The sequence below is a fragment of the Crocuta crocuta genome, unplaced genomic scaffold (assembly GCF_008692635.1).
Source record: "Crocuta crocuta isolate KB4526 unplaced genomic scaffold, BGI_CrCroc_1.0 scaffold340, whole genome shotgun sequence".
Taxonomy (NCBI): Eukaryota; Metazoa; Chordata; class Mammalia; order Carnivora; family Hyaenidae; genus Crocuta; species Crocuta crocuta.
Window position 1 is genome coordinate 12,584 of NW_027530642.1, and position 144,179 is coordinate 156,762.

General features: G+C 41.6%; 2 protein-coding genes across 8 annotated transcripts; one reads left to right on the forward strand and one right to left on the reverse strand.

Annotated features, from left to right (window-relative positions):
* Positions 1–10,408: 10,408 nt before the first annotated feature.
* MFAP3 (microfibril associated protein 3) lies at positions 10,409–33,896 on the reverse strand. Of its 6 annotated transcripts, none has more exons than XR_013336211.1 (4): positions 33,811–33,896; positions 22,843–23,306; positions 18,380–19,520; positions 10,409–10,452 (listed from the first exon to the last, which is right to left on the reverse strand). XR_013336211.1 is itself a non-coding variant. In XM_077768970.1 (4 exons), exons 3-4 carry the CDS (start codon positions 23,135–23,137, stop codon positions 18,727–18,729), a joined length of 1,089 nt encoding a protein of 362 aa, XP_077625096.1. In that variant the 5' UTR covers positions 23,138–23,306; positions 27,041–27,152; positions 33,811–33,868; the 3' UTR covers positions 15,241–18,726. The 6 variants fall into 6 exon arrangements, 4 of the variants coding, with proteins under 4 accessions (XP_077625096.1, XP_077625093.1, XP_077625094.1 ...); XR_013336210.1 differs by lacking the exon at positions 10,409–10,452 and adding an exon at positions 15,241–16,968; XM_077768970.1 differs by lacking the exon at positions 10,409–10,452 and adding an exon at positions 27,041–27,152 and having other exon boundaries at positions 15,241–19,520; positions 33,811–33,868.
* Positions 33,895–66,315, forward strand: FAM114A2 (family with sequence similarity 114 member A2). Of its 2 annotated transcripts, none has more exons than XM_077768965.1 (14): positions 33,895–33,944; positions 38,367–38,611; positions 39,170–39,269; positions 39,681–39,773; positions 41,017–41,108; positions 42,250–42,384; positions 42,891–43,049; positions 43,964–44,087; positions 47,904–47,983; positions 55,386–55,508; positions 56,006–56,145; positions 57,643–57,715; positions 61,337–61,390; positions 63,237–66,315. In XM_077768965.1, exons 2-14 carry the CDS (start codon positions 38,381–38,383, stop codon positions 63,336–63,338), a joined length of 1,506 nt encoding a protein of 501 aa, XP_077625091.1. In that variant the 5' UTR covers positions 33,895–33,944; positions 38,367–38,380; the 3' UTR covers positions 63,339–66,315. The 2 variants fall into 2 exon arrangements, with proteins under 2 accessions (XP_077625091.1, XP_077625092.1); XM_077768966.1 differs by lacking the exon at positions 33,895–33,944 and adding an exon at positions 35,094–35,267.
* The last annotated feature ends 77,864 nt before the right edge of the window (positions 66,316–144,179 follow it).

A 144,179-nucleotide genomic window follows, 5' to 3' on the forward strand; every position in this document is an offset into this window, starting at 1 on the left:
TTTCCTTTAAAATTTTACAGGTGGCTGGGATGTAGGAAAGGTAAGTTGTGATAGAGAAGTGGATAGAGGGGACGCTTCAGGACATGGGTTTTTGCCCAAGGAGGTTACCTCAATGTGGGGCTCCTGGCAGCCAGGAAGCAGCAAAACAGGCTTTGGGACCTAAGTGCCGAGGAGGAGATAGCGCCAGGAGGGTAAAGTCCACCTCTGCTGCATTGACCATGCTGGAGAGAATGGTGAGGTATGGGAGGCAAAGTGGTACAAACCAAAGAGGCTGGGGTGCTGGGGCGGCTCTACTAACATGAGACTCCAGGCAAGTTAATCATCCTATGACACCTTGTCTACTAAGCATGAAGCTTCGTTGCAAATGGAATAATCTCTGAGGGCTGGTTCAGCTCTAATATGACATAAGGTTCTAGACTTTGTCACTAACTGAATCCTGCTGTGCCTAAGTAGGTGCCTTAGGGCTAAGAGGCCTTTGACTGGAGTGCAGCAGTGACCCAAGCCCGTGGTCTCCCTCCACACTGTCCTTCTCCTCACCTTAATTCTCTTGGTGAACAAGGGTGCTCTAAACCTCTCGTAGTCCCATTTCTTGTTTTTGATTTCTGGAGAGGGGGCAGGGAGGAAGTTCCAGTTAGAACGGAGGGTGGCTGGGCAAAGGGTTCTGGTGGACTCCATTCCCAGGGTCCCAGCTTGGGGGGATCAGATATTGCCCAAGAGAGAGCTGAGAAAAGCAGTCAAGATCTTGGACTATCCACTGCAGCAAAGATAAAATTTTATCTGGACATGGCCCAAGGACTGACCACAAAGTCTAAGAGAACCCAATGGGTAATGTCATCTAAGATTTGGCTTCTCAGTGCTTTGGGTTTTTTCCCCCCTATGTTTAATGAGGAATCAGTGGTGGACTGTTAATATTAAATGGACACCTACTCTGACAGAAGCTGGCTTGGTGCTTTATGTATTATCTCATTTAGTCCTTACAAGAAACTGCAAGGGAAATATTATCTTCATTTTACACAGGAAGAAACAACAGCTTAGAGAAGATAAATAATTTGCCCAAGCTCATACAGCTCAGGGGCCGCAAACTGGGAACACACCAGGTCTGTCTGACCCTAAGGTCCAAGGTTGGGCTCCCACCTTGTGCTACCGTTTTAGGAAGGAGCCAGATTTCACTAGTCCTCTAGCTTACTCAACAAGCTTTGGTGCAAGAGGAGGGGGAAGAGGGCAGGCTGCCGGGTCCAAATCTCATTTGTTAGCCTGTTACTTGGGGCAAGTTACTTAACCTTTCTGAGCCTTAGCTTGCTTTCCTAGACTAGAGGGATTAGAATAGCCCTTATCTCAGAAATGTGTTGTAAGGATGCAATAAAAGTAAATATGAAATGAGTTTACAGGCCCATAGCAAAGGCATGTTTTAGCCATTATTTTAATTCATGTTATTCTTTTTTTAAACTGTATTTATTTATTTTGAGAGAGACAGAGGTAGTGCAAGTAGGGAAAAGGCAGAGAGAGAGAGAGAGAGAGAGAGACAGAATCCCAAGAAGGCTCCATGCTATCAGCACAGAGTCTGATACAGGGCTCAAACCCAGGAAGATGTGAGATCATGACCTGACCTGAAACCAAGAGTCGGATGCTTAACTGACTGAGCCACCCAGGTGCCCCCGATTCATGTTATTCTTAAACAATATGCAAATCAAACTGTGGCTCCCTTGAATTCTACAGTTGGGTGTATCTTCTGATAAATCCCAGCTGTTTTCAAGTGTCCTTTGTGAAAGCTGAGAAGTCATTCCCACCAGCGTCAAAAAACCTGACCTGACACTCGGATCGTTCACAAGGAGCTTTCACAGGATTTTATCGGCACAAACACCCGTGAAATAGAGAACACAGATATGCTCACCACTCTTGGCAGGTAAGATGAGTTACACAGCTAGAGGTGGGACAAAAGCCTTTTTTTTTTTTTTTTTGGTTTGGTTTGGTTTGAATTCCCAAGCCCAGAGCTTTAATCTACTGAGCTGTAGAGAATGAAAATGGATTCTCTTGGAGCCGACTTCAGGTGTCTGTGTGTGTACATGGAAAGATAGATGCCTGCATTAATGAGGAAAGAGGAAAGAGTGGGCCCTGGAACATCCCAGATTCAGAAAGGGAGGTATTCAAACTAGGCGCCTCACCTAACCTCTGGAATTCTTGGAAATTTGGTCTCTGGACTTGAACTCAGGGTGACAACCCCACTCGACCTAATTCTGACCTGGGCTGTGTCTGCCCGGATCAGACTAAATCCTTTCTCTCAGCCCTTCCCCAGGAGCTGGTGACTCTCAATCCCACTGGGGGCTTGTGGAAATGCACACACCCTGATGTGTTCCCTTTCAAAAGCTTACTGGGGATGGGCTGCCGCTGATCTCCAAGAGCGGCCTGCCTTGGTGTTTGGCACGTGGGTTTAGTAGATAATAATGTTTCCATGTCCCAGCTGGGTCTGGTTGGCCACCCAGGTGTCTGTCTGCTGTCTCCCACTCAGGACTCTGCATTAGAAGGGCAGGCTGTGAGAGGAGGGGCAGCTGCTGGCCTTCCTGTCCCTCCTGCGACCCAACAGCGGCCTCTCGTGTCCATCAAGAGAACTGCAGGCACTCTTGTCTGGTCTCTTCCTTCCTGGGTTTTCTTCAGTATTTCTGTTTATATTTATTGAGACCTACTGTGTGTCAGCCATGGTTCTAGACACTGGACATACCAGGGAACAAAAAAAAAATCCTTTCACTCATTACACTCTAACATATGCATCGGGGAGGCAGAAAATAGACATACATGTATGTGCATATAGATGCTGGATGTTCAGAGGAACCATGGAAAAATTATGCAGGGAAGAGGGGTCCTGAGGGGGAGCAGGATAACACTTTTCAATAGGTGGTCAGGAAAACCTCGATGAAAAGGTGGCCTCTGAGAAGGACTTGAGAGAAATGGGGAGGGGCATCCTGGTGGATGCAAGGGCAGGAATGAAAGCCCTTGAAGTGAGGGGGTGCCCCGCTTGTTTCAGAGACAAGGATGCTAGCTAGGCTGGAATAGACTAGTGAGAGAAGAGCAGCAGGAGATGCTGAGAGGCTGTGGGTCCAGATCGAGTAAGGCCTGGGTCCAGGCCTAGCCTCACTGTCACATGGAGGCTTGTTAGAGATGCAAATTAGCAGGCACTGCCCCAGCCATATGTAGCCAAGAGCTCTGTGACTGGGTTCCAGTGGCCCATATTTTCAAGAGCCTTCCTGAGGAGTCTGATGGTGCTGCAGCCTCAGAACCACTGACTGCAAATCTTAGAGGCCATTGCTTTGTCAGAGTCAAAAACGTTGCCTTTTGTTCTGAGATGAGAAGCTCTTGGAAGTTTGGGGCAGAGTAGTGACATGATACAACTAATAAAAAAGTGCTCGTGCCCTAGTCCTATCCCCAGAGATTCCCGTTTAATTAGTATGAGATATGAGCCGGGCAATGAAATTTCTAAAACTCTCCGGGTAATTCTAATGTGCGGCCAAGTGTGAGGTCACTAGCTTCTGGGTTGAGAATAGGCTGAAGGGGGTCAGAGGAGGAAACAGGGAGCTCAACTGGGAGGCTGCCGATATAAGGCAGGCCAGGCATGATGATAGCTTGGATCAGGGAGGCAGCGACGGAGGTGGTGAGAAGCACTCAGATTCTGGATATATTCTGAAGGTACTACTTTCAGGATTTTCTGATGGGTTCAATGTAGGATGTAAGAGAAAGTGAAGAGTCAGGATGACTCCCAGATTCTTCCTTTGAGCTATTTGGAAGGATGTTATTTCCCTAGGGGGACAGGTCTCCTTTGTCAGGGGAATAATATTGATTTTGAACATGTTAATTTTTTAAATGTTTGTCTATATTTGAGATGGGGGGGGGGGTGCAGAGAGTATCTGAAGCAGGCTCCAGGCTCTGAGCTGTCAGCACGGAGCCAGATGTGGTGCTTGAACTTCTGAGCTGTGAGATGACCTGAGTGGAAGTCCAACGCTTAACTGACCAAGCCACCCAAGCGCCCTGATTTTGAACATGTTAAGTGTGAGATGTCTGAGAGCCACAAGGAGATGGCTGGGCTGGACATCCAAGTTTGTGGTGCATCAGGGATAGATTATGTTTAAAGTCATACAGCTGGGTTAGACTTAGGGCGGGAGTACAGATAAAAAAGAGAAGTTTGAGGAAGACCTAGGGGGGACTTTGATGTAGGAAGGAAGGAAGTAGGAAGATAACCCAGGAACCCAAGTGAGAAAGTATTTCAAGAAGGAGAGCATGGTCAATGGTCACAAGCTGCTGACCATCCTGCAGGATGAAGAGTGAGCTTTGGCTGCTGTACTTAGCAACATGTAGGTCATGGGGGTCACAGCAACTAGGAACAATGTCAGTAAAAGGATTGGGAGAGGGTGAAGGCCTGTTTGTAAAATGGGAAGAGAGGAATTGGAGACACAGAGGATAAGCAAGTCTTCTGCAAGATTTTGCTGTAAAGGGAGGGTGTTGGAGGTGAACAGGGCCAAGAAAGCCCCCGCCCTTTTAATATGAGAGAAATAATAACATGATTCTACCTTTGTTAGGAAAAGATCTTTCAGCACAGGGAGAAATTAATAGATATTTTAATAACAACGAACATTTATTAAGCACAGTTTTATGTTCCTGGCACTGTGTTTAATGTTGCACATGAATTATTTTCCATACAACATTTCCTCCTTGCCACAATCCTAGAGAAGGTGCTGCTATTATCTCCAATTTATAGACAACAGAGCTTGAGTGCTGAGATATGAACTAATGTTCCCAGAGATGCACAGCCAATGCAATGGGAGAGCCAGGCTTCCATCCTGGAGTCGCCTCCACAGCTCAAGCTCTTGAACCCTGCTTGGCAAACCTAGCTGTCAGGTTCCCTGCATGTGGGACACCCCTCCAAATGCTTGAATTTTTTGGTGCTCAACTAGAAGAGATGAAATGACTCAAAACTGCCCCAAAGAAACCCACCATCAATCAAAACTCATCACGATGACAGCAGTGTTATAAAGTTCTCTCCCCCCCCCACCCCCCCCTTATAACTGAGAGAAAAGCTTTTAGATATCTTACTCTTTCCTCGGTCATTCCCAGCACAACATTGCTATTGCACAGAACTGCTTACTGCCTGGAACACCCTGGGTGTTTAGTCTGGCTGTGCACATCCTTTTGCACTCTGCAAGGCACAGTCTCTTTGACTCCGTTAAACATGCTCCCTTCCTTTGCTACCAGCCTGGATGCTCAGATGTACTCCCTCATTCTTTCCCATAGAGGGCCCCCCCCGCACAACTTCTTGAGGCTGCATGACCAGTTCCGCTCATTATCTGCTGATGGACACTGCTGTCAGTTTGTATCCTTGGTAGACATAAAAGGAAATAGCTAAATAGTTTTCCCCCAAACTTCGTGTCCACCCAGAACCTTAGAATGTGACCTTATTTGGAAATAGGTCTTTGCAGGTAGAATGGCAAAGTGATAGATGAGTCATATTGGATTGGTGGGTCAGGGTGGTGGTGGGGCTGCTCCAGTAACTGTTGTCCTTATAAGAGAGAACACACACAGACCCTCCGGGAGAACACCATGTGACCATAGAGTCAGAGACTGGAGTGACGGACACAGCCACAAGTTCATGAACATCAAGGATTTCTGGTAACACCAGAAGCCCAGAAGAGGCAAGGAAGGGTCCTTCTGTAAGAATCTTCAGAGTGAGCATGGCTCTGCTGACACCCTGATTTCAGATTTTTAGCTTCCAGAGCTATGAGAGGATAAATTCCTATTGTGCTAAACCACCAGTTTCATGGTAATGTGTTATAGAAGTCCAAGAAAACTAATAAAGTGCCCATTGGTCAGAACTTGGTAGCACAGTTGTGAGATAATGTAGGCCAGTCAGCTTATTTTAAAGATGTAGAAGGTAAAGCCCAAGAAGGGCAAGAGGTTTGTCCAAGATCACACAGCTACTTAATTTCAGGCCCCATATCTGTCTGGTTCACACTGCATCCTCTGTAACCTGAAACACTGCCTGGGACCTAACAAGGTACAAATGTTGATTTGTTGAATGAATGAATGAATCTCTGGCTCAGGGTTCCTTCAAATCATGTTCTCGTGACTCGCTAAACTTAAAACCAACACTACTTTTTCTAAATTGGCAATTCCTTTTCTCTCAGTGTTCAGAATAACACCTGCCAGCTATGGATTGATTTTTGTTGTGGAAAATATCAAGGCTTCTTGGAGAACTAGCCAGAGAAAATTTCCAATATTGAAGCATAGTGCTTTGTAAGTTTCCCTTCATTACCTAAAAAGGACTTTCTTGTTCTACCAGACATCCTGAGTATCCTAAAAACAGTGCCATCTAAAATTTACTAACATCGTACCAACTCATTGACTCTAGTTATATTTAGCCTCAGGCCTTGGGGATAAATTATTGACTGGTTGTTCAGAAGGATAAAGGCAATATGACTGATAACCTCTGTCTATCAAGTAACTGTGCTATGTCAGATATTTGATAAGGACTTTGCTATATCATTACCTATCTTCATTGTAAAGATTAATGATAGCTTTCAAGGTACTGATTGTACCTATGTTGTCTAATAAGACAGATACTTTATCGAAGGAGCTGTCTTTGGAGGTCTGGCATCAGCATTGACAAGCTTATGGCTTCGCGAACATAGAGAAGGATGCTATTCTGTGTTTTAAAACTTCTAAGAACTTATTTTACAGATAAAGCTCCTCAAGTGTGCAAAGATCTATGTCCAGAGATATGTTACAAATATATTGATAAGAGCAAAAGATTGGAAACAACTAAGATGCCCATCAGCAAGGGTTGGTTAAAGGGTACATTCCACTAATGTAATGCCAGCATATGTAAAAGAATGAGGCAGATTGATAGGTATTCCTATGGAAAAATGTCCAAGATACAGCATTCTATTTTGGTAAAATAAATAAAATGGTATAAAATACAGATAGGAAGGAAGGTGAGAAAGCATGACTATATAATCTTATTTGTGTAAACTAAGGACAATTATATGGGATATACACAGAAAGGAAGGAAGGAAGGGATAATATTTCCGGAAGGATGTATAAAATACTGCTAATATATGGGGAGTATTATCAGGAAGCAGGGTGTGGAAAACAAACAAACAAAAAAGATTTTTTTAACTAAAAAGATTCTATACTGTTCATACTTTAAAATAATATGCATGTGTTAAACTTATCATTTAAACCCCAGTTCTTTGAAAATAATAAGAGAAATAGACGCTATGTGACTTGTTATTAACACCCTTGGGGTCTGCAAAGAGAGCATAAAGAAACCATGCAAGCATATTTCTGCACCGATGCTCAGAAATTAAGACAACGTTGGCTCTTAGCAGAATTTATATTACTACATGCAAGCTCAGGTTAATAACATGTTCAGAATAGATAGACGAGGGATAGCAGCACAGCTTACATGAGAAACAGAGTTTGCCAAGCTGTTAGAGGAAAGATATTCCAGAGCACAAATGTTGGACAGATGGATGGTGCAAGATGCTTCCCAAAATGTTACTAAGTCTCAAAAGGATACAGAAAAATATAACATGTAGCACGAGTTCTTAATTCATAAGCGGTCTCTCTCTCTCTTTTTTTTTTTTTTCCTGTAGGAAGCACTCCCTTCCAAATTCTTTCTCCTGTTTTATTGGGCTATTGAGTGAGCCATCCGATATTAAGCTATAAGAATGATTTTAATATTTCCTGACTGCTTTCTCTGTGCCAGGCATTTTAGTCATCACAATCATTCATTGAGGTAGGGTTTTCATAAATAGGTAACGTGATGTCCAAAGGAGTTAAGTAACCTAGGGTCACTTGGTAAGTAGGTGGTGGGGACTCCTTTGAGCCTCCTGCCCTCTAAGCTTTGTGCATCTCAGCATTCCCAAGAGTGGAGGGCATCTTTTTATTCTGGAGGAGAGGAAGCTGAGGTCCATAGTAGGGGAACAGACTTCCCCAAGGGGGCTCAGGCCTGGAACTCAGGCATTTGTTCCCCGCGCATATTCATCTGCCCTAAAAAACTTCTCCTTAGGCCTTGGGTAGATAGCAGATATTTCAGACAATGTTGAACTGAATTCAATTGATCTCTTACATGAACGATATTGTAATAGGCTTGCAATAATGAGGTTCCTTTCTGAAACTTGCACTTTCCAAACCTGAATATCTACTTCTCAATTTTTGCAAGATACCTATGATCCTGAACACCAACTACTAATCTCATAGTTCGTGGAAGGTGGATTACTCTGGTACCATGTATTTTAACTTCATCTGAACCAAAGGTATGTGTGAAAGCACAAACAGGTTTAGTGGTTACTTAATTTTCTTATGACACATATTTTGAAGTATAATGTTGACCGTGTTTAAAAACAATTTGTTTTTAGAATGAAGACTCGAATTCCTAGCCTGGGTCTGTGAGAGTAGGGGACCTATTGTTGGGCCCACAGGACTCTGCAGCATTATCAGGAGCCATGCTAGTCTTCTTTTGTCTGCTCGAATGCACCCTGTCTTTTCATGGCCCCTACACATGTGTCCCCATCTTCAGAGAACACTCTTGCCCTGAGCAACTTCTTTGTAGGAATCCCCTTAAAGGCCATTTCTTTNGCTTTCCAAGCACCAGGGGAAGAGTTTGAGATTCTTGTCCTACTTGTACTTACTTGATTACTGTCATCTTCCCCAGCAGATTGTGGGCTCTAGGAAGGCAGGGACCACATTTCTCTTGCTTATCACCCCGTGGGGACAGTCCTCAGTAACCAAGTTGCTGGTGCTAGCTGTTGATTAAATCAATGAAAGAAGAGACAAAAACCCTTGCAATACACATAAGAAATATCAGAAAACATGCTAGTTCTACATTTCTGTGATTTTGGAGTATATCACTATTTTATACCTAAATATAATGATATAAGCTTATAATGATGTCCCCAGGTTAGTGACAAAAAGGGCTCTGTTTAGTGTGTTTGCCAGAGAAAGTGGCACTGAAATTCATTTGAAAACTATTTCCATTAAAATAGTCAAATTGAAAAGAGTCTTACAATGGGAACATTAACTATCTAAAAAAAAACCAAAAACACTTAGCAAAATACCTATTGATGCCAGGTAAACAAAGTATTACTCTACTTTGAATTAATGTAAGTTGTATTTATAAATTTTTATATTACAAATGGGTACATTTCATTTTCCCCCATCTTACGCAGTCCTCAGGAGGTTCACAGGTAATAAAACAAATGAATTTCTTTCTCCATTAGGCTGTCATTGCCACTTTCAAATGGCTCCTTGCCCATACACTCCAATATTTTTCTCAAAATAAGTGGGAAAGCCTGCAGCTACCACCTCCTTTGTGTTTCAGGAGAGACAAGTAGCATAATACTTTCAGTCTACATCTGGGAAGGAGGCAAGTTGAGGCAGAGATGCTAAATAATTTCAAGTTCACACAATCATTCAGGGTTCACCAATCCATCTTTATCAGCGATGCAACAAATATTTAGTGATTGCCAACATGGTGCCAAGCTCTGTTTTAGTTGCTGGAAATACAATAGGAAAATGATACTTAAGGTCCCTGTTTTCATGTAACAGATACTCTAGTTGGAGGAAATAGACGATAGACAAGTAAACAAAGAAATAAAAAATTAATATCAAATAGTGCTGTAGACTGACTATATCCTCCAAAATTCATGTGTTGAAAACCTACCTCCTAATGTGATGGTACTAGAAGGTATAGTTTTGGGGAGGTGATTAGGTCATGAAAGTGAAGCCCTTATGAATGGCCCCAGAGAGGTCTGTCACCCCCTTCCACCTTGGAGGACACAGGGAGAAGACCACCATCTGTGAACCAGAAAGTACATTCTCACCAGACACCCAATCTTCTGGCACCTTGATTGCTGACTTCCCAGCCTCCAGAACTGTAAGAAGTAAATTCCTGTTGTTTAATCTGCCCAGACTATGGTATTCTGGGACAAACAGTGACAAACACTGTGATGAAAATAAGAGTTATGTAACCCCCACTCTAACCCTAGCCCTGGGTGCACCTACTGTTATGTGGTCAGTGAGGCCTTCCCGAAATGGGGACAAATGAGCTGAGTACCTCTGAATATGAGGAAGAAGCCAGTGAAGGGACCATGTGGGGGAAAACCACTGTAGGTGGAGGTAACAATAAGATCAGAGGTTTTGAGGTGGGAGCAAGCTTGGAGTGTTTGAACAAGGAGGTCAGGATGGCTGGAGTGTGATGAGTGAATTGGAGAGTAGCAAGTGATGAGCCAAGACACAGTGAGGAGCCCAGTAAAGACCTACCTCATACAAGGCCATAGGCCATGGTAAGGAGTTTGGATTTTCTTCTAGAATTTTCTTCTAATGATGGGAAACACAGGAAGATATAAGCCATGGTGTGATTTATGCTTTTGAAAGTTCATTCTGGTTGCATCATGGAGAATGAATGACCTGTGGGAAAAGAGTAGAAGCAGGAAGTTCAAAGGGCCTTAAATAGCACAGGAAAGGGTTGATAGTGTCTTAGACTAGGATGGTGTCAATGGAAGTGGAGAGTAGTGGGTGGATTAGATACATGTTTTCTGAAGTGAGACAACAGAACTTGCTGATTTATTGGATATGAAGAGTAAGGCAAATTGAGTCAAGGATGGCACAGGTTTTTGGCTTGAGCAAATGAGTAGATGGTGGTGCCATTTGCTGAGAGAAGATGGTGGGGGTAGAAACTGATGTATTCTTTTGTTATCAAGGCAGGGAGTCAAAAAACCTGTTTTGAGCATATTAATTTTGAGATGCCTTTTAGAGATGCCTGGCCAAGTGGAGACGCCAAGTAGGGAGGTGTTAGATCCATGAGTCTGGAAGAGAGCATTTAGAGCTGAAAATATCCATTTGGGAGTCACCAGTGTGAAGATGGCATTTAAAACTTTGAAAGTGGGTGATGCCTGCCAAAGAAGAGAGTGCTGTTGGAGAAGGGGCAGGCACACCTCTCAAGCCCTCATCAGTCTCAAACTGACCAATGGTCATGGTCATGGTCATGGTCATACACCATAACACAAGAGTTTCACCCCTCCTGTTGCATTAAATTAAACATTTACTATCTATTCCATATGAAAGGTGTTGCCCTAGGGAATAGGGGGTACAAAGATTGGTGACTAATACATGATGCTATCTCTCAACTTGCTCACAAACTGTCAAGGAAAGAGTGACTATAATATAAAGGGAAGGATATGTTAGCATATTTCTAAGGGAGTGGAAGGGTCCTTAAATGATAAAGGAGACAGATTGGGAGCAGATCATGGAGGATCAGGAAATTGGATTTGTTTTCTGCTTAGATGATAGGACATCAGTGAAGATTTCTGAGTTCCATGATCAGATTAATCCATTTCCTTCCAATGACTTCTTCACCCTTCTGTATCTAGCCCACATCTCACCCCAGCCACAAGGTGCTGCCCATCCTTTGCTACCACTGAGTTTTTATCTTTAGCTCTTTTGCATTTGTTATCTAGTGCTAATCCATTTAATAATTGATGACACACTCTCTTTCAAGTGGTTTATTGTAGAAACATCTGATCTTTCTACTGATCTTTAAATTCATTCTCAATGGGACCCACGACTTAAAGTCATAGTTTCTTGCTCAGGGATTGGAACATAGTAAGTCCTCTGCCTATTTCTTTAAGTGTCACTTCTTTAGGGAATTCTTCTCTGACCTCTGATTAGATCAGGCTTCTTAGTTCTAGGATCTCATTGAATCATTTGCTAGCATGCTTCTCAGTTTTTAATTAAATACCCTATATGTACCTATTTGAATAGTTTCTGTCTTCTCATGGGCTGAAGTTCCCAAGAACAGGGATAACCTCTGATTTTGTTTACAGTAGTGTCCCTACTTTGTGTGCAACAAACATTTCGTTGAAAAATTGAATAGGCATGGCTTGGTGCCCATGGGGTCAAGGAGTTTGAGTAGAGTAGCCTTAGGCTTGGTCCAATTGTCTGCCTGAAGTTTCTGAAAGAGCAATGAGATTCACACAGCAAAACTGCTGCACAGAGGGAGTTTCTACTGATGAACTTCCCTTCTGCTTAGGGACAAACTATTTCCCAGGGGGTGGCTTTTCTATCAGGAGGCCCCTTGAAGCCTGATTGATCATCACTTAGGGCACTTGAGTCCTGCCTATTGCACGGCTGAGCAGGAGGCAAAGCAGAGTTCCCAACTGTCAGGAAGAATAAGCATGCTGGCAGTAGCCAGATATCTTTCAGGCAGATGGAGAGACATATGTATATTTACATATATATTTCCTAATCAATAGGTTCCAGCAAAAACATGAAAACTTAAGAACATGATTGGAATTTAAGGAACTCTGAAGGAGTTCGATTCCTTAAAGAAAATTAGCACAATCTTTTTTTGTTTTTTGTTTTAGCTGCAGATGATTTCAGGACAAAATTGTGCTATTGAGTGATCAAACATTCCTCCCTAAATATGTAAAATCTCCTCTTCCAAATTAGGTACTTCTAGGATTTCTTCATTAAAAAATGTGTTTCTGGGGCCAGCCAAAACACGCTTTGAAAACTTTTAACCAAATTTCTGGCCCCTGCCTGCTTCTCTCTCTCTCTCACCACACCAACCACACAGGCCTATTTCTTCTCTTTCTCTAATAGGCCAACCTTGTTCCCTAGGACCTTTGTCGTTGCTTGTTCCTTCAGCTGGAGTGCCTCTTCCCCTATCCTTTGAATGTCTGGATCCTCACCAGTTGGGTCCCAGCTCAATAAGGATACCACTTGCCAGTCACTATCATTGTGGAGTCATCGGCCCCTGGAGGCACCTGCAAATAGCAGTTGTCTCAGTTAACATGTTAATGAGTAATTAGATTAAGATAAGACAAGTATACCTCAGTAGAATCTTATAACTTGTCTGTCTACCATTTGAACCATGCATATTGGAAACAATGTGATGGCTTGAAGGTTTTTAAAAATTTAATGTTTTTTTTTTATTTAGTTCTGAGAGAGAAAGAGCGAGAGAGACAGTATAAGCAGGGGAGGGTCAGAGAGAGAGGGAGAGACAGAATCTTAAACAGGCTCCAGGCTCTGAGGCAGCTGTCAGCACAGAGCCCGATGTGGGGCTCGAACCCATGAACCACAAGATCATGACCTGAGCCGAAGTCAGACGCTTAACTGACTGAGTCACCCAAGCGCCCCAATGGCTTGAAGGTTTAGACTAATATTTACTGCTTCTGATTCTTGCTTTGTTGATGCATGTGAATATCTTCAAGGAACATGGCTTGCAACTTTATCCACTACAGAACCAACCACATCTTGTTCCTATAATTCATGTGAAGGTGACCTTGCCGCACATTACCAGTTGCCTACAATTTCCATTCTTACCCTCCTTTCTTAATAATAGAGCCCTTCCAGGCAAAGTATCCAGTTAAGAAGTACACATACGCATCTCCTCAGGCTTTTTTACAGTTATGACAGGTAGCCACGTAGTCCATTTCTGGCAGCCAAGTAACAGAAGTCAGGTGAGGCTCCAGGAAATCTATCATCTTGATAAAAAGGTAGACTCAGCTGCTATGGGTCTTTGTGCTTTGCCCTTCTAATCTTCTCCCTTCCTGGAATATAGACGTGTTACTGAGGGTGAAGGAGTTGTCCTGAATACCTAGGTGTTGTCAGTGTTCCACCCATAAGCCCTTGACACTCACCATTCCTATATTCAACAGGATATTAGATCTTTGCTCAAGCTCTTTCCTCCTGAAAGCTCCTGTGACTCTACTGAGGACTTTTGCTGGTTTTAGAGCCATACCAGCCTGTGTGTGGCAGGTTGAAAGTGCCAGTTAGTGAATCTGAGGGTGAAGGAGTTGTCCTGAATAGCAGGTGTTGTCAGTGTTCCATCCATAAGCCCTTGACACTCACCACTCCTATATTCAACAGGATATTAGATCTTTGCTCAAGCTCTTTCCTCCTGAAAGCTCCTTTGACTCTACTGAGGACTTTTGCTGGTTTTAGAGCCATACCAGCCTGTGTGTGGCAGGTTGAAAGTGCCAGTTAGTGAATCTGCGAGTAGCCCTCAATGACAGGAGCTGGTGCATACATATCTGAGCTGCTTGGCTTTCAGGTTGGGCCTTTGAGGCATGAACTACATACACTGGGGGCAGACAGAACTCCCTGAGGTCCCCAATGGGACTTCACACCAGTCGCCCAAAGCAGAAACCCACTCATTACTGCACCCTGGATTGGCTTTCTTTTCCCTGTCTCACTTCCCTACTGTCCTACCTTGTTGGGATCACCTTCCAAATAAACTACTTGCAGATGAATCCTGGTCTCAAGCCTTCCTGGGGAACCCAATTCAAGACATCTTATGACCATGTGGATGAAAGCCACATGCTAAGGGTGAAGAGGCATCTAAAAGTGGCCTGAGTCCTTAAGGCTGGACTTGAGCCCTGCCTTGGAATGACTTCGTGTGGACTTTTTATTTGAGAATAATAAATCTCTTATTTGCGTAAGCCAACACAATTGGTTTTCTATGGAATGTAGCCACATGTAACCGTAACTGACAGAGATCTGGAGGAATTTTTAGTTGAGTCTAAATGCAACCAGCCATGGCTGCTAACAAAGCTGACACTCTGGATGCACGATTATTGGCCCCTTATATTCTATGGCAGGTTACAGCTAGCACTGTGTTTGCTTATATGTTGCTTTATTTAATCCTCATGTTAATTTTGTGAGCTAGGTATCATCAACTCCATTCTTAAATCTACCACTAGCCATGTAACAATCGTATTGGAATTGGGACTCTAAGTCCAATGATCTTTTGCCATAGGGAGGTAGGAACTAGGTTTTCATTCTAAGAATGAAAGATCTGTGGTATTTAGGTAATGAGTTGACCTTTACCTGTTCCCTTTGCCTGTCTCCTGAGATCCTATGCTTTTCTGTCATCACCTTTCACTCCCATGGGACTGTGGGCATTTGTGTATACCAGAGGTACCCTTTCCACATGCCAAATCTCACCAGACCTTGCATACTAACCATGTTTTCCAAAACAAGAGCTAAATACTCTTATCTTTAGGTCTTTGCTCAAGCTCTTGCCTTTATCAGGAATGCTTTATCTCAGAAGTGAACAATTGCGACATTTGGGTCTGGAAACTGCATCTTCATGGTAACTGTGGCAAGACACCCATCTCTGTATGGCCCACAGTACCAAAAACATACAGATGTATTTAAGTATTTGTGAAATTAAAATGCATAGACACAGTAGAATCCAAGTAGAATTCATTTTTACTCCTGTTTAAAATCAACATCAAATTCCATCACACATAAAAATGAGTATCACAATAGATTTCAGTAAATGAAATAATAGTCCATTGGACGTTTAATATATTCAAGCCTGACTTTTAAAAGAAAGCACAAAATTATAATGTATTTATTAAAATGGTGACCATTTAAACATCATCTGAACCATACCAAATAATAGTCACTTTTATGAAATGTTGAGAACATTGAGAGCCTAGGAATTTGGGTATAAAGATGAGCATTTTCAAAATGCCCGACTTACATGAGAAAAGACTGTGTTCTCCTACTGGTGACTCAGGAACTATGATATATTTGTGTGAAAAGTGCTGGTGTGTGGAGACAAGGCTAGCACCCATGACCGGCTGTGCTCTGGAAAACATGCTCCCATGCCACTCTGGGACACAGGAAAGAGTCTGATCTAGGGTGAAACTACATGCAGGGCATGGAGAGGTCTGCACCAGGGGTTCACTGAGGCTGGAGGACCACACAGAAAGCAGTGTGCTTTGACTTCAAAATCATGCTAAGTGAGGCAAAGAAGTCAGGAACCTTTTTGCCATTCCAGATCAGCAGCTCCTAAGATATTTATATCAAGGTAGTTGGTAGTAAATATAAATGCTCATTGGTCCTGAATCAAGAGTTTAATTACCATAACAGATGCAACTTTAAGGATAGGCTAAAACTCAACTGGGGTATCAGCTCAAAAGATGCCTGTCTGTCTGGTTTCAGCTGGCATGGAATCTATAAAAATGTTTACATATCAGTTTTTGGTAAATTTATTTCACAAAGCCATCATGTCATTTCATAAAGACAATAAGGTAAGTCACAATACAAAATTTATAAATGAGATGAGAGAACTATTTAAATACATTTGCTGAGTAAAGACATTTTCACTAACTATAAAATCCAGAGAAACAAAAGATTAATTACAACACAGTTATTGTCAAAAGACTTTTAGACTGTAGTTTAAGTTCAAAAGGTTAAGGATTTGACAAAAACATAACATGAGACTATTAATTATATAGGAAGAGTATTTGATTAGATACAGAAAATATTAATGTATAGTTTTCTTTTTCTTGGAAACTAGCTTTAGAAAGTAAGACCAACCCCAATTAAATTCTGACTGCTATAATTCTTTACCACTGGCACCATAATCTGGATTATGATCCGGTAACTTTGGGCATCAAATTAAATCACCACTGTGTTTCTAAAATAATCTAACCAGGACAAACAGGAGTAGCCTATACTTAACTGTTATATGGTATTATGTAAACGTATCAATTTTTTTTCATAATTTCTTATATTTTTCCAAAGTCCCATTTTCCAGGACTTTGACCATTAAATATGTCTATGTCCACTATGAAAACATGTGGGATGAATCCATCCACTTTAATGTGAGAAACTACATTCTAAATGACTACAAACTCGCTGTATGGGGATGGGGCTGGAGGTACTATCTGAAGATCTGATGGATGTTCAGGGAACAGACCTCAGACAAGGGATTTTCAGCATTTTTATTTTCTCAAGAGAAGGCAAAAAGTGTTCTATAATCTAGGGTACGGTAAGGAGCCCTTGCTCTCACAGCCAAATGTATGAAAACAGTATTCCTTAAAGACATGCAGGTTTATGAGCCAAGGCAAGCTTTGGCTAAATGATTGGTAGCTTTTGTTTGGCTCTGGAGGTTTCCATGGAAACAGCCTGAGAGACAGAAAAGGCAGCATTATCATCTTTATCCGTAATGCCATCTGATAAAACTACACATTGATTCATTCATGCTATCCAGAAGAGATGTATTACTTCCAATAAGCCTGGACAAAGGGAGGTATGAGTTCTATCTGGTTACACTCTCTATCTCCTTGCTTTCCTCCATTTGAAACCTTAAATTAAAATCCTGATAACACCTCCTCTGAACATTTCCCTCAGGAACCTCTAGTTCAAGTAATGCTTCGATAATCAGAAGCCAAATGAAGAAACATGAAGCACCAAATGGAGCTCCAATGCCAAGTTCTTAAAAATCATATGACACACCAAGCTTCCTGTAGCTGAAGAAATTATTCTGAAGAGTATTTAAAATTCTATTATATCAGGCCTCAGCCAGGCAAGAAATACAGTCTTAAGTGTTTTTATACACAGCTGAATCAGGTGGCACCATCCATAATTTTTCTCCCTCTTTATATAGTGTGTGTGTGTATATATCTATATAGTGGTACCTATATCTATGTCTACATATTTAATATACTCACAGATACCACACACCATTATCTAATCTTATTTCAGGTTAGTGCTTCTCAGAAAGACCACAAAAGCAGCCCTAGCTCAGAATTCTCTATCTGAAGTACACAAAAATAAAAACCTCAACAACAAAATAGAAACAAAACAAACAAGATAAGGAGGCATGCAGCCTTTAGCACCATATTTACGATCATGGAGGGCAAGAATGTTGACAGAAGTCTAAAGAGGAACCCAGCTCTGAGTTTCCCCCTGGAACGGGATCCTAAACACAGAACCCTCTTAAACAGTCTAGTACTTTCAAAAAGGGAAAGCCTGAGCAATGTTGTATGAACAGAAATGTCAAAATCCATGATTTACCAGAGATAGATAGATGATAGGTGATCTGACATTGTTCCTTATTCTAAAAGCACTGAAGACATTATTCCTTAAGAACAAACTGCTCACTTTTGGAGATCATTTGGGAAATCACTGCTCAATAAATTAAATGCTGCTTTGGTGAATTAAAAAGACATGATGTATCCCCCAAAAGGACTAATTTACTCATGGAAAGTAGTTTATTAATGAGCAGTTAGCTCCCTGATATCTGTGTAACACAGACGTGGGCTACACTAAAGAGATTTAAACTAGCACATACAATTGCACACTCCACATGGTAAAATATCTGAAAAACACCAGACCTCTGTGCACTATGGCATTGGTGTGGGAATCTAAATCCCAAAATAAAGTCTCAGCTTGGTACTTTCCATAAAAGGGACTTAAGTCTACAGAAGGGTTTATTTTGAGATATGCTGATGATCCTTGTGGTTTAAAGGGGACAGGTAAGAAGTTATAGGGCTACAAATGACTTTAGATATCTAATGCAAATCCCTCATCTTACCGGTGGGAAAACGGAGGCCTCAAGATAAGTGTCCGCCTTAACCGTTGGATGAACCATGACCAGAAGAGAAGCCATGGAACTTTTAGTGTGGTACTTCCTCCATTTTGTTTCTCTCTCAGGCTCCTTTAAATCTCAACATGTGTCACTTAATCAAGCTCCAGAAACATGACTAAGAAATAGCAGGTATGAAAAACACTGAAATTTCACAAAGATTTTGGCAATAGTTCATTCTGATGTGCTTAATATTAACAAGAGGGAAAACTGCAGTCATCTTTTGGTAAAAATGTTATTTCCTGCATGAAACAAGTTCTTCTTGTGAGAGCGGTTTTTGTAGCTACTGGGATAGCTCACAGCTGATGGCTTTCATATGTCCCATCTTTGGAGTAAGAGTTTGATTCGGTAGATCCTGTATCATCAGGTGGGCTGAAGTGACTGCTGTCTTGAGAATCTGTATCAATACTTTTGGTTTCTGACTGAAGGTGGACAGAAACCTGAACCGCTATCTCCTGGCCTTGTTCATTCAGAGAACCATCATCTGAGTCTCCTCCTGGTGAATTACTCCGGCCCATCTCTGGGTTAATGACATAGATGCCACCTTGAGCATTCAAGGCAGGTCTCTCTTTAATTCTTTCTCCCATGTCATCAGGGTCATCCACTCGTACAGCCTCAAACATCTCCTCAACAAAGGCCCGGCAGTTTAGAATAAGGGGCGGAAGAGGGACACTTCTTGCCAGTTCTTCGATGTAACGGGCAAACTCCATGGTCTTAAATTGTGTGACTTTGGCAAGCTCCAGAGTTTTGGCCGATGTGATGATGGGGATGCGCTTTGCAATCTCAAAGGCCTTCTGAAGCTTCTCAGCTCCTTCAGTTCTGAAGAATTCATTGATAGCCTTCTCGGTCTTACGAAGATGACTGCTCATCATGCACAGCCGCGTGACATTCAAGATGAGGGTGATTGTAAAGGCAATCAGGCAAACAACCATGTAGTAGACACTCATGTCTCCTGAGGTGAAGATAACGCGCAGGGTGACAGAGTAGGAGGCACGAATTGGAGAGGCGGTGAAACATGTGTAGAGCCCTCGGTCATCAAAGGCTACACTGCTGATATTCAGGAAGTTATCAGAAACCAACCATTTTCCACCTGATAACCCAACAGACATAAAAAAAATTACAGCATAAAGAATATTATTACTAAATATGCCGACTGCCTTTCCAATACTCGGTCTCTTCATGAGAGTGTCTTAATGCGAGTCATCTATTAGGTTCTGCTACTCGTACACATCATGTAAGAAAGGGCAGACTTTTACATCCACAGCAGGAATTTAAACAGCCTGGAACTTAAAAAGGGAATCAAGGTCTTCCTTCCTGACACTAATGATTACCATTAGTAATCATTTCACTGCCAGACATAACAAGCGTTTCAGGAGACAGGTAGGTCTATAGGACACTAAATGACTAATCTTAAAAAAAAGAAACAACAACAACAACAGCTTTGTGTGTGTGTATCTACACCACTATCTCTACCTATACATTTGCATATACTAGAAGGAAATGGCCTCAGAAATGCGAAACAATGGTTATTTCTGGGGTAATGGTTGATTGATTTATATTTTCTTTTTATTTAACTGTATTTGTTTACTTTTGGTAGCAAGAGATGAAAATTATTAAAAAAAAAAAAAAAACCCTACTAATTTAGTGCATTGTTCAATTACTAACTGGTTAATCTGGCATGGGTTGCACATGTTAACTTGTTTTGTTAAAAAAGATCTGTTGATACAATCTTGGTTTTCCAGCAAGAGTAACCGAAATACAAGCCAAAAGATAGGTGTCACAAGTCAGGGTAAATGAATGGCTTGGAGAAGAGAATAAATTTGAGCTTAAGACATCTAAGGGATGGTTAGGTTCTGTTATAAACTTGAAACATGACGCCTCTCTTCCATAACTGAAAGTATCTTCATTCAGGGAACATGTATATAAAAGTATAGAAGAGTATGAAAAGCAAAGCCTACTGACTACCTACCCTGGCCCTGCCTGCACAATTCTGTTTGTGATAAATTCTCAGTGTATCCTGCACTTTAATTATGAAAGCCATTCAAAGAGGGAATGGATGGGCTAACCAGGAGTGTAGGTGTGAGTCCCCATGGCTGGAGGTGGTGTCCAAGAGGAGGTGGCATGAATGCTGTTAAGCACCGCCTGACTGATTGCCTAATCTTAAGATCCTGAAGTTAAGAGGACTTCAGGATTTCTTTCATCTTTGAGAGTCTATGGTTCTGGATTGTTTCAGTGGCACATCAATTAGTAAGCACTCTGGTTTATGCCCATTTTTATTGTCATCAAAATTTATCTAAATTCTATAGTTATATTTATAGNGAGGGAAATATGTAGCCATGAATACATTTATTATTCCACAAGCTGCTGTTCTATGAATTTGGAGCCATGAGAAGGATATCCTTTGAATCCAAAGTATGATGAAGTACATATACTCCATTCATCAACCACTGTACTACGACCACAATGTAAACTCTCCAGCTTACTTGCTGATAATAGCTCAAGATTTATGAACCTTATACTAGACTGACATGCTCTTTAAACTCCTCTCACTGGAGACTCATAAAACTTAATAAAATTTTCCAGGGCTGTTACTGAAAGCATCAATGATAGATGTTGGTGGTTTTCAAAGTAAAGGCAAAACAGGAAAATGAAACTGCCATTCTACTTGGCTGGGCTCCTCCTAACTTAAGCTTTGTTTATACGTTCAGTCTGTTATAATCATACTGACTGAATAATTCAGATCTCAGAATGTTTGGTCAGGATCCTAGAGCCCAAAGGAAACAAGAGTCTAGATGAATGTGTCCAAATGTGAAGCCCTAAATCATGTTCAAAATACACATTCTGGGCACCGCCCTAGAGATCCCGATTCAATAGATCTATATTCTTCAGAAGCTGATTAAAAATATTCTGTTCCTTCTAACAATGCAAACTCTTCAATCTCTTGGTGACCAGTTATTCAGTTTATAGAAAGTTAAAAGGTTTAGCATAGACTTTAGAAGAAAATACCATCTGTCTCTTCTTCCATTTTCCACTCTAATATGAATAACCAAATATCTTTTATATTCCAAGAGGTCAGAGTATCTTTCTAGCAAAAAAACCAAGAAGGGCCTTTTCTGAAAGTGTAGCTTGTGAGTATCACAGAATTTAGTCTTTATCCCATTGATTTTCATGGAGACTTCTTTTTGAGGTACTTTAACACTTCAAATAGATCTTTCCAGTAGAATACCAGTTAAGGAAATAGTACCCTAAGATGTGTTCGCAAAAATCAAATAAAAACCTGTCAAAAATGGTTGGTTGATGGGGCGCCTGGGTGGCTTAGTCGGTTAAGCGTCCAACTTTCGCTTGGGTCATGATCTCGCGGTTCGTGGGTTCGAGCCCCGCGTCAGGCTCTGTGCTGACTGCCAGCTCAGAGCCTGGAGCCTGTTTCAGTCTGTGACTCCCTCTCTCTCTGACCCTCCCCTGCTCACGCTGTCTCTCTCTCTCCTAGAAATAAATAAAAAACATTAAAAAAAAAAAAAATGGTTGGTTGATTATGATGTTTGGGTGATTTTTAAGACTGAGAGGCAAAAAATACAAGAGGAGTTCTCCTGTTTTCAAGTAAATTAGGGTATAACATAGAAAAAATTGAGCTGCAAGGGCTTACAGGGCTCCTCTTCAGTGCCCTTCTAATTCTCAAAGGGACTTAAAGTTTTATGCACAGAGCTATAATTTAAAAAAAAAAAACATCCTGGATTTCTTCTAAAATCTTTAGTAACTCATTTGCAGACAAAATTTTAAAATTTATGACCAACCTTCTTAAGGTTTAGCCAATAGTCTTTCTGTTGTACGCACATAGGGCTACCACACTGTACTGTGCACAATACAGTCTGGGTCAATGGGGTTGTGCGGTGCGTAGTCTGCCCTGATGTAGTCTACCTTCAATGAATAAGGAAACCAGCTCACCAAGAGGAGAGACAATAGCTCCCTGTCATCATCAATAAATTTAAAAAATTTATTTTTAATGTTTGTTTATTTTTGAGAGACAGAGTGCGAGTGGGGGAGGGGCAGAGAGAGAGGGAGACACAGAATCTGAGGCAGGATCCAGGCTCCAAGCTGTCAGCACAGAGCCTGACACAGGGCTCAAACCCTGATGAACCAGAAGATCATGACCTGAGCCAAGTCGAATGCTCAACCGACTGAGCCACCCAGGCACCCCACATATGAACACTTTTTAAATTTGTAACTATTCTTACTTTCTTCTTCTGGTTAAGCAATTATAATTATTTTGCTTTTTCTGATAGGTATAATACTCCAGGCCTTCCAAAAGTTTTAAGTATTCCCCCTGGCACTTCATCACTGAGATTTCTTTGTGGAATAAGCCATAAAACCAAGAAGACAGAAGTAACAGGAAATGAATAACATTGATTAGTTACCTCTGCCTCTGCCATCCAGTTGCTGTCCTTTTGAGTTGTACCAACGGACATCTTCATAGTGGTCGATTGTAAGAAGACACTCAATTGAAACACTAGTTCCCTCTTTGGCTATGATGACATCATCCCCTGAGTGGGAACCTGCTGAGAGTTCAAAGCTTGGAGGAAATGATGAATTGAAAGAGCTATGATTTGCTCCCAGTGGGGCCATTTGGTTGAAGCTTACATCTTCCAAAACAAAAGCTGCTGGCACAATAACACTCACCACTAAAGTGAATAAACAACAATGTGGCTTCATGGAAAAATGGGAGAAAATCTTGTTGAGATCTGGAGAACTCAAAAGCTTCTATACTATAACAAAAGCACGGCGAGTAATTTATTGCTTGGTATTGGAGTTTTCCAAAAAAGTGGGAGATTCAGGTGTATTTTGAAATCTTGAAGATTAAAAGATATGAGTGGAGACCAACCTAAAAGAAAGCCAGATATAAAGTTTAACCAACAATGACTCAAAATGGGGTGAAACTATGTTCTAGAAAAGAAGAGATGTGACATTGATTAGAATGACTGGCACTGACATCAGGGTGCAAAACAGAAAAAACACCACCTAAAAATCTCAAAGAGACAGTACAAAAAGCACTGAATCAGGAAATGGCTGGCAGAGCTAGATTCTGGTCCCAGCTTTGCTACTAACAAGCCATAAGACTTTGGCAAGTAGCATTCTCCCTCAGCTGTTTTCTCATCCATCAAACGAGAGACCAGATAAGACCTCTCTAAAGACTCTTCTAGTTCTGAAAGGCTGTGATTCTATTTCACTCTGACAAATCATAGGCAACAGGGAGCCAATGAAGGCTAAAATATTTAGCTTAATGATCTTTTATTTCAACCTGTGCCATTACCATCTGTTGTTATATCAATAATGTAAATCAACTGGTACATTATAATCATAAGCATGGAGCTCATGATTTGAGCAATCCAAGTACATAAAATATTGGCTTTAAATAATGCAAGGATACTTGGTAGTTTTTTGTTTTAATATTAGAAAGTAAACTGCACTACTACATACACAGTTATTGATTTCTGAGGCATTAGAATCTCCCTCTTGAGCAAGAATGTTAGACAAAAGAATTTTCCTTTAATAGTTTCTTCGATATCAAGAGACAAAATAAAGTATATTTAACAGTCTGTGAGAATACCAAGTTTTAGCTCAAAGTCTGCCAAATTAGCTAAAGGAGGAATTGACATCTTAAACATCTAGTTGGTAGAAAAGCAAATATAAAGTATAGGGGAAGATTGCCAGACACATAAAAAACCATGAACAAAGAACAAAATATCCCAGTCTTAGAGTTTATGTGATTATGATCAGCTTCCAGGTAATCTGGTTCCTCTTTTAAATCAATGACTCTCAAAAAAAATTTCAACTTCTATTTCTTTAAAAGACAGGATGAAATGTCGAGCTTTATTTCTTACAAAGGCTCAAAATAATTAGTTTTGGAAATGACTCCTCTTTACATTCACACGAAGGCTGCTTGATCACATAGAACATAAAAAGTGATGGATCATTGTATTGAGCCATTAAACTCCTCAAAGTCTGAATCATAGTAAGTTGTAAATGTCATTTAATTTTCATTAGCCCTTGAAAGGATGGTTGAATGATAATAATAATTTTCTAAATCTTGCTATATCTTTAACATTTAAGAATGGACTAATTAAAGTAAAACAAAGGACTTCAGACTTTGCTATACATTGTAGATTAAACACATGTTTTTATTTCTATTTCCTCCTCAAACCCAAGTTACATGATACTAAAAGAAACAAAGAACTTGGGCATTGGAGGGGATTTTAGAAATTATCTGATCTAACCCATTCACTTCACAGTGACTTGCTCCTTTAGGCTATACTATATGTTAGCAGGAGAATCCTGGTCTCTATTGGGAGAGAATGGTGAGTGGAAACAATGGAAATAACATTTACTGAGGGACTGCCATAGGCCAGGCATTGTGCTGGGGCCTGACGTGTATAAGGTCCCAAGCTCTTATTCAGTACAATACATACAACAACTGGTGGACATGATTTTTGTCATTTATTCTAGACGACTGGTTCTCAATGTTGATAGGAAATGACTGTGCTGAAAAAGTGCTTGTCTTCCCCAGGAATGACATCAAGAGTTCTTATGGCTGCATCCAAGTCAGCATTCTCCCAATTTCATTCTTTTCTTTTACTGGCATGATTTCCCCGCCAGTATCTGTATACAAAATTATTATTATTATTTATGCCTTTTCTTTAAGTCAACTCATTATTTTGCTTTCATACATTTTAAAAAAATTTTATTTAAATTCAAGTTAGTTAATATATAGTGTAATGATGGCTTCAGGAGTAGAACCCAGTGATTCAGCACTAACGTATAACACCCAGTGCTCATCCTACAAGTGCCCTCCTTAATGCCCATCACCCATTTGGCCCATCCCCCTACCAACCTTCCCCTCCAGCAACCCTGTTTGTTCTCTGTATTCAAGAGTCTCTTATGATTTGCTTCCCTCTGTTTTTATCTTATTTTTCCTTCCCTTCTCCTGGGTTCATCTGTTTTATTTCTTAAATTCCAAATATGAGTGAAATCACTTATTTTAAAAGGAGAGTCTATATCACATTTATAAATAAAAGTAACTATACTCATAAACAGAATGAGAACAAAGCAATGTTATTAACCGCTGTCTGCTAAAGGCTCTGAGCCAGAGGCCTCCTCTCTTTGTTAGGGAAAACAAAAATAAACAGAACAAACAAACCACCCACAACTCCACTTTATTCTAATACTACCTCATTTCTTTCTTTTTTTTTTTGATTAAAAAAATTTTTTTAAAATAGTTTATTGTCAAGTTGGTTTCCATATAACACCCAGTGCTCATCCCAAGTGCCCTCCTCCATGCCCATCACTCCCCATCCCCTACCCCCCTCCCACATCAGCCCTCAGTTTGTTCTCGGCATTTGAGAGTCTCTCATGGTTTGCCTCCCTCCCTCTCCCCCACTATTTTTCCCCTTCTTCTCCCCCACAGTCCTCGTTTCTTATCCAGCCATCTTCCTCTTCTTCCCACCCATTCCACCAGTGAGTTCAGAACCACAATTTTAGACCAGAGGCATACATTTGCATCTATTCTCTTGTATCCACGGAGCACTTTCTATGTATTATAGACACCACCTCTGACTTCATGGAACCCAGTCTGGCAGAGGATAGAGACACTAACTAAATACATACAAAATATGGTATATGCTGCCCAAGGGAAAGTACAGGATGCTACAGAAGTACCCATTGTGGGGAGCTCACCTTGTCACAGAAAGCTTCCTTGAGAAAGTGAGGTGTGTAACAGTACCTGAGGGACAAATAGGGATCGTGAATGGAAGAGAAGTGTCCTAGTAAAGGGACAGGGAAAAAGCAGAGGGGTCACTGGTTGGGATGTGTTCAGGAGAAAGAGCTACAAGTGTGGTAATGAGTAAGGGTGGCCAGTGAGTTGGGTTGGCTTCCTGATTCTTGAAGCACTCTGGGCAAGCAGCAAAACTGGAGGTGGACTTTCGGAAATGGAATAGGAGACTGAAGTGAGTGAAGGAGACCCTGGTCCAAGATGAAGAGATCAAATAGCCTAGAGGCTCAAGAATGAGCTAGATCACAAGAAGGAAAGGCCATGTCCACCCAGGATCAAGGCAGCTACAGTAGAAGACACTGGAAATAGAAGAGAATGGACTCACTCTCCCTACTGAGGGGCAGCAGCTTTGGAAGAATAAATAGCCTCTATATGAGATGGTTGTGAGGGCAAGTGGTGTCCTGGCAGTGTTACTGCTGTGTGGAATTCCTTCATGCAGCTTCCCTGAGTCTCCCCTCCTGTGCCAGCTCTCCCTTCCACGTGAATCCAGAGACTACCTGGATGCAGGCTGGTTTTTCTGCAAGCCCCTGTAGCTTTCACCATTACACTACTCACCCGCTCTGGTATGCATTGCTTATATTATTAGGCAGTGCAGCCCATCTTACCTATGAGTCAGTCCCTTACAAAGGGACTATATTTTTATTGCTATACTTCAAAACTAGCACGTGTTCAATAAATATTTACACATGGAGATTAGTTTAAATGTGACAGTATGTGGGATCTTTGTAAATTGAAGAATGTTATGCAATAGGGATAATTATTCAAACTGACATGCATTTACTAACACTTACTATATTCTGAGACAGCTGATACTAACAATGTCCAGAGAACTTGGGAGGCACAGTGCCTAGAGGCAGTCTTTAAGTCAACCCCAACTCCCAAAGTCTTCATCACCATCTTGTCCTGGAAGATTATAGTGGGGATAAAAGATTATAAGCCCAGAGTGTCTGAGCCAGGTTGACTACTAATATCCAGAGAGCTTGTTAAAAATACAGATTCCTAGGTCCCACCCTAGACCTAGTAAGAACTTCTGGACTTGGAATTTATGGTGTCTAATTAGCTCCCTGGATGATTCTGAGGTAGAGGGTCCATGGACTGAATCCAGAGACTTGGACTATACTTCCTTATTTCCTCTACAACAGCATTGTCTAATGTGTGGCAGGCTGTTTGAACACTTTCAGTAGGAGAGAACTATCACTCACATTCTATTCTGGACTTAGATTACCCTGGATCAGTGTAATTGCAGGCCTCTGAGAAAGGCAGGATAGCAGACAGCTTCAGAGAACAGTCTCTAGAACCAGATTTCCTGGATTTGAATCCTGATGGATTCTAACCAGCCCTGCAACTTTTGTAAATGACCTAATCTCTCCATGCCTTACTGTCCTCATCTTTAAAATAGGGAAAATAATAGTATCTGTTCTTATAGGACTATTGTGAGGTTTGAAGAAAACAGTATATATAAAACAGAGTCTGGCAGTAGTAATCACTAAATAACCTCTAGTTATTATTACTATTACTTTTTTTAAGTTTACTTATTTATTTTGAGAGACAGAGTGCAAGCAGGCAAGGACAGAGAATGAGGAAGAATCCTGAGCAGGCTCCATGCTGTCAGCGCAGAGCCCCATGCGGGCTTGAACTCAGGAAACTGCAAGATCAGGACCTGATCCGTCATGGCATGAGCCGAAATCAAAAGTCAGACGCTTAACCATCTGGAGCTACCCAGGCGCCTCTCTAGTTACTACTGACTATCCTTCCAGATACTGTGGTAAAATCTACAGTTGATGATAAAACCGTTATTTAAGATAAATGAAACACTTTTACTCAGAATACTATGCAACCATTTAAAAATCTTAAAGAGGGTAAACATTATTATGTAGTTTCAATCTGTAATTTTAAATTTCACATTTTTCTTTTGCTCATGGCAAATAAATATTCTGCAATAATATGGATCAAACAGGTACTGTAAACTGACATTGGAGACCAGCCATGATATGTTACATTGTTTTTATGCACTCAGGGTTTGTGGCCAAGAACCTTTGTTGTGATGTGCCTAGCTTACCTTTCCCTTTTGTGAGACCTGCCTCTATGTTCTGGGGCCCTGGAGGAAGTCAGCCCTTCGGCTGACTAAACTAACTAGAAGCTTTGATCTTGGAATTAAGAACTGAGACACAATGGCTGGGTTAGGGCCAATGTGAGGGCAAGAAGGGGTTGAGGCAATTCAGTTTGGGCCACATACAAAGAAAAAGCAGAGAGACAGGACAAAAGGGATGGAGAAAGAAGAGAGGGATTGGGAAGGGGGGGGTGGGGCCGGCGGCGGGGGGAGGGGAGCAGAGGGGAAGAGAAAGAGACTCACAGAAGTGCTGCTCTGGCTCCTGACAAAATTCTACTTCCTTCCTCCAATGTGACTTTTTTTTTTTTAAAGAAATAAACTTCTTTATTCAGTTTCACTCAAAATTAAAACCACAAAAATTAAGACTGAATATAAAAACAAGAAAGGAAATGGAGAAATGGTTAGGTAGGAGAAAAAGGATTAAATTCAGCAAAAGTGATTAAAGTGTGGCTGTGGCTACCTGGCAATCCTCATCTTGGATTCCCACCTCCTCTCCTTATACACCTGAGTGTGGCGCACCAACTGCCCATGTGGCCAAGACTTAAGGTTCCTATTCTCTACAGACACAACCATTTGCCTTTACTAGAAGTTTAGAGAAACCTACAAGATACAGTTTAGAAAAATACTATGAACACTCTTAAACTTCTCTTAGGTCAAAGTGAAAGGTGGCAGAAGTAGCTTGGTACACTGATTTTGTGCCAGGAGGGCAATATGTCCGGTCAATAAAGGCAGGCTCAGCCCGGGCACTTTGTGCTCCTACCATGGACATCCTGAACACAAAGCTCTTCTAGTCTGAGCTACTAAGAGATACAACCCATTTGCAAATAAGAAGCTGTTGAGCAATTGGGAGAGAAAACAGTGGAGAAGGTATGGATATTTCCAAGACAGTGACAGAAGCAGAAAAAAAGGTAAGGAACAAAATCACCCTTGGGATCAGAAAAACTCTTCATACTAAACTTCCTTTTACTTGTGTCAGAATCAGTCTGTTACCTTTAACAAAAATTACATTGACTATGACCATGCTACTCATTCTGGTGCAACAGATTTTCAAAAAGCTCAGCTAAATCAGGCCCATCATGTGCAAGATGAAGTACCAGGTACAGCAAGGGATGTCCAGGGCATCAGGATACTTTCCCAGGCCCTCAGGAGTTTACAAGCTAGTTTTGGGACTTCCCATAATAATATCATGCCTGCTAATTTTTTTTAATTAAAAAATTTTTTTAATGTTTATTTTTAAGAAAGGGGGGGAGGGGCAGAGAGAGAGGGAGACACAGAATCTGAAGCAGGCTCCAAGCTCTGAGCTGTTAGCACAAAGCCCAACACAGGGCTCAAAATCATGAACCCATGAGATCATGATCTGAGCTGAAGTTGAAGGCTTAACTGACTGAGCCACCCAGGTGCCTGGTATTTAATGCTGCAGCTGACATTTGGAGGCTAAGAGGAAAGAGTTCAAAAAGGAAAATCAAAGTGTCACCTTCTTACAGTTAAAAAGGGCTATGCTATGCTTGTGGGTGAAGTCACTTGGTAAAATATTTTATTACCTTTCTTCAGCATTAATAAGGATAACAGAAAAGTGATACTCAAATTTAATCTAACTCCTTTTTCATCTTTTAGATACAGTAAAATATCAGCTTTTCCAGGATCACGAATAATCAGAAATTTAGATGATTTTACCTGATAGAACCACTCTCAATATGGCTATATCCTAAAGAAGAAAGAAAGGAAAAGAATGAAAAGCGCCTAAGCTGTCATGCCTAACAGATTGCCTTGTTGCTGTTTCTGCCAGCTTCAGAGAGAAGAAATGTTTCCATCCTGCTCCAGTTCTCAACAGAAGTAAATAAGGACGTAATGTGGCTGATTTCCGTTCTCGTGGCTCAATATTAAGTTGGCTGAGGAAATTGCTGTTTGCACAAATAGTTCTGGGATAACACAAAGCAGGGAAAAACACTGATGCCCAGATGGTATTGATTTCAAGTATACTGAGATATTAATTCTTTATTCTCCATAATTAAATGTGTTCTAGCCTGTATTTACAGCTCATCACTCTTCTTTGCCTGCACTGTTACACTTGAAAAATGGAGATGTTCCCTCATACCTGGCACACAAATGGTCAAAGTGGCATTCCAAATTGGCAAGGAGGAGAAAAAGCAAATGAAAGTAGATTTTTAGCACTCCTCTATCTTTTGGGAGGAACAATCATAAAAATGTTCTCCTTATACTCAAGCACTATTATAGAGATCTGAAACATAAAAAGGTTAGTAATATTCAAACAGAAATCACCATTTTGAGGGTCCTTTTCTAAAAATTTCCTAATTAAAATGGCCCTTATGCTCCCAAGAATATCTTGGAGCCATCACACACCTCATAACTAGCATGTGCGCACTCAGCTCAAACTTCACTGTATTTTCTGGCCAACTGAAAAACCCCTTCCTCTGTCTTTACTGGAGCTTTGCTTTAAGCCCACGATTATTTCCTGTAACTGTAACTTATATCCTTTTGCCATAAGCATTTGCTGAGCTACTGGATGCAAACGACAAAGATCAATGTAAGGGGCCTAGATTTATGATCTCCTTACCCAATTTTTTTCCTCTATAGTCCAAAAAAATCAAAGTCCGTATAACTAAAACAGAATTTCTCATTCCCACCCTTAGATCTACTTGTCTAGCATATACCGATCTTAGAGGATAGCCACACGATATAATTCTTTCAAATTTGCAAGATCCAAGTTATAAGATGGCTCCTTAGTAAGAAACAGGGACTGATGCGCCTGATCTTATCCCTGGATGAAGCCATGGCTTGTGAGACCTTAGTTTTCACATCTACAAGGCTATTTTCAGAGTAATGACCTCATATAGTAGCTGTGAACTAATTTGGGTATAAGTACATGCTATTGATATTATTGTTTCAGTTCCTAGATGTTTTTCAATTAAATCATACTCCGTCCTACCCAAGGTCACAGTCCTTTTATCCTACCTGGATACCACACTATTCTTGTAATTTCTAAATGGGTCTCATTAACTCCAATCACACCCCAAACACTGCTCCTCTCAGAAGCGGTCCTGAACACACATCCAAGGAAGTCAAGATGATTTAAAAATCTATTGATTTTCCACTGCCCAAGAGATAAACTTTGAATGTTGATCAGGCATCTGTAATTCTCCAGGAAAATTCAGGTAGCAGAACAGATGTAGCTGGATGGAGCCCAGCAGTGCCTGTGTGCAAGATTATAACTGTTTGCGGAAGGAATGAATGGATCTAGAAGTCTGTTTTTTAGTTACACCTCTATCACCAATTAGCTATGATCTCTAGTGGTCTGTTTCCTCATCTAGAGGCTGATTATCATCATCATTCTCTTCTGTGCTTAAACCTATAATCTTCCCAGCTTCTTGTCATGGCTCAAAGCCTTAACTACACTTGTTTTACTCTAATCTCTCCAAATAACTTTTATTTTAAAGATCTGGATCTGTATTGTTAAAGATTCCTGTTTTTTTTTTTCTTTCTGATATTGTTGTAAATAAAGTTGTTTTCTTAATGTAAAAAAAATTAAGTTCTAGTTCTAGTTGTTCCCTTTGCTTAAAACTTCCTGCCCCTCCCTAACAATATCTTCCTGTGGAAATTCCACCCTCTCTGCAGTATCCAACTCCATTTTTACCTTATTCAAGAAGCCCTCTCACTTGAACTCTGATCATTACCCTCTTAATTTCAGATGAATTTCTTTTGCTCTGAAAGTCACCTAGCATCCTGAAAGTACTCAACTGTAACTTATCAGTTTCCCTCTTCCATCAAATATCTATCTCTCTGAAAGACTGTAAGCCTAAAGATGAGGGTCTAAAAACTCTCAGCCTTTGGCATAGCATTGGATTCAACATTTTGAATTCAGATGCCCAATCAACCAGGCAGTCAGAAAGGTACTTGCTACAAACTTATTAACTTTCCAGAGTCTCAGACTTAAGTTAAGTGACTTGCTGAGTCACTTTTCCATACTTAAACCCAAATTCCATGCAATTTCTATTGCCACAGAAAATCAGAGGAAACTACCTATTTTATACTTGTATGGGTTTTTTGTTTGTTTGTTTTTTGGAATAGGAATTTTTAACAAGCTAACAAGTGATAGCAATGCCCTTAAGTTTAAAGAACTACCATCAGGGGCGCCTAGGTGGCTCAGTCAGTAAGCGTCTGAGCTCAGGTCATGATCTCATGGTCAGTGGGTTCGAGCTCCGCTTCAGGCTCTGTGCTGACAGCTCAGAGCCTGGAGCCTGCTTCGGATTCTGCATCTCCCTCTCTCTCTCTGCCTCTCCCCTGCTCGTGTTCTGTCTGTCTCTCCTGCAAAAATAAACATCAAAAAATTAAAAAAAAAACTACCATCAAAAGCAAAGGAATATGAATGGTTTTAGGAAGTGACAATTATTACATACGGACAGTGAGGTGATAATTCTGAAGGCAACAGATGGAAGATGGAAGACTTGGGTTGTTAAAAGACCACATCTCTTCAACTTTCTGAGACTTAATTTTTCACATCTGTACAATGAAAGTGTCTATAATGCTTTTCTGGCACTTACGTGGCTCGGTCGGTTAAGCATCTGACTTCTGCTGAGGTCATGATCTCATGGTTTGTGAGTTCGAGCCCCACATCAGGCTCTGTGCTGATAACTGGAGCCTGGAGTCTGCTTCAGATTCTCTCTCTCTCTCTCTCTCTGCCCCTCACCTGCTCCCACTCTGTCTTTCTCTCTCTCTCAAAATAAATAAAAACAATTAAAAAAAAGACAACTGAAGAGATGCATCTTTCTGATGGTCAGTTATAATCTTGAAGTCATAAATGAGAGCATAGATGCCTTCAATTGTTTCCTACTGTTCTCCAAATAAAAGTCAAACTTCTTGTACTGGCTTATAGACACTACAAGATTTGGCTCATTTAAGTCTCTGGCCTCATCTTCCTTCCTCTTTTTGGACCCGCATCAGTAGCCTTTTTTCTCTTCCTTGACCTTGCTAAGTTTGTTACCACTATAAGGCCTTGGCATTTGCTATTCTTTCTGCCTCGAAAACCCTCGCTCAGATCTTCATAAGGATTACTCTTTTTTCTATCACATTGTGCTGTTTAATTTTCTTTAAAGTACTCACAACCATCTATTTTTTTTCACTACTATTTTAGATATCAGTGTTACCTGTTGACTTGTTTTATAGTGGGCCTCGCTCCAGAATATCAACTACTTGGGAGCTGGGCCACAGTCGGCTTGAACCCCGGTGTGTCCCAGGCCCCCAGGGTAGTACCTGGCAGGTAGCTGATGCTCAGTAAACGTACAACGGCCGAACTCCCGCAGCTCAGGCCTGGCCTTCAAAAGGACCTCGGACATCTTAGCTCCCTTCACGTCCGACCCCGACCCGCCGGTTCAAACCCAGGCCTCAGCGCCTCCAGTACCTCCATCGCACGACCCCGACCGATCCCTCACTTACCAAACTGGCACTCAGCTTGTTCCAGCGAGACCCGTGGCTTGACCCGGAAGTGTTCTCGGGCAGGCGGGACCAACTCCGCGCTGAAGGAGTGCTTCCGGGGCAGAAGGAGCAGCTTTTCGGCAGCCGTGGCGCCGGTGAGGGTGGATGGGCACAGGGTGCGGGGCTTCCAGGGAGGTGGCAGGCGGGGTGCGGGCGCTAGGGGTTCGGGGCCGGGCCGTAAATGTGGCTGAGGAAGGGCAGGAGGTGGCCTGGGGCTAGGCGGCCGACACCCCACGGCTGGACGCGGAGGCTGTAAAGCGCTTTGATTGTTGAAGCGCTATGTGTGTGTGTGAGGAACTCTTAGTCGTTTTCAGCGTCGGAGAAGTTGAGAGCGCTTGTTGATTCCAGATCTCCAGTTTGGGATCTGGTCTTGTGTGTACGAACAAGTGAGAACGTCTGTCTGTCCGTCTAGAGAAAGCCATGTTAATAATGACAGTAATGACACAAACAACCACCGCCTCTGTCCTAACAGCAGGTGTTACCTATGCGAGGCTGTGTGCCAGCCTCTGTTCCGAGAGCCCCTCTCGTACCCCGTGTGGAGGAGCCTTTGTAGGAACCCTGCCAATCAGGTGTTCTAGCCCGTGTTACAATTGAGGAAACGGAGACGAGCTAGCCAGAACTGACTTCCTCGCAGTTACCGCCTTCCCGAAAGTTGGAAGAAAGTCTTATTCCGGAGCCCGTGCTCTTAGCTGCTAAGCTAAACCCCTTCCATTTTGGTCACTGTGTGGCTGGAAGTTCCCAGGGAAAATGGGGGGAGGTATATGTCTATATGTGTGTACATATATATGTAAATGTGTACATTTTTATTTTTAAGAAATATGATTCAGCCGTTTAATTTTACTTGCAATGTTTCAGTTCTTGGAGTCTTTTCACTCTAGTTATGAAAATAACACAGTATAGGATGTTTGGAGAACTTACAAAAACATTAAATAGTGCAGTGCCGTATACCTGAAATTTATTCTTTTTTCCCTCCTCCCTTTCCTGTTAGAGTATGAATCCATTGAGAACAGGGATAGCACAGCCATTCTAATAACGAAAGTGATGGCAATGGTAATGTGAACAGCCACCACCTTTTCACTTAGGCAAATGTCTGGCACATTCTAGATGCGCATTAAGTCTTTGTTGCACAAATGAAAGAATAGAGATAACCAGTGTTTAATATTTGGGAATACGTTCTTCCAGTCTTTTATAAAATCATATAGATTATTTATGTAATATGTTTGTTATATATGCTGTGTAGTACTTGCTCCTTATCTGCAGGTGCTGTGTTCCAAGATATGAGATAATAAAATGCCTATGTGGTGAGGTGAGGTGAGGTGAATGATGCAGGCACTGTGATGTAGCATTAGGCCACTGTTGACCTTATGACAACACCTCAGAAGGAGGAGCATTTGCTTCCAAACAGTGGTTGACCTCAGGTAACTGAAACCTCAGATAAGGGGGACTAATGTATACAGTGTACTATTTAAAAAATATATATTATCATGTATTGTAACTTGGAAAGAGCATAAGGAAAGTGAAATGATAGTGTAAAAAAGTACAAAACATGGAGCATTATGCAAGAACTGTGTAGTCTTTCCTGTGAGGCTGTTGGAGTAAATGGGGCAGCAATTGTGTTCTAAATTCTCAGTCTCCAAAGCTTGGTACAAAGTAGGTACTCAAAAAATGTTTGCAAATGAATGAATGAATATTTTGGAGTTGGTTTGTATGTGTGTAGGTAGTTCATCTGGACTTTTTTCCTATGTGTTTTGGGAATGTGTAATCTATGTATATCATACACCCATATGGTCTAGGCTCCACGGTGTTGTGTAAATCTGCCTTTCTAGCCTTACACCTTTGCATCATGACTGTTGTTTGTCTGTGTTCCATGTCCATTCCATTCACACTTCCAGGTATGTTGTTTCCACACCCTTGAATTTTCTCATTGACACCTTCACCTGTCAAAATCCCAGGTACCCTTTAAGGGAAGTGCTGCAAGCTCCGACACCTACAGGGGCTAGGTGGGTGACAAATGAGTCAAGTAGGTTTAGGTGGAGATAGCAGGGAACTAGATAATATTCTGACTAAAAGGCCCAGCAGCTCTTTGGCTTGAGCTAATTATTACCATGTCAAAAGTGGGCCTGGTGTTAACAGATGTTTCAACCTCAGGGGAATTTGGAAATCTATGTTCATATATATAAAGTCTGATTTTTAGGTGTTAGCAATTAGTACAAGTTTAAACACTGTGCAGGCCAAATAAAAACATTTCTAGTCTGGGTTTAGCAGCCATTCCCAGTTTGTGGCCACTATTCTGTGCTTATTTCAGATACGTTGTACATGAATCATATTGTCTACTTCCAGCAAAATTCTTCTTATCTGTTCTTTTAGCATTTTATGTATATCTCAGTTATAGTGCTGTTTCCAAGCTACCTTGGTTCTTAGTATGTCTGTCTTTTCTAGCACATTAGCAATGTTTTGATGGCTTGGATTGGGTCTAATTCTCCATTAGTAAATATTGATATAAAATAAATGCTTATATATACCTAAGGCTTTGGTATGTGTATAAGTATGTATGTGTGAGATACATTTATTTCTTGTCTGATAACATTTGGCTGTCTTGGAAACTAGTGTCTGCTTTTTGTAAAAAACCCAGTAGCATCTTGGCTTCAGTTGCCAAAGAGATGTACTTTTGGAAGGGACTGAATTGGTTAACATTGTTATTCAAAAGCTTGTTTGATTTAGATGCTGTCTGATGGCTTAAATTTCATAATCTTTTTTCTCAGAAATTTAAGTAGAAATAATTAATGCTAAGATTTTTTAGTAACCATCAATAAGAGGAAAAATTGATAAATTGGACCTCATTGAAATGAAAAACAATTGCTCTGTGAAAGGCCCTGTGAAGAAGATGAAACACTAAGCTACAGTCTGGGACAAAATATTTACAAACCACATATCTGACAAAGGACTTGAATCTATAATACATAAAGAGCTCTCAAAAAACCCCACAAAAAGGCCAAATCCAATTAGAAAATGAGCAAAAGATACAAATAGGTATTTCACTGAAGAGGATGTCCAGATGGCAAATAAGTACATGAAGAGATGTTCTTTATTATTAGCCATTAGAGACATGCAGCTTAAAGCCACAGTGAGATTATTATTACACACCTGTCAGAATGGCTCAAAGATAAACCACCAGATGCTGGTGAGAATGCTGAGAAACTTGACCACTCATACAGCACTGGTGGTAATGTAAAATGGTACAGCTACTCTGGGAAAGAGTGGCAGTTCTCATAAAACTGAACAAGTACTTAACATATGATCCAGCAGTTACACTCTTGGTCATTTATTTCAGAGAAATGAAAGCTTATGTTCTCACAAAAAGCTGTACATTGATGTTTGTAGCCATTTTATTTGTAGTAGACCCAAACAGGGAATAGCACAGATATCCTTTGATGGGCAAATGGTAAACTGAAATACATTCATACCAAGGAATACTACTGAGCAAAAAAGGGAAGAAACTATTGACACAATAACTTTGTTGGATTTTGGGGGACCTAGGCTGAGTGAAAACAACCTCCAAAGGTTATACACAGTATGAATTCATTTATATAATGTCTTGTATAAAGATGGAGAAATAGCATTGGTTGCTATGGGTTGGTGTGGGTGGGGTGGGATGTGTCTAAAAAATGATAACCCATGGGGTGCCTGGATGGCTCAGTCGGTTAAACGTCTGATTCTTGATTTCGGCTCAGATCATGATCTTGCATTTTGAGGGTTCGAGCCTTGTGTTGGGCTCTGTGCTGACAGTGCAGAACCTGCTTGGGATTCTCTCCCTCTCTCTTTCTGCCCCTCCCCTGCTTTCTCTTTCTCTTTCTCCCCTGCTTTCTCTTAATTTTGAGAGAGAAATTATCTCAAAATAAATAAACATTAAAAATATATACATTAAATATATGTACATTAAAAAGGATAACCCAGGGGATCCTTGTGATTGAACTGTTCTGTATCCTGAGTATGGTGATGGTCACACAAATCTATACATATGATAAAATCTCATTTTTTAAAAAAATTTTAAAAAATGTTTTTATTTATTTCTGAGAGAGAGAGAGACAGCATGAGCAGGAGAGGGTCAGAGAGAGAGGGAGACACAGAATCTGAAATGGGCTCCAGGCTCTGAGCTAGCTGTCAGCACAGAGCCTAACACGGGGCTCAAACCCTGAACAGTGAGATCATGACCTGAGCCGAAATCAGATGCTTAACTGACTGAGCCACCCAGACACCCCTATACGAATGATAAAATTTCATAGAACTAAATACACATACACGAGTGTCTATAAAACTGATGATATAGTCATTGGGTTGTCCCAGTTTCCTGGTTGTCATATTATACTGTGGCTATACAAGTTGTTGCCGGTGGAGGATATTCAGATCTGTGTATTTTTTATACCGGCATGTGACTATGGTAATCTCAAAAAGCTTAAATAACTTACACTAAAAAACCCTATAGAATTAATTTTTTCCTTTGGCTTTTATTTTACTAGGCAATGATCTAATCATGTCAGATAAAGATGACATTGAGACTCCAGTGATAACTGAACCAGCTGCCATCCTTGAAGATGGGAACTATGAGCCAGCCAAGAATTCTGAGTCTGCTGACCAAAGTGCCAAGCCAGAGGATAAATTGGAACCTGTAGTTTTCACTCGGAAAAGACCAGAGTCCAAACCTTCCATCAGCCTTGAGACTGCAGAAGTTCTCCCTGTGGAGGCATCACAGGCTGCAGGCAAAGTAAAGTATTTGTTAAAACATTGGAATTAAAAGTTTGGGCTAAAAGGAATTTGGAATCAAAACAATTTAAGATTGTACCTATTTCTTTCCTTTGAAAGCCCTAAAACACAATTTTCTCAGTTTTATAAATAGCTTTAGGAGTAGTTGCCTTTTGTTACGTGGTGCTTAAATGCAGGTAACATACATCTGTCAAACAATACAGTTTTGTTTTGTTTTGTTTTTTGGAGAGAAAGGGAGAGCGCACATGTGCATGGTGAGATGGGTAGAGAGAGGGAGAGAGAATCTTAGGCAGGCTCTGTGCCTAGTACGGAGCCCAACATGGGGTTCCATTTCAGGACCATAAGATCATGACTTGAGCCAAAATCAAGAAGTCGGACACCCAACTGACTGAGCTACCCTCAGTGTTGCCACCAAATAATATAATTCTTTAGCTAAATGATATGTATTTGTTCATCTGTACGCTGGGCTAATAATTAGATACCTTGTCTGTATACTCTCTTATTCTCTACTTTTCCATTTTCTTTTGCCTTTTGTTTTTCTGCCTACTGGGAAGAATAGGAGACTGTCTCCAAAGATGTGCCTCAGACAGGATGGGGATATTGGGGCAGCTGGGGCAAGTCCTTACTCTCTTCAGCCTCGGCTACAGTAGCTACAGTAGGTAAGATCATCCATCGCTTTATTAATTTTGTATGTGCTTTGCTATAGATGTGTGTTAAAAATTACTTTGTTAAGAATTTCTCTTGCATGTTTACTTAAGGGCTTTATAATTTGAGAATTGGTTAGGAAGGATAGGCTGGTTTATAGTACACCCAGAGTTTGTAGCAGCCTTTTCTCATTAGCATTCTTATTAGAGTTTCTCATTAACCAGGAATTGTTAATGTAAAACTATTCTGTGTTGGTACTGATTCAAGTCTATTGTTTTGTTTTGTTTGTTTATTTTTTTGGTAAGATTACACTCCCAAACATTAGTTATGTATGGTCAAAATAATAGGCAAGTTTGCTTCCTCAGTTTTGGTGACTAATAGTAAGTAGTACTCAGATTTAAAACTGTTACTGTTTTTCTCATTAGGCCAAGGTATTTCAAATGTCATTGAGAAGGCAGAGACTTCTCTTGGAATTCCCAGTCCCAGTGAAATTTCAACAGAAGTCCAGCATGCAACAGGTTAGTATATGGAAACATTAAGACCTAGAATTATGGGTCAAAATAGAATACTTGAGTTTATTTTTCAGTATATATTTATTGAGCATCTGATATTCAGGGCATCATGGAACTGGTGAGAAAGGGGATTGGACTTCAACTAACAGGTCTGTGTCCTTTAACCACTTTGCTCATCTGTGAAGTGGGATGATATTTTATGTGTCCAAGAATGGTTACAAACATTAAATAAGGCCATGAGTGTAGAAGATAAAAGTTGCCTAGTGCTGTGTTTGGCACCATTGAGTTAGACCCAAGAAGAGTTAGTTGAATTTGACCCCATTTGGCACAAAAAGTATTTTAATGTGTTTCGTTTTGGGGTTTTATTTTTTGTGTGTTTGAATTTTTATGAGGGTGAAATTTAATTTTGATCACTTGTTGGGATCAGTGTACTCTCGGTTAAGCCACAAAGGGCCGAGTTTTAAACCAGGGATCAAGATGGCCTGGGACCAGAAAATAGAAGACTTTTCAGGCTCTGATATTGCCCCATCTCTCAGAGGCTTTATTGTCTTCCACTCTTCTCTTTGTCTCATTTTTTCTCTCAAACATGCGTAATTTTATAGGACAAAATTTAAAATATGCCGTATTTTAGAAAGTCAGATTTATGGATTTTGTAATTTATTTGTGTGACTAATTAAATGTAAATTAGATGTGGATATATAATTTACATCTTTATAAGAGTAAAGTTTATTCTTTTTAAGTGTACAATGTATGTGTTTTGACAAACATACAGTCCTGTTTACACAATATACTCACAGTCCATTGTGATTATACAGTATAGAGTATTTCCTTTATCTGTATAGATAATCAAAATATAAGAACATTTTCATCACCCCCCAAAAGACCCCTCATGCCCCTTTGTGGTACTCCCATCATTTACTCTATTTTTGGCAATTCCTGATCTGTTTTCTGCCTAAAGTTTGACCTTGTCCAGAAGATCATATACATGGAATCATATAGTATATAGTGTACTGTGACATATATCAGTAATTTGTTCAAAAGACTAGATTTTATTTTTTAAATGAAATGAATAAAAGCGATGTTAGCTTTCATTTAAAAATAAGTAGCTTAAAATAATAAAACAGAAAGGGCTAAGGCTACCTTGTATGTAGGAAGCAGGTTCTAATTTTTTAAAGTCACATGCATGCTGATAAAGCAACACTCTTAATAGACCACCCCTTCATGTTTATACATTTCCTTCCTGTTGTAGGAGAGACAAATGCCAAAGATAACGCAAACTCCTCCCCATTGACTGGGCCATTTGGTGTATTCTCGACCATCTCTACTGCTGTTCAGACCACAGTGAGTAAAATGCATGGTGGACTACAACTCTCTATGAATATAGTGGGTTTCTGTCTCTTTCTCCCTCTTTTTCTTGAAAAGCCATGAGGACTGATCACTCTTAAAGGAGTTCAAATTGCTGAAGATAAATCACTTTGATCTTAGGGGTAGAGTGAGAGCTACTTGGAAACTTTCTTTAAAGAAGTAAAGGAGAGAGAGCAGAGGATGAAGGGTAGGAGAGGCAATGTACATAATATTTTATGGACTATGAATTTAGAGATTGGTGGCCTAGAAAACTGCCTTACAAAAATATTCTTTTCATAATTGAGCAACTATAGATGATTAGAAACATTTTTAAAGGATTTTATTGGAAACTTGATATGTTTCTTACATGAGGATAGATAACTAGTACTTTTTAATTTTAACTTCTTATGGAAGTAAAACGTGCAGAAAAGTGTAGTCCTAAGTGTTCAGTTTGAATTTTCACAGCATGAACGCAGACTAAGGAACAGCACGTTTGTTCCCCCTGTGCCCTCTCCCAGCTGTCTCTGATTCTTCCTTTTGCCCACCAAGTTGACCACAGTCCTGACTTCTATCCTCAATGATTTGCCTGTTTTTAAACTTCACATAAATGGAATCATACTATATGGACTCTGTTGTACTTGGCTTCTTTCAGTCAACATTATGTGTGTAGGATTTCTCCATCGTGTAGTTTGTGTGGTGTATTCTATTTTCTTTGCTGTATTCCATTATGTGACCGTCAAGCATTTATTCCATGGTTGGTGAGGATTGTGGTTGTTTCCAGTTTTTAGCTTTTACAATTAGTACCACCATGGACACTTTGTATGTCTTTTGATAAACCTCTGTATACGTTTCTGTTGACTATGCAGCCATGTGTAGAGTTGCTGAGTCAGGACATTCGTGTGGTCAGCCATAGTAGATACTGACAAACAGTCGGCCAAAGTGGTTATGCCCGTTTACATTCCCACAAGCAGTGAATGGTTGTTTTAGTTGCTCCATATTCTTGACAGTGCTTGACAGTGCTAACAATACCATGTTTTTATGATTACATTATGAAACATGATTACATGTTTTTATGTAATCAAAACATGCAGATGTCTTTTTTCAGTATTATTGTAATGAAGTTGCATGTGTTTCCTAGGGAAAGAGCGTAATCAGTGGGGGTTTGGATGCCTTAGAATTCATTGGGAAAAAGACAATGGATGTAATAGCAGAAGGGGATCCTGGATTTAAAAGAACGAAGGGTCTGATGAACCGGAATTCTACATTGTCTCAGGTACTGTTTGTCTTTATCTGTTTATTTCATGTTTCTGTTTTGATCTATATTTTTTGCCTGTGGTAGACTTTGTTAGTATTTATTTCCTTTTGAAAACTTTTCAGTGATTCGTTCATTAAGGCTTTTTTGGGGCAGGGGGGAGTGAGAGCTCCAGTTATGAAAATGCCCAGTTCTTTTTTTTCCTACTCTTTATTTTCTGCAGGAGCCTCTTGTTGGAGCAGTGTAAGATGACAAGCCCTTTCAGAGCTGTTGAGTAGATTAACGTTTAAAGCACTTTCAGAGAAACACCTGGTTCCTTGGGTGTTATTTACCCTGGCCAGGATCACAGTATGTGTGATCATTTTTTTCCCCAGCAGCTCCTTAGCTGATCAGATTTGAATTGCAGTGCCAAGAATAAAGGGCAGTACTCTGTACTGTTGCGTCTCAGCTCTGCTTCCCTCAGCTCTCAGAACTCACCCTTGAGCTCTCATTACTTACTGCAGTGTAATCCTCCATCTTTTTTTCAGGTGTTAAGAGAGGCAAAGGAGAAAGAAGAGCTATGGACCTCCAATGAGGTTACCTTGGAAACAGACAAGAAAACTCATTATGGGCTACTCTTTGATGAATTTCAAGGCCTTTCACACCTAGAAGCTCTGGAGATGCTTTCCCGAGAAAGTGAGATGAAGGTAATTCCAAACCAAAAATTTCAAATGGATGGTCTCCAAGCAAAAGAGTGCTGCATAGTTTCTTCTCTTTCTGTACAGTTGGAAGATGAAATGTATTTCACATGGAGGCTTGAGATTCTTTGAAAATATTATACCAACACAAACAAACAAACAAACAATGTTGGAACTAATTGCTACAAATAGAATGAGTCAAGTGTTACTTCTCAAAATTTAAACAAAAAAACCCCAGATTAACCAAGAAGTTTTAATAGCACATCTGTTATTTTTCCTTTGCCTTGGTCTTTTTGTTTGTTTGTTTTTTTGTTTTTTTTTGGTAATCTCTCTGGCTTAAGCTGCTAATTGGATACAGTTACCTGTATAGGTAGTTTTTAATTAGTAGTTTTTAATTAATTAGTTTTTAATTGATTCAAGACTGTTTCATTTCCCCCTAATTTCTTGGCCATTGTTAAACACTAATAATTTCCGGATGTTTCTGGCTTATGTTATTTTGGAAGTATAAATTCTCCCTACCTTTTTGTAGTGATTAGCCGCTTGTATTAAGGTTCTTAAGGAATAGTTTATATTGGCTGGTGAGCTCATAGTTNTTTTTTAACTTTTTTTTTTAAATGCTTATTTAATTTTGAAGGAGAGACAGACTGAGCATGAGCAGGGCAGGGGCAAAGAGAGGGAGGGAGACACAGACTCCGAAGTAGGCTCCAGGCTCTGAGCTGTCAGCACAGAGCCCGATGTGGGGCTTGAACTCATGAGCGATGAGATTGTGACCTGAGCTGAAGTCACATGCCCAACCAACTGAGCCACCCAGGCATCCTACTCATAATTTTTATTTTAATTTGGCCTGTAGCCTCCTATTCATTTGAAAATGTTTTTATTTTTCTTTCATGCTTTCACAACTTTTTAATCTTATATCCATTCAGGTGAAATCTATTCTTAATTCTCTAAGTGGAAAAGAATTAGAGACTCTGAAACATGAATTGGAGGAACTCAAGGAAGCATTTTCCTTAGCAGAGTTCTGTGAGGAAGAGGAAGAAGAGAAAAAAGGTAATATGAAAATCCAGCATTTGAGTGGAAAGCATATGGCATGTTTATATGTAGTGTATTGCCCTTGAGATAAATTATTTTCTCTTCAGTTATACTAGCCTGACTTTACTTTTTGCTGCCTTGTCCCTGACCAGGCATTGATATGACCAGTTGGCCTTATGTACATATTTTTACCCCACTCTCCCTCTGCCCTGCCCTTGCCCCCCAAGCTCTTTGTGGCTTCTCCAGGTCTAATCTGGTAGCTCTTTTTTGGTTAGAGAGTTACCCTTGTTAGATTTGTGCCTCAGTATGACTGGTCATCCCTATGAGCTTTTATATCCCTAGATACTGCTCCTGTGCCTCTCTGACTGCTGTGATCCCTGTCCTCATCTTGAATCCAGGCATGTAGGGTGGGAGTTATCCAAAATGCAGGTGATAATTTGTCTTTTTACTTTCAAAAGGGTTTTTTTCTGTGACATATTTGCATACTCCCAAAATTGTAGTAACTACTCACTTTTGTAAAATTATCAGGAAATAAGTTTGTTTACATAAAGCATCATTTCTAGTCAACAGAATCGTAATCTTTAAGAGTTGTTTTATTTTAAAGATTAGCTGGAAATTTTTCTAATATGTATTACATACTATTTTTTTAGTAGAATGTAATGAGTATAGTTTTTTGCCCTTTTTTTTTCCTTTTGATGAAACAGTCAGTTATAAACATTAAAAGTGAATAGAAAAATTCCCTCAGGGTCCATCAAGACACATGGGCCAATCACCCATGTGGTAGATTAAATCAGTGGTTTGAAAAGTGTGGTCGGCAGAGACTTGGGACCCCAAGATCTCTTCAGAGAATCTGTGAGTCAAAACTCTGCGTAATAATACCAAGATGTTATTTTATTTTTAAAAAATTTATCATTTTGACATTTGCACTAATGGTGCAGAAGCAGTGGTGAGTAAAATTACTGGTGTCTTAACACAAATCAAGAGAGGGGCATCTGAATGTATTAATACTGTAGCAATTATTAATCTAAGTCTTGACCCTTGAATATATTACTTTTCATATTTTGTGTGATACATATTGAAGTTGTCTCCAGGAAAAGCACTGGTATTGTTTACATTGTAAGCTGAAGTTGCTGTTTTTTTCATGGAACACCATTTTTACTTAAAAATATTATAATAAAAAAATTAAAAAGAGATTGTAGTCACACAGACTGTTCAGAGCAGGATGTACTTAAAACAACATATCACCACAGAGTAAATGTAAAAGCAGACCGAAGAGTCTAGTTGTCTTTAAGTGAGGCATTAAAGAGATTTGCAGAGATATAAAACAATGGCATTCATCTCACTAAAATTTTTCTTTTTTGGCAAATACAATTTTCCTTAAAATTTATATCAAGTAGTGGGTTTATTGTTATATTTAAAGAATTAATAAGTACTTCAAACATTTCACTTTTAATTTTTAATATGATAAACGTTGAGATATTAACTTACATTATAAAAGAGTCTCTGGAGTTCTCAAAAAGTTTTAAGAGTATAAAAGGATCCTGAGCCCAAAATGTTTTTGAGAACTGCTATATTAAATTATCCTAAACTGCTTTGGTTTTGGAAATGTCTCTATTACTTTCTAGAATTGTGTGCATCTTTATTTTTTTCTGAATATTTGCCCATCTTTTAATTTTCTTCAATATCAGTGAGCTTATATTTCCAATATCATCTGAATCTCATTTTCAGTTTGTTTGTTTTTAACATTTATTTATTTTTGAGGGAGAGAGAGAGCATGCATGCATATGTAAGCTGGGAAGAGGCAGAGAGAGGGGGACAGAGGATCCAAAGCAGGATCCATGCTGTGAGCACAGAGCCTGATGCAGGGCTTGAACTCACAAACCATGAGATTATGACCTGAGCTTATCAAATCAAGAATTGGCTACTTAACTGACTGAGCCATCCACACGTCCCTGAATCTCATTTTCTATCTCTAATCTGGTGGAAAACCAGTTAACTAACCATATTCAAGTTGTGTACTGAAAGCAGGGCACTTTGAGTGAGAGTCTTAGGGTCTTTCTTATGAGAGAAGGAAGTAAAGTAGAATGCATGGATTTTATACTAAGAGGCTTTTTCTATTTTGTTCCCATTTGTGTTCTGCACTGTATTCTAAGAAGTCAAATTGGCTGGTTATATAACCTCTTACTATACACTCTACGTAAAGATACTGGTCCTGAGATGAAATGGCTCTTGAATGTAAGTTTTTAAAACTTACCTGCAGTATCGAGAAGACAGTATAGATAGCATGGTGGATAAAAGGATGGGTTTTGGGGTTAGACTTGGGTTCAAATTCAAGATCTGCTGTTTCCTAAGCTATGTGACCTTGGAGAATTATTTAACAATGAACCTCTGTTTTCTCAGCTGTCAGAAGAGGATGCTAATTCCTTTCAGGTTGTTATAAGGACTAATGAAATATTTAGGATATGACACATAGTAAGCAGTCAACAAATGGTAGCTGCTATTTTCATGATTAGGATGGCATAAGTAAATAGATAAAGGTCTATACTTAGCAGCAAACCCATAAATTAAGCTTGATTTACTTAAGTTGCTCTGTTGTTCCTAACTAAGCCCTAGTGTGATAATCCCCAGTTATTTATAAACTTAATTTATTTGTACATAGTACCATTAACAGTATTTGTTCAATTTAGTTAACATCTGGCTTTGCATAGTAATCAGAAAACCTGATTTTTAAATACCATTCTGAGGACTCTAATGGAGTTTCTGAACAGATGGATTTGTATCTATGAGATTTTCTCCCCTACCTGTTTGCTAGAGATCAGGACTCTGAAAAGAAAGCAGTGTAGTTCTATTCCCAACAGCTTTCCCAGCGATTTTGGATGAAAATGCAACGCTGACCTTGGTATTTAATTATAGCTCAATGAAGATGTTAAAAAAAAAAAAAAAAAAAAGCAGTGATAGCAGAGGGGAGAGAACACAGAATCTGGTTCTGGTGACATTGGTCATATTCAGTTTCTATCAGCATCCTTACCTCTTGCCCCTCTGTCTAATGCATCTGATCCCTTTGCCTCAGGGGGGAAGACGCCAGCCTCTCCAGGGTCCCTCCAAAGCACTATCCCTGCTCTCTTTCCATTCTTGCACTTTTATTCTAATGCAGCAACTACTTTTTATACCCATGTCTGTGGGGAGTACATGACAGGATCTCCAGATCTTTTTGTTTAATTATTTTTTTAATGTTTATTTATTTTTGAGAGAGAGAAAGACAGTGTGTAAGGGGAGAAGGGCAGAGATAGAGGGAGACACAGAATCTGAAACAGGTTCCAGGGCCTGAATTGTCAGCACAGAGCCTGATGTGGGGCGTGAACCCACAGACTGCCAGATCATGACCTGAGCTGACACTTAACCAACTGAGCCATCCAGGTGCCCCTCCAAACATTTTTTATGTACTTATTTTTTTAGTAATTTCTGCACCCAATGTGGGGCTTGAACTCATGACCCTGAGATCGAGTCACATGCTCTACCCATTGAGCCAGCCAGGTGTCCCCTCCAAATGTTTCTTGATCAACACTTAGCATGCAGTAAGTCTTTTTGAGCACTTAGAACTAATGTACGTATATTTGATGTTTATAAATTACACACATTTAATACTGAAATACTACTTACGTTTTAAAGTATACCCTAAAATAGGATTTAAAAAAAAAATGAGACAAATGTCCACAAATTAAAGTTCTGTTTTTCCCCCCTGTATTCCATTTGGATTATCTTGTGAATCCCTTGGGGTACATGCATCCTAGTATGGATTCAGAGTCATCTCTTTGTTTGTTTTTGCTTTTATAGGGGATGAAGACTTTACCAAAGAGATAACAGAGCTATTTTCCCAGCTTCATGTCTCCTCCAAACCTGAGAAGCTTGCCAGGGTAAGTTATTCTTGGTGATTTTCACTTGTTTTACTTTTGTCGATTTAATGGATAAAGATAAAGAATGTAAGATTATAACTTTCTGGCAAGTATGGCACCAACTTGGGGCCATATTCTGCGTTCTTTGCCTTCTGCCTGCCTCCTGCTCTCACAGGTTAACATGCAGATTTCACATCTGCCCTCCCTGCCTCCCACATCTGCCATCCTCACCTGTTTTCATTTGGAATGCTTATTTATTTGAAAGCTCCCATCAGGTCACAGTGGTGGCAGTGCTCACCAGACTTTGTGATACCAGTGGGCTCGCCTCTGTTGAGGCCTCACTGTTGTCAGGGCTCTGATCCAAAGATTATGGAATGTGGCCCCTGCCCTTATGGGACTGGATGGAGGTTAATAATTTCCCAGAGCCCAGTGACCATTTAGCATGTGAAAATGAGCATCCCATGGCCTAGGCCTGGGTCTTTGATGGTGATGCCTGAGCTATTTCCACACTTTTGAAACATGGAGGGCTTTTAGTCAAAGTGGGTAGGGAGACCTGTTTCCAGAGCAGTACTCATAGCACATATGCCAGTCCAGCTCGTGGGACACTATCCCCTGGGTCTTGGGCTGCTTGCTGTCTCTTCACCCACCTCTCCCAGTCTTCAGAAACTCTTCTGGCCCAGGTAGCAGCAGGTGCACATTGCTTCCTGGCCAGGATAGCCACCACAGTCCCCTGCATACTGCAGGGTAAGGAATGTGATGCTTGATTTTGCTATCCCACTCTTGCTGCCCACTCTTGTTATCCCACTTCTTGTTATCCCAGTAAAAAGGCTGCACTCCCCATGCTTTTCAGTCACCCTTCAGGCAGCTCGTCTTCCTCATCTCCACTATAGCACTTGACTACAGCACTTTTTTAGCTTGTATCATAGTGTTTTTTGAGTTGGAAATAATATCAAACTTAGAGAACAGTTGCACAAATAATGGAAATAAATTTGTATGTCTTTTATGCAAATACATCTGTTGTTAACATTTTACTTTATACATTTAATCATTTGTGTTTGAGCATTTGTTCTCTTGTTCCCACTCACTTTCCTTCCCCTCTTTTTTCCTCCTCTTCTCTCCATACACATGTGTCACATGCACACACACACATTATTATTGGGACTATTTTGGGGAATAAATTGCAAACATGATAGCCGTTTATTCATAAATATTTCAATATGTACCTGCTTAGAATATGGATATTCCTGTAGGTAACCATAGTAATTATGACCTGCAGTAAATTTAACATTAATGCTGTATTTTTATTTAATCTCTTGTCCACATTCTGGTTTGGCAGTTGGCCCAGCAATATCCTTCATATCATATATTTTCTTCTAACGTTGGACCCAGTACATAATCACAATTATATTTAGTTGTCATATACTTTGAGTCTCTTTTAATCTGGAATAGTTCCTCGCTTTTCTTTGTCTTTAATGATGAGAAATACAAACCACTTCCCTCATATAAAAATGGAGTATTCCTGATTTGGGGTTTGTCTGATGTTTGTTTATGATTTTTTAAAAATCTTTTTGAATGTTTTATTTCTGAGAGAGAGAAGAGACAGCATGAGTAGGGGAGGGCCAGAGAGAGAGGGAGACACAGAATCTGAAGCAGGCTCCAGGCTCTGAGCTAGCTGTCAGTACAGAGCCTGACGTGGGGCTGAGCCCACGAACCGTGAGATCATGACCTGAGCCGAAGCTGGACGCTTGACTGACTGAGCCACTGAGGCACCCCTGTTGTCTTATGATTAAAGTCAGGTTGTGCATTCCCAGTCAAGAGACTTCATTAGTGGTTTTATATCCTTCCGAGGCTGCACAATGTCCATCTTCCCCATATCATGACGTGTTGTCTCATTTCTTACTGTATGGTTACAAATTTTTAATGTGCTGCTAGTAAACTTTTTGTGGTAGATATTTTAAGACCAACAGTTACCCTGCTCTTCATCATAATGTCCCTCCTAGACGTAGCATCTGTCCATGATTCTTGCTACACCAATGTTTGCAGTGATGGTTGCAAAGTGATGATGTCTCTTAACCCCAGCACTTTGCTCCTCATTTATCAGTTGGCTCTTGGCATTCTACTATAGTTAAGAGCTCTCCCTTCTCCTATTGATTTATTATCTATTTGTTATTTAATATGATATCATGGAATTCTATTTTTTTCCTTTGGTTTGTAATTCATTACTGTTCTTAATTATTTTGGTATTCAAATTGACCTTGAAACGGACTCGCGTGACATGCACTTATCATTTTTTTTGGAGTATTTCCTTACTTTCTGGCATAGCGAGATGTTCTGCACTCCTCTTGTACCTTCTGTACTCTAGCCCTGGAATCAGCCATTTCTTCAAAGAGCCGTAGGTCCTTTTTAGTATTATAGGCCAAGACGTCGGTGCTAGGTGTGATCATTGCTATTGGGGTGTCTTTGCTTCTAGGCCTTGTGGGCAGAGCCAGGAGATACACTCAAGTACACCCNTGCTAGTAACTCCAATTTCGGTCTGTCCCCTCTGGAGTCTTCCTTGCCTTGCCTTTCCTCATGACACATTTGTATCTCTCATCTTCCACGGTAATAATCCTGTCTCCTAACATTAGCACGTTCCCTTATTGCCTCAGTGCTATAACGCATCTGAAATAGTTTTATTGCTTTGCCCATGCTACTATAAAGCCAACCTGCGAAAAGAATTTATGATTTATTTGCTTTCTCCCTATGTTAATTTAATTTTTTAATATATAGAGGATTATCATGTTTCTAAAAGTCAAAACTAATCAATTCCTATCCACTCCCTTTTCCTTTCTGATATTAAACTTTCTTGTTTTCTGGCATATCCTTGTGTTTCTATTTTTAGATAAGTAGATTTCGAAGATAAGCAGATCTATTTTCTTATCTTCTTGTACAAAAGTTAACATGTTATCTATATTCTTTAGCACTTTGCATTATTCACTTAACCTTTTACATGTGTATTTTTATAAATTTATCACGGGTTGTTTTTGATTTTTTTTTAATATGTGTATCTTACCTTCCATCCTAAATCTTAAATTTCTTCAAGGCTGGTCTGTGCTTTATTGGTCTTTAAAGTAATCCCAGATCTACTGTCTCTTTGTGGTGTTGAGCAAGTTGTTTAACCTCTCTAAGCCTTAGTTTAGGGTGAGATAGGGTGATGTGGGGTTCTTGTGAGGATTTAATGTGTTCATACACACAAAGGCCTTAGGAAGTCCCTGGCTTATAGTGTATGCTCACCATTGATGGTCCTGTCTACAGAAGCTAGCCCCGTATATCTAGGTGTTTGATAAATATACATATGTTAAATAAACTTTATATTGCTAGGTGTTGGGAAATAGTAATGAAAAAGACATAGTTTCTGTGCTCAAGGAGATCATAATAATAAATAAACTATTTTAAAAAGGCACGTAACCCTTGTATCTTTGGTAGTTGTCGTCATTCTCTGCAAGCTGTCTTCACATTGTTTACATTTCCTGTGTTGAGTCATAAGATGTAGAATAGTTAAGGATCAGGACCTGATTATTTCCAAAGACTTAATGGGAGGCTATGTGATGTAGGGGAAAAGCAATGAAACAGGAATCTGAGAGAGAACACAGTTCTTTTTTTTTTTTTTTTACAAATAGTTTATTGTCAAGTTGGTTTCCATATAACACCCAGTGCTCATCCCCACAAGTGCCCCCCTCTGTGCCCATCCTCCCCGCCCCCCCACATCCATCAGTCCTCAGTTTTTGTCAGCATTCAAGAGTCTCTCATGGTTTGCCAAGAGAACACAGTTCTGATTCTTAGTCTGATTCATGTGATGAGGGCAAATCCCATTTCTTTTTAGGTCTTTTTTTCCCCCAGCTGATGAAAAAAATAAGTAGTTGGAGAAGCTAAACTCAAAGGAATCTTTAAAATTTTTTTAAAATGTTTATTTATTTTTGAGAGAGAGACACAGTCCAGGCAAGGGGAGGGCAGAGAGAGAGAGGGAGATAAAGAATCTGAAGCAGGCTCCAGAGTCTGAGCTGTCAGCACAGAGCCTGCGACACGGAGCTCAGACCCACGAACTATGAGATTGTGACCTGAGCTGAAGTTGGATGCTTAACTGACTGAGCCACCCAGGCACTCCTCAAAGGTATCTTTTAATTCCTAAGTCTCCAGGTCTCACCAGTGGGAAGTTCCAGACTGAATTCTGGGTGTGAGGCCTGGGTGGCATTGCCCAATTTTCAAAAGGTATGATACATTACCTTGAGTTGGCACAGTAGTTCATAATGACTTCACTTAGTGTATTATTATAAGAGAGATCATTTTGAGTATGTACTATGCCTACTAAAATAACTCCTTCAAGTATATTATATTTAGGGTATCAGTTTTCTTTTGTGTGGCTTTATCTCTCCCCATTTTTTTAAGTCTGAGATAAATTAATTCCTGGTTTTTCTCTCCTTTTATCCCTTCGAAGGCATTGCAGAATTTCACATACTATTTAGACTGTTATTCAACTGTTAGGATTCTTTCCAGCCTCATCTCTCGCTATTCTCTTCTATAAAAATCTCACCACTCCAACCTCTTCTCCCCTGCTTCTCCCATATTAGTCTTCATTCTGTCCCTTGAGTACACCCACTTGATTTCCCTCCGCTTACATCTCTTGTCTAAATATTTGCATGGCTGACTTCTTTTAAACTTTAGTTTTCAACTCAAATATCATTCCTCAGAGACCCTTCCTGACCACCCAAACCAAGTCTGCCTTCTGTTCATCCAGTCCATGCTCTCTATCTCTACATTTTATTTTTTCACTCATTTGTTTCCTTGTTAATTGTCTTTCTGCACTAGAGTAAAGACGAGCAGGGCCATGGTTTATATTATTTGCCAACTGTACTCCCAGCACCTAGGACAGTGTGTAGTAAATATTTGTAATGAATGAACTAATTAATAAATGTACCACCTGCTCTGGTCTTACTAGTTACTTCATAGTTTTCTCAGCACACTTTTGAGTTTTCTTGTTTCCAGTCTTTTATGTAGTTAATTCTTTTTTTAAAATTTAATTTAAGAAGTAATGCATAGGAAAGTTAAAGATCAGATCCAGATTATTCCTGAGGGTTTTTGTGAGAGTTCCTGTGTCGTAAGAGAAAGAACCTTGAAATGAATGTCGGGGTTTGTAGGTTCTGCTCTAGCTTATTCATGTTGTAGCCTCAGGAAAGCCCTATCTGTTGATCCTTAAACCCTCAATCCTTGTGCTATATTTGTAATAAAACCTGTGATTCTCAGTTCTTAGCTAGAAAGGCTTTCATAGTCTTCTCTGAATTCCTATTGTCTGGTTACAGCTCTAAACACATTCTGTCTATATAAAGTTCCTCAAGTGGATACCTTCATTTAATGACAATAAACCTTTTCTTAGATGTCAGGACAGTCTCAGTGGCAAATGACAGAAACTCAAGTCAGATTGGCTTAAGAACAAAGGGGCATTCATTAGCTGAAGAAACTAGAAAATCAAGAGCTTCAGACATGGCTCTCTATCCAGGAACCCCACCTACCACCCCTGACCCCAATCCTCACACCAATCTCTTGACTCTACTTTCTTCTATTATAACTTTATTCTTAGAGAATCTCTTCCACATGGTGGTAGGATGACTACTGGCAATGTCAGGGTGACTTTTCTCCAGTTGAAGAACTCGAGCAGAAGGAGGCCTTCCTTCCCTAGTAGTTTTATCAGATGTCTTGAGGCTGATGCCCATTGACTTGGGTTGGGTCACTTTTCAAAACATCCATGAAATAATCACTGTATGGAAGGGGGATACGCTTAGTAACCAAACCTGAACTGTTTGCCAGCCATTGGAACCAGAGGATGGAAGCCACTCCACGGAAACCACATGAAGTGAGAAAAATCTAGAACCCCCTACCAAAAGAAAGGAGATAGGGATGCTGGCCAGGTAAAAGCAATAGGTGCCCTCTATAGCATGCCAGGCCCTGGGTGTGCAAATGCAAACAAGACAGTCTGTAGCTATTCTATAGTAATGTTGTTCATGTAGGAGTTAGACAGACACATTTAATTTCAGTATGTTTTGGTAAGTACTAAGTTATAGGGGTGCTCAGGGGACTGCGGACATACAGGGAAGGGTATTTAGATGCCCAGTCTCCTGGAAGGTCTTCGAAAGTTACCTGGAAGAGACAATGTCTGGGTGGATGACTGAAAGAAAACTAAGAGCTGCCTTTATTTAGAAAAAAGAGAAGGGTGGGAAAGGGCATTGTAGCCTAAGGGAATAGCATGAGCGAAGAACAGGCACTTATAGTCATATCAGATCTTAAAGTGGAAAGTGGGAAGAGATGAGGCTGGAGAAGTAGGTAAGGTCTAGGTCATGGGTACCTCAGTCATGTAAAAGAGTATCATCTGGTTGATGGGGAGCCATTGAAGGGAAGATGAATGATCAGCCTACAAAATATCTTGATATGTATGCCCAGCAGGCAGTTGGAATACGTTGTTTTCAGGAGAAGTCAGTGCTGGAAATAAGAATGTAGGAGCCAACAGCAGGTAGGGAATATTTAAAATTACAGAGACAGGAGGGGTTGAGGGAAGACAGAGTATGGTGAGGCTAGTGGTGAGCCAGACTAGAACTCTAGGTAATACTGGTGTTTAAAAAGCAGAAAAAGGAGGATCAATACATACAAAAGCCTGAGGAGGAATGCTCATAAGGGTGGGGGAAGAACTGGAAGATGGCGTATTACAGAAGTAAAAGAAAACTAAAAACAACTCAAAGACCCATCATCAGAGAATGATAAGTTATGGTATATGTATAAAATGAGCAACTACATAGCAAGAAATAAGAATGAGCTACTGATATTTACAACAACATGGATAAATCTAACAGACACTATGTTGGGCATAAGAAGCTAGACACAAATTACAATGGATTTAAAATTTCATTTGTGTACATTTTAAGGACAGATAAAATTAATTGACAGACAGAAGAGTGGATTACTTTTGGGCAAGGGAAGGGTGACTCATTTTGAGCAGTATTGACTAGGAAGGGGTGTGGGGGCACCTTCTAGGCTGATAGGAATGTTCTGTATCTTGATCTGGGTCACAGTTACAAAGGTATATAGATATATAAACATTTCTTGAGTTTGCTCTGAAGATTTGTGCACTTTACTGTATGTAAGTAAGTTATATATCGCAGTTTAAAAAAAGACCAAAGGATTAGAGAATGTCAAGAAGGAGAACAAATGGATGGCAGTGTTAAGTGTTGTAAAGAGAAGTGGTAAGGTAAGTAGATAGATGTATGATAAATGTATGTTCGGGTGAGAACTGACCTACATGATGCTAACACGTTCCTGGTAGGTGCATAATACATATGATAACCTTTTGGTGAGCTGAATTGGATTGTTGATGGGCTCTAATCTTTTTTTTATTTAGGCAAGAAATAATGCCTATGAATGGATGAGTACATCTCTAGCCAAGCCCTTAGAAGAGAAGGAAGAAGGAGAAAAACAGTTGGAAACAGAAAAAACTGAGCAAATCAGTAAAAATTCAATAGAGGTACCAAAGCCACTAAGCTGCTGCTGCTTCTTTTTTTCTTTTAATGGTTTTGAGATGGGGGTATCACAGTTAGGGACATAGGCACCTTCTGTTTTTTTGTACCCACTACCCATTAGGTCAGCCTTGTAATTCAAGGTTATAGCAACCTTATTCCAGACTGTAGGATGAAAGACGTGAAGAAAAAGAGACTAAGGGCATATGTGCATTGTATCATGAGGAAAGTTCCCAGAAGCGGCCACAGGATACTTTTTATCTAAATCTTTTGGCCCAAACTTAGTCAAATGGACACACCTGACTTCAGGGGAGCTTCTGTTTCTGCAGTTATGAGCCCAGCTATAAAATGACATCACTGCTGTGGTAGAAGAGGAGGTTTATTAAAGGGCAGCCATTGTCTTTGCTGCTTTCAAGATCTGGAATCCTCCAGTATGCGAGAGTCAGTTCTTCATTTCCTCTGGGTTAAAAACAACAACAATGCTTTGTTTTGCTTTTCTGTTCAGGATATCCATGCATTTGCTATCCGGAGCCTAGCAGAACTGACTGCCTGCTCAATTGAACTGTTTCACAAAACAGCGGCTCTGGTTCTGCATGGCCAGAAGCACGAAGTGACAGCCTTAGAAAGGAGCAGAGCCCTTTCCCAGTAAGTGTAAAGCATATCCCTGTAAATGATGCATATTGCTTCAAGAGTTTCCTCAGCCTCTTTCCAAAGTTTTAAGAAACTTTCCCCTCAACAAGATGCTATTCACATTCTACTATTCACTTGTTAGTGGTTTGTTCCTTTCGGGTTTTAGTTATTAAGTAGCCAGAAGTCTTGTTTCTTTTCATTAAGCCATAAGTCTACATTACAAATCTTTTTATTAACCAATTGGTTGTTTTATTAATTGATAATCTGGAAACTAGTTCTCAGATTATTGGTTTTTAATAAAAATAGGGTTTTACATAAGTAAAAACAGAGATTAGTTTTAAGAACCTTAGTTCTTAATAATGGTTATATTTGTTAGTGACTGCTTATTATTGTGCCAGGTACCATGCTAAGGGACTTATATGTATCATTTCTAATTTTTACAACTCTAAAGGTAAGTGATTAGTCCAGCTTTAAAAAAAATGAGGAAACACAAACTCAAGAGAAATGCAATAATCTTCCCAGGCTGTGGAGACTGGGATTTAATCTCACATCAGGCTAAGTCCCCAAACCCCCTTTTCTACCATATTGCTGATTTTGAATAAGAATTTCAAAAATAATATAAAGTAGGTAGTCATAAGAGACAAAAAAGACCTACTGCTTTCTGCTTTCTAAATAAATCTAATTAAATAATGAGGATTTAATTGGGAAAAAAATGTGTTAGGGTTGGGAGGGGCCCTTGGTGTTTTCCAGACCTCCTCTTTACCTGTAGCTTTACCACCCTTCTACAACATCCCACAGAGGTGGCTGGTTTTGTCTTCAACATCCTTAGTGAGGGACTCGACCCCAAAGTAGCTTGTTTTTTGGAAAAGTGGCTTTTTCTAGTTTCCACTTGTATATCTGTGTTTATATGTGTACATATGCATATAAATATATACATATATATATACACCTGTACAGTCTATGTGTGTGCATATATAAGCACATACATGTATGTAGTTTCCCTCTTAATTATCAAGTGAGTTAGAATCCATAGAAACTGGGCTTTTGCTTGCTTACTGATATATCCCTAGTGCTTAGAACAGTGTCTGGTACATGGAAGACTTCAGTAAATATCTGTTGAATGAATGAATGAATACATAATTATTTTACCTACATTTATAAATGGAATGTAGGATTTTTAAGTACTATCTTATCTCCTTAAAATGTATTTTATTTTCTTTGATTTAACTTGGAGGTCTAGTACTTTCTAGAGGGATTTTGCAGAATAAAGTTTTTCCAAGGACTGAACCTCCTCTTCCTGTAGCATGAATGTCTGCTCAAGTGGGTCCCTAAATACATTAGGTAGCTGATGAAGGCATACTTACTCCCTTTAAAAAAAAACCTTTCTTCTTTCACATTTACCACCAGGAGTGATTTGTTTTCTTTTGACAGTTGTTAAATATAGCTTATTTAAAAAAAAAAAAGAAAAAATCAGAAAGAGGAACCCCCTGACTTTCCTCACTTCTTTCCTAGGATGACCGTTGTGTTGTGTAAAGAGCTGTCTTCTCTGTCTAAAGAGTTCACCACCTGCCTAACAACTGCCGGGGTAAGAATTCATGTCTGTTCTTGGGCTGATGTCTGTTCTGTGGGGTGTGTTTTAGACAGCTTTATTGAGATACAGTTTCATACCATAACATTTTCCCATTTCAGGTATACCATTCAATGGTTTTTAGTGTATTTACAGAGTTGCACGACCATCACCATAATCTGATTTTAGACCGTTTTCATCATTCCCCAGAAAACCTCACTCCAGTGGCAGTCACTCCAGTTCCCTTTCCCTCCATACTCTTCTAACCCTAAGCAACACTTACCTGCTTTTTGTCTGTAGATTTGCCTATTTTGGATGTTTAGTCTAAATGGGTTTGTACAATATGTGATATTTTGTGTCTGTTTTCTTTCAGTTAGTATAATGTTTTTGAGGTTCATTTACATTGTGTAGTATGTATCAGTACTTGTTTTTATTACCAAATAATAATCTATTCTAGGGGCGCCTGGGTGGCTTAGTCGGTTAAGCGTCCGACTTTCGCTTAGGTCATGATCTCGCGGTTCGTGGGTTCGAGCCCCGCGTCGGGCTCTGTGCTGACTGCCGGCTCAGAGCCTGGAGCCTGTTTCAGTCTGTCACTCCCTCTCTCTCTGACCCTCCCCTGCTCACGCTGTCTCTCTCTCTCCTAGAAATAAATAAAAACATTAAAAAAATAAATAAATAAATAAAATAATCTATTCTAGGGATCTATACCATTTTATTTTTCTGCTTATCAATTCTTAGACATTTGGACTGTGTGTCTTTTTCAGCTATAATGAATAATGTTGCTATAAACATACATGTTTGTTTTCATTAGTAGGAGTGGAATTGCTGGGTCACATGGGTGCTGTGGGCCTTTGAGGAACTGCCACAGTGGCATTGCACATTCTTGCCAGCAATGCATAAAGTCCCAGTTTTCTAAACCCTCATCAGCACTTAACTATTGTCTATTGCTTTTTTTTAAATTAGCAATCCTAGTAATAGATATGAAGTGGTATCTCATTACAGCTTTTAATTGCATTTTCCTGATAGCTAATGATGTTGAACATCTTTACATGTACTGTTGGCCATTTGTATCTCTTATTTAAAGAAATGTCTTCTCTAGTTTTGCCTACTTTTAAATTGGGTTATTTGTATTTTTATTATAAATTGGGTTACTTCATTATTGTTTATATTTTTGTCATTTATTTTAATTATTTACTATTTGTTATTGAGTTGTAGGAATGCTTTATATATTCTTGGTACAAGTTCCTTATCAGATACATGATAGGCATGTATTTCTTCCAGTCCATAGGTTGTTTTTTCACTTAATCTTGATAGTGTCTCTGCACAGAAGTTTTTAATACTGACTTGTCATTGTTTTCTTTTATCACTTGTACTTTTGGTATTGTCTCAAAAGAATTATTGCCTACCCCAAGATCATGAAGATTTACTCCTTTGTTCTCTTCTAAGAGTTTTATTGTAGCTCTTAGATTTTAAGTCTGTGATCCATTTTGAGTTAATTTTTATGTAGGGGATGAGGTAGGGATACAGCTTCATTCTTTTGCATGTGCATATCCAGTTTGCCCAGCATCATTTGTTGAAAAGCTCTTCCTTATTGTCTTTGCCCTTTTGTCAAAAATCAATTAACCATTGATATATGGGTTTATTTCTGGACTCTGATTTCTAGTATTGATTTTATTTGTGTGTATCCTTATGCCAGTGCCATATTGTCTGGATTACTATAGTTTTGTAGTAAGTTTTGAAATTAAGAAGTGTAAGTCTTTCAAGGTGGTTCTTCTTTTTCCAGATCTTTTGTCTTTTTGGAGCCCTATGCATTTCCTGTGTGAATTTTAGGATCAGCTTGTCTTTGTCTAACTGATTTTTGCTTTCTCTTTTTATGAAATCTGCAGTGTGTTTTGTGCTGCCCTCTGAGACCTATACTGGAAATTTAGACCTTGATAAAATAAAAACTGCCAAGTGACTGTAGTTTTAAGGAGCAGCACCTTACTTAGACCATGGCGATCCTCATATTTTGCAGCTGTCAGCCAGGAACACAGTTGTAATTAAAACAGCTAAAGTTCTTTTTTTTTCTTTCTTAAAGGAATTGTAAAAATGTACTGAAGGTGTGTAAACTATGGAGCATGATTCAGAAATCATTAATCATTAATTAGGATAAAGTCAAGGGCATTTTATGAGCAGATAAAAATCACTTTGTAGTAAAACCAAGTTCGTAGATACAGAGAGCAGATTGGTGGTTGCCAGAGGCAGGGGAGTAGAGGATGGGTAAAATGGGTGTAGGGGATTTAAAGATATAAATTTCCAGTTATAAATAAGTCATGGGGATGTAATATACAGCATATGTACAGCATAGTAACTGTTGTTAATAATTTTGTATTGCATATTTGAAAGTTGCTAAGAGTAGATTTTAAAACTTCTCTTCACAAAAAATTTTTGTAACTGTGTGTGGTGACACATGTGAACTAGACTTACTGTGGTGATCATTTCACAGTGTATGTAGATATCAAATCATGTTGTACACCTAAAACTTGTATGGTGTGGTATGTGACTTACACCTCAATTTAAAGAAATCACTTAGTAGTAAGTATTTAAGGGTCAGTGTGGCAGCAGATTCTGGGTCCTTAAACTTATTTTATGTAACAGCATAGCCCAAATTAATTTTTCTTACTTTGTGAGTTTAAATTATTCCTGTAAGGGATAATCCTGGGGTTATCTCTTTTCCCCTTAATATTGTCTTTAAAAGAGTGTCTGGGATTCCCAAAGTTAATCTTTGGAGCTGGCCGAATCTTTCCATGTGTTTCATAAAGATACTTTAACCCAGCAAGTCAACTGTAAGGTGCTTGAACATGTGATTACTAATTTTGAATTAGTTGTTTCCATGTTTTTCAGACAGCCCATCTTAAAAACCAGTGAATATTTTGATCACATGATACATATGCATGTCTGCATTTTTTTAAATTGTTCTAAAGTTTTCGGTCACATGTATCATCATTTCTACCCTCTCTTCCAAAATGAAGATACTTGTTAAAGTCAGTAAAGAAAGAACTACAAAGGAGCACACTCTCAGTTGAATGGGATGGGAAGATATAAAGAAGGAAATTTAAAAAACCTTTTTTTTAATGTATATTTATTTTTGAGAGAGAGAAAGAGGGGTGGAGAGAGAGGGAGATACAGAATCTGAAGCAGGCTCCAGGCTCTGAGCTGTCAGCCCAGAGCCCGATGCAGGGCTCGAACTCGTGAACCACGAGAGATCATGATCTGAGCTGAAGTCGGATCCTTAACTGACTGAGCCACCAAGATACCCCTTTAATTTTTTTTTAATGTTTATTTTTTGAGAGAGAGAGAGAGAGCAGGAGTGGGAGAGGAGCAGAGAGAAGGAGACACAGAATCTGAAGCAGGCTCCAGGCTCTGAGCTATCAGCACAGAACCCCTTGTAAGGCTTGAATCCACAGACTGTGAGATCAATCTGAGCAGATATCGGACACTTAACTGAGCCACCCAGGTGCCCTGAAAGAAGGAAATTTAAAGCACTTTTAGAAATGATAATTTTGCACTTTCTCAGTCCAGACATTTTCTATACTTAAGTTATATATGGGTGTTATGGGTGTTTGCTGTGCTCACTTAACACTGTATCCTTTATTCTAGGTCAAAGAAAAGGCAGACATCCTTAATCCCCTAATCACTGCTGTATTTCTAGAGGTTAGTAGTAGTTGTGTGTTAAGTCTCTAACTTTTAGGGCAATATGTATTATTAATCAACTCTTTCTTAAGTATTTTTGGCCTTTTTTGTTTTTTTCACCAGATTGGTAATTTAGCCATGTTGATGCAGATATGACCAAAATGGTGTGTAGTTGATACATATCCCTGTTCATTATTTACAAAGCATAAAGATGAAGCTGCTGCATAAAGTTCAGAGAAGCATTAGGTGGTCATTGCTTAGTTTATCCATTGGCCGTTGATGGACAGTACTTAGTAATGAAACACCTTCTCCAGACCAGCAAGTAAACTTGAAGGGCTGAGAATTACAAACAGGCAAACACTGCTTCTGAAAGCACTAACATTTATACAGGGGAGATTTATTATAAAACAGAACGTTTTGTTGTGTCGTTTCCTTGCCAAGAAATTTGCCTTGTTTTGTCAAAGGTACCTGTATTTACATAATCCTCATCAGGCCATTAGAGTTAAGGAGGCGGGTGGTTTAAGTTCCCCGGAAAGGGGGATGTCAGAGGATCACACGATCGATTATATTGCTTGCTGTGTGACACTTTCTGCATTCCATGTTTTAAAAACTCTATCTTGTTAATTGTGCCAACAATTTAGACGTTTGATCAATAATCAAATGTATTTATGTAAGTTGGGGGAGATAATTGGCTAGGTTTCAGTTATGAATTGAAAACAATTTTTAACTACTAGACTATTACTTCTTTAGTTTTAAATTCTTTTAAAATTATCACCAAGGAAATGCTTTTAATTCCTTAACTACACAGTTTTCCTTGAATATCAGGGTAATTATTCTGCTGACTTAAATAGTTTTTTTAATAGTCTGTGATTGAGTAGATGGCAGAGGGGTGTAGGTGAGAAGTTTGCATATCAGGAGTCCAGTCCGGGGTCTCTCCTGATTTGCTGTATGACCCTGGACCAGGCATGTACCTTCCTGACAATCTTATCTTTATGTGCAACATAAGAGATTTAACTAGATGATCTCTGGGGTCTCTTTTGGTTGGAAAATTTGGCAGCAAATGTCACATTAAAGTTTAAATAGGAGGACATGCTATTGATAAATCCAAAAATGGTAGACTCACTTGATGGGTGTTCCTTATTGCTATTTGGACTTGGTTGTTTTTGTTTACACATTTGAAACACTCTTGTCCTTGAAATTATACATTTTTATCTTAATGTAATAAAAGTCTCTATTATTCTAATGGAAGATCAGAACTTGTCAGATATAAACGAAGTCTGGCAAACTCTGAGCATCATGATTCTGTAATGCTTCTCATAAAGATGTCTGTTGTACCAGACAGAAATATATCTACACTGTTATCATCTTTAAAACAGTTTTCATACCGAACAAATACAGACATTTGGTTTTATTTGTAGTACCTGTCTTGTATTCATTAGTTGTGTTGAGTCCACAGAAGAAAATGTCATAATGGACTGGAAACCTAATTGGTGTACTATTCAGCCTTGTAAAATCCGCTGAGGGATTGATTAAAATGCTATGGTCGAATCTACCCATTTAGTAAAGGAATAAATAAGCTTCAAATGCCGAATTTGAGTGGGATGTCAAAAAGCAGCTACTATTTCTGATGGACAAGTTGGATAAAAATGCTGCCATTCTTTTTTGGTACTGTCATATCTTAAGACCTAGATTGTTTTTTCCTCTCTAGCTTTTATTAGCATGGTTAGTTTGTGCTTTTATTTGCCAGGCAACAGATTCACTTAGATTGTAAAAGTTAATCTTTTGTTGTTGTTGTTGTTGTCTTTTGATATATTTGATATATTTTCCCTTTTAAGTGACTGTGCTTTTTTTTTTCCAATCTTGACAGGCATCAAACAGTGCTTCCTATATTCAGGATGCCTTTCAGCTGCTCTTACCTGTGCTGGAGATCTCGCTCATTGAGAACAAGACTGAATTACCAGAGGCATGAGCTGCACGCCTAGGACCTTTGTCAGAACATTGAAGAGCAGAGGAGATTCAACCCAAAACTTGTGATGGCCAAAAATGCCACTCTCTTTTGGGTACCCCTGAAAAAGCGAAGGAGAAAGGATTATTTTTAGTGTATACAATTTAGGCAAGAGAGCAGGTGTTTAAAGGAGGTTTGTTGCCTTCCCTGCTTGGCTGAAGTATTCAGGCCTTCATACTGCTCTTCCAAGTTGTTATAATTATTATTTGAAAAGAAACTTTTATGGAAAGTTCAAAAATGATAGCTCTAGATAAAGGTTAATGGAATATTCGGGCAAAAATATTGGTCTTTCTTGGACATGATACAAAACACCAATAGCTTTGTCACAGTTATATATGATTTTACAGCCCGTGGATATAATTGGTTGTGAAGCAAGAGAAGAAACAATTTACTATTCTAGAATTCATGTGCTTGATCTGTTAATGCCATCCTTTCTCCTTTCTATAATAAAATCTGTGGCTTTGAGAAAACAGTATATAGAAACTGTAATGATCACCTTTTATTGCCTAAATTCTTGGAATTGTTTAGAAAGTTTCATGTGCTCTTTAATTCTCAGAAGGTATTTGGTACTGAGGAGAAACTTTGGAAATGTACTTGAAGTCACATGGATTAACTACAGCATAGTGCCCTTTGGCTTCAAATTGTTCTCCTACCCTAAGGTGACAGGCGTCAGTGGTAGTTGAGCCCCACTCGCCTGGGTTCCAGACCAGTAAGTGCAACTTAGAGAAACGGTTTCATGTTTGCAGGTATTTGAGTCTCTCCAGGATATTTCTCACTCATACGTGCAGGGGAAGTTTTGCAGCAGCCAGCTCCAATGGAGTCTTGAAGCCCTTTTAGTAATGGGGCTTTCGGTATTTGAACATTGTTGAAGGGGACTATGGAGTCCCATAGAAATGATGTTCATTTATAACAGGATTTAACCTGTAAGACACAGTATGTTTTTCCTCACTCTTTTTTGTTTGGTTTTAATGTACTCCTTAGCATGTTTATAAATACAACTTTTATCCTTCAGATCTTAAGCCTTCCTTTGCTCTCCTCAACAATGTAAGAGACTAATAAGGTGTTACCTTCCTAAAAATTATTTGGTGTCCACTCTTTTTTAAGAAAAATTCTCCAGCTTTGTGGTTGGAGGTAACTTTTGTGAGCGCTACTGCTCATCTTCTAAAACCTTTAAATAGAATACTTGTGTCAGTCAGTCATTTCACTTTTCTATACATAAGCCCCAGTATCTTTTCCAAACCAAAGGAATAGCAAAGTGAAGCTCTAATATTGATTGAGCTCAATACTGTTTCTACATAATCGCCTTATTTGGGGGTAGGGGACAGGTTGTAAGTGAGGAGGAAATAGGTTTGAGCTAAAAAGATACACCAACAGCACTACAGTTTTACTCTGCTTATATTCTGTTCTAATATGATCAGAACAGTTTTTGAACATTCCTTTTTTTAGATAAATTTCACCCTTCCCAATAAAATTCTGAAATTTCAGGTGGAAAACAAAACAGTTGCCTGTGGCTAATAAAGCCCGTGTTTCCAACCCTGATTTGTTGCCTCAAGCCCACTTGCTGTGTCTGAACCTGGATCCTCTGAGCAGGGTATTCCTTGAGCAGGGTCTAGGAACTGGCCACATTCTGACCACCCGTTCGTACTCTGGTATGTCTGGCAGTTTGCAGTTTTTACTTTCAGTCTAGAAACCTAGCTAAGGATTTTCTTTCAAGAAGAGAGATATAGATACAGGGGACAGAACAGTGACACTTTTTATGTCCCTGTCCTGATTTTGACCAGTTTTAGATTAGACCTTACAAAAGGCAGATGTGACTCACTGCCTCTTTTTTCACTTATCCCTCTCATCAGCTTCTCCCGCCCACTCAAATGTTTTTTTTTTTAATGCTTTTAGGGAACCATTGGTGAAACAATGATGTAAGGACCAATTAATTCTGCGTAACAATTGCCTTTCACCTAAAATATAATGAGAAAGAATGAAAGTTCTTTGAGTAGAGACAAAAATAGGAGCATAAGAATTCATTGGCAGGTGAAAAGGTAAATTTGGGATATACAGAACCTATTGGATTATGGTGATGATTATTGGATGCTGTGTGCTTCATTCTGTTTGGGGTGTGTATGGGATGTAGTTTCTTGATGATACCTAGTCTTTTGGTGCTGTTTCTTTTAAATTTTTTTTGTGTCTAAGGTTAACTACTAATATCTGAATATGTGCTATGCTCCCCTCTTCCCAATTCACTAAACACTGTACTGGTAAAATGTATAGTTAGTACTGGGGTAAAATGTTGCTTTTCCTGCTATTAGGATCTTTAAAGGCTAGGATTAAAAGAGACTTCATTAATTTGGTCTAAAAGAAATAGAAACATCTACAAACCAATTCTTGTTTTTTCTTTATATAATACCTTGCAGATGTGTTAAGGATAAGTTATATTTACCTTACTTGCTTTTGATAGGTTGCTTTTTTTTTTTTTTTTTAAAGGCAGAGATACCTAAATTGACAGGCTTCTGAAATAGGAAAGTGTAATCATATGGCTGGCATTCACAGGAATCTGAAATCAGTGTTGATGCACAAATGTGGATTTTCTAGTCCTACAATCAGGAAACAAGTTTTGTCTGTCCTACCCCAAATGAGGACCCTCTCTTTTGTACTTGTTTTTAATCTAAAGACCTATTTGAAGGAGAGATATTTTATAAGTAGTTGCTGTTGATGTCATCATTTGAGAGATAGACATCCTTTGTATTTTTAGATGTAGTCTGAATTTTAAAGGTGGGAATATTCCTCAGTTTGGAAAAGCCCAGGTCAAAATTGTGGGTAAAATTATACCCACAGGGGACACTCAGTAAGCATGATATTTCACAAATGTCAAAGATTGAAGTCTTGTATTATGTCTTACCAGTATAGCATGATACTTATTTTCATAATGAAGTGTTTGAGAAACGGAGTTCTCTTCTTTTTAATTTTTTAGTTAAAAACATTTTTTTTAACATTTATTTTTGAGAGAGAGAGAGAGAGAAAGAGCATGAGCAAGGTAGGGGCAGAGAGAGAGGGAGACACAGAATCCGAAGCAGGCTCCAGGCTCTAAGTCCAATGCATGGTTTGAACCCACAGACCTTGAGATCATGATCTGAGCTGAGGTTGGACCCTTAACCGACTGAGCCACCCAGGTGCCCTGAGAAACAGTTCTAAAAACAACAAACCTGAATGTGTCATCAGGGTCTCTGGCTAACATGAGAAATTTGAAAACCTGCCCAGTGGTATCACTTTGCACCTGATATTCCGTGAGTACCATGCACTCATTTCCCTGTTTTACTTGCAGCCCATCCTTACTTGTTATTACATCATCTGGCCAGATCCCAAAGTCCTCATGTCTGTTGCTTCCCCAGTCAACTCTTTAGGACATTTTTTTTTTTTTTACAATCGAAGTGTTCTCTGAACTCATTGGTCCTATAAGCTTACAGTGGTACCACTGTCTGAACAAACTCTGCCTGTCAGCTGCAGAGCTCTCCAGGAAAGGAAGTGGGGCCGTTCCTCTGTTGTAATGAATTGTGGCTGAGTTGGGTAGACTTACCTCAAATCTAGTTGTAATTGTTGGGTCTTCAGCTTTGCAAATGTTTGCCAGATGCAACCATTGAAACTTTCAAATTGCTACTTTTGGTGGCTTGTGTTTTAAGAGGCCAATTTCTGCCATTTACATAACTACATAATCTATTGTTCATCAACTACCAGTAGTTAGAAAGAGGAAGCTAATGTGTGGAGCAGCTTGAGTACCAGACACCACGGAATACACTCTTCTTTGTAATCCTCACAACTGCTCTAGGGGGTGCGGGGGTAGGGCAATGGCACCCTGGTTTATGGGGCTGCAGGTTGGTGTAGAAGTTAGGAGCAAAGACAGACTCAAAAAATGGACCTCAGCTCCCTCATGTTCCAGCCTGTGATCATGAACAGGTGACTTTAATCCCTTAAAGTGCAGTTTTGTCATCTGTAAAATAGATTTCAAACAGCACTTGCATTAGAAAGTCACTGAGAGGATTAAATAAGTGATCTATACACCGTGCTTAGGAAAGCGCCTGCCACATAAGCCAGACGAGCTGAATGCACATTAGCCAGACAATGTTCTGAACATTTTACCTCACAGCTCCATGAGAAGGCACTGCTGGCATTCCCATTTACAGATGAGAAAGCTGAGGCATAGAGGGTAACCAGCTCTCTTGACATCGCATGGTCAGCACGTGGTAGAGTTAGGACTCACACCTGGGCAGCTTGGCCCCAGAATTCTGTCTTTAACTAGTACACCACACGGCCACCATAACCTGTCAGCATAGAAGCATTTAACAGCTATTAGCTGCTTGATTATGATGGTTATGAAACAGGCTCAGGGGGTTAAGTGACTTGCTCGGGATTTCACAACTATGAATGACAGAGCGCCTGCTGTGTGAAACCAGGTATTTTGATCCCCAAACTCAGGTTTGTCTTATTTTATTTTTTTAAGGGGAAAGGCTTGGAGCTGCCTGTCTAGTGAGAAATACCTGTGGGTGAGCATCTGGGCACATTATCTAAAGTCACTAGGAGTTGGCATAGAAAGGATAGTGTGGGGACAAGTCATGTTTGCCACAGCAGGAACAAAGATCTCCATGAAGTAAGAGCATCTGTATCAATCAGTGATCAAAAGAGAGAGGAGTACACGAATATTCATGGCAGTTCTATTTGTGACAGCCCCAAACTGGAAACTATGCAGATCTTTTTAGTGGGTGAATGCTTAAACGGTGGTACATCCACACCACAGATAACTGCTCAGAAATTAAAAGGAATAAACTATTGATGCATGCAAGAACTTGGCTGATCTTGAGGGAATTATGCTGAGTAAAAAAATCCCCAAAAGTTATACACTGTATATTCCATTTATATAACAATGAAATGACAAATTTGTAGAAATGGAGACCAATTAATAATTGCTCTGAAGTTAGGAATGGGGATGAGGGAGGAGAGAGGTAAGTGTGGCTGTAAAAGGGCAACAGGGGTCATTGTGATGGAGTACATTGACTGGTGGACACACAGACCTACTTGTGTGATAAAGTATATGGAATTAAATACACACACACAAATAAATACAAGGAAAACTGAGGAATCTGAATGAGATAGGGGGATTGTATCATTGTCAATATCTTGGTTGTAAAATTTAGTTTTGCAAGATGTTATCATTGGGGGACACTGATACACAGGATCTCTCTGTTATAATTGCATATAAATCTACAATTAGATATTTCAATTTAAAAAAAAAGGAAGGAGAGGGCTTTGGGTCAAGGCAGCTGAAGAGTCAAAAAATGTCTGGGTTTCAAAAAGCCCTAGGGGGCCTCTCCCTCACGTGAGCATCCCTATTACAGGCACCCACTCACAGCAGGGATGGTGGCAAATGTGGTTCTGTCAGCCTTCTCTCAATAAGCAGGCCCTTTGGTAGCAGGTTTTAGGATGCAGTGAAGTCCAAAGTGAAAGAGAGAGAACCAAGATCGAACATGAGAGGAGAGAGAATACACAGTATACGCAATAGCATCAATCACAAATAAATGCTGCTGAGTTTTTTTTCTTCTTCTGCATTTGGTAATTCTTCAGGATCAGAGACCTTCAGGGTGGTTCTTGGTTCTTACATCATCAGGGTTTGCATGGCTTAAAAAGGAGGCTGCTCAAATGGAATTGGGATGGGGGAACATTGCTACCTAGTGTTGGTGGATCCCTCAATTGTCAGTGGCCATTTAAAATCCATGTCAGCTTGTGATCCTTTCTCTGCTCATTTCCCCTGAGAAGGCAGAACAGCGAAGGGTTTCAAGAGCAAGGGTGAAGCTCTGGAGGCAGCCAACCTCAGTTCAAGTCCCCTCATCACCTCTTCCTGGGTGGTGGAAGTGACCTGCAGAGTTGGCCAACCTCTCTGCACCTTGGTCTCACCATCTGTAAAATGGGGATGGCACCTACCTCACAGAGCTGGGTCAGGTAATGTACTCATGTGCTTGGCACAGAGCCTGGCCACAGTAATCACTCCATACATGTTAGTTCTGATGATTAGTTTCAGATGTCAGAGGATATTATGAGGCTCCAAAAGCTTCCTGATGTTCTGCAAGCCAGATTTGTTTCTGTCTTCATGGTGAGACTCTTACAGGCTGAGAACAGAAAAACTGGGCCTCTTGCCTCAGTCCTTTGGCATCTCTTTTGAGTCTCTGTTTCCTCACCCACAAAATGGGAATAATAACATCCGCCTCTGTTTGCCTCATGGCATCTTGTACATGTGTTAAGATAATGTGTATAATTGCACTTTAAGGAGAATAGGCACCATAAGGCCTAGAATGTTAAAAGATATTCTGGAGTAAAAGCTTACTACTCTGAGACTGTAATGTAAACAGTATCTCACAGAGTGAGCATTGATGTGGAGCACAGTATCAATCTGGCATCTGCTCCCTCTCTGTTTTTCCCCTGAGGCTGTCCTCACCGTGGTCACGTGTCCTAGCTACACAATCCTAAGTTTCTGGTCTGGGAGTGTAAGACCCAACAGCAGCAAAGGAGTATAGTTGCGGGGTGAGATAAACCCATAACCAGCTTCATTCTATCGCTATGCCACTCCCGCCCCACCCCCCAGCCAGTTTGAACCTGTTGGATTCTGCTTATTTCCTTCCTGGAGTCAAAGCTACGAGTTGGTCTTAATTTCCCCTGCTTCACCCCCATCCACTTTGTGACTAATGAGCTCTGCTTAGAGAGTTACTTTAGAGAATGGCAGGAAGGGTCCTGGGATCCTGGGCTTCTGGAGGCCCAGTGATATTCCTCTGCGTAGTTGGTTTCCCTTGGGGCTCTTTCTTGGTACTGCCCCACAGAAGGCATGATTGGTCACATTTCCAGTGCCCAGCGCCCATAGTACATCAGCTCTTGCGTAGACAAGTTACCAGTACAGTAAAAGGAGCCAGTTTACGACCTGTCCTCTCCAGTCAATACACGTAAAGCCCGATGCTGTCTGCTGATAACTGTGCCACCTACCATTTGTAAAGAACTTCCACTCCCATTTTAAGATGGGGCATTTGAGGTCTGAGGGAGTCAAGAGGAGTGTCCAAAGTCACTCAGCTTGTAGGTGGCTCTAATGAAATGTTCTCCCTATGGATCTTTTATGGGGCCACTCAAGATCCTCAAGAGAGTAGAATCTCACACAGCCAGATGAACCCCTCTTCCCAGTGGGTCAGGTAGGCACCTCTTGGCTGACAGAGAATTTATTTCCTAATTCTCTCCTAAGACAGGCTAGTCTCTGCTTCTCCATGCAGGGGAGAGGCTGACCCTGGTGTGAGTCGTAATGGCCTTGACTGTGGTTGGAGGGCATCAGGAGCGACTGCTCTGGAGGGAATACCCCAATTGTTCAGTACCCTGACTTCCTGTAGCACAGTGTTGAGACCACAGCCTTAGGGGTCAAATTGATCTGAGTTCAATTTCTGCCGAAGCCACTTACAGCTGTGTTACCTTGGGCATTGTACCTTTAAAAAAATTTATTTTTGATGTTTATTTTTCAGAGAGACAGAGATAGAGCACAAGTAGGGGAGGGGCAGAGAAGAGGGAGGCACAGAATCGGAAGCAGGCTCCAGGCTTTGAGCTGTCAGCGCAGAGCCCAATGCGGGGCTCAAACCAAGGAACACTGAGATCATGACCTGTGCTGAAGTAGGACATTTAACCCACTAAACAACCTGGATGCCAAACATTATGAGCATATTTCTGTCTTATTAAATATTTTTAAACCTTATTTATAATAGCTCCATAATAATTTCATTTTAGGGAAGCTCCATAATTTATGAGACCAATCCACTATTATTAGACACACAGGTTGTTTCTGCTTGTCAATTTCTGAAAGGTTATGTGTCTGGTTCTAAACAGGACAATCATAGTAGTACCTGGATCATGGGTCATTGTGGAGATTAAATAAATACAGGAATAGAATTTAAGAAATGAAAAAAATAAGGACTATATATGTGTTACTAATATTATTCTGTTAGCTCTATTATTTGGATAATGCTACAGTTGCTACCACCTTATGCACATCTTTGAACATGTAAGTGATAATTTCCTAGAAGTTGCATCACTGCTGAGGGGAGAGCATTTCAGGGCTGGCCTGGAAGGTGTCCGCAATTTATGGAGAGTGTGCCCTGCAGCGAGCAGGGAGAACAAGGGGATGGAGGGATGGTGGCACTGAGCCCCAGGCTTTGGCTGGAAACATTTGTCAGGAACGGACCATGATGCCCGAGGACATGTAGACAACCAGTCTGTCCACTTCAGAGCTGAAAACAGAAAGGTGGGGCGGGGGGAGTATAAACCTGTAGGGAGGGACCCAGAAAAGCTCCACTAGCTTGGCAGAGAAAGAGAAGTTTGCCCTCCAGCTCCAGAACATTAAGTGGATATTTTCCTGTGCTCTCTTCCTTGATTCCTGCGATGACTAAGGAATTTGGGCCTTGGGTGCAAGGAAGTTGAGATGAAATTGGATGGATAACTGAGTCTTAAATAACCAGCCTGATACCAGGCTGTCATTTCAGGTCAGCGCTGGGCAGAGGAGCAAGGGAGGATTAACAGCTGTCTTTGTGGTCTCCCTGCCCCCAAATATGCCCTGTCAACTGTCTTCCGTCATGGGTTTCTGACTTTTTAACTTAAAAGTAATTATTGGGGTCCTGACTAGCTCAGTTGGTTAAGCATCTACCTCTTGATTTCAGCTTAGGTTGTGATCTCACAGTTTGTGGGATGGAGCCCTGCATAGGGCTCTGTGCTGACAGCACTCTCTCTTCCTCTCTCTCTGTCCCTCCTGCAGTGGTGCTCGCTCGCTCTCTCTCAAAATAAATTAATAAACTTAAAAAAATAAAAAGGTAGATTCCTGGGCCCACACTCAGTTTAATTCTGAGTCTCGAGTGGAATCTGCTTCTTTAAGAATCCTTCCGCCCCTAGGGGCGCCTGGGTGGCTTAATCGGTTAAGTTAAGCGTCCAACTTTCCACTTAGGTCATGATCTCATGGTTCGTGGGTTCGAGCCCTGCGTCGGGCCCTGTGCTGACTGCCAGCTCGGAGGCTGGAGCCTGTTTCAGAGTCTGTGACTCCCTCTCTCTCTGACCCTCCCCTGCTCACGCTGTCTCTCTCTCTCTCCTAGAAATAAATAAAACATTAAAAAAAAAAAAAAAGAATCCTCCCGTCCCTAGATCATTCATGCTCATTCAGAGGAGCTACACTTTGAGGAACTCTGTTCTATAATATCCTTAGCAAGTTGGTTGCCTCTTGTGTTGAGGAGCTCACCACTTGAGGAAACAGCCTGTTCCATTTTAGAACAGCTCTAACTAAAAGCAAGTTCTGCTATGTGGCTCTGGAATCTGCCTCTGTATAAATTCCAGCCACTGGATTACCCACCAGGGCTATGCAGAGAAAATCCAATTTCTCCAGCCTTTGATGGGCAATTGGACTTGATAATTCTGTTGTCATCGGATTCTATGAGTCAAGGTTGTGTTGGCAGAGAACACCTATGTCTCTGAGTTGGCTGGGCTTTGAGAAATTCATTTCTGCTTCTTGCTGGGGTGGATGCCCCCTCACATTGGAGTGGTTTTCAAATCAAAAAGCAGACTCCCTGGGGAGTAGCAAGGGCATCATTGGATAAGTCAAGGGGGTGTGAAAACCAATTCTTGTGGTCATGGAGTGGGGGGTTGAGGATGCTGAGCAGAAGCCTGGCCAGACATCATGGCTCTTGTCCAGCTCTGCATCTAGTCCTCCTACAGATTCTGAGCGAGTCCTTGTNGCATCTACACAGCCACCCTTTCAGTCTTCACATCCTGGGGTCCCATTTTCAAAGTCTGGCTTGCTCTGATCTGGACTCCTCCTTGCTACCTGGCAAGTCTTCTGGTGGGGGCAGCAGGAGGGGGATGGTCAGTGTTCTTAGGAGAGACTCTCAAGACCAAGGCTGAGAAGGGGCACACCTGGCTCATCCAGCAGCATGGCTGTTGTTGGTGCAGGCTGGGAATGGAGTCAGGAAGCAATGGAGGCATGGGCCTTGGTGGTTATTGTCCCTGCTCTGCTATAGGTGTCTGGGGCCGTGGGTCCCTGGGCCTGTGCTGTGAGCCTTGCTGAGGGAAACAAGGAAGGCCTATGGATTGTCAAAGCATCCCTCCTCTGCACCCACCCTGGGTCTTCTTTAGTCAGGAGAGATCTGAGGTTTGAGGCAAAGAGAACGTTATGTGGGCAAGCACTGAGTCTCTGTGGGTTCTTGGGAAATTTCTCTCACTTCCCTGGCCTTCTGTTTCCTCATCTGTCCAATGGGCTAACAGTGCTGACCTCACAGGGCTGATGTGCACCTCCTAGAAACAACCTAAACATGCTCTGTAAACTGTAACATGATAAGAAGAGGCTGGCTCCTGTTATTCTGTTTGTTCTCAGGTTGGTGTGACAGAAGAAATCAGTCAAGGTGGCTTCTGTCCTAGAGTGTGAGTTCCTGGGCTCCTGCTGACATGGGCTTTTCCCTCTGTACCCAGGCATGTCATTAAGGAGGCCCTGATTAGAGGTATGATGGGAAAAGGGGCCAGCTCAGCAGGAAACTGCCCCCAGAGTTGCCAGAGGTCTGACCAGTATTTACAGAAAATGAAGTATCTCACAGGAAACCTGGAGGAATAGACTGATGATACTGGGGCGAGAGGCCATGCCAGCTGTGGGCAGAGATGGCCACTGGGGAGCTTACACATAGAAGCTGGAAAGCACGTGCTCTTTCATGCCACATGCATATAGCTCCTAGGTGGACTCATTAATCATTACACATACCAGGTGCCATGCAACCCTTCCCACAGCACACATGAGCCCCAAAGGCTGACCCCAGCCTATGTAGTGCTTTTAGAGGCTCCAGGTCTTTCCTGGAGGGCCACCATCCAATGCTGATGGAGGAGCCAGGATATTTCCTTCATCAATAGTCATGGCCTACTTGGTTGAGGAAGGATCCTGAACTGGAAGGAAGCAATCCAAGCTTCTACAGCCACCATAGCACCAACTTTCTGATATATTTTTAGGGATGCCCTTTCCCTCTCTGGACCTCAGTTTCCTTCTCCGTAAAATGGGTCCGTAAACTCTTCCCCACCAGTTCTGAAAACGGCAATAGGGTTCAAATGGAAGAATGGAAGCAAACGTACTTTGAGGAAGCTGGAAAAGCTTCACAATGCCCTTTTTGCTGGCCTTTGCTGTACCAGGTTGTATTTGTTCCCCAGCGCACCCCATGGCTTATGTTCGATGCCCTGGGCGTATTCCACACCTAGCTGAGGGGCTGGAGGAGGGGGAGGTCTTCTGAGGTCTTGTCCTTCCAGACAAGGTGGAGCCCCACAGGGACATTGTTTCTCCCTGGCAGGAGGGCAAAGGCAGTGAGTATGACAGCACCAGTGATGCAGACCCCACACAACTGCCTGTAAGAGGCACCAGCCAGACTATGGCCTTGTACTCAAGCACCGAAAGTACCAGGGAAACTGAGTCCTGAAGGGGAAGGGACTTGCCAGAGGTCACATTGAGAATCAAAGCAGAGCAGGTCTGGTCTTCAGGGCTGCTAAATCCCAGGGCAGAAACGAACTCTGGGCAGGCTCTGACTGAGGCTGATGTCACCCCAGGGTGCCAGAGGCAGTGCCCAACATCACGCAGGTGTCAGAGCAGGGTCAGACCCAGACAGGGTCTTTTGACTCCTAGTACGGTGCTCCCCCCTACTGCCCTAAGCAGCCTGAGTTCCTGGCCTTGAGCCCCAGGCATTATGGAGACAAGGAAAGAAAGTGCCCCTCTGTCTCCAGAAGGAAGCTTCAGGTCTTTCTGTGAAGCAGAAGCCATAGAATACCCCATGGGAAGGTGGGGATTAGCGTGGGCTGTGAGGAGACAGGAAGTTCTCTGGCCGGGTCCTGAAAAATATGCAGGAGAGGGTCAGAGGCATGGAGGGATGAGGGTGGCTCACCTGGAGTGGAGAGGGATATGGAAACAGGGACTAGCAATTGAATTCTGGAGAAATTCAAGGTGTTAAGCAGCAGGGTCTGAGGTCAGGGCTTGGGACCTCTACAACCAGCCTGAGAGTTCCCACATGTTCTGGCCACACAGTCCCTGCCACTTCCTTCTGTCTTGTCTCCTTGGGCAGATCTGACTTTTGCTGTCACACAGAACCAGGAGGTGATCACCATGAAAATGAAGAAACGCTTCAATTAACTGCGGAGGTTGGCTGACAAGGGAGCCAGGAGCTGGATCCCAGGAGGGATGGGAGGAAGGGGAATGGAAAGAAACTTGGTGAAGGTGGAATGTCACAAAATGAAACTGTCCACTTATACCAGGAGAGCCTTTTGTGTTCATCTTTGTCATCTCATTAAGGTCATTTTTGACATAAGTGTCCTCACAGCAATACAACCTTAGTATTTATTGAGCGTCTACCATACCACAGTCATGGTGCTCAGCACTATTCTCATTTATTTAATGTAATCCTGCAGTATTATCACTGAAAATTACTAACAAGGAACCAGGTCTCTGTAAGAATCTTGCAGAGAGTTAACATGGCGGTGGGGTAAGTGGGGTGGGGATCTTTGACCATGTTGCCCACCCACACATGAAACACATGAAAGCCCTGCCCTCATCCACTTAAAGTTTCACTGCATCTCCCTCAGGGAGCTCATCAGCCCCATCAACTCAACAACACAGGTGAGCTGTAACTAGATCAGGGCATCTTGGCTTGAGCAGAGCCCTGAGGCATAAGCAGGGAGGAGACTGGGATAGAAGGATGCTTGCTGGCCCCAGGGCAGGAGATGGGGGTTGGATTCCAGCCTGAAGACTGAGCCCATCTCTAACCACCTCTGTGGTTTAGTTTGGCCCCTGTAGTCCGGAAATAAAAACTCACAAAATAGAAGTTTCAGTTTCCAGGGCATTTGGCTCCATCTTCTGGTCAGTTCTTATCACTGCAGCTTTTTGCGGTGTTCCTATCCACCGTGGACCGCAGGTAATTTTGAGGTTTCCGGGGAACTTCTGGTTGCTGTTGGGGGGGATGGGGCTGGGGTTATGCAGAGCTAGAGCTGACAGAAAATCCATGTGGTCTCTGGGCGGCACTGGCTTTCTGCTGCTAGTAGCTCGGTAGAGACTCAAGGAAGCAGCCAGTGGGGGAGAAGCCCCAAATGCCCCAGTAGGACGGGACATTAGAGGCCATGGAGTCTAACCCCACCTAGGTACAGGAGAGGAAACTAAGGTCTAGGGAGAAGCAGGCACCCACTACAGTCCACAGACAGGCCCCAGATCTTCCGAATTCCCTGGCCTCTCCCCTGCTCCTCTGCCCAGCTGCCTCCCCTTTCTCCAAGGTGTCCATCCTAGTGGGTCACTTCTCCCCTTCCCTCTGAGACAGAACCAGCTGCTTAATAAGTGCGCTGCTCCATCCACCTGCTGCCACAACAGCCCACCCTCTCCTGGTCCTAGCTCCAGCCCTGACGAGGTGAGGTGGTCCCTACACCCTTCAAAGCCAGGAGACTTTCCTGATGGACTGGGGACGTGGAAGGAAGAAGGAGGTGGAGACATGCATTGTCCCCCAGCCCTGCCTTTCTTGTAGCCCAGCCTTGTGAACCTCAGTTTCTCCATCTGATTCACAACCAATCAGCCATGCAAGGTGGCTAAGAAAATTAAATGGATAGGTTGCGTGAAGGTGCATTGTGAATGCTTGAACCCTCTATTAATGTATTAAATTTCCAAATGTGTCTGGGTCCTCCTCCAGTCACGTAGGTTCCCACATGTTGATTGGAACCCAATGAGTCCACAGGCTGAGGGAGATTCATGGAGAGCTAGAGAAATTTGAAAGTTGTTGATGCAAAAGCACTACTTAATCTTCCAGTGCTGGCTGGGGAGGACCCAAGGTGGCCATTCTAATCTTCTGGCTTTGGAATCTGGGGTCCTTTGGCAGAGACTAAAGGTGAACTCCCTCCTCCTGCCCAGATCCCACTCATTTCTGGAAGATGGGTGGGCACAATCCAAGAGAACATCTCAGAGGCACTGACCCAGATCCAGCCTTTAAAAGCCCAGGAGATGTAATGGGGGAGGCAGAGGAACATCGGTTTGTTCTGTATCTCCTCTTCTCTTGTTTGAACATCAGCTCCACGGCCTCTAGTGTAAATGAATAAGGACCAGAGAAGCAGTTTGAAGAGGCTGTAAGCCTTCCCTGCTTGGGTCTTGAGCTCCCAGGATGGTCTTGAATCTGTTTGAACTTCTGAGTGTTGGAGAAACAGGGGTTGAGAAGGGGTGGTTGGGATCATCTGTAACAGCTTGGCCTTTCTTGTATGGCCCCAAAGGTGCGGGATCACTGCCTTTCCTGGGAAGCCCTGTTCTTCCTAAGACAGCTCTTTGAAGAGTATGTTGCCTTCAGTGTTTCCAGAAGGTGGTGTTGAGACCGCTTGCATCAGAGTCACCTGGGGTGAGTTGTTGAATCAGACCATGTGGGATGGGCCTGGGAATCTGCATCTTCAACAGCCTCTGCAAGTGAGGCCGACTTCAGGAACCATTGGTCCACTTCTGTTGGACTGGGATTGACAGTCCCCCGTTCCCACCTCCTGCCCTGGGGACAGTTCCACCAACTGTTTCTGAGAGGATGTGGTTTTCTCTTTTCTCAGTATTCTGCTCCTTCGCTACTGCCTATGTTCTTCTCTCTTATTCCTGGTCTCCATGCCTGTTTTGTAAATAGAACATCACAGAATGTTGGGGCTACAAGTGTTCTTAACAGGATGCCTTCCCCAATTCCTCATTTTATAGAACGGGGTATTTGAGACCCAGAGAAGAAAGTGTCTGGTGGCAGACCACACGCCGGTTCCACGAGAGCTGGGAGGAGATGCAATGCCGTGACTCCTACTGAGTACTTTTCCCACCGTGCAGTTCTTTCCTGCTCTAAAAGCTGCGTTGTAGGGTGAATGCCCATCCCAGGCCCCTTCTTAGCCGAAATCATCATACTGTCATCACATGGCTCTCTCTGGCCAGAACTGATGGGACCAGGAGTAATCATTTGACCTCATTCTTTCTCTTGAAACAAAGTTGTTGTTGAGGACCGCTGATGCTATTAAGCCCTGGGGCTAAGAGGTCAAGTAGATTCCAGAGTTGGGACAGCAATTTGTATACCATGCATGCTGAAGAGCCAGCAGAGAAGGATAATCGACACAGAGAGATGGACCATGTGGGAGATTGTGCAATGAGAGAGAGAGAGAGAGAGAGAGACACTCAGAGAGTGAAAGAGATTGGAATAAAGGACACAGAGAGACAGATGGACACAGGAAACATACACACATACATACAAAGAGATGGAGCGAGACAGAGGGTATAAATGCAGAGGGACACACAGATACAGAGGGAGAGTGGGATAGAGATTGGAGAGAGAGAGAGAGAGAGATGTTTAAAGAAAAAGTCAGAGAAACAGAGAGAGGGCTTCTGCTCTGGCATTTGGTATTTCCCCACTTTTCCCCAAGTTTCAGCTTGACCTCCTTGCCCTTGTCTTCCCAGAGATACTGCTGAATCTTTCCCCACCCCCGGCCACCTTTACACTTGAGCGAGCTTCAGTGGGTCTCTGCTTCTTGCAAGAACCCATTCCCAGCAAAGCCTGAGGAGGATTTGGGGAGGGAGTAGGGGGCCCTCAGACCTGCCTGAGAAACACATGTTGCAAGCTGGGGAAGCAAACGCTCATTTCTGCTCAACAGACCATCTGTCACTTCTAGTTACCTCCAGGACCTGGAGATGACTCTATTCCTCAGCAAACATCAACAGAGCTGCCAGCTCCCAGTGGTTGGCTGGTCTCTGGCTGGTGGAGCAGACTCCCTGCTCACCCGGAGCTGAGTTAACGAGGCCCTGGCTGTGAACGCTGGTACCTCCAGGCCTGTGTTCACTTGATGTTCTTCCCTTGCTGGGCTGTCCCCGCCGACCTCTGCTCAGGCCACGCCCCACTGTTCCACTCCTCCGGGAAGCCGTCCTAATGACCCACCCTGCAGTGCACACAGATCCTTTCTTTTCTAAACTTTCTTAGTGCTTACTGTCTCCCTTTCATCCTTTCGTGCATATGTCATGTGCTTATGTCACATAAGGGGCTATTACACTAACTTATAGGCCATGAAGCTTGTCGTGAGAGAGGAAAAGGAAATCACTAAATCCATATTGCTTCAGGCAACAAGAGCTCTTCGTGATGTAGAATGCTATTTGGATTCTGGGAATCTTCCAGGTGCTATTCTAAGTGCTCATTATCTAGCAACTCATTTGGTCTTCATGGCCTCATACAGAGCAGGAACGTGGGTGCAGGAAAGTTGTCACATGCTAGATAGAGGTCATGTCTATGGTCAGACAGAGGACAAAGAAGATTTTGAGGCAGATTCTTTCCCCTCCCACTCGGTTGGCCAGTGCCTAACTGTCCACCATTGGAAACTTGTCCTATTATCTTAAGGCTGTGAACCTATAAAATCAGGAAATTTTTGGCAGAAAGGGAGCGGAGGAAGAGTGAAGGAAGGCCTCCCAGACTATCCTAAATGACCTCCTTGAGCCAGAACATTTGCATGACCAGCACCCTCCCGTTTTCTAAGTGCATCCTGGTGGAATGCTAGTTCCTTGGGATATTAAATAGGATTTACTAACAACAACAACAACAAAGTTAAGTGTGGAAAGCACCAGGTTAAAGTTAGTTGTCTGTGCAGTGTGACTTCTCAGAGCCTTAACATGCTGGGGAGCACTGAGCGTCTAGAAAAAGAGGAGGAACATGCTGTACTCACTACACAAACTGGACCATGGGTTCTGTTCTGACCACTCAGCTCGCACATCAGGCTTCCACGGACACTTCCTTGAGAAATGCTGCCGTACCCACTGCATAACCATGTCACCACTGACCATTGTTACTCTTGTTTTTAGTGCTTTCTGTGGAGCACATAACTGGCTGCCTTTCATTTGCGTTTGGTGGCCTTGCCTGCCGGTGGTTTTGGTTTCTCAAGTAGACAAGACAGACTGGCCCATATGGCCCACCTTCTCCTTCCTTTAGGACTTTGGCATGCTCTGTCACTAAGGAGCTGCATTTACAGGGTCAGGAGCATGGAGCAGCTGGCTGTCTTAGTCCCACATCCTTGCTTGACCTCACTCACTTACCCACTCACTCACCCTTTTGGAAGATGTTTCTAGCACCTCCATGGTTCTCTGGAGGGCTCCCTGAGGGAATCAGAATGTGCCCTGTGTGGGGTCTGTTTGGGTGGATCACATGGGCACACAGGGAAGGGGATAATGGCAGAGAGACCACGGAGGCAGGACAGTTCATGTTCCATTGGGGGCAGAGTGCCGTGGTCATAGAGATGGGCCCAGACGGGTGACAAGAAATGACAGGTGGCACTTGTGGTTGAGAGTGAGCAAAGATTTGGGGCGGTGGTGGCAGATCAGCCCCTGACAGGTGCCCTGACCCCCTTCACCGCCTTCTTGCTGCCTGCATGGGGACTCCGCTGACCATCAGGATCCCAGGCTGGCAGGTGCTCTGTGGCTGACCCTCAGCGAACCTGTGAGGGAGGAAGCATTTGTGCCCGGGACGCTAGGGGGCAGAGGCTGTGTTTGTCTTGTTCTCACTGCACCCCCAACACCTGCAGCAGGGCCTGCAGGCCTTTGATCCCTCTTCTGAGCCCTTGTCTCCCCACTCTGAGCTCTGTGTGTGCAGGACCTTTGGCACCTGTCCATGAATCTCCTGAAGAATGAGTCACTCTAGAAGCAGGTTTATTTTCATCTGGAGCTCTTGGAAAGCAAAGAAACTTTTGAAAGTTCATGAGTGATGTTTCACGGAAGCCAGTTGTGGAATGTCAGAGTCAGCTGAAAATGGAGAGGGGCCGAATGGTGGCAGGTCCGGCACTATGACAAAGGGCCAGGGCAGGAGCCGAGGGAGACTTTGATGGCAATATTTCTAAGCAACATGGCAAATGATCCATCACTTGTGTATCAGAAAACACGCAGATTCTGGAGTCCATCTCGCTGCTGGTCCCAGTCCCACCTCGGACTGTGTGAGCTTCACCAGGATGGAGAGACTTTGGCTCCTTCCCCTTAGAACGGTGCTATTGTCTGTCAAAAGGGATTATTGCATTAAATGAGACAAGGCTCCTCAAAGTCCTGTGTTCATTAACCAGCTGCTATCACACAAGGAAAATGACCACCTCACGGGGATCTGGACCCTGGACCACAGGGGCTCACAGGGTTTGGGCCCCTACTTGCATCCTCAGGCTATTTTATATTGCTCTGAAGCCTGCTTCCCTATAACCCTCCCTCCGCACACTGAGCCTTCATATTTCCCCTGGAGCTGTTCTCTTCAGTGTGACAGCCTTTCAGGTGCCCTCAGGTGCATCATGCCAGCAATCTAAGGCTTGGTTTCCGCACCTATGAGATGGCCAGACCACTGTTCGTGACCCACAGGGAGGCTTCAGGACATGTGGGACAATGTGTGTATATGCACACAATGTATAGTGATTGGCGCACATGTGCATTCCACGGCTGGCATTTCTGACCCCGCTGCCCTGGTCCATACCAGGCTGGTGCTATTTCTCATGGCAGGGATTAGAGAAAGCTTCATGCACCTGGTGGGAGTTGAGCTGGGCTTTGAGGGTTAGGAACACTTTCACAAATATGCAAGAGTGGGCCTGAAATTGGATGGAGTGGAGGGGGGTTGGGGACAGAGGAAAGCATGTGGTGAGTCTCGAGATTTGTTCAGGAGACAGAGAGGAGGCCATCTGGTTTGTTGGGGGAAACCAGAGGGAGATAAACTTGAAAGAACAGGGTGGGACTCTGGAGTCATGAAAGGTAGAGCTGGAGGGGCCACTGGGGTCACCTGGTCCACTCTCTTACCGGCAGTGGGAATACAAGTGTGTGACTCGTTGGCAATAAGAGCCTGGTTTGAGTCTCTGCTGTGTGTTCTTGAGCAATTTATAGATCATCTCTGAGCTGGATTTCTCCTCTGTGTCGTGGAAATACTAATTCTCACCCTGCCTGCTGATAGGGGAGCCGAATATGCCACTCCCAATGATCCACCTTTGGCTTATGGATTACCTTGAATTAAAATTATTTGAGAAACAGCCAGTACAAGAAGGACACTCTGACCCTCCTCTCTCTCCCCCTGAAATCAGGAACTAAATTTCCCAAGTAAAAGCTACTCTCTCTTTACCAGGAGGAAGAGAGACCTCCTTAGAGCCAGAGATAGGGAAATCAGGGCTGCGGAGTCTGTATAAACAAACCTTGTTATTTCCTCAGTAATTTAATACCTCAAGCCCAACTTTCTTTGCCTTGCCAGTTCTTCACAAATTTATTGTTTCTTTGCCTAAAAGGTATAAACTTTGATCACTTCTCTGAGTCTCCTATTTTCAATGAGGCTCTGGTTCCTATAAAGTTAAATTTGTTTTTCTCCTGTCAGTCTGTCTTGTGTCAATTTAATTAGCAGACCAGCTAAAGCACCCAGAAGGGAAGAAGGAAAAGTTTTCCTCCCCAGCACCATGCTATAGTTGTCATGAGGATTCAGTGAGCTTTGGGCTGAGGACTGACTAAGAGATGCTGGACAAGGGGCTGCCTTCTCTATGGGGCTTGATTTTTACTGTCTGCGGAATGGAGATCCCATCTGTCCCCGGGTGCAGGGAGGCTGTGAGTCTAGCCAGGATGCTGGTGCCCGGGAAGGAAGAGGAGGGAGGCCTGGGAAAAGTGGAAGGGTCACTGCTCTAGGGTATAACCAGGATTCTTTCCCCCCTCTCCTCACTGGTTTCTCAGAAAGGACCAGTATGGCAGCTGCAGTGGCTCCTGAAGCTGGGATTGTCTCTCCTCCCTTTCTCTTGCTGAGATGGGTTACACAGTCCCGAGTGAAGAGCTCCCGCTCTGGCTGAGTGTTGGGCTCATCTGTCCTGCACAGCAGGGGTCCTGGGCACCCTGGCCATTCCTGGAGGGAGGGGCCTGAGGGAGCCATTCCTGCTCCTCCTTGTCCCCTGTCACCTGTCTCCATTCCCACCCTGACCCCATGCCTTCACCCCTGCCCAGGCCTCTCATTCTCCAGGATGGGGCCTACAAAGGGGACAGTCCCCTGCCACTCTGACCACTCCTGCTTCTCATGCCAGCACTGGCATCAGTCTCCGAAGCACACCCCCCACCCCTAGGAGGCGTTGCAGGTGGGACTCTGGGCCACGTTTCATGGGTGAGGACATGGAGACTGAGAGACACCCAAGATCACGGGCTCCTGGTAGACTCAGAACTACACTTGGTGTTCTTCACACTGTGCTGTGGCTGTAAAATGTACAGTGGCCTAACATTCACGTGGGAGTGTAAGATGCAGATTCCTAGGCCATCACTCCAGAGACCAGATTCAGAGCAAGGTCAGTGGGGCGTGAGCATCTGTATTTATTTTTAACATGACAATTTATTTTACTTTATTTTTAATTTAAATTTTAGTTAACATGAGTACACTGTTGGTTACAGGAGTAGAATTCAGTGACTCCCATACAACACCCAGTGCGGAGCATCTGTATTTTTGCCAAGCACTCAAGTCAGAGCTCTACAGCCCTTCTAAATCCCAGAGCGTGGTGTGGTGGGGGCAGAGGTCCAGAGAGAAAGAGTCCTAACTATGTCAGTTACTTTACATGTGTTAATCACCCTTGAAGGGGACATTTTTATTCCCATCACATAGATGAGAAAACTGAGGTCTGGCGAGTTTACACAGTTTATCCAAAGTCTCAAAGCTGGGACTTGAAGTCAGGTCTAATATCTCTGGAGCTCCAATCCCTTCCACCCAAACGTTTCCAGTGAAGTCAGCCCCACCCCATCCCACTCCTATCTCTAAAGTTTCCTTTCCATCTTTTCCAGCTGGGGTTAAAGATCATCCCCCAGCCTGGGGTAAAGGGATCTTTTCATGCAAAGCTCCTTTTCTGCCAACAGGTGGCAGTGCTGGACTGAGTATGTGCTAAGGGGCAGGAAAAGCTAGTTGGAAAACTATGATCTTTCATTTTCCTCAGCCGGATTTATAGGCTCTTTACCTCCCACCTTCTAGTCATCTAAGGCTGTTAGATTTGCAGCTGCTGAACTGTTTCTGTTTGTTACTTCAGTTCTGAGCTCCCAGGCTGGGACACTCCAGGAATTCTGAGTCTCCCAGAATTGTGGTCTGGTGGTAGGCTGGAAGCCAGAGGCAGCAGCCTGTTTATATTTGCCAAGTACATGTTTGATGCCCTTAGGTGCTTCGCACACATGATCTGGTTGGAGCCTCCCTACTCCCCAAACTCTCTCCATGTTAGCTGAGATCATTCTACCCACTTGTTCAGAAGAGACTAGAGCTCCGAGAGGCTAAGTTGCTTGAATCTAGAAGTTTCTGGCCATAGACCTGTGCATATAACATTATCATCTCATTTATATAACCCTTTAACCATTGCTAGCTCACCTATATAGGCAGGGAAACTGATGTCTGGAGAAGGAAAGGATTCCCCCTTGGGAGTCCATGGAAGTGTTGTGACGAGGCTCCAGGACTTCTCAGAATTTGGGGCAGCTACCTCATGCCCTGGAGCAGCTATGGATGAGACCCTGGGCAGCAGGGAATCTTCCGGAAGCGTCCCTCCCTTCCCCCTCCAGGCACAGGCCTGTTCGTGTGTGCTGTGCTCAGAGCCAGGCTAGCGTGGCAGGGAGTGTGACGTTGTGTGTGGGGCAGGAACCCTGTTGATTCCGTCACCATGCGTCCCCAGCTCCGAGCGTGATCTGGCAGAGAGCTGGTACCCAGTTAATATTTATGGAGAAAATGGACATTCTTCTTCTCATCTTCTTAAGCTCCCTTCCCTGGTCGTTCAGCCAGCAGGCATTCTGCATCCTCGGGCTCCTCTAGCCCTGCTGGGGGCAAGCGTTCAGCTTCTTAGCACAGACTGTCTCCTTGTTCTTCAGCGTTCCAGATCGGTCCTTTGTCTGTCCTGCCTCCACTCCAGATGGAAAGACCCTAGGGGACAATGTCTTCTGTTCCTGTGCAGGCTTTGTGGTATTTATCCCAGGGTTGAATATAAAATAAGCTCTATACGAAAACAACAGTCTGCCGTTTTAGCCTAGCAGTTGTGAAACAGAAAATATGCCGAAGGAAGCAAATTAAAATCACCCCCATGATAATAGCGTCCTTTTCTTCGTTGATATTGAATGGAATTGAGTTTTCCCCTTTCTCTTTTTATTATGCAGGAAATACGTATTTATTGTACAAATGTAAAGAACACAGAGAAGCAAAAACATTTTAACTCACTGGAAATACCACTTCGAAAGCCTGTCGACAATTCTATTAGCTGTGATAATGGCAATAACCACCTCTATGTATTCGCAGCTCTACATGATTTTTTAAGAACTTTACTGAAGTATAATTATATACCATAAAACCCCCTTGATGTAATGATTAATGAATCATTTTTTAAATGAATCATTCTAATGCAAAGATTTTTATTAAATTTATTGAGCTGTGCAATGATTGGTATAGTTCAGTTTTAGAAGATTTCCATTGCACCAGTAAAATCCCTCGGGCCCATTGACAGTTAATCTCCAGCCTCAGGCAATCCCTAATCTATTTGCCATCTGTACAGTTTTGCCTTTTCCGGACATTTCATATAAATGGAAGAATACACGAGGTGATCTTTTGTGTTTGATTTATACACTGGTGATGGTGGGCACAGCTTCTCATTTCCAGGTGAAGAAACTGAGTGTTTGTGGGGGTACATGACTTCCTGAAAGTGGCTCCCTGGGGAGTAAGTGGAGGGAGTAGCCTGGGTTCAATGGAGGTTTCGATCATCCTTCACCGCCTTGTCATTGGGACATGCCTTTTCATGTCCTGGCCTCTGCAACTACTTATTTGTATGTGTGTGTTTTTTTCTTCCAAAGGGGTTGCACTCTATGTTTTCTTTTGCTGCTTTCTTTTCGCTTAGTAATGGACTATGGGCATGTTTCCAGGGGATTAAGTATATATCTACAATAGCCACACTAGCTTCTTCACAAGTGCAGCGCAGCATTTAAGGCTTTGGGGGGGTCTCATTTACTTGACGTGAATACCAGTTCTGCCATTTATCAGCCATGTGACTTTGGAAAATTTAATTAATTGCTGTATGCCTCAGTTTCCTTGTCTGATAAAAAGAAATGATAGTGCTGACCTCACCAGGCTGCTGTGAGGATTACATGAGCTCATACATGCAAAACAGGTGGCCCGCAGACACCGCTCAGTACGGCCAGTGTGCTTCCTGGCAGCTGTTGACTAACCAACAAACCCTTGCTTTTGCACATCGATTTCATCTTGGAAGCTGGCATCCAGGATGGGGCATCTCCATTCTTGACTGACCAGCTGGAAAGGTCACACTGTCCCTGTTGTCTCCTCCACAGCTGGAATCTCGACCAGCTCCCTGTGGATTAGTGGAAGAAGGTCCTGATGAGGTCTGCAGAGTGACAGCCTTTTTCTGTCTGGAAGTCCCTTCCTGGAGAGTTTGGGAACTGAGCTCCAGAGCTGGCAAAATGGTGGAATCAGCCCCAGGCTACAAGAGAGAAAGGGATCCCAGGTTCATGGGACCAGGACAGGGCTCAGCTCCACGCTCCAGTCCACTTGGGTCTGAGGCTCTGGCGTGGGTTCTGCTTGCCGGTACTCGGGAGCCAGAATGCAGTTCCGGCACCATCAGTCAGCCTGCAGTTAGTGAGGTGGAGGCATGCAAGCTGGTTTGCAGATTGTGGGTGGGAGGACGGGATGTGGTGGGAAATAGCTCACCGACTCCAGGGACGGGGTTGGCATTTGCCTGTGTTCCCTGGTGATCTGGCAACAGAGGCTGCTGGGCACTCACAGGGGGCTGGCTGCCTTTGAGGAACCTGCCAGGGCCTGAACCCTTCCCTTCTGTCGGGTCAGAGGTAGGGCCACCAGCATGCCCTCTGGGCTGCTGGGTCAGCAAGGCTACAGCCAGGACACTGGGCACATCTTGGTGGGGGTGTGTGTGTACAGCAGAGGAGAGACATGAGGAAGGTCAGGCCTGACCTTGGGTGTGGGGTGGGGACTGGGAGCTGGGTGAGGGGCACGAACCCTGGAGAGGAGCTCAGGCTGTAGCGGATGGAGCTCAACCACAGGGACTCAGAGGAGAGACCTGGGCAATCTGCGGGTGCCTCTGGCAGCGCATGGAAGCTGATCTAAACAATCGGAAGAGTTTGGGTGGAAATTCAACTCTCTGGCTTTTCTTGGTCGACTAGAATTTCAGCACCAAGGCCTGCCTTCCTGCAAGGCAGCACCCTACCTGGGGCTATGCAGCAGCTGCCTCCTTTGGATGGGGCACCCACTTTCCTCTGATATAGCCATCCAGCCCAGAAGCTAGTACCATAGCTATTCACCCACCTACGCAGTGTGAGTTTTATTCCTTTTTTCTGAGTTTGCGACCTTTGACTTGGCAGTGCTGTACTCAAGGTCTGGTCCCCTATGTAGGGTGCTCAGAAAGCTCTGGTGGTGGTGACTCCATGCTGAGACCCAAGGGCCCAGCCCGTCCTATGACGAGAGCTCCAGGCAGAGGGTACAATAAGTGCAAAGACCCTGAGGCAGTGAAGGGCTTCCCGTTCTCCTGGTACTTGTGGAATGGAGTGCTCAAGACAGACTACACATTGGGAAGAGGAAAGAGAATATTTTGGAACAAGCAGGAAAGAGACCCCACTGGGGCAACCAAAATAGCCCCCTATGGATGGGAAACAGAGGATAGAGCACCCAGAGAGTGAATGATTTGGGCAGCCAAGAATTCCCCAGGGCATTTATGCTCTGAGCCTGACCTGGTCCTCGGGGATAATGGAAATTGCTGGGCACTGCCTACACCTGTTTCTAACCGTAAGGGAAATTTCTACACTCCCCTCTCAAAGGAGCTCTCAGCACTCATTCAGTAGAGCCTGAACCTCCTTCACCAGTTCTAATCTGGACTCAGGATGGGAGCATGGGGGCTTCTCCTGGGCTGGGACCTGACTTCAGGGCAGGGGCTGGGATGCCCTCCAGCCTTAGGTTTGGGAGGGCAGATCCCGCAGACCCCAGGAGGCTGTCCACCCAGTGAGGCAACAGATTCAGGGTGTTGGGTCTCAGTGAATGGTGAGGGGAAAGAACACTGAGGAGCTGCCCTTTGGAGTTCCTTTTAGACCGTCTGATAGTGGCGAGAAGCCTCCTCAGCTAACCCCTATGTCTGTGTGGCTCTCTCCCCTGAGCCCCGAGAGGCAGCTGGGCTCAATCCTGCTGGGTGAGAAGCAGGGTCTGGAGCCAGCTGGGGGCTGTGCTTCAGGTGGACTTGCTATCCTTCTGGGACCCCTCTGAGCTCTGGGAGCTTCTCAGGACCTCAGGGAACACAGAGGCCTTTCTGTTCTGTTTTAGATACAATTCTGTTTTTTATAATTATGAAAGAAATGAGTGTTAATTGCAGAAAATATGGACAAGAATGCAGAGAAAAATGATTACCACCAAGATTGTGCTATGGAGATTTTAGGACATATGCCTCTGGGTGTCTTCTCTGTGCTCACATGGTGTGACATGGGTGGGTGGCGGGGCGGAGGGCAGGGGAAGGCGAGGAACACCCTGGACCTGAATGACCTGGATTCAAAACCTCATTCTGTGGCTTGTGAGCGGCATGGCCTTCAGGGAGCTACTTCCTTTCTTTGTGCCTCAGTTTCCTGACCTGGAAAATGAGATTAATGGCACTGCCTTCCTTATGAGTTGGTACAGACCACACCATTTCGTGACCTATTTCTTTCATGTTTCTCCGGTCCGTGTGGGTTCTGTTCCACAAATCTATCATGGAAGAGGAGGTAGATTCGCTCTATAAATCAAATGTTTCTTCACTCTGTGCATTCACTCTGCCTCACTGGTGGATCTCCATGTCACCCTTGGGTCCCCCTAGAACTGGCCTGGAAAGAGTGATAATAAGCTGGTCTCAGGGCCTATGCACATGCCATGACATGGGCTCAGGGGCCCGCTGCAGGTTTGTGTCGGGTTTGGCAAAGGGTTTTTTGTCAGATTGGGGAGGGGCAGGGCTGGATTTAGGTAGAGCCCCCTGGGGCAGGCCATCACAGTTCTCCTGAACCACCATCTGCCTGAGGTGCTGTCAGGAGATGGAGCCAGGGAGGGAGGAGGGATAAACATTTCCCTCAGACTTTTCACATGCCTCTCTCTTCCCTCAAGTCTTTCTCTCCCATCCATAGTTTCTCCCTTTCCCCTGAAAATTGTCCCCTGAAAACCCAGAAAGGAGTTTGCCTTGTAACACAAATCTCCCCTGAGGCCAGTGAGCACGGTCCCCACTTGTAAGGGAGAAAATGCACCAGCCCCTGTTCTCCCTGATTCTTCTATGCAGTGACAACAACACTGACGAATATCTTACACTGTGACTATTTTCTAAATGTCATTATGAATTCTTTTCCAGGATAACCTTTATTAGTTGCAGGAGCTCCCAATGCATAGATATTTCTGGTTTTCTCAGGCTTTCCTATTGCATGTAATTAGAATAAACATTCTTTTTTTTTTTTTTAACAAATAGTTTATTGTCAAATTAGTTTCCACATAACACTCAGTGCTCATCCCCAAAGTGCCCTCCTCCATGCCCATCCCNATTCTTGTACCTAAATTACAGATCTCTGATGTTTTCTCAGAATTACTGGAAGAGGGTCTAGGTTTAAAAATATATATAGGGGCACCTGGGTGGTTCAGTCAGTTAAGTGTCTGACTTTGGCTCAAGTCATGATCTCACAGCTTTTGAGTTTGAGGCTCATGGGTTTGAGCCCTGCGTAGGACTCTGTGCTGACAGCCCGGAGCCTGAAGCCTGCTTTGAATTCTGAGTCTCCCTCTCTCTCTCTGCCCCTCCCCCTTCTGCTGTCTCTCTCTCTCAAAAATAAATAAACATTAAAAATATATATGTATTTTATTTGTTTAACTTTTTTGTTGTGGTAAGAACAGGTAATGTGAGCTCTATCTTCTTAACAAATGTTTAAGTGTACGCAGGGTAGTATTAACTCTCAGTGCAATGTTGTACAGCTGATCTCTAGAACGGTTCATCTTGCAGAACTGAAACTTTGTGACCTATGGAACAGTGCCTCCCATGTCCCCATCCCTTCAGTCCCTTCTCTGACTGAAGTATTTGGTTTTTCCTCCAGACTGTTGTGCAAATTTCAGGTCAATCATTAATGTGTCAGAATCCTAAGTTCTTCTCATGGACAGGAGAGGACTTTTTGATTGGCTCTAGGGTCTTCACCAAGCCCAACTTTTGGGCACAGCAGTCTCTTTCTGTGGGTTCTCTGAAAGCGACATGGAACCCAGTGGAACATGCCTCCTTCCCTGGATGGCTTTCCCTGAAGTAGTACCTGGAGCTCATCTCACTTGGACCTAGCGATGGGGAACAGACACACCTTAGGTACCTAGGAATGGATGCTGCTGGCACAGCCCTGGGCTGGTTTCCTAGAGAGGGGAGAGGCTCTTGAAAGGTGCACACAGAGGCATAGGAGCCCATGTACATGCATGGCACCACAGACTTCCCTGGTGAGGCTGGCAGAGGGTGGTGACAGGCACTGATCTGGCAAAGGTCTCTGGAACATCCTAGCAGTGCTGTGGGTCTAGTGGAAGAGACAGTATTTGTGAGAAGCAGAAGTGGGCAGAGGTTGAATTGGTCCTGAGAGGGAAGCAGCCTGAAGGGCAGAGGCTGGAGGGAGAGATCCATGGTGTCTGATATCAGTGAGTCTAATGCTACAAATGGCAGCCCCAAGGAGGCTCCTCACGTTCACTTTCAGTGGGTCCATCACAGGCTGCCGCCATGGGGTTCTGCCGGCCAGTTTGGGGCATTTTGGGGAGAGGGGAGGCTTTCTGAAAAACAGATTCTCATTCCTTCATTCTTAGAATTAGGTGGCCTTTTCTCTTCCAACAGTTTTTTCCCCTGTGGTTGCTTCCAAATGTCTTTTTCAACGTGTGTGTAATTTTCATTTGTCCATGGCAAACTGAGAAAGAAAAAAAAAAGACTGAAGTGGAATTTTTAATGAGGCTAGATTTACTTAATTTAAGGACTCTTCTTTATTCTGAGGCAATGACCTTCCTTTTAGTGTTAAAGTGTTCTTTCTTTTATGAAATGATAATGAAAGTAAATGGCATTTTCTTTCACTCCTCTCACTTAGCAATTTAAAAAGCTGAAAGTTCTATGTGGATACCTTTCCATGCATGCTCCTCCCCCTCCCCAGCTTTGTGTTGGTGTGTGAATTTAGTCAATAAAAATCCAAAATGGTAGGGTCCACTGGATAAGTCCTCTCAAGAGTGAAAGTAGCTCATGGTTTTATTTATCATAATATTTGTTTCTATCCAACAAACTCTTTTTTGGACAAATATCAAGAGCCCACTCTGTGCCAGGCATGGTACCAGGAGCTATAGTGGTGAACCTGGCCGGTGGTGGAATGGGTCACACTTAGCCAAGCTTCCCAAGGCCTTGACCTGCCCATGGCAGACTGAAATGGCTCCGCAAGGATATCCATGTCAAATCTCTGGAACCTGTGAAGGGAACTTAGTTCATAAACACTGTGATTAAGTTTGGGATTTTGAGAGGAGGCATTTATCCTGACTTATCCAGTAGATCCTAAAAGCAATCACATGTACCCTTTTAAGATTATAAGAGAGGGGCAGAGGAAGATTTGAAACAGACACATAGCAGAGGAGAAGGCAATGTAGAGATGGAGGCCATGGAGGCTGTGATGTAGCCTCATGGAGAGCTGGAGGTCACCACAAGACAGAAGGATAAAGAACACGTCCTCCTGAGCCTCTGGAGGGAGCATGGCTCTATTAGCACCTTGATTTTAGACTTCTGGCCTCCAGGGCTGTGGAAGCATAAAATTCTATTCTTTTCAGCCACCAGGTTTGTGGTAATTTGTTATTGCTGGAAACACATATGCCTCCAAGCAAATCAAGGAGAGAAGTGACCCAGGGTATTGGGAATTACTAGGGTTTGGCTGTCGTGAGGGGGTCAGGACCAACTACATTGTTTATTCATACAAATCCTGTGTAATGAGGGTCCTTGCTGGGATACTGGGAAAAGTTCTGGGAATCCGCAGACCTTTTTTCACCATGGCTTCAGCTGGCCCCTCATGACCTTGCCTCCCACTCTGCTCCATGTGAGTGTACATCTGCCCATAGTTAGGAGCATCAGAGTGTCAGGTGAAAAATTGACTTCAAACACAGTTGCATGCTATAATTATTTTATTTCTCTAAAATAACTTGAATCCGCTGTAAGACTTCATTTTTCTGGGTGGCAGGAAATTCAATTTCAGTCATCCCTGGGGCTCTTCCTTGTCTCTGTGCATGGGGAAATGTCTGAGGTGTGGTGCATTTGCTGGGTGGCTCAAAACTTGTTTCCACACAGTCAGAGCAGATACTGTCTTTGTTCAAGTCTATGCAAACTTGCAGGCAGAGAGCTCTGTACCTTCTGTGCCAAACTGGTCCTTGGAAGTCACACACAGCAACTGCACACAGCCTCTTAAGATGTGCCCCTTTGATATCCTCCAAGGTGACCCCTTTGATTTCCCAGCAAGAGGCTTGAGGCACCTATATACTGCTGTCCTTCATCCTCCTCAGCCATGGGGGAATTTACTATTGCTTCCCCTCTGACTCTGTTTTTCAACTCTCAGACTTCCCCCTCTCCTTTCCTCTCTGTAACAATCCAGAGGAATCCCCTGAATTGTGTCCACCCCTCCCCATACATGAACTTGTATTTGAAATACAGTGTGACTGTATTTGGAGGTGGGGTCTTCAAGAAGGTAATCAAGGTTAAATGTGGTCAAAGGGTGAGGTCTTAATCTGATAGGACTGGTGTCCTTAGAAACACCAGGGATGTGTGCACACAGGGAAGAGGCCATGAAGGTAGCTGTCAGCAAACCCCAAGGTGAGGTCTTAACAGAAACTAGCCCTGACAGTATCTTAATCTTGAATTCAGAACCTTCAGAACTCTAAAAGAATGAGTTTTTGTTGTTTAAGCCCCCAAGTCTGTGGTATTTTGTTATGGCAGCCCCAGAGTCATTCTTTTGGTGACTTCCCTGATCTTTTTTATCCCCAAACACCCAAGGCTCCCAGGAAAGGGAGTAGGCCTTGAGGTCCTCAACGAGCAATGTTCAGGGATAGGGTTCTTGTAACCTATGGCACAAGAGCACCCATATATAGCTAAAATGTGTTATCCTGCCATTAGCCCTGGTTCTGTTTGCAAACACACGGATATTCTAGGGCTGACTGCATGCTGTCCAACATGCTCCCTAAAAGACATGGGGAGCCCAGAGCCTCCAGCTCCCAGGCGGTGCTCTTCAAGCCTTGACATGAGTGGGCAGGAGAGGCACATGTGCTCTTAAAGCCCCAGGAGTGAGAAGGAGGAGGTATAGAATTTTACATGTCAGTGCTTCCCAAAATACACTGCTAGAGTCATCAGTAGTACACAGAACGAGGTCTGTGGTATCAGATGAGGGGAATGTTGGGTTAGGCTGAGTTAAGCTTTAAGGGGGAATTTCACATATGCAGCATTGCCCAAACTTCCGGGGTCACTGAACTGTCCTTTCTCTCAGCATCTGGTAGGACTAGTGTTTGGTGGATCCCCTTTTGCAAACTGCTCACACTCAGTGAAGAATTATGAAATGTGAGACGTGGGAAGGACTCTTGAGGTTACATGGTCTGAAGCTGTTGGATTTAAATTTGGGGAAATTGAGGCCCAAGGTGATGAAGTGATTTGCCAGAGCTGTCAGTGGAAAAGCCAGGGCTAGATCTCAGGTCTCTTGATTCCCAGCCTGGTGTTATGGGAGGTACTATGTTGGAAAATGCTGGGTCCTGGGAAGCTCAGCTAGGCACTCAATCTTGACCTGACTCCTACTCAGGGGCAGTGTTGGCATTGGTGGAGCCTAATTCTGGCAGTGAGTGGCCTGGGAAGGTACTCAGCATTTTGCCTATTTTCTTAAAAGGAAGAGAAACAATCTGCATTTGATAAATCAAATACAAATATATTTTATCCAGCACATTTTCTGCAAGATTGAGGGCCTCAGGGAAATTTAATCCCGTGTTTCTGATTCAACTTCATTTGAACTCCTCTATTTTCCTTCTTTACTTTATTTCTCTGGCCCTGGCTCTCTGAGTTTTCCTCTGAGCTCTCTTCAGAATTCTATTTGAACAGAAGGAAAGGTTCCCTACTCCCATTCATCATGCCTCCCCACCACAACCCCCTAAAAAACAACCTAGAAATTCTTAGGTACCTTTCAAAAGGTAGAGGGCATGCCAAAGGGCTGCAGGGAATCAAAGAGTGTTTGGGATAACAGAATGGAAGTGATTAATTGCCCCGAAAATCCAGGCCCAGGAAGACCTAGAATGATTTAATCTAAAAAAGTGGTCACAGGGTGATTTACCAATCTTTGCAGAAAAGCAATTATTTAAAAGCCCAGGACCACTTCCTCCAAGAACAGAAAAGGAGGAAATGACCTGAAACTGTGGCATGAAGGAATTAAGTTAGACATATGGAAAGATTTCTTGATTGAGTTGATCTTGAATACACTGGGGTGGAGATGAAGGATTTACAGAGAGGCCCATAAGGTGGAGGAAAGATCACAGGCTTTGAAGGCAGAGGTTCTATATCTGGTTCTGCTACTTTTGAGGTATGGAGCCTTGGGTCAGGTACTGACTTTGAGATCCTGAGTCTCTACCTGAAGAGGTGGAGGTGATATATCCCATCACAGCATTGTCAGGAGGAGTGGATAATGTATGCCATATTCTTGGCTCACATGAAACGCTCAAGCCTGGTGGCTTTTAATATGATGATGATCCTGATGATTATGACAAGTGATCAATAAGCATTGGTTCTCATTCCCTTACCTTTATGGTCTCAGTGGGGGTAAAGCCTTATGCTTGTGAATTACCAATAACCAAGGAAGGGCAATGGCTACCTGGGGTTCTTGAAAGAGCTATGCTCCTCAGCAACTCTTGGGCACAGACTCTCCTTTTTGCCTTCATAGGTGAAGATATGGCTCCACTGATGCTGAGATTGTTTCAAAGACCCAGAGTGCCTAACATCTAGAAATATTCCCTCAAATGCACAGAGTATTTGAGTAAATTCTTCCTGAATGGTGACGTGAGACTGTAGTGCAATCAGACTTTAGTATAGCTAAAATAGGTTTTTCAGATGAGGAAAGATTCTCGTATTGGTGGAGAAAGACAGGTGTATCTGAGGGTCTTCCTTTAGGGGACTTGGGGGTCATTTGGAAGATGCTGCACTGTATGGCCACTTTCCTTTGGCTTAAATTTCTGATTTATGTTAGCAAGTATTCATAAATGTTCAGTAGATGTCACTGTATGGGCTCTTCAGGCCAATAAACATCCCACATGAAAAATGCTATCCCAGGTAGCTAGAGAGCTTTGCAAGGTAAAGGCCAAAGTGAGGCACAAGCCATATAGACTGAAATAGAGAAGGATAAAATCAGGACAGCCAGAGCAATCAAGACAAGCTTTCTGAAGAAGTGGGACTGATCTAAGCCATACAAAGACTCATAGCTCTTAGAGAGGCAGGGTGGTGGGTGAGAAGCCATTGAGATGGGGAGACAGCTTGGACCAAGCTTTGAGACTAGGGACAAACCAATGGTCAGGAAGGAGCGTGTGGGTACCATTTAGGAGGGGGGTAAGGAATGAGGCAGGGCGGAGAGTTGAGGGCCTCTTATTGAGTCTCTGGGAGACTTAGAGCCTAATATCCTTCCAATGAGGAACCAGGGAGAGTTTTTGACAAGAAAACAACATGACAAAATGGGCATGACCATATATGATGAATACTATTTAAGTGCTGAGTAGAAAATCTACCAAACTTAGAGAAGAAAACTGGGGGGAAAATTCAACTACGAAAACAGTCTGTGTTCATGGTTTAACATGTAGAAAATACAGAAAAGTATAAGAAAAAAAATTAGTCTTAGTCCTACTAGTCATAGATAATTTGTTGTAATTTTTCTTTTTCTTTATTTTCTTTTACTAATTTTTGCATACATATTTTATATAGAACTCTTTATAAATATAATATCTAATGTCTTATAATATTCTAAGATAGACCAAAGCATTCCCTGGTTGGTAGATTTTTATTTTGTTTTAAAATTTTTATTTATATTAAATGTAATTTGGTAAACATTTTGTATGGGGAGATATACATATATTTAGATTTGTTTGTTTTAAATACTACCCAAGGTAAAAATATTGCATCAAAGTATATGAATAAATTAAAAAGTTAAATTAAATATTTTTGGAAAATATTGCAAGATTGCTTTCCAAAAGGGTGATACTACTTTACATGTCTGTTGATGGTGTTTGATCATGTTTGTTTAAATAACTCTAGCCTGCACTGTGTATTCTAAATTAAAAAAAATTTGCTAACATGAAAGGTATAAATACTTTAATTTTTATCTCTTTGATTACTTGTCAAGCTGAATATTTTTCCATATGTTTGTATACTCTTTAAATTTCTTTTATAAATTGTTCACTAACATCCTTTGGCCAATTATTTCTATTAAAGTTATAGTATTTTTTAAAATAATTTTTTTAACATTTTTTAGGGAGAGAGAGAGAGAGATCAGGGGAGGGGCAGAGAGAGAGGAAGGGAGAAGATCCCAAGAAGGCTCCATGCTGCCAGCCCAGAGCCTGACATGGGACTTGAACCCACGAACCGTGAGATCATGACCTGAGCTGAAACTAAGAGTTGGACCCTAAACCGACTGAGCCACATAGGTGCCCTATAGTATTTTCTTATTATTGAATGAGTTCTTTATATAGTGATGATTCTTAATAGCTATTTTTCTCTGTTAAAAAGTTTTCTCTTTGAAACAAATCAGAAAATGAAGATACATTTTTAAAAAAAGAAAGTAAATATCAATTATAATCTGACCAATCCAGAGATAAATATTGTTGACATTGTGGACATTGTGGTAAATATCCATATAGCTTTTTCTCTCCTGATGTATATATATATATATGAATTTAAATGATATAAATTCATATATATGTATATGAATTTAAGTGGGTACATATGTCAAAAATGGGAAAGATGGGGTGACAATTTCCATATTATTTTGTAACTGCTTTGTTTCATATAGCAGGTTATAGACATCTTTCTCATGCCAATAAATGTAATATAAACTTATCATCATTACAATTTGGGTAGTATTGCATTGCCTAGACATATACCTTGTTTATTTGATCAATCTCCAACTGATATATTGGAAAGTTTCTTTTTTTCTATAGTAAACACATCTACAATGAATATATTGTAGTTGTAAGTAAGTGCCACTACCCTATTTCCTGAGGACTAATTCTAAACGGAATTATTGGGTCACAGAGTGAACATATTTGTTTTGATATGTATTGCCAAACTGTTCTTTGTGATGTGTTAATAATTCTCCCTTCTCTCCACCATGATATATTTCTCACCATAGCTCTAATGCTGAATATTACTGTTCTTTTACAACTTTGCCAGTCTGGTAGGTGAAAAATAAGTGTACTTACCTTTGTTGTTGTTGTTATTCTTAGAGGGATCAAGATACTTTCAATTTACCAACAGGCTATTTTATATTTCCTTGTCCATATGTGGTCCAGTTTTCTTCTGGGATGTTTATACTGAGATATTTATCTTTTTCTATGAACTCCATATACTTTTCTTTTTTTGTATAGTCAATTCTATCAGTTTTTATCCCTATAATATCTTCTTTTTTCTGATTTTCTAATTAGATCTGAGGAGGTAGCTTTTGAATTACCTTTTTGATATCTGGGAAGAACACGGCTCTGTTGAAAGATCAGGACCGCTGATAATTTGGAGATAGTGATAGAAACAGTTGTGCTGTATATGGAGCATAATGAAGATTATGAATCTTTCCTGATTTCTAGTTGTTATTTAAATGGCACCTCCATTCTCCTGAACATGGAGATCATCCTTTCATCTGTGTTTCTTCATTTCATATATTCAGTGGGTCAACTGCTTCCATTTCTTCCTTTGAAACACATCTGGGGTTTGAACTTTACTTTCTTCTCCATATCATCTGAGTCTGGACTGCTGCCACATTGTGTATGTGTGTGTGTGTGTGTGTGTGTGTGTGTGTATGCTCATAAACTGCTCTAGGAGGGCAGATTTTTGGTCATCTTATTGACTACTGTATCCCAGCACCCAGAACAGACCCTGAACTGAGTAGGTGTTCAACTGATACAATTTAAAATGAATAATAGATTAGTAGAGAAAGGTGGGTGGTTAGTTGCTTTGCCTCTTGGGAAGAAATCGGTCTATCATCTATCGATCTGACTATTCTTTTCCTTTTAAAATTTTTATTTTTAAATAAATGTTAACTAATTCCAGTTAGTTAACATACAGTATAATATTAGTTTCAGGTGTATAATGTAGCAATTTAACTCTTTCATACATGAACTCATGCTCATCCCAAGTACACTCCTTAATCCCCACCACCTATTTTTTAATGCGTCTTCCCTACCCACCTCCTCTTTGGCAACCTTCAGTATGTTCTCTGTAGTTAAGGGTGTGTTTCTTTGCTTCTTCTCTGCTTTACCCTTTTGCTCATTTGTTTTATTTATTAAATTCAACACATGAGTGAAATCATATGGTGTTTGTCTTTCTCTGACTTATTTCATTTAACATAATACTCTCTAGCTCCATCCATGTTGTTACAAATGGCAAGATTTAATTCCTTTTTCATGGCTGAGAAAATATTCCATTTTGTGTGTGTGTGTGTGTGTGTGTGTGTGTGTGTTTATCCATTCAACAGTTGATGGACACTTGGGCTGTTTCCATAATTTGACTATTGTAAATAATGGTACTATAAACATCCAAGTGCACGTATCCCTTTGAATTAGTTTTTTCCTTATTATTATATTAGAGAGACAGAGCATGTGCACATAGGTGAGAAAGACAGAGGGAGAGAGAGGGAATCTCACACAGACTCTACGCTCAGTGTCGAGGTTGATATGGGACTCAATCTCACAACTCTGGGATCATGACCTGAACCAAAATCAAGAGTTAAGCACTCAACTGACTGTATCACCAAGGCGCCCCTGAATTAGTATTTTTGTATTCAAAATTTGTTTGTATATTTTGTACACCTAGTAGTGCAATTTCTGAATCATAAGGTAGTTCTATTTTTTTAACTTTTTGAGAAACTCCATACTGTTTTCCAGAATGGTTGGGCCAGTTTGCATTCCCACCAACAGTGCAAGGGGTTTCCTATTTCTCCACATCCTTGGCAGCATCTGTTGTTTCTTGTGTTGTTGATTTTTGCAAATGACATATCTGTTAAAGAGTTAGTATCCAAAATGTATAAAGAATGTGTAAAACTCCACATCCAAAAAAATGAATAATTCGATTAAAAATGGGCAAAAAAATATGAATAGACATTTTCCCAAAGAAGACATACAGATGGCCAACAGTCACATGAAAAGATGCTCAACATCACTGATCATCAGGGAAATACAAATTAAAACTACAATAAGATATCTCCTCATATCTGTCAATGGCTAAAATCAGAAACACAATGACCATCTATTCCTTATTCATAGGTGCCTGAAATCTCTTGTGAAAAGGGTTAGCTTAAAAAAATAAATTTGAGGGATTTCCAAAGTTTTTCTTGTAGTTGACTTAAAGTTTCATAGCATTGTGATCTGAAAATATGCATGGTATGATCTCAATCTTTTTGCACCTGTCAAGGGCTGATTTGTGACCAAGTATGTGATCTATTCTGGAGAATGTTCCATGTGCACTCGAGAAGAATGTGTATTCTGCTGTTTTAGGGTGAAATGTTTTGAATATATCTGTTAAGCCCATCCTGTTCAGTGTGTCATTCAAAGCCATTCTTTCCTTGTTGATTTTCTGCTTGATGATTTGGCCATTGCTATAACTGGGGCATTAAAGTTCCCTACTATTATTGTATTATCAATAAGTTTATTCATGTTTGTGATTAGTTGATTTCTATTTTTGGATGTTTCAGATTGGGGGCGTAAATATTTATAATTTTTAGATTCTTGATGGATAGACCCCTTAATTATGACATAATGCCCTTCTTCATCTCTTGTTACAGTCTTTGTTTTGAAATCTAGTTTGTCTGATAGAAATATGATCAAATACTACTTTGGCTTTCTTTTGATCACCATTAACATGATAGATGGCCCTCCATCCCCTCACTGTCAATCTACATGTGTCTTTAGGTCTAAAATGAATCTCTTGCCGGAAGTATATAGATGGATCCTGTTTTTTAATCCATTCTGATACCCTATTTCTTTTTTTTACAAATAGTTTATTGTCTAGTTGGTTTCCATATAACACCCAGTGCTCAGCCCCACAAGTGCCCTCCTCCATGCCCATTAACCCCTTCCCTTTCCCCACCCCATCTGCCCTCAGTTTGTCCTCGGGATTCAAGAGTCTCTCATGGTTTGCCTCCCTCCCTCTCCCCCACTATTTTACCCTTCTTCTCCCCCATGGTCCTCCGTTAAGTTCCTCCTAATCCTCCTATACGTGCAAACATATGGTATTTGTACTTCTCTGCCTGACTTATTTCGCTCAGCAGAACACCCTCAAGGTCCATCCATGTTGCTACACATGGCCAGATTTCATTGTTTCTCATTGCCATGTAGTATTCCATGGTATAGATAAACCACATCTTCTTGATCCATTTGTCCGTTGATGGACACTTAGGCTCTTTCCATGTTTTGGCTATTGTTGATACTCTATTTCTTTTGATTGGAGCATTAAGTACATTTACATTCAGAGTGATATTTGAAAGACAGGAATTTAATGCCATTGTGTTACCTGTAGAGTTGATGCTTCTGGTGATGTTCTCTGGTCTTTTGTAGTCTTTGTTGCTTTGGTCTTCTTCTTCTTCTTTTCTTCTCCACCCAGAATGTCCCCTTTAAAATTTCTTGCAGTATTGCTTTAGTAGACCCACAGCTAATATCCTCAATGGGGAACAACTGAGAGCTTTCCTTAAGGTCAGGAACATGACAGGGATGTCCACTCTTCTTGATGGATTCTTCAGGATGGCCACTATTCTTCAACATAGTACTAGAAGTCCTGACCTCCGCAATCAGGCAACAAAAAGAAATAGAAGGCATACAAATTAGCAAGAAAGAGGTCAAACTTTCACTCTTCACAGATGACATGATAGTCTACATGGAATATCTGAAAGACTTCACCAAAAAACTTCTAGAACTGATACACGAATTCAACAAAGTCACAGGATATAAAAACAATGTACAGAGATCAGTTGCATTTCTATATATCAATAATGAAGCAGCATAAAGAGAAATCAAGGAACTGATCCCCCATTTATAATTGCACCAAAGACCATATAAGATACCTAGTAATAAACCTAACCAAAGAGGTAAAAGATCTGTATGCTGAAAACTATAGAAAGCTTATGAAAGAAACTGAAGAAGACACAAAGAAATGGAAAAACATTCCATGATCATGGATTGGAAGAAAAATATTGTTAAAATGTCAATACTACCCCAAGCAATCTACATAGTCAATGTAATCCCAATCAAAATTGTACTGGCATTCTTCTCAGAGTTAGAACAACAATCCTAAACTTTGTATGGAACCACAAGAGACCCCAAATAGCTAATGTTGAAAAAGAAAAACAAGGCTGGAGACATCACAATCCCAGACTTTAGGCTGTACTACAAAGCTGTAATCATCAAGACAGTATGGTATTGGCATAAAAACAGGCACATAGATCAATGGAACAGAACCCAGAAACAGACCCACAAATGTATGGCCAACTAATCTTCAACAAAGCCGGAAAGAATATCCAATGGAAAAAAGGTAGTCTTTTCAGCAAGTGGTACTGGGAAAACTGGACAGTGACATGTAGGAGAATGAAACTGGACCACTTTCTTACACTATGTACAAAAATAAATTCAAAATGGATTAAAGACCTAAACGTAAGACAGGAAACCATGAAAATCCTAAAGGAGAACACAGGCAGCAACCTCTTTGACCTCAGCCACAGCAACTTCTTACTAGACATGTCTCTGGAGGCAAGGCAAACAAAAGTAGAAATGAACTATTGGGACCTCATCAAGAAAAAAACTTCTGCACAGTGAAGGAAACAATCAGCAAAACTAAAAGGCAACTGATGGAATGGGAGAAGATATTTGCTAATGACATATTGGATAAAGGGTTATTATCCAAAATCAATAGAGAACTTATCAAACTCAACACTCAAAAAACAAATAAACCAGTGAAGAGATGGGCAGAAGAGATGAGTAGACACTTCTCTAAAGAAGACCATTCAGATGGATAACAGACACATGATGCTTAATATCACTCATTATCAGGAAATACAAATCAAAACCACAATGAGATACCACTTTATACCTGTTGGAATGGCTAATGTTAGCAATTCAGGAAACAACAGATGTTGGTGAGGATGTGGAGAAAGGGGAACAGTTCTGCACTATTGGTGGGAATGCAAATTGTGGTATAGCCACTTTGGAAAAAAGTATGGAGATACATCAAAAAATTAAAAATAGAACTACCCTATGATCCAGCAACTGAACTACTAGATATTTATCCAAAGGATACAGAACTGTTAATTCTAAGGGTTACATGCACATCAATGTTTATAGCAGCACTATCAACAATAGTCAACTTATGGAAAGAGCACAAATTTCCATTGATGGATGGATGGATAAAGATGTGGTGTATATATATATATATATATACACAATGGAATATTACTTGGTAATCAAAAAGAATGAAATCTTTCCATTTACAGTAATGTGGATGGAACTAGAGTGTATTATGCTAAGCAAGACAAGTTAGTCAGAAAAATATCATATGATTTCACTCATGTGAAATTTAAGAAACAAAACAGATGAACATAGCAGAAGGGAAGGAAAAATAAGATAACAGAGAGGGAGACAAACCATAAGAGACTCTTAAATACAGAGAAGAAACTGAGGGTTGCTGGAGTGTGGTGGGTAGGGGAATGGACTAAATGGGTGCTGAGCATTAAGGAGGACAGTTGTTGGGATGAGAACCGGGTATTATATGTAAGTGATAAATCACTAGGTTCTGCTCCTGAAACCAATATTATACTGTATGGTTTTTTAAAATGTTTTATTTATTTCTGAGAGAGAGAGAGAGAGAGAGAGAGAGAGAGAGAGAGAGTGAGTGAGCAGGGGAGGATCAGAGAGAGAGGGAGACACAGAATCTGAAACAGGCACCAGGCTCTGAGCTGGCTGTCAGCACAGAGCCTGACGCGGGGCTCAAACCCAAGAACCATGAGATCATGACCTGGGCTGAAGTCGGCCACCCAACCGACTGAGCCACCCAGACCCCCTACACCGTATGTTAACTTAAATTTAAATAATAAAAGAAGATACGGTCTTTAAACCTTGTGCTCTACAAATAAATGAATGAATTGCAGTATTAGCTAGGCCTCTGTGAGTAGTAGAGCTTCAGTTAAATCAAGTAAAAGGGGGAACTTACTGTAAGGCTGTGGGTGATTTCTATGGAAATCACAGGCAGAGACATAGCTGGACCCTAGGAAGGACTTTAGAATGAAGAAAATGAGACTTTTGGTCTTTGGAATTTTTTCCCTTTCTGAATGTCTGCTCTTGCCTATAATTTTTTAACACTGAAGAGCAATTTTCTCTTTTTCTTGGACCACAGGGATGCCAGTTTATAGCCATGTCAAAGCTCTATTCAAGAGACTTTCCTAAACTAGAATCTCTCAATTCCATTTCCAAAAGAAAAGGGCCATGCATCTGTGACATGGGGACAAAATCATGTTGTATACTCATGGCTAGTAGGGACACATGACCTGAAGAGTAGTTAAGGGGATGCTGGGGAAATTTGCAGACAGTGTGAAGAGGTGCATAGTTGCTATCATTAGCCAGGCCATAGGCTGGGTAGAACAGGCTATCTTTGTCAGCCAAACTCTGTTGAGCTCTTTCCCTTGGAATAGCCCATCTAGATTCAATCCATTTTGGTCAGGATTTCACAAGAATATCCAGAAGAGGGGAAAAATAATTGTAGCACTAATGGAACGCCAAGGAAATGAGCCTATATGGGAAAGTGTGGAACAATTTTAACACACAAGCTTTGGGATTAGGGGTAGATTTATTAGGAACACAGCTCTCTACTGTTTACCTTAATTATTCTCCCTAGGGTTGCCAGATTCAGCTGGTATGTGAGGTTATGTGTGTCCCATGCAATACTTAGGACATACTTATACCAAAAACGTATTCATTGTTTTGTTTGAAATTATTTTATCTGAAAGTATTCTATCTGGAGATCTTAACATTAACACTATTAGTTACAATTGGAGAGGAAGGTTTGAGTAAACTGAAATATATTAATCATATTTTTTGAAATTCAAGTCTTTTGACACATTTTGATTAAGCTAGTGTGTTTGGGGCATTAAATTATAAATAATTTATTGCATATTCCTGGAAGGCGTGGCTGAGGGCAATGCAAAAAAGGGGTACACCCATGGGGTAAACATTAGAAATGGGGTAATCATTTCAGTGTTCCTTTTTCTATCTGACAAACTAAACAAACCAACCCTCAGAAACCCTGCTCAGTGGTGTTTAGATTTTTAATATTAGAGATTTATTCCTTCGGCAAAAATCTCCTACATTTTGATAAGATGAATATCTACTTAGAAGAACAGCAACAAGGCTCACTAGGCATTATATAACTTATCAGAGTCTTCTGATGAATAAGTGGTATAGTTCCAACTGCTTTCTCTTCTACCCAAAATCTAGTCAAAACTAATTGCTCTCCCTTCTACATTACCATAGGTTTATTTACTCATTCTACAAGTCTTTATTAAGTACCTACCATTTGTTTACCACGCATTTTTGCTAGCCACTAAGTAGAAAGTGATGTCCAAACATTCCTGCTCTCATCTATCAGGATTCTCAGCACTTTATTATGGGTGTGTGCTCCATGCCTAACCATAGGATAGGGGCTCCTATGACCTTGGCGACTAGCATACCATCTCACATAATTGTCAAATTGATACCTGATGCTTGAAGAGTTCTACAGGGAGAAGTTTCAGAAAGTGTGGCTGACAGGCTGAAGATACCTTGACTTCATTTGTGATTTCCTGATAGGCTGGCTATTTCCAGAGGGTTGGCTCCCCATCAATCCCACATGTCTGAAATGTTCCAGGATGCCGTGGGACTTTTTTGTACATAGATGGACTAGTGCTAGGCACAGCAGTGTTGGGGGAGGGGCACAGAAGTGAAGCATAGAGTCTCCAGGGAAGAAAAATCATTACATTTAATGCAAGGTATGGACCACTGTTTCCTCTAGATTCGCAGCTGTGTCAGAAAGTGTCTGGGGATTCAGACATGACTTGGACTAGCATTTTAGCAAATATTACATTTGATATAATATAGGAAAAGGCAATTCACTTTTTCTGAAGGTGTTGATAGCTGCTTTTATTTCCAAGGAGAGTTCTCTACACTCATGACAGTTTGACTCCTTCCCTCTGAGTGCTCCCTCCTTTATCAAAGCAGTATAAACTTCCCGGGCTACAGGGAACCTTGGACATCAGAAAGGCTACTCTTTTTATTTAGCTGACCAGGGTAAACGGGTTTAGAGAGGTGAAGTTACTTGTGTGAGGCCACATAGGAAATTCATCTTTTGATTCCTAGTCCAGTACTTCATCGTCTTCATAAATGGTTTACAAACTTTTAGATTATTTTTTACAACAGACTTTTACAAAATCAACTTTATGAGGGATAAATATGTACACACACATATACACAGACACATACACATGCATACACATGCATACATATAAGGGTGGAGTCACTCTGATTAAAGTAGGGGTGATGGCCAGTTCTACCATTCCAGTTTTCCTTTCACTCGCTTTGGAACCTCCAATGGACCCTGGGGTATAAGGGATGATAAACACTATACTATCCCACATTGTATCCTGACTTTGACCCTGAAAATTTTCTCATAAAAAATCAAATAGATTTCTGATCATAAGTATTCTAAAGTATGAGAATATGCTAGATTTGCTCCCTTTTGTCTCTAATGCAGCACAGAAATCTGGTGCGGGGGTGAAATTACAGACAGCCAGGAAGATGCCTAATACAGTTTGGGAACCAAGAGAGTGATGGGAAAAACTGTCATCCCCCAGCCAAGCTGAAGGATGAAGATAACATGATCAGCATCTCTGCACCCACCCACTGCTTTTCAGCAGGAACACAATCTAGTTTCCTTCCTCTGTGTTTTGTGTTTCTACACTCAGATTTATGATAGATCGAATCATCAAGTGCATTTTAACATAACAAGATTTCCCCCCAAAGGTAAATACCCAATACAGCTATTTCTACCACTTGTTAGTGATAAGGATGATGGAGGAAGACACAAGACACCCGCAATGATGAAAGCTTTTAGAGGATCTTTCCCATGAGTGTGGGACACAGCAGTATTTATTGGATGATTACATCTCTGGACAGACTCTTTTCTCATTCATAGACTGAGGCAGAAATTTATTTTTTTATTCTCAATTCCTTAGATCCTGTCTAACCTAGCAAAGATGGCGGCCCCCCTTAACTTCAGAATTGAACTTTTTAGTCTTTTAAGAAAGAAATTTTTAATAGATGATTATCAGTGTAATAGAATCAGAGAGAAGAAGTAAGATACTCTTTGGAAGACACTGTTTATGCCCTCCTAGCTCCAAGCCTTTGCTATCAAGCTAACAGATGGGCCCATCTTGGTTTTCAATCTTCTCCTGGGGTTGGTATCTGAAGTATTTTTCTGGTGATGAAAGGTATTTACATGTTTAAAGGGACTGTCTCTCTAGCTAAAATGCAAAAACCACTTGGGCACAAGCATTGAAAATCTCTTCTTTCTGAGATAGAGAGGTATCAGCACCATCCAAGGAATTTTTGCCTTTAGATTTTCCCTTTGTCCTTGTGGTTCTTCTCAGACGATGCCAAGAATTTTTAGACAGTCACCTTAAAAAATAAAAACAATCACCTTTTAAATATCCTAAACCCCAATCCTAAAGCAAGAGCTATGGTAGACTACCAGAGATTTTCTCCCCCCACCCCCTCCACTAAGATCTCTGGTCCATAGTGCCCTTGCCTCTTCTTGATTTAAGGGCAATTTTCTTCTAACATATGATATATATTCGCAGTTCTAACCTCATGACCAAAGAAAAAATTTATTTGCAAATGTTTCTTGAAGTAGATATTGTATTTTCTGAATGACAAAAAGAGAGTATTTTATTACAACCAAAGAAACTCTGGTAATATCAAATTCTACCCTGTTTAACATCAATAGAACTTGTGTGCAATAAATAATTAAATAGGAACATCCTGAAGATCAGTTCATTCAATTGCTAGTATTTGGTAATTGTGTTTCTTCTCCCTGCTACAACCCTACAAACTTTGTCTCTCTCCCTTATCCCTGCTGGGAGGCTCAGTTTTGTCTAAACCACTGCAGATATCCCAAGTGAGCATTCAGATTTGGCATTTTTGTGGTAGCAGGTCACTGGTGTGGATAGGACCTCTGGATGTACTGAGTAGCTCAGTGAGGACCTTGTGACCTCTGCCCATGTGTCCCAGCAGAGCAGCCACATTCTCTGGAAGTTCTGTCATCTTCCTTGTGTGACCATTGAAATAACTGGTACCTTTCCAGCCTTCCCCAGACTTCTGGGCTGAGGGCATCATATCTCCAAGCTTCTTATATTGTGGCAGAAGTAAGTCCAGCTTTGTCCAACCTTTTGTGATTGTTTCATTTTTCCTACATCCCTTTCTGAAGTGAGCACCTTTTCTGCATTCTCATTCTCATCGTGGACCTGGTGGTTGCGGGAAATCTTTTCTGATTGTGCAGGAAAAGGTTAATAAACAATACTGTCCTCAAAGAGGCCTACTTACAAGATTGACTTGTGGCTGGTGTCTGAAAAGTTGGATTTTGAGAGGTTCCCATAATTCCTTAAATGGTTCTGTCACTGTGCCTAAACTGTTTGTACGAATGATGTGATTTATTCTGCACACTTGCTTTCCTTCTGGGAGTCTGGAATGTTATAATGTGTTAGGCAGAAGCTTTGGGTGCTGAGTCTCTAATGAACTTCCTGACAGATAGCACCTCACATATGTCATAATTTGATGCTGCAGGAATTAAGCACAGTTTTATGTGACTCAACTGGGAGAGGAAGCTTGCTCCTGGTTTCCTCTAGACTTTGCCCCATATGCCCATTCCCTTTTCTCGTTTTGCTTTGTATCCTATGATAAGTTTTCCTGCAATAAATATTAGATACTTGCTGAGTCCTGTCATTCTCATAAATGATCAAAACTGGAGGTGGTCATGGGGAATCCTCCCTCTCTAACATACTGATTCTTCAGCTTTGGACTCTAGACTCTCCAGTTGTGCATTTATCCATAGCCTACAGTTGCTCTAACAGCAGTAGGGAGGGTTTCACTGTAGATAGTGTGGCAGTAACATTACCATCATTCCACTTCCTTTTTTTTTAATTGAGGTATGGCTTACTTAAGTGAGATGTTCAAATCATCTTGTTTAACTTTTGTGATATATTTCTACAAAAATCAGCTTTTACTGGGCAAGATTTGATGATGCTGTTATTCTAAAGTTACATCCTGGGTCCTATAGTTGGAACTGTAGTAGAAGCTAGTATGATGTGTTTGCAACAGGTGTGTTTGCAACAGGTTGGAAGAGTTCAGTGATAGTTAATTTTATATGTTGACTTGGCTGGGCCATGGAATGCCCAGGTATTTGTCAAACATTCTAGGTGCATCTTTGAAGGTGTTTGAGAGTATTTCTGGATGAGATTAGCATTTGAATTAACATTTGAATCAAATTCAAATTGAATTTGAATTAAGTAGATTGCCCTCCTTAATGAGAGTGGGTCTCATCTAATCAGGTGAAGCCCTGAATAGAACAAAAGTCTGATCATCCTTTTGCCTGACTGCCTTGAGCCAGGACAACAGTCTTATCTGCCTTCAGACTTGAACTGAAACATAAACTCTTCCTCGTTCCTTGAGCCTGTTGGACTTCAAATTGGAATTTACACCATTGACTCTCCTGGGTCTCCAGCTTGTCCAGTCCCTGCAGATCTTGGGATATTTCAGCCTCCATAATCATGTGAACCAATTCCTTATACGAAGTCTCTTTATCAAAAGAGTATATATATTCTATTGGTGAATTTCTTTGGATAACTCTGACTAATGGTCCTCAAGCTAAACCTTCTTGTTGTATCAGGCAACAAGAGGGGAAGATCCCCAGGAGGTAGGGTAGCTGTCTTTCCTAGGTTCAGAGTGAACTTGTCCACAGGAGCACCAGTGCCTTCAAATAAAACTTGTTCATGACTTTAAATTCTCAGCCATAGCTATTATTTCCACTCTAGACCCCGAAGTACAGATCAATTTCTAATAAGATGAACATTTTCTCTCTTTTCCTTTACTTTGTGTCTTTAAACTCTTAAAGTTTGTTTCTTTTGAATTTTCTTTTATTTCCTTACTTTAGATACTTATGCATATTTATAGTTTTCATCTTGGCTGCTGTTCCTAAGTGCCTTTATGCTCAAGATTGTGATTCTAGGTCCTTATGATCTCCCCCTCATTATTTTCCTTTCCTTTTAAGAAAGATCTATAGCTCCTTATGTGTAGCTATGGCCTTCTCTTATGTATTTTCTACAAACATTGGCACAACGCTTCAGCCATCTTTGGTAAAGACACTTTGGGAGACAATATACTCATCAGTGTTGTGCACTGAGCAATGTGCTCTAAATGTCTATTTACTTATTTTGAGAGAGATAGAGCATGGGCATGAGCAGGGGAAGTGCAGAGAGAGAGGAAGAGAGAATCTGAAGCAGGCTCCATGCCATCAGCACAGATCCTGGTGTGGGGCTCAGTCCCACAAACCAGGGAGGCCATGACCTGAACTGAAACCAAAAGTCAATGCCCAACCAACTGAGCCACCCGGGTGCCCTTCAGCAATGTGTTCTAAAGAAAAACATTTGAGGTAGGAAAATTTATAAAGTGGTGTGGAAATGAGGGTCCAACTACTATGTTATGGCAATACCACCCACTGAGAAGGTGCACGCTGACCCTTTTTGTCTGCTTTTCCCTTGGTTTTTCTCCTTATATTTTCCTTTCCAGACATTTAGTTATACTTCATTTTGGTTTTCCAACTGTAGGCTGATTTGTGTTTTTAACAAGATCCCCAGTGATTCTGAAGTGACTTGTCTGAAGACCATACTACCTGATCTCCCTGCTTCCCAGTCTTTTATAAGTAAGTGTTGCCACTGGACTTGACCTGAGTAACCTGGAAAGGGGATGCAGGTGCCATCTAAACCTTGGATTGTGGGAAATCAGAGAAGTTCCTCTTGGCTTCATTCGATTTTGAGAAATGAGCTGAGCAATATAGATAGTATTCCTGAGGGCTGAGGTGGATTCATTCAATCATTCCAACTGTTTTCTCCTGAGAACCAGGGTTTAAGTGAAGAACTAGAAGGTATTGTTTCTGAGACTGTTGCTGAATTAGAGAGAAGGGCAATGTGAACCCAAATTTAATCTGCTTCTGAGTGATGAGAGACAAAACAGACACTGAGAGTAGTTAAGCAACCATTAGAGGCTCCTTGTTAATATGGCTAGATGAGAAAACATTTAAAATTGACAAAAAAATGAAACAGGAATTTCAATAAAAGAGAACATTCTGAACTGCATTGTAGCAAAGGATTAAGGACTGAGAGAAGCCAAATTTTTTCAATGTTGCTAATTTGATGTCGGGGATTTTTAACAGAGAGATATCAAACTGTTGGTGGCATCAAAATGAAGAAGTCAAAACTGTCATGTACCCAGGACACTTTGTGGCTACCTTCTGTGACATTGGCTTTGTCAGGAATTCCACACCCAGAAATCCTTGGCATAAAAAAAGGCATCACCTTTTGAAGATATTAAACAGTTGGCTCAGGAAAAAAAGAATGTAGCCAAGAGAAAGTTTTTATTATTACAGTGGCTCTTAATGCTTCCTGGAGTGGTCAAGCCAGAGACAGAAAAGGGGGTCAGTGTCCATCACTCAACTTTACAGACTTGTGTTTACAGAGCTTTCACCTTGTAGGGAATCTGTTCCACAGAAGTAGGAGGGAAGCCACAAATTCAAGCCACAGATTTTCAATTTTCTGATAGCTGCATTCAAGAAAAGAAGAGGAAACAGGAGAAATTCATTTAAAAATATTTTATTTAATCCAAATACATAAAAATTGCCATGTTGGCATGGGATTAAAGTAAAAATTATTAATGACATATTTTACATTCTTTATTTTTGTACTCAGTGTGTGTATAAAATCCTGTGTGTGTATGTGTGTTTTGTTTTGTTTTTACTTACAGCATATCTCATTTCAGACTCACCATATTTCAAGTGCCCAATAGCTACATGTGGATGATGGTTAATATATTAGCACAGTTCTGCAGCTTGTTTTCCTCTTCTGAGTTTCTTTGGCTGCAAAGGTGATGCTGGCATGGTTCGTGATTCAGTCATCTAGAATCCCAATTTATATGGCAAATGGAGATGTGGTCATAACATACATTTCTGCTTTTTGTGTGAAGGTAGAATGCTCTACTTAAATGTAAACATGCCCATCAGTTGGTATTGCTATAATATTTTAATTTTATCATAAAACATAATTTAATAGTGGTAGAAAGCAAAGACTTTTCAACAAATACTCAGCTATTACCTGTTAGTACTCACTTTGCAGCAGCATTGTTCTAGGAGCTGGGGATAGAATAATGAACAAAACAGGCATAAGTCACTACTCCTATAGAGTCCACTTTCTTGGTTGAAGAGGTAGGTTATAATTAAACAAATAAACTTATTGTGTGTTGGATTAGAAGTGCTGTGAAGAAAAGTAAAAGAAGGGGGATAGAGCATTTTGAGGGAGGCTTTACTCATAAATTCTAACATTATCCACTAGTGATTTAAAGTCTTTCTTCCTTTTTCTCTGAGAACCTAATGGAGAGATACTTTTATGACCATTTTCCATCTCATTACTTCAGTGACTATCTATTTCTTCTCCCCAAAATCTAGAGCTCATGGAATTAAAGACACTGTATTTTAATCTTTCTGGTACAGATGTTAACATGTCTAGGGAGAATTATCCAACTGATATTTTGAAGTTCAAGAAAAATGCTTTTGAAATTGTTTGATTTTAGTTCTATTCTCTGTTCACTGGTAGCAATGGGAAATAAAAATGAATGGTGAGGGCATTAGTTTGTATGTAGTCATAAGACATTGTATATCTAAACCATGAAAAGTATTTACTGTTACTATTTTTTTCCTTTCTGAGGTGACTTTGCTCCTATCACTACTTATATAATATTGCTCCAATTTGTCAAGCTTTTGGCAATTAACTGAAACACAACTCAAGCTATTAAATCTTTGTTTTTAAATATTTTTATTTATTTCTAGGAGAGAGAGAGAGACAGCGTGAGCAGGGGAGGGTCAGAGAGAGAGGGAGATACAGACTCTGAAATAGGCTCCAGGCTCCGAGCTGGCAGTCAGCACAGAGCCCGACGCGGGGCTTGAACCCACGAACCGCAAGATCATAACCTAAGCGAAAGTCGGACGCTTAACCGACCAAGCCACCCAGACGCCCCTCAAGCTATTAAATCTTTAAAAGGGCATTTATTGGCTCTGAGTTCATGGCTTCAGGCATAGCTAGATCTAGGTGATCAAATGAAATCACCGGAATTTATGTTTCTCTACCTCTCCGCCTTTATTTTTACTATATTGCTTTACTAAGGAAGGGATTCTTCCATGTGGTGATAATATGGTTTAGAGTCTGTCAGCTTAGCAACCCTTGTGAAAATGACTTCCTGGGGTGCCTGGGTGGCTTAGTTGGTTAGGCATCCGACTCCGGGTCAGGTCATGATCTTGCAGTTCATGAGTTCAAGTCCAGCATCGGGCTCTGTGTTGACAGCTCGGAAGCCAGAACCTGCTTCCAATTCTGTCTTCCCTTCTCACTGCTCCTCCCCCTACTTGTGTGCTCTCTCTCTCTTTCTCTCATAAATAAACATTAAAAAATTAAAAAAAAATACCTTTCCCTTAATGGATTCAGCAAGGATTTCCAGTGGCTTCCAGTGCCTGCGCCTATCCATGGAGGATTCAGTGTTGTGATTGACCTATCGCAGGTCACATGTTCACTTTTGGAGCTGTGGTGGAATTAGTCCCATAATTAACACATCTTTTGAAAATAGAGGAGAGGTGCTTCTATCAGAAGAAAGTAGAATGGTTGCTGGGAAGGCAAATAAACAAACAAAAACCTAGAAAACCAAAAAAGAAAAAAAGAGAGAAAAAGAAGAGAAAGAAGAAAAAAATGTTCACACCATGGACTAGCTATGACAGGTATGACAGGCAGTATGATTTGGAGAAAGAACCCTGTGCTCCAAGCCAAAAGACTAGATCTGGGTACTCTAATTCTATAAATTACTAAGAAGTTATTTTACATTCTTAAATGTCACTTGTGGAGTGGGGATAATATACCTTGTTCCACTTAATTTATACGGCTGTTGGGAGAATAAATTTTGATCAAGGATGTATAAAAGATGTGCATATCTTAAACTATAGCACAAATATTTTCTAATCCATAATCACTGGTTCCTTTATCAACCAATTGTAATTCAAAAGACTGGATGAGAAAATGCTTCCTGTTCAAACACTTTGAGTTATGGAAATTATAGTTATAGAGGAACTAATTTTTAAAGACATTAAAAATAGAATTTACTAACGGTTTAAACCAGGGATATAAAGTAGCTCTTATACAGTAAGCAATAGGAGGAACTAGATGGAAGATTTTTCAGAATCTTTTTTCAACTTCTCACTCTTAATTTCCCTTTCCATTAGGAGCAGCTGTTTGCCTGTCCTCCCTTTGGCTCCAAGGTTGCTAAATTAGTGCTTTGAAAGGAAGTACATAACTAGATAACCCCAGAGGAGCAAGAGATTCTTTTAGTATGTAGCTCAGCTGGCAGTACCCTAAATCTTTTGCATTAGTTTAGGTCTTCCAAGAAACAGAAGCCAATATGGGATTAAATGTCCAAGTATTTCATTAGGGAAAACAACTTAGAAAAAAAATGCAGAGGGAGGCAGGAGAGTCTGGGGGAGGAGTCAGACTGAAACACAAATCTCACTCCTAATGAAGGAGAGAAGGAAAGAATCCTTGTAAAAGCATCATAGACTGATGTTCAGTCAAAGGAAAGCTCAGTAAGGCTATCAAGAAGTCCTGTGTCTCCAGGAATGGGCTTCCATAATATCCCTGCTACATTCAGTCATTGGTTTGGAGCAGTCCATTTGAAACTTAGTGGATTTAATCAGCAGGGGCCTTTGCTGAATTATGCCCCCTGTAGCTGCAGATATGTGAAGTACACTTGCATGGCCACCATGTCTTTAGTGCATTTTTTTTTCACTTTTTTAATCAGTAGGTATATATTGGGCATCTAATATGGTCAGGCACCCTTAAGGCATTGGAGATCTAGTAATAAATTAAACAGAAGTCTCTGCCTTAAATAAGCTTACATTGCAGTGGTCTGATTATCAACTTTCCATTGGACTCCCCTGAGTTTTATGTTTGTCTTTCATAGATGTATAAACTATCTACTCTCTCATTTCTGTGTACTCCTTACCTATATTATTTCTGGCTTGATTGATAAACTCAGTTTTAGATGTCTGATCTTAAGGGTCAAAAACATAACTAGAGAAATTGCAAGATTGGCTAGTTCCAAAAGTTAAGGTTCGGGATTTGTCCAGAGGAGGATCGAAGCCCCTCATCCATCTGTAAGCTCTGTCTGGAAAGTTTTCATTAGCAAAATTATCTAATCACATTTGGAAAGAAGTGAAATCTCTTACTGTAGCATAAAAAAGCCCTATTTGATCATGCCTATTTTTTATTCTCAGTCTTATTTCCCTCAGTCACCGTGCTGCAGCTACACAGGCTTTGTTTCTGTTCTTTGAACACACCAAGTTTTTTCTTCTTTCTCTAAGGTGTTTTCCTGGAATAATTTTAGTTTGGCTGGAAGATTCTTGTCTCAAGACCCTGTAATAAATATTACTTTATCAGAGAGGCTTTCTTGACTATTCACAGTTGCCACTTTTTATGTGTCATGTCACCTTATTCTAATTCTCTGTATCACCTTCATATGAATTTGGTATATATATTTTTTCTTTCTGTGTTTAGTGTGTTTGTCTACAACTTGAATGTAAGTTCCAGGAATGCAGAACTATTATTTATATTGTTGATCATTCACTGAACTTATAGGCTAGAGCCTAGAAAATCGTTTTACAGACGACACCAATAATTCCTTATTGAATGAGTTAAGGGAAATGGGTGGATGAGTTTAACAGCTTCAGCACCATGGAAAGCTCCCACTAAATCTATGGTCTTCCCAAACTTCCTTGAAATGGATTCAGTTTCTGATTTGTAATGAAAGGGCAGAGACTCTGGGAAGTTGAGACCTTTAGGTATCCTGATTGGCTGATGGATTTTTTTTCCCCCTGCTGCTTCTATCTTGTCACTTATTGTAGAACCACATGAGATTTCTCTTATCAAGGCAGGCCAGGTCTCTTGGGAATACTACTTTAATCTAAGGGTTAGTTTTCTTTTCCTCAAGGCAGGTACTAGTTCTTGAGTACCTCCTATGTGCCGGGAATTGTGCTTGTTGTTAAGAATTCATAATTGAATAAACAGGACCCTTGCTCTTGAGGAGTTTGCTGTCACCTCAGGAAACCATACTATAGAAGTGAGATGAAAGAAAGGGCTATGGGATAGAGAGAATAGAATGCTTGGGTGATTATTTCTCTATAGAGAAACATTGAGTTTTGAAGAACTGACAAGAATTTATAAGGCAGAACATACAGAAAGGACATTCTAGAGAGAAAAGCATAGAAAGAGGCTGGAAAGTACATGATGAATTCAGAAGCAGGGTGGCTGGAATATGTATGGTGGTGAGAAGCAGAAGGAAACAAAGCTGAAGTGGTAGGATAAGGCCAGATTATAAAAGATCTGAATGTTACACAATTGATTTTGAATTTTTTTTTCGGTAAGAGCAGATAGGCTTAGAAGGTGTTTTGAGTAGGAGAGAGATAATTTCAGATACTGCTTTTGGAATATCATTATGTTGTAAAGACTGACAGGGATAATGGGCAAAAACGGGCTTTTTAAGCAAAACCAGCATCTTATGCTAAGGAGTAATTGTCATTCTTATTGTAGTAAGTAAAACCCTTACTAGGAGCCATTCAATAGCAATATCTATTTTGATCAGTTCAGGTAATAAAAACTTCTTTATTTTTTTAGACAAATGATGCAGGTTTGTAATGGAAACAAATACAGATGAGCAAGGAATCATCCCTAAACCCATCACTCAGAGATAACTATAGTTAGAAGTGTGTGTGTGTGTGTGTGTGTGTGTGTGTGTGTGTTTTGAGGAGAGCTATTTTTTTTTTGAAGGAAGCTATTCTGCACATGTTTTATACATATCCTGTACATATGCTTATATGCTTTTTTGCTTCATAATATATCATGGATGTAATTCATCATATCAATAATTATAGGTCTACCTCATTATTTTAATGGCTTTCTACACTTCCAATGGGCTGATGTACCCTTAAGTCTTTAATCAATTTCTTACTATAAGATTTGTTCCACAAAACAAGTGGAATGTAGGTAAAGGTCCATGGACTATAAACTTTGGGCAGGAGGAAAATTTAGAAGATTTTTCAAGGAGAGGATTAATGTGATTGGGTAGCAGCTTGGCACAAAATTTTAAACTCTGTGAGGCTTTTCTAAGAGCCAGTAGCCTGTTAGGCTTGAGACAGGGCTGGAGGGTGACCCTTGGGGTTTTCTCTGGATTCAGGAACTCAAATGGCCTAGTTATTCTTATCTACTGGCTGCCATGGCAGGAACTTCGCATCTGAAGGTGAGCTGCAGTGACTCTGGCAAAGATGACCAGAGGCCAGGAGTGCTTCTGGGCCCTGGATTTCCACATCCCCAGCTGTGAGCCTTTACACCAGAAGCTGCCAAACTTTCTGGACCAGTTCCTCTCTCTGTAAAATATTATTGTGCATACACCTCAAATATATGCACAATTCTAAAGTTACATTTAACTATTACTGTACTAGATATTTGGTACATTACAAAATCAAAAACAAATAGAAAATTTTAAAGCATGAGAATGGAAGTAAAAGAGTTTAAAATAAAAGCAAAATCTTTTTGCTCTCAGTTAAATATTGTTAATAAAGCATGTAAAATATTTACATACTATTAGTATTTTAGAGAGGTCAGTGTAGTTGAACTATGCTTTATTATGCTTTTTTTAAAAGAAAATACTTTTTTTCTTTCTCTATATTTTATTTATTTATTTGAGAGGGACAGAAAGAGCATGAGTAGGGGAGAGGGGCAGAGGGAGAGAGAGAGAATCCCAAGCAGGCTCCACACTCAGCACAAAGCCTGACTCAGGGCTTAATCCTACGACCCTGGGATCATGACCTAAACCAAAATCAAAAGCCTGATGCTCAACAGACTGAGCAACCCAGGCGCCCTTTCACTATGTTTTTTTTTTAATCATTATTTAAGGTTTTGATACTTATGAATTATTGTCCAAATTGTGTTTATTTTGACATGTAATTTTCACTATCAAAATAGAAAATATGCTGCACAGAAATATATTGATCCACCAAAGGGTATAATTGGATGTACTCTGTAAAACATGATATTCATTTTAAAATTCTATCCACTACCTCACATAAAGGTTTTGGTTGAAATGTAGCTAGTAAATTTCTATCTTTTAAAAACTGGGTTAAGGGGTACCTGGATGGCTCAGTGAGTTAAGCATCTGACTTAGGCTCAGGTCACAATCTCTCAGTCTGTAAGTTTGAGCCCCAAATCAGACTCTGTGCTGACAGCTCAGAGCATGGAGCCTGCTTTGGTTTCTGTGTCTATATCCCTCTCTGCCCCTTCCCTGTTCATGCTCTCTCTCTCAAAAATAAATAAATATTAAAAATTTTAATAAAAACTGGGTTAAAACCACTTAAATTATTCATTTGGGAGACTTTTAAACAGGTTAAGAAACAAAGTTTTTATTCAGGACACAATTGAGGCAATATAAAACGGGGCAACATTTCCAACATCTGTTTTCAAAATGCTCTCTCCATAGAGTTACTTTCTTTTTACACCAAAATTGGAAGATTCTAATTTTTTTCATAAAAAATGAGTAACTTAACTTTAATTTCTTTCTTTTCTTTTTCTTTTTGCTTAACTTTAATTTCAACAACTGTTCAGTATTTTCCTGTAAAATAATCAGCTAATCTCAGTGGGATACTGAAGATTTTCATGATTACTTCCTACCTCATTACCGAGTAGTATAAATATTCCGCTATTCAGCAGTCTTATTTCTTTTATCAGTTAACAATTTTAGTGATATCCTGGAGCCTATAAATTTCAGTGTATTGTAATACTTAAAACCCAAGCAAACAAGAAAAGACCCACTTTTGACTTCTCTGAGCACTGTAACTCCATTCTTTCAGAACACATTGGAGTCCTCACCTCAAATGGAAAGAACCAGTGCTGGCCTGCATATTATGTAGTAGTAAGGCTAAATTTCTCAATTTCAGTATAAAACTTAATATAAGAGAAGTCCTGAATTATTTTCTTCCTGTACTCCAATGCCTCTTGAGGTTCCTGGTCACTATCTGTCCCTTCTCTTCTCTGGTATAATGTATCCCATCTTTAAAACGGNTACTCTGACATTCTAAAATTCAGTTTCTCAACACAATAGGGTTCAACTAGCAGAAACCTGTAGTGTTGGGATGCTGGTGGATAAGTTTTGTTGAAGGAGTGGGTGTAAGAGAAGTACCACTGAATGTAGATATGCTGTGATAGGTAGTCCCAGGTGGTAAAGGGTGTGACTAAGCAGCAGAGATAAGGAAGTGAGGAAAGGATGACTTTGGAGACACTGCTTTTGGTTCTGACTTTGAACAGGTTCTTTTTGACTTGCTGACCCTCAGTTTCCTCACGGTAAAATGGAGTGGGGAAGGGAAGTTGATTATATTTCAGGTCTTTTTGAACTATAAAAGCCTCTAAAACTGGGGTCCTTGGAGGAATAGAGAATTATTACAGAACAGGTGTGCCTCAGCCTGGAGCCCAGGCTCACCTTTCCAGTGCTGGCAAAGGTGGCCTTGGTCAGGACTGTAACTTCTGGGGTCTGGGGACTTTTCCACAGTGGTAGCATAACAAAGCTGCCAGTAGAGCCACCTCTGGCTCAGAATGCCCCAGCTCTGCTACTTACTATCTGTGTGACTTTGGTGATAATAAGACTTACCTCCTGGGTTGCTGGGAAGATTAAAGCTAAATGAAATAACACAAAGTAGAGAGTTTAACACAGTGCCCAGCATATAGTGCATCCATAGTAAGCAGCTATAATTATTCCTGTATTTCTTATTATGCTCCCACCTCTCACCTGGAGGGAATCTACACTTTTTTGATCAAACCTCAAACTCAGTCCACCAAACAAGACAATAACAACAAACTAAATTTGCAGAAATAGAAAAGCCTTTCTTCCCACTGGGTCTGTTTTGAAGTCCCATGGATGATAAACTTTTCCAGTTTTTTACAGTAGTTCTTAAATATTCTTTCTTCCTTCATCCCTGCAAATGCCACCTCTTTGCCCTGAACAAATCTCAATGCCAAATACAACAAAGTCTTTTCTTTTCTTTTTCTTTCTTTTCTTCTCTTAAGAACAGCTTGAAGCTTGGTCGAAGCAGAAATATTACTCCGTTAGAGCTTAAAATTTGCAAGTGTAAATCTCTTCCACAGCCAGGTGCATGGGTCCAAAAAGATAAGGGTGTTAAGAGGTGCGTTTCCATGTTCGAAATATCCTCAGATTAACTTGAAGGCACTTGTTAATAGCATACTATTTCTCCACTCTTGGGCAAATTATTATTGCTCTTGCCAACTTGATGTCTTAAAATCAAACTCTTGATTAAAAAATGGAAGAATGAATTAAATTTACCACTTCTAAGTTGTCCCCAAATAAATAAACACACGAAATACTTTTGGTTGCCTTTTTGGAAGATAGACGGCTTTCCAAGAAGAGGGCAGGCATAGAGGACTCAAAGCCAGGAGTTTGCTCTGCAGTGAGTGCAGTCACATTGCCACAGCCAGGTGGGGGTTGCTGAGATGGAGTAGGTGCTTCAGTCACCAGCCTGGGGGAGCTGGCAAGAAGACTCTCCAAAATGTTCTATGAAAACATGTCAAAATAGCCCTTCATGAATAAGTTTTGATGGACCTACTTGATTTTTTGTGTTTCCAAATAGCACACATGTATCCTTAGGAGTATATGGTGCTGAGCCTCAGAGGCATATGAGGTTACAGAATAAACATGACATGTTCTGTAGTACCAGTTGGTCTTGACACCTCCTCCTCTCTTAAAGATTAAAATTACTAGGATATAATTTGGAAGCTGTTTAGCAAATGTACAGTTAAGAACACAGACCTTGTGGTTAATCTCAATTTCACCATGTGTGGAATAGGGGTAATAATACCTATTTCCTAGGATGATAATGGAGACTAAATGTAATTAAGTCTAGCTGTTAGCACGATGCCTGGTACCTGTAAGTGCTCAGTAAGTGGTAACTATTATAAGTTCTTGTTAAAAAGAAGAGTTAATTTGGTTGCAAGCAACAACATTCAACTCAGTTGAGCTTGATAAAGGCAGGTTATTGAAGAATAGAGTAGGTAATCTCTAGGCAACCCAAGATGGGAAATACAATCCAGCTGGTTTTGTAGGGCTGACCTGATAAGTCTAAAACCAGTGACGCTTCCATTATGCTTTTCTATATATCTTTATTCCATCTGTCTCCATTTGAAATACTTTGTTGGAAAAATTTGAGAAAGTTTGACTGAATGTATTCCTAATATTGTAGATACAAAAGAAGAAAAAGGATGAACTGTCAGAGCAGAGGAACTTCAGATATCATCTGGTCCATGGATGGCCACAGCCATAGCACAGGATTAGATTCTTACTCCTCTTATGGCCATGGCAGACATCACCAATCGATCTTGACAGTCTTTGATGCTGAGTTCAGAGTTGACCTCATAATCCTTTTGAGCACAGCCACTAGCCAATGAATGGAGAAAGTTCATGGAAGAAAACTGATCTGCCATTCTTAATCCAACCACTTTATTATAGATGAAGCATGAAGGTTTAGAGGGGGAAAGTGACTAGCCCAAGGTCACATTGTTGAGCTGTAATTAGAACCACACATTCTTTGGTTGGGGGCAGTGGAGATAAACTATCCCACAAGAGAATCAGAATACAAAAAAAGGCTAAGCCAGTGGGCACTGGAAAACTCTGGGAAGGCTTTCTGGCAGGGATTGGAACTCTCTGAACCTGAGAGGGTTTGTACAAGTGTGAAGTAGAAGAGCAGCATTTGTAATGATGTATACAGGTTTTCAAATTTGGGAGAGGATGGGAGACCTGGTCTCTGAGGCAAAATTCTTCCATACACTGCCTTCGTGTCCTGGTGGTTGCCATAGGAATCATTACCATCATACCTATCTCTGCTTAAAGGCAAGGAATACAGTCTAATGTAGTGGTCTATTGATGGTCATCCTGATGGCAACTAGCTAGACTAATGATGTCAATGTTCCACAGGAGACTGATTGGTGCACTTAGAAAATGTTTTTCATTTTTTTAAGCACCATTTTTGCTACAAACAGATACAACAAGAAGAAGGCAGAATTCCTTCTGTTTTGGTGGACTGCTTCAGAAAGAGGCACACATACCTCTCTTCTCTCTTTAATTGGGACCTAAGGCTATACGTTTTGTTTGCCTGTGATCTCCACTTCTAAAAAGCTAAATATTTTAGAAATTCTTCACTATTGCAGATCTTTAGGCAGAGCCTGGCAATTGGGATTCTCAGAGACAATTTCTGCTCTGGATTGGACACGTGGATGAGATTTCTGAGAGATGCTTTGGAGTAAGGCCCAGTTGAATTTCAATACTTGCTAGCTGTGTAACCTCAAGCAGGTTACTTAACCACTCTATTCCTCCTTTTCTTCTTCTGTACAATGTGAATAATACAAGCACAGATCTTACAAGCTTGTTCAAAAATTTCATGGAACAATATATGTAGTACTCAGCAAAATGTTCCCATAAATGATAGCTATTAGATTTTTTAAATAATTAATTTGCAACTAGAATGTTCTCTTGGTTCTCTAGGCTTCAGTTTCACTTAAGGATTCCTGCAAAGGGGCAATGTTAGGTATTTTTCACTTTTAACAAGGCATTCTTCATTCCCAAAAGGTAGAGGTGGCATTTGAACAGGAAGGAAAGAATCTGAACGCATGTTAGAGCTAGAAGGACACTTAAACATTTTGAGGCCAGACAGTTCTAGTTCAGTTTCTCACTTCTACAGATGTACAGACCCAAGCCCAGAGAGACCAAGTGACTTCCCCAAAGTCACACAGCAAGTTTGTTACAGAGGAAAATAAATGAAGCAGGTGAGAAGGTAAGGGCTGCCTGTGCTGGATAAACTGATATCTTTCGTTTGGTTGTTGCATTGTCTACTGATTAGTTCAGGCCTTGGTGGGAGGAGAGAGTGTAAGAGAAACTTTAATTCATACCTAGGCTCTGCCAATAGGTAGCTACATGACCTTGCAGTTTTCTCTGAGCCTTTCTTCTCTCATTGGCAAAGAGAGAATAATTCATCCTTTTTATCATCATAACAGCCTCTTAAGGTTGTTGGTGAATGAAATGGGGTAATGCAAGTGAGACAGCTCAGGACAGTGCCTGATCCATAGTAAGCACTCAGCAGACATCAGTGATGTTAATGATAATGATGCTGATAGAATTTGAAAATTAGATCTGAGTGGGTCAAAAGAAATCCAGGGAATGGATGCATGAGAAAGCCACCACTGTCAGCCTGTCTCACTTTGGTCCGTGGTTCATTGGGCATATGTTTGGCAGAGGATGCTATGTGTGTCTTCTGTGTGGTATACTAACCCCTCTCCAGCTGGGGTTGAAGAAAGAGAGAAGACTGGAGACGAGGCTGGGTGGCCCAGCTTCTGACTGTAAAACTGCAGCCAGGCAGGGTATACTGCAGTGAAGTGCTGGCAGAATGGAGTGGGTTGTAGGAGCAGACATCCTGGATTAAGGAAGTGTTAAAAAAACACACACACATGGTTCTAATCCACCTGATTTTCACTTGGGCTGCTGTATCTCTTCCTTAAGTTTCTGTTTCCTTTTCTGTGAAAAGGATGTTCCTGTTACTCATTTGCGAATTGCTGACTGGGCCTCTGCTCCACGCTGGGCACTGGACTAGGTGTGCAGACACAGCAGACATCCTGGTTCTCCTTTGATGTCTGGCAGAACAGTCTCTTTTGTGCTTACCACGTGGGGACGCTATGAGGACCAGATGCTCACAGAAATAGAAGGGATTAGCAATTTAAATTATAATTATGAACTTAATTACAAATTCAAATTGCGTTCTAAAAGGAACAACAACAATAAAAAGATTATTCTGGCATATAATGGACACCTCACAAATCCTTATTAAATAGTTGAGAGTCTGTGAAGGGACCAAGGGCTGAATGTGTGAAAAGTACTTAAGAATAACTCTAATTACCTTCTTTTCGAAGAATCAAGATGGCGCTCCTGTGGGGAGAGTACCAGTAAGGAAGGAAAGAGGTTACAGATGCTATTAGAGAAAGTGGCAAGATGTCCAAGATAAATTTCACCTTCCTCACCTGCTTGTTCAGTACATATTATTTTCCAATTTCACAGCCCATCATTCTTCCTTTTTTCTTTTCTTTTCTGACTTTCCATTCTTTTGTGTTCAGTAAAATTCTTCTGGCACTTGCTCTCATGGGAACATTGGCTGTTAGTCAAACCCTTTGTCCCTTCAGGGAAACAAAAGCAAATCAATATATGATATTAAACAACCTGGAAGATCCTAGTGATTTAACACTTCCTATAAATGTCAGGCAGCCCTGCAGCTATGGATGGTCTCACTATTCACATCTGTCATTTCCTCTCTTCTCTCAGTTGTCCCTTGATGTCTCCCTTGGAGTGGCTTGGAGAGGCAAGGAAAAAATAAGAAATACTAAGAGGTAGAGTGGTCCCTGCAGCTGAAGGTAATCAAAGGGAGGCTTGGTAACCTTCCTGTGTGGGATAGTGTGTCATTCAGGGTTCTTTCCATTATAAGTGGTGAGAAAACTCATCTCAAGTAACTAAAAAAGAAAATTTAAGGTTTAGGGAATTTAAAGTTCAGGAATAAGGATGTCTTCAGAGATAGTTTGATACTGCGGCTTAAATAATGTCATTGGGAATCAATTTATTTCTTTTCATTTCTTGGCTGTTTTCTGTTGCTTAAGCTTGCTTGCATTCAGGCTCCCAGCAATAGGCAGTTTCTTTCATTCACTGTGTTTGGATCACATGTCCAGCCTGACCCAATCACTGTGTCCAGGGCAAATAGGCTGGTCTGATTGGCTTAGGGCATGGGTTCTATGATCCCCACATGGAGTTAGGGAGTTAAGGGTGGAACTCTCTCTAAAGCCTATTGGCAGAGTGGTAGAGAATGTGGTTTTCAGAGGGGAAGCTGGGGTACACCTCTCAGGAAAATGGGAATTGATGGAGGACATCACAAGTCACAGATGACCATGACCTGTTCTGTTGCTTTCTAGGACATCTGTTTAGGCAGATTACCTAATGACATTCAGGTTATGTTGTGTAAGGTTTGTAAGCCCTTCCTTAGTGATATTTGTCATTGATAAAAGCCAGGAGGCTATTCTCTTAGAACCTGGTGATCAAGTGGAAGCTCAGAGAAGGGGGAAGGATTGGTCAAGCTTACTCAGCATTTGAATGGCAGAGCTGGAGTGAGAAGAAAGCCTCCTGGGCTCTTCTCACCTCTACCTCATGCCTTTGTTTCCCATTGCCCCAGCCTACTTCTGAAAGAGCTGTCCCTGGAAGAGCTATCTCCTGGTTGAGTCCTGACTTAAAGGGGGGAAACACTTTCTTTGTGGAGTGGGTGATTATTGTTAACAGTGACTCCATACTGAGGGTGTGGCCAGCATTGGGATCAATTGCATCTTTTAACACCTTGCTGCTTAGAAGCCAGGGGAGGTAATAAAAGTTAAGAAAGTGGGGAGAGAAGTGGCATTATTTTGAGGAAAGGGGCACAAGTAATTCTTTTTTCCTTCATATTTGTTCACTTCCTCTATCTAACCTGCTCATGGACAGTCTTATGGAGTGTCGAAAGACACGGGGCAGAGAAATGAGCGTTAGCTTAGAGTCCAGAGACCTGAGTCCTCATCCCTAATCTGCTCTGTGACTTTAGGCAACTCCAGCCCCATCTCTGGGCCTCTGTTTCCCCATTTGGGTAAAATGAGGCAGTTGGACAACAGAGATAATCTGTGAATGAATGTTCTTCTGTTCCATTTGGAGTGCTCACCTATGTAGCATGGTCCTTTTATGCCTTGTCACTGTGGTATCCCCACAATTTGACCGCCAGGGCCTGCAAAGCACAGGGCCTGCAAAGCACAACTTCAGGAGCACTATCTTCCCTTGAACGTGTGCAGTGTGGCAGCCTCTGAGTCCCTGGCACTTAGTAAATACTCAGTAAATATTTGTAGAATGACTGAGTATAATTTGAGCAGAGGCCTAGCAGAACCCATGGAGAATCATTCTCATTATAAGGTTACCTCTTTAGGTCTTGAAAACCTTCCCTATTTAGACCTTCTTTTAAAATGCAAACCATCTCTGGACTGTTTGCGTTTTAAACTCTAAATAAATAGCATCTTTTGATTAAAAGAAAGAAGGAACTCAGATTAGGGGCTTAAGGGTGGGGGCTGTGGAGAGGTAACTAAGTAGAGGATACTCAAAACCAGAAGGCCAGGTAAGGTGTGGAAATTGGGTCCCTGCAAGCATTCAATATGAACTGACATTATAATGAACACCCAGGTATTTACCACTAAGTTTTAGAAATAAAATATTTCAATTTTTTTTAATGTTTATTTATTTTTGAGAGACAGAGAGAGACAGAGTGTGAGTTGGGGAGGGGCAGAGAGGGAGAGGAAGACAGAATCTGAAGCAGGCTCCAGGCTCTGAGCTGTCAGCACAAAGTGATGCGGGGCTTGAACCCACAAACCATGTGGGTTTGTTCATGACCTGAACCAAAGCTGGACGTGTAACAGACAAAGCCACCCAGGTGACTCAGAAATAAAATATTTCAAATAAATTATAAGCTTCTTGTGTTGGCCTTTTTTCATTCTCCTCCATTCTCAGACCAAACCATGATCATGACTGGTGTTTAATACTCCCGTAATGCTTTTTATATTCCCCATGTATTAGCAACATGTAAATGTTTGCTTATTATATCATTTTATGGAAATGATCCACATGGTATACATCATTCTGCAGTGTGCCTTTTCCTTTTCATATTGTTCTGATATTTATCCATTGGAAACATGTAGTTCTAGTTGATTCACTTTCAAATGCTGTATAGTAATCCCTTGAATGGCAATAATACACAGCCTATTTTTTCATTCTCCTGTTAATGGCTGTTTAGGTTGCTTCTATGTGTTTGCTATAACCAACACACTATGATGAACCTCTATGTAAGTACCTCCTTGTTACATGTGCATGAGTTTTTCTGGGGCATATGCCAAGGAGCAGGATTTCCAGAACATGCTATAGTCACATCTCCAACATTATTAACTATTGAAACAAGTCTCCAAAAGCTTAGTACCAATTTGTACACTTTCACCCCCTCCCTCAAGCAGTGTGAGACAACTTAGTCCTGAGTGACACTGAGCAGTCCTATGAAACACTAGTTAATCCCATTTTAATCCCTGACAATGACCTGCACACTTATGCAAACATCAACCATCTTCCTGATGTGAATCCTTTCCTCTAAGAGGGAGTTGAAAGGAATGGTCTTTGGGAGTTTCTTAATTTGAGTTAGACACAAATATAGATTTTTTGGGAGCCAGTATGATATAGACTTTGAAATTTGATGGATTTGAACCCCAGCACTGCTGTTTACTAGTTGTGTGTCTTTACACACATAGTTGGTCTCATTTATATCAGTTTTTTCCTCTGTTAAATAGGGATGGTAATAGTACTGACCTCATGAATTATTTGAAGAATCAGATGAACTAATACTTGTAACACTTAGCATCATGTGTGGACTGGTCCATAGTAAATGGTCAATACATAGTAGCTATTAGCATTGTTACCAGTCACATTGCTTAGTCAATGCTGTGTTTTGCATCCTTGAGGACTCCTTTCTCAGCCAGGAAGCTCACATTTTAAAACAAACAAAGAAACAAACAAATATTTTGTACTGAACACACTAAACGAATTAAGCAGCATTTGATTCTTTATTTCATTTTTAGCTATGAAAGCCATATGTGACTGCTAAGCAGCTTCTGACTAGCAGAAGGAAACAGTGTCGACACACTAGGCTGTATAATTACAGCCCCAAACAAGGAAACTTGTTTTTTAGTTAGCCAGTGTGGCCTCATCATGTAAATGTGTAGTTTCCCCCAGGTTTTTAGAACTCTCTTACCAGTGACTACTCATGATGACTTCTAGGTTATGGGTTTTAATCTAGTCCTACTTTTGTGTTTCACTGATGGGAAACACATGCTCAAAGAAGAGAAACTTCTAATTGTTCCTTTATGGGGACATAGCCTCTCACTTAGTGGCCAAGCATTGTCTTGGTTCATACATATGACTAGAGGGTATCTGGTTATCTTTTGCTGCATTAAAAAACATCCCCAAAGTTCAGTGGCTTAAAACAACAATTCATCCTGTCTCATGTTTTTGTTGAATGGGCTCAGTTGGGTGGTTCTCACATGGGGCTGCTCCTGTAGTTGCAGTCAGATGGTGGCTGGGGCTGTAGGCACCAGAAGGCTTGAGTGGATTGGAGATCCAAGCTGACTCCCTCACATGGTTGGCAGTCTGGGCTGGTGTCAACCAGAGTGTCTGTACATGGTTTCTCCATGCGGCTTGGTTTCTCACAACATACTGGTGAGGTTCTGGGAGGGGTTATCTCAAGCATGGGTGTTCTAAGAGGAAGGAAACAGAAACTGTCAGGACAGGTCAGGGTTGGGCCCACTTCACTTCTGCTATCTTTTACTGGTCTAGAAAATCAAGTAGGCTCTACTTCTTGTTGAGAGGGTGCCAAAATTATATTGCAGAAGAGCGTGTGGGATGGGAGATGTTGCAGTTCTCTTTGGAAAGTGGTAAAAACTCTGCCATGGCATTTTTTCCCCCTTCCTCCCAAGGATTTGCAAACATCTGTGTTCACATGCTGAGAGAAGTAAATGAAACTGTGGCCTTTCCTCCTGGGCTCTGCCAGTAGGGGGTGGGAAGGAGAGGCCACTTCATCCCCATTTGAAAGAATCATGAAAAGGGTGAAAAACTCTCCACTCCCTGGCAAAACCGAAATATTCAATGTTTCTTAAAAGAATACTTTACTGTAGCAACCACACGCATGCTAATAAGAATGGAATTTTTTTTTAACTTGTTTTTGGGAAACGTTCATAATAAAACATCCTGTACTTGAATTATTAAAAACAATGTTGAGTAAAGAATTGCTTAATTTAGTAAATAATTTTAAAGCAAGCCATTATTTTCCCCAAACTTGAATTTGCTGAAAGCACTCCAAGAATTTTATTACCAGCATGACTGCATAATGTAATTGTGTAATTAGTAATACATCTGACACTATTGGAGAGATTTAGTTTTACTTAGGGCAAGAACAAAATGTAGCATTTTATTATTTTTTAAGACTGCATGAGGGACATTGCGCTGTGTTGCTGGTTGATTTTTTTCTCTAATACATTGTGTGGCTGAAATCATAGAGAAAGAACAAACATTTATTGATGTTGGGTCTGTGGATAGAACATGTGGTATAAAATTGGAATGACTTAGGTTTGAATCTTGTTGCTGCCTCTTAGTAATGTTTTCCATGAGCAAGTTACATAAACAAAATTTCAGATTCTTAATCTATAAATTGGTAATGAGAATTTTAATTTCATAAGGTTGCTCTGATTCTTAAATGGGAAAATGTACCTAGAAAGCCTAGGTGGGTGGTGGGTTAGGTTCCTTTGTCTCTCTTGCCAATTCTCTCTGAGCACTTGATTTTGTGAGTGTTTGGCTAGGATGGTCAGTGTAACACCCAACTTGGGTGTGTTTGCTGCTCGCAGGCTCAGTTTGGTGAGTGAGCTGGATTGCCAATTATTTCACAGAGATTTACCAAGAGAAGCATCTGTTCAAGGAATCTACAATTTACATGCTTACAATGCCTCAAATTCACAGTTATAAGCGCATCTTACGCTGATGAACTTTTTAATGGGTTTGGAGGGACAAATGTTGATTTAGAGAGAGGAGTTAAAAGCTAATGCCGCAATCTGATGGACTGGTGACTTCTGCATAACTGATGAGGTTGTGTTTTGTCAGAGTCTTAAATTATGGTCCAGTGTGGAGGGAAGAATTCTAAACTGACACTTGTTGGGTGATGGGCATTGAGGAAGGTACTTGTTGGGATGAGCACTAGGTGTTATATGGAAACCAAATTGACAATAAATTATATTTAAAAAAATAAATCAACATTTAACAACAATAAAATAATAAATAAACTGACCCTTGTTGACCCTCACTCTTATGTCTTCTCCTTCCCTTGCATGTGGATGAAATATGTGAATAGAACTGGCTGTCACTCTCATGATTATGTTGTTATCTGACAATGGGATTTTGCAGATGTGATTAAGGTTGCTCATCAGTTGACTTTGAGTTAATCAAAAGGATGGGCCTCACCTAACCACACAAGCCCTTTAAATCTAAGTCTATAAGTTAAAGATGGCAAAAGAAACTCAAAGCATGAGGGCAATTCCATGTGACGGAGCTCCATTGCTGGTGTCAGAGATGGAGGGGGCCACAGGGTGAGGACAGAGGACTGACTCCAGGAGCTTAGAGTGACCCCTGGCTAATAGGCAGCAAGAAATGAGGACCTTGGTTTTACAACTGCAAGAAATTGCATTTTTTCTACCCCCATGTGAACTTGAAAGAGGACCCAGAGCTATGGAAAGGACGACAGCCCAGCCAACCCCTCAATCTCAGTCCAATGAAACATAAGAGCACAACTCAGCCATGATATGCCCAGATATTTTACCTACAGAAAGTGTAAGATAATAGATCTGTGTTATTTCAAGCCAATAGGTGTATGGTAATTTGTTATGCACAGTATAAAACTAATATGCCCCATAGTTCTCAACCTGACATCTCAGGTTGAATCATTTCCTTTCCATAGTTGTCAATTTGCTTGCCTTTAAGGAAGAGCATTTTCTGGGGGCACCTGGGTGGCTCAGTCAGTTAAGTGTCCGACTTCAGCTCAGGTCCTGATCTCACGGTTTGTGGGTTTGAGCCCCATGTTGGGGGGGATAGCTCAGAGCCTGGAGCCTGTCTTTGGATTCTGTGTGTGTGTCTCTCTCTGACCCTTCCCTGCTCATGCTATCTCTCTCACTCTCTCTCAAAAATAAATAAAACTTTTTTTTTTTTTTTAAGGAAGAGCATTTTCTGGTCTAAAACACTGATACTTAAACTAATTGTACATCAAAATCACCTAGATTATGGGGACAAGCTGAAAATGTAGATTGCAGACCTTTCTCCTGATCTTCTGAATCTGGGGATAAGCCTAGGGGCTGCATTGTTAACAGGTTTTTTAGGCGATTCTGATGTTTGTGGTCTTTGATCATGCACACACTGACACTGGCATTGGCAGGTAAAAGTGACAAGGGAGTTCTTTTTTCTTTTGTTATCATAAGAGTCATAGCCATGTAGACATGGGGCTCACTGGGTATAAGACACTTTGTGAATGCTCGATTTACCTTCTCTTGTGTAAGCCCTGTAATTACCTATCATTACCTATAGGGTAGGCCCGATTATTAGCTGAATTTCACTGCAGCTTGAGGAGGCAGACCAAGGTTATGTAGTACAGAAGTAGAACTGGAATTTAAAGCTAGTTTCTGTCATTTCCAGTTGGAATCTTAGCCACTAAGCATATTGTCTACCATGAAATAGAGTGTCTATATCTGTAGAACCAAACACAAATCTTTGGTAGTTGAATAATAAACATATTTTGGTGGGTGAATTTTTTCCTAGGTCCTCCAGCCATCTATCTAGAGTGCGGTGACATTTTTGAGACAATGGAGGGGGAGAAGAAGAAAGCTGGTGAGGGCCTTTTCTGCAGCAGGACTCCTTGACCAGCCTCTTCTTTATGCAGATTTTTACCCAATTTGTTCAAAGTCCAAAGCTGCTAAGGCTTTTGCCTCCATAGGGCTCTGCTGAATGGGTCTCAGCTGAGTAAGGCACTCTGTGTTCGGGGGTGGGGAAAGTCAAGGCAGGAATTGAGTGGATATGTGGTTAGCTCTGTATTTGCCACAGCTGCATCTTCACGTGGATGAGCTAACAGCAGCCACTCCCATGTGTGGGACTCATTCCCCTGGCTGGAGCTGATTAATCCAGGGTAGAGCACTGAAGATTGTAAGCTTGCAATGTAAGGACTCTGATCCGGAGGTCCCTGGAGCCAAGTTCCCATAATGACAGCGCTCTGGTAAGAAGCCTACATACCCTCCTTGCTGCCCAGGCTCCGGGAGCCAAACTGCCTCCTGCCCTTCCTGATATTCCAGTATCTTTCCTCTATATTCCTGCTGTGATTTAAGATAGCCAAAGTCAGACTCTGTTGCTGGTAGTCAAAAGAAGCTCTGCTAATGGAAGTTCAGGGACTTTCAGAGCTGGAAGGTGGCTGGAATGTCATCTGTCTCCCTGTGTGGTCCTGCTAAGCATGGCAGAATTCTCTCTGCCCTGCAGGGATCATCCTCCATGCCCTTCAGACTGGCCCATTTCTCTAGACCCACTCATGCCCCCTCCACCATCTGTGGAAGTCACTTCCCATACCCCTGCCAAACTGACTCAACTTTGAAGGTGGTGTACAAGTCCCATCTCCTCCATGTGAAAGGCTTAAAAATGTTGTGCCATAAATATTTAAAATAACTTTCCTTTTCTTCCTTACCCCTTCATATTGTCTCTACCTTTAACTCTCCCTGGTTATAAAACAAGGGTGTTAAGATAAGTCTCCTTTCTGTATGAATCATTACAAATCCCAACTCTGTGGCATCAGAATAATAGCTAACATGTCTATGAGAAGCCAGGCTTACTAATATGTAAGTGCTTCATGAAGTTTGACTTGTTTAATCTCAAAAAAATTCATTGGGGGATGGTCATTACTCCCTATTTTATAGATGATGAAATTGAAGGTTCAAGAGGTTCCAGATTAATGAGGTTGTATTTCAGACTTGTCTGTGTCTCAAACAATAACAGCAGGACCAAATTGTGAAGCGTCTTTATTTCCCCCTTGTACCACCATCTCTGTTACATTTATTTTTCATACTAAGAGAAAAAACGATGGTGGTGAGAGGTTCAGGGTAACGTGAACATCAAAAGAAAGTTGAACATAAAGGGAGGGATTAGGTCTGGTTGAGGTAAAAATAAGGGAAGACTGTCTTCAGAATTAGCACCTGGAAAGTGTGGCAGATTGCATTTTTCAAAGAAAGCAGCAATGATTCTTCTCTCTCGTGTGCTTTTCTGCATCTTAATAATCTTGAGTCAAGAGGTAGAGTCCATGTCCCTCCCCTTGAACCTCCGTGGGTCTTTGTGACTTCCTGGACAACCACCACAGAGGAAGAGATGCTATGTGATTTCTGAGGCTAAGTCATAAAAATGCCATCCTATCCCTTGGGATTCTAAGTTTTGTGACCCTGGTCACCATGCTGCCAGGAAGCCCATTCGACTCATGGAGACACACCATCCCACAGCCCTGGCTGAGCTCCCTGCCACAGGCCAACGTCTCTACTAGTGTGAATGTGCCATCTTGAAAGCAGGTCCTTTACTTCTCACTTGAGCTATTCCTAGCTACTGTCACATGAAGCAGACGTGAGCCATTCCCCTGGAGCCCATTGAAATGAAGGATTTATGAACAAAATATAAATCACTGTTGTTCTAGACCACCAAGTTTTGGAGTTGTTTGTTAAACGGCAATAGATTAATGATACAAAAGAGGCTCTGAAAGATGGAAATCTTTCTAGACAAGGTTAAGAAGGCCCTATGCTGATTATTGACAGCTGCTGGTGGTAAATACAATATTATCCCTATTAGTAATGGCATTGGTAGCCATTGTAGGAAGCACATATGCTCGTGCTAAGTGGTTCACACTTTATGCCACTGAATTCTAAAGATAATTCAATGAAGTAGGTACTACTCTCCTCATATTATAGATGAGGAATCTGAGGATTGGAAAATTTGAGCTTACTTTAAGTTCACACAGATAGCTTCTAAGGGATGCTTTCTGTCCCTTCCCTCAAACTCTCTTTTTCAGTATTTCCAGGTTCTAACCCTTCCTTCCTACTTCCCCAAATTCTATAAGACAGTTCATTCCCTCATCCATGCAGAGCAAATCGAAGAAATGAGGTTTTCAGCCAGATTCATACAAAAGTGTGAATGACTAGTAGGTAAACCAATGCATTCTTTTACCAATCTGTTTACAGAGTGGTTGCCCATTAATGAAAACGAAGAGCTCTTCTGGAGAGCATTTCTCTAGAGTTCTCTGGAGGCAGAATAACTTTTCCTAGCACTTGTTCAGATAATTTTGTGTCATAGATGAAGGGCGGATGTGGTCCAGACAGCTCACAATTGTTTCCCCTTTTGATGGTTTTGAACAAACAGGCTGAATTATGTCATTCCCTCTAAGCTGTGCCCCATCCTGGGTGGCACCCCTCTGTTACCACCCCTATCTTACCTGTGAGGACACCACAGCTCAGAGAAGTTTACAGCCTTGTCCAGGATCACACAGAAGAACCAAGACTTGAATGTGGGTCTTCTAACTTCAAAAGTCGGGTCCAGCCTGCAACACGGCTCTACTCTTTCCCCTTCCAACTACATGGACAATTTAGGGAGGTGAATGATAAGTGATAAAAGACAGCAGCTGGCAGAAGGAAAGCAGTGATCTGAACACTTAAGGGGAATCCTAAACCGTGGAGAGCAGAAAGCAAATGTTAAAAAAACCATGGATAGAAAAAAAAAGGAAAAGAAAGCCATTTGGAAGTGCTCATTGAGTTGATGCAGTGGATAATTTAATAAGCCGTCTGTTCTGATCTGTCTTGCTTCCCTGCTCTTAGCAGGGTGCCGTATGGAAGCTCCTACTTGGTAATTATAAAGAATGATCTTTCCCCTGTTTGGGATCTTATGGTGTGATATGGGGAGCTCAGCTGCTAAGCTGTTTTTTGGGGGAAGCAGAGTTTGGAGCAAATGTGAATGTGTATGGGTGTGTGTTGCGGGGACAAGGGACTGCTTCTGGGACTGGGCTTTACAATCTCTTTGCTCTTATAGCAACCTGATTTCTGCTACTTTCTGAGACCTGGATGCCAGCATGACCTTCTTGCGTCCTACTTGATCAAATCCTGTGGTCTCGGGACTCATCTTCCTGCCAAATGTCAATAAATTCATCAGACAAATGAATCCTTCTTAGTGAATATGGTTCCTGCTCAGTTACGAAAATTCACTCACCAAATACTGAAAATCTATGAGTGCCAGTCACTGTTATGAGGATGTGGCACGGTTTTGAGAATGTCCATGTTCTCATTGAATCTGTGTTTTAGTAGAGAAGGTTGGTAGGAAGCCAAAAAAGAAAGAAATACAGATTTTAGAGACTGATAAGTGGTAAGAATACTATGGTGTTATGTTTTGTTTGGATGATCCGGACGTGAGTTCTGAGGTGTCATTAGGGTGGAGACCTGGATTATAAGAAGGGCCAGTGTGATCGGGGCTGGGGGAGGCATGCTGCAGGAAGAGAGAGCTGTGAGTGCAAAGGCTCTGAGATGAGGAACTGGCTTGGCTCGTTGAAGGAATAGCAGAAAGTCACAGGGGATGGTGGTCAAGATGGGACTGAGAGTGGCAGAAGCCAAATGATTCAGGACCTTAAAGGCTGGGACAACCAGCTGGGTGACGTGATCTAATTTATATTTTGTTCTTATACCTAGTCTTTGAACATGAGGGTTGGAGCGTGCTTTAGAACTCAGAGGTGACTTTCCCAAGGCTCCAGGGCTGGTTAGTGACAGAACCAGGACAGACACTGCTCTGACTTAAACAGGGTCCATTGTCCTTGTGATTTTCAGCCCTTCTGCAGACACTTTCAGAGCAGAATGTATTGGAAAGATTGGGGACTGTGTGGATCAGCTGTTCTTTTCTTTCTTCTTTTTTTTTAATTGAGATAGAATTGACATAAAACATTGTATAAGTTTAAGGTGTTGGTTTGATACCTTTATATATGGCAATATGATCATCACAGTAGCTTTAGCTAATGCCTCAGGTCACATAATTATTTCTTTTTTGTGGTAGACATTTAAAATCTAGTCTCTTAGCAACTTTGAGGTATATTATAGAGTATTGTTAAGTATAGTCACTATGCTATGCATTGGATCCCCAGAACATATTCACCTTCTAACTGCAAGTTTTTAAGGTTTGGCCAATCTCCCTAATTCACCCACCCCAGCCCCTGGTAACCAACATTCTACTCTGTTTCAGTTTTTAAGATTCCACATAGAAGTGACATCATACAGTATTTGTCTTTGTCTGACCTTTCTCATTTAGCATAACACCATTAAGTTCCCTCCATATTGTTGCAAATGGTAGGATTTCCTTATTTCTCAGGACTAAATAATATTCTATTGTGTATATACCATTTCTTTTTTTATATATTCATCTGTTGATGGACACTGGTGTTTGCTTTCATATAGTGGCTGTCCTGAGTAATGCAGCAATGAACATGGATGTGCAGGTATCTTTTGAGATCCTATTTTCATTTCCTTTGGAAATAACCAAGAAGTGAGATTGTTGGATCATATGGTAGTTCTATTTTTAAGTTTTTGAGAAAATGCATACTAATTTTCCAGAATGACTACAAATTTTACATTCCTTGCCAGTAGTGTGCAAGCATTTCTCCCAATTTCTCCACATCCTTCCCAACATTTGTTAACTTTTTTTTTTTCTTTTATTAAGAGCCATCTAAACAGGTGTAAGGTCACATCTCAAAGTGGTTTTGATTTACATTTCCCTGGTGATTAGTAATGTTGAGCCTTTATTCTATTTATATGGTGTGTTACATTGATTGGCTTTCAGATGCTAAACTAACCTTGGATTATTCCTGAGATAAATCCCACTTGGTTACGGTGAATAACTAATTTCTATATGTTACTGGATTCAGTTTGCTAGTATTTTGCTGAGGATTTTAGCATCTACATTCATAAAGGATATTAGCCTGTAGTTTTCTTATGATGTCTTTGCCTGATTTAACTTCTGGGTCTCCATGAAATGAGATGCGGCATGTGCTCTCCCTTCTGCTTTTGGAAGAGATTGTGCAGAACTGGTATTAATTGTTTAAATGCTTTTTTAGAATTCACCAATCTATCTGAGTCTTGGATTTTGTCGTTGTTGTTGTTGAAAGTCCAAAAACTACTAATTCAATCTTTTTACTTATTGTGGGTTTATTCAGATTATTTGGTTTTTTTAGTCAGTTTAAATAATTCATATCTTTCTAGGAATTGGTCCATTGCATCAAAGTTATGTAATTTGTTGGCATATAGTGTTTATAGTATTCCCTTATTACTCTCTTTATTTCTGTAAATTCAGTAATATCATCTCTATTATTCTTGATTTAAGTAACTTGTGTGTCTTCTCTTTTTCTTCTTAGCCAGTCTAGCCAAAGATTTGTCAACTTTTGTTGCTCTTTTCCAAGGACCAATTTTGCTTCCATTTATTTTTATGCTGTTTTCTATTACCCATTTCAATTATTTTAGCTCTAATCTTTATGGTTCCCATATTTCTTCTTGGTTTGGGTTAGTTTGCTCTTTTTCTAGTTCCTTAAGATGAGGACTTAGGGTATTGATTTGGAGTCTTCTTTTTTAACATAGGCATTTACATCTATACATTTCATCCTAACCACTGTTTTTGCTGCACACTGTACACTTTGATAGGCTGTTTTTAATGGAGCCTCCCACACAGATTTCTTTGTTGCCCATCATGCTGCTGGCTCTTGGCTACCAAGACCTTGATCTGGGGATAGGGGAATGGGAATAGTTCAAATGTCACAGACTCTGCTCTCTTAACTGACATTCAGTTGTTTCTCTTGGATAGATGATTTTCAGATCATTTGGTAGCTTTGTTTAATTGCCAAGTTCTAAACTTACATTATTTTAGAGGGAGAGGGAATTCACTGTGATCCTCACTCTGCCATTCTGGCCTTTATTCACTTTTAGCTTCTAACAATCCTTCAGTCATTATCCCCTCTTAGTAGATGAGAACAGTGAGGCTGGGGAAGATTCAGTAACTTGCTAAGGCCACATAGCTGGTAAGCAGTGAAGCCAGGATTTTAACTTGGATAACCCCTTAGAACTTTCATCATGTGGTTCCCTGTGACCCAGATGTCTTCTCTGGATGACTCCCTCACCTCCCTCAAGTCCCCTGCTCCGTCAGGCCTGCCCTGGCCAGCCTCCCTCTGCTGCCTGTGTTCTCAGCCTCCCGTTAGCCTTCCCTGCTGCTTTTCCCCATCATCATTTCGTTTTTAAACATACTATATTTTTATTTTATTTATTGACTGTCACCTCTTGCTGGAAGGTCAGTTCCATGAAGGCACTAATCCTGAGCTGTTGATTTTCCCTGCTGGATCCCCAGAGTCTGAAAGTCTGCCCAGCACATGTGAAGCTCTCAGTGAACATTTGTTGGATCTGACCCCAGAGCCCCAGCTCTAAACCCTAAGTCAGTAGCTGGGTTTGGACTTGAATGCTCACCAAACTTTCTTGGAAGCCCAGGTTCCTAACGGGTTCCCTAGAGCATGGGGACTCATGCCAGGCCTCTCACCATAAGGTGACACAGGATTTATTCCCAGATGACTGGAAGTGGCCCCCCAGGAAGCTGTGGCGTCCCTCTTTGCCACCCCATATCTTTCCCTTTCCCCTGCCAGTAGCTGTAAGTGACACTGTTTCCTTGGTGTGGGAACATTGGAGCTAGGGCAGGGGCCAGCTGTCTTCTGGGGGCTTTTCCCTGCATTCAGCTGATGGCAGCATTTTTCTGCAGGGAGTAGATCTACCACAGGCAGAGTGGTGTGTGTGTGTGTGTGTGTGTGTGTGTGTGTGTAAGCACACATATGTACACATAGCAGGGAGAAGCTATATGTGCAAAGTCTCTGAGGTGGGAACAGCAGAGAGGTCATTCTGGATGGAGCAGACTGGACTGAGGTGAAGCAGGTGGCAGAGGTGGGGGAAGGGCACTGCATCCATGAGCTCCAGGGGTAGGAGGGTGCTCTACGGAGCCCAGCTAGCCCTGAACATTAGAGCAGCCTTCCCCACTCTGCTGCTCGTGCCCTCTTGGGGTCATCCCTCCTCTGAGGTTCTGATATGCTTCTGCAGCGACCAAGTCAGTCTCTGATAACAGATGCAATGTCATACCTGGAAAGCCATTGCACATTTGTCACCTACAGAAGATTGAGGCCCAGAGGGGTCAGGTGACTTGTCCAAAATCACATAGGAGGTTGGTGGCAGATTCCCAACTCTTGCACCCAAGCTCTTTCTACCACTGGAACTTTTATTTTTCTTTTCTTTCTCTTACCTTTTCCTTTCCTTAAGAAATGCACTTTCTACAGAGGAAGTACTGCATTTAAAAATTTTTTTAAATGTTTTATTTATTTCTGAGAGAGAGTGAGAGAGAGTGAGAGCAAGTGAGCAGGGGAGGGTCAGAGAGAAAGGGAGATACAGAATCTGAAGCAGGCTCCAGGCTCTGAGCTAGCTGTCAGCACAGAGCCTGATGCAGGGCCAAACCCATGAACCATGAGATCATGACCTGAGCCGAAGTCGGACGCTTAACTGACTGAGCCACCCAGGCGTCCCAGTACTGCATTAAACATTTCCACTCATTACATCCATTAACTTTCCACAAATGAGGCAAGTCCTGCAGTTATCCAAACTTTGCAGCTGAGAAGCTGAGGCTCAGAGAGCGAGGGAACTTTCTGAAGGTTGCAAAGTCAGCGAGCTGCAATGCCAGGATTCTAATCCATGTCTTCTTGCCTTCTGACTTCAGAAGGCCCCAGCCCCACTTTTCCCTTCGGTGGCTGATAGGCCAGCTAGAGGCTGAAGATCTCTGTGGAGGGTGGGGAGGTGGAGTGAATTAGGCTGACCCTGGGATGCTCCACTCCTCTTTCCCCAGCCTCACAGGAAGTGCCCATGTAGGCCTCACCAGCAGCACTCAGGATCTGGGTGGATAATCTCCACCAGAGCGTGTTTCTGCTGGCATTCCTGGGCCCAGAACCCCCTGGGGGATTGGCTTCCTGCTGCTTGCAAGCTCTGGGGCCTCTGACTTGCAGCTGCCAATTTCCCCTTCATTGTCCTGCTCAGGTGGCTTGGCCCTCATGGTGGCACAGACTTGCTATTCCCCATGTCACTTACACAGCACTGTCAGTAGCCACTACCCTACTTGATAGTATTAGAGGGCTTTTCTCATGAAACATCTCCTATTCTCTGTGGGATTTATATAATTGTGACCCCCATTTTTCCAATGAGAAAAACTGAAATCTGATGTTAAAAGTACTTTAAAGCACACACGGCCACAAAATTAATAAGGAGTGGAGCTGGGGCTCAGGCCACACTAGCTTTCTGTCACCCAGATGTGCTGGTTTGGGGTAGTGGCTGCCAATGTGTTTCTTTTCTTTCTTTTTTTTTTTTTTTTAAATTTATTTCTCAGAGAGAGAGACAGCATGAGGAGGGGAGGGTCAGAGAGAGAGAGGGAGACACAGAATCTGAAACAGGTTCCAGGCTCTGAGTTGGCAGTCAGCACAGAGCCCGATGTGGGGCTCAAACCCACGAACTGTGAGATCATGACCTGAGCCTAAGTCGGACGCTTAACTGACTGAGCCACCCAGGTGCCCCATGCCAATGTGTTTCTTAATCAGTCCTCTATGTTTGCAGCTGAGGAAAATGAGGCTCAGAGGGTTGGGACTTGCCCTGGGCCGCCTAGGTGGCAGGTGAGAGAACAGTGAGGCAAACTGTGGGCATAAGCCAAGCTATTATGGATTGGTGGTGTCCCCCCAAATATATGTTTAAGTTCTAGGCCACAGTGCCTCAGAATGTGACCTTACCCGGGACTAGGGTCATTGCAGATGCAATTAGTTAAATTAAAACGAGGTCGTATTGGAGAGAGAGGCCTGTAATCCAGGATGACGGATGTGTTTATTAAAGGGAAACCTGGACGCAGACGTGCACACAGGGAGAACACCACATGAAGATAAGGACAGAGATTGGGGTGATGCTTCTATAAGCCCAGGAACGCCAGACGTTGCCAGCAAACCACCAGAAGCTGGGAGAAGAGGCATGGGAAAGACTCTCCCTCACAGCCCGAAGGAAGAACCACCCCAGGCAGCACCTTGATTTCACACTTGCGGCCTCTGGAACTGGGGGGACAGTGGCTTTCTGTTGCTTGCCTCCCCAGCCCCCGCAAGTTAGTGGTACTGTGTTACAGCAGGCCTAGGAAACAAATGCACAAGCCCGTGTTCATACTGACTCCATGGCACTGCCTTCTGTTCCCAGAATCATGGGTTTTTAGAGCTGAGAGGGGTTTTCTCCTAAGTTTCAGACACAAGGAGTAACAAGGCCGGTGAATTAATCCCATTGTGACAGCCAAGAGGTGAGAGGGCCAAGCAGTAGTTCAGCCGGGGCGGGGGTGGGGAATCACTGGCTCCGGTGGGGGCAGGAGGAGAGCGCTTTCTGCCCTACAGGGAAAAGGCAGCCTCACAGCCTCAGTAAGCAGGCACACAGTGCCTCACCCCCTCTCTCCCGAGAGGCTGACTTTTGGAATGTTGGTTAGGCTAGAGCATTCTGATGTGTGAGGGGCCCAGGAGGACCCCGGGGATGAAGCAGTACTGGATGGAGGACTGGAGGACTACTGTGCTACTCATGGTGCTGTGTGATCTTGGGAAAACCTCCTGCCTTCTCTGGGCCTCACTGAAAAGATTTGACTAGATGATGCCTAAGGGCTCTGAAAATCTCTGTCTGCCTCTATTCTGATCTAAAGGAAGAAGAACCAAAGAAAATGCTGTCATTTGGAGATATCAAAGAACTGCTTAGCGGAGCTCCTTTCCAGTTTGACCTCATGTGTTTTGATGAGGCAGACAGCTCATTCCTCAGCATACCATCCACTACCTGTTTCTACCCTTGACTTTCAAAGACCTCATTTCAGGATAATGATGGTGATGATGACTACTGATAAGTACTCTGTACCTAAGTTGGGGGGCTAGGGGGAGGAAAGCATGTAAAATATATTTGAGGCTCACTCTCAAGGAGTTTACACTGGTTCTTTTGGCGGGGGCTGCACCAAGTAGTTGTGAGACCTTGGACTCGTCCCTGTCTCTGGTTTTCGCATCTGTAATGTGAGGGTGTTTCTCTAGTCTGCGGTTCCCGGACTGTGGTCCCTGGACCAGCAACCTCAGCATCACCTGGTAACTTGCTGGACATGCAAATCCTCAGACCCCAGCCCAGACCTACTGGGAAATAAGGGCCTTTCTGGCTGTTTCCCTCCCTCTTGAAACTTTTAATACCTCCCTTTGATCCCTCCTTTCTCTCGGTGTCCTCTGATGACAGGAGCTTATTAGGATGGGGGATTTTCCACAGGCCTGTTTCAGAGGTCCTGGGGAGGAGTTTTAATTGCCAGACTTCACACTGAGGGTGTTAACATTTATTAAAGTCAGCTCCTCTGATTGCCTTTTAACAAGGCAGCGACTGTGCACAGGAGATAACGCTGGGCACAGTCCGGTGGGGCCTCCGAGGCAGCTTAAAATACTCAGGCCCTGGGAAAATAGGAAGGCAGCCCAGCACGGTGGTGGTGGTGGCTCCACCTGGGCTCTCTGCCCCAGCTGGCTGCTGGAGGGGCCGGGCTGTGTGGGGTCAGGCGCGGCTTCCCTCAACAAGCTGCCCACAGGAAAGCGGAAGGAAAAGGCCTGGGACGTTCTGCCTGGGCACAGTGCCGTTACACAGCCAGTGTCCAGCAAGCCAAAGCTCCAATTCTGGGCTCTGCCTCTCTCCTAGTGCAGATTTGAACCTTGTACTTGCATGATTTTGAGGGGAGGGATAGGAGCAGGCCAACCACATATCATCAGGTAGTGGAGACTGAAACTGCACCCAAGGCCCTGGATCTAATTTTGATTTGCTGCAGCTGCCGTGGGCCTTTGTTGCAGCACCTTGCCTCGCCTCTCGGGCCCCTGGGCTGGCATGCCGCAGCACCGGGTTTTCCAACTGCATTCTCCTGGTCTCGGGGAGCAGCCGCCATGTTGCTGGGTCATCCCTGTAGGGCTTCAGGGTTCTCACGTCTCTGGGGGCAGCAAGGAGCGGGACACACTCTGTTCCTTCCTCCCATCCACCCGCAGCTGCTCTGATTTCATCTGGTTGGTGCCATGGAGGTGTGACAAGACATCCTCACAGAGTCAAAAGCAGAACAACGTGGCTGGACACCTGCGTGCTTCATGGCTGCTCTGGCTATGCACTGACCTCCTTGTCCCCCCAGCCGCACCCCCTGCCCCATGTCTTCTCCCAGTCCTCTATCCTGGTGAAAGGTCCCCTCTCTCCCTCATTAGCCCCCAATCCCATCAGTCCTTATAGGTTGCGGATCCTTCTTCCCAGGGGCTCCAGAATGCGTCTCCTCTCCTGCTCTTCATGATTGTCTTGGCTTTGGTTTGAACTTACAGTGGAGTCTCCAGACTGTTCCTTCTGTTTCTGGCCAGGCCACCTCAAATCCTTCTTCCCTTGGCCAGAGTGATCTTGCTGAATGCTACCGTGAGCCAGTGTATTCCCCTGCCCAGTGCCTCCATTTGCACACCAAATCCAAGCTCCGTGGTTCAGGTTTCTAGGACCCCCCATGAACTGTGCCCCTCTTTCCAGCCTTCACACTGACCTCTTGCCCGCCCTACTCAGCCAAACCAAACTTCTGGTTTCCTGGATACTGTCCAAATAACTCAGGCATTACTCCCTCTCTGGGGCCTTCCTTGCTTCACTGGGCACAATAAATAATTCTGCCCTCTGTGCTTCTAGTAAAACTTGCATCCCTCAAGATTATAATAGTTTGCAAAAAACTCTCTTTCCTACAAGCCTGTGAGTTCCTCAAGGGTATAGAGAGCACGAACAATTATTCCACTTTGTACTAATGATATGTGGCAGGTACTTCATCTGGATCTGTTTGAAATGAATTCTGTGGGGATGCTCAAAGACCCCTTTTCATCCCTTCCCCACCCCTGTTTTCAAAGTACATTGGCATTTGCCTGGAGGCTGATGGTCAAAGTATAACTGAGGCTATGTTGATGGAATGTAATAGGCAGCTGGGTGGGCACCAAAGGGCCAAAGTAGCATGTAAAATTTCTAGTCACTGTGTGACCTTGGTCTGGTCCCTTGACTTCTTTGGATTTCAGTTTCTCTACAGGTATATTTGACAATTTGACAACAAGACCCTTCTTTGTGTTTGGCAAATAAGACTGAGATCCAGTGGCAAGCTGTACCTTTATGGGTCCCACTACTAATAAGTATTTACCAAATTATTGAGTATGTGCCAGGTACTGTGCAAAGGCTAAGACCCACCTTGTCTTATCTGATTCTCTAGTAACCCAAGGAGAGAGCTATTATTACCACTACCA

Bases quoted from the DNA above. Each gene is read 5' to 3' on its own strand.
- MFAP3 (XM_077768967.1), bottom strand. From the start codon at position 23,137: ATGAAGCCACATTGTTGTTTATTCACTTTAGTGGTGAGTGTTATTGTG. The intron at 19,521-22,842 runs GTAACTAATCAA...TTGGGTTATCAG, and splicing joins ACTGGATGGCAGAGGCAGAG to GTGGAAAATGGTTGGTTTCT.
- FAM114A2 (XM_077768965.1), top strand. From the start codon at position 38,381: ATGTCAGATAAAGATGACATTGAGACTCCAGTGATAACTGAACCAGCT. The intron at 39,774-41,016 runs GTTAGTATATGG...TTCCTGTTGTAG, and splicing joins AGAAGTCCAGCATGCAACAG to GAGAGACAAATGCCAAAGAT. The intron at 55,509-56,005 runs GTACCAAAGCCA...TTTTCTGTTCAG, and splicing joins TCAGTAAAAATTCAATAGAG to GATATCCATGCATTTGCTAT.